This window comes from Fistularia commersonii, chromosome 29 (genome assembly GCF_037954325.1).
Source record: "Fistularia commersonii isolate RoL2024-O1a breed Wild chromosome 29, RoL_Fcom_v1.0, whole genome shotgun sequence".
NCBI classification, from domain to species: domain Eukaryota; kingdom Metazoa; phylum Chordata; class Actinopteri; order Syngnathiformes; family Fistulariidae; genus Fistularia; species Fistularia commersonii.
Genome location: NC_141312.1, coordinates 8,610,921 through 8,755,099, shown reverse-complemented (window position 1 = coordinate 8,755,099; position 144,179 = coordinate 8,610,921). Strand labels below are relative to the sequence as shown.

The following is a 144,179-nucleotide window of genomic DNA, read 5'->3' as shown; positions in this document are numbered from 1 at the left end:
ACTTTTCACCAAAGTTAATGTACAGGGAGCAAATATATCAATGTAATGCCCAGGGTATCTTAGCAATGGCCAATTAATGGATTGACATTTTTATAGTAATACAGCAAAAACTGCATTGGCTTGGCCTGGTTGTTCTGACAGGGTTCATTGATTTTGACCCCATTTGTTTATGTGTAGGAGGCCACAAATTCTCAGAAGGCACCGGTGGTTCAATCTGGCTAGTCAGTATGAGAGTCATTTTGTCAATTTGGATGTCGATGCCTCAGTGGGAGTGCCAAATTTACAGTTTAAAAAATATTATCTCATGCGTTAATTTCAACAATGCTGTTGTTTATTGGTTTTTTGTTTTTTTTTTGGGGGGGACAACAACAACAACAAAAAAAAACCATGTGGGTTTTCTATATGTTCTTCTGTTTCCTCCCACAGTCCAAAAACATTAAGCAGGTTAATTGGAAAAATTGCTCGAATGTGCAAATGAGAGAGTGTATGGTTGTCTTACTATATATGTTGCGCTGTGATTCACTGGCGACCAGTCCAGGGTGTACCCCGCCTCTCACCTGATGGCAGATGGGATAGGCTCCAGCATCCCCCACGACCCTAAGTAGGATAAGCGTCAGACCACTTTTTTTTTTTAACGTAAAGACAAATAATGAATTGAGTAAGTAAGTAAGATAATTCATTAATTAATCCCAACTACGGCGACACACCTCACAGTGGGAAGGATCCTGGTTTAATCCCAATGACGGGATCACGTGGCGTTTGCATGTCCTCCCCGTGTCTGTGCGGGTTTCCCCTGAGTTCACAGGTTTCCTCCTGCATTCCAAAAGTATTCCAAAAAGGTTAAGTATAAAAAAAAAATGGTATGAGTGAGTAAATGTTGTCTGTCATTGTATATGGCCCTGACTTTGACTGGTTACGGTCCAGGGTGTACCCTGCCTTTCACCCGATGACAGCTGGGATAGGCTTCAGCACCCCCTGCGACCCTGAGTGCAGGATAAGTGGCAGAAGATGGATGGATAGATAATTCCAACCAATGGATGGAAAAATAAAACACATAGACTGCCCTTTAAGCAAATTTAAACTGTAGTAGTTAGCACCATCTCCTCAAAACAAGGAGGCCTCAGGGTCAAGTTAAATACATACTTTCATGTGTGGAAATTGCAGGACATGTCTGTATGGGTTGATTCCGTTTTCTTTCACTTTGCAAGGACATAAAACATACTGAGGGTTAATTGAAGATTACACATAATCTGTAGACATGAATGACAGTCTAAATGTTTTATGTTTTTAACAATGGCTCTGTGATTGATTTGCAATCAGTCCAGCTTTAACTCTACCTCTCACCCAATGTCAGCTTGGATTGGCTCCTACAACACAGAGCATTACAGATTGCGTGAAATAATGAATTGATGAATACATTTTAAAAGGGTGGAATTAGAATAGCTATGCATTGTAACACTAAGACTTGATTATTTTGCTGCTCTCATGTGCAGTTGTGCTAGATTCAATATTTTTACATTGGTGTGATGCAGCCAGTAGGTTTCTATAAATTATGCTGCAGCACCATAATGTTCTACACTGGAACACATGGTGAGGAAGACTGAACCCTGTAATTAGGCAGTACATATGGATGCATGCAAATTTGCCTTTTAGAGAGCAAATGCAGGTCATACATTGTTCCCTTCAATCATGGCTGCTTTAAGATCCTTTACATTCCTTAGTTACTCACCGACTTGCCTAATCATCTTAATATGTGTCAAACCATTGACATCAGAATAGTTTTTCTCATTATTTTCTTTACTTTCACCTCACCCTTTATGCCTCTTAATTTATTTCATCTTCTCAGTATACACAAGCGTGCTGACACACACACACACACACACACTACCAGTCCCCTAACATTTTTCATCCATTTCACCTCTACTAGCAGCTGAAGGTCAGTCTAATAGGGCCACTGGCCGACCAATTGAATTGCAATTTAACTCAAAGACAATTAGAGATCGAAAGCACAATCCACCCCTGCATTTGACAGACAGATACACGCGCATACACACACACTCACTGCAGTCATTTGTCTTTTGCAAATCCCTGCCTTGTTTGGCAGCAATCTGACACTCTTAGTCATTCCATCTGTCATCAGCTATTCTCTCGCTCATTCATGCCATCTGTCCATTTCTCTGTCTCATTGACCCTTTCTCCCATTAGCTTCTTACTCACAGTTGGCCACTGATGCAGAATGTGAGTTCTAAATGTCTGAAGAATCGGGAAACATGCATTGAGCAATTTTTTAGTTAACACACAAATGGAGAAGTTGATCATTCTTGGTGTAAACTGGAAAGCATCAGCCTGTGCCACTCTACTGTATCACATATGACATTCAGGAGAAAAGACAAACCAAAAAAACTCCCACACATTGGTCAAGGGATAACAGCAACAACAACAACAGCTATAATAACAATGATAGGATAATAATAATAGTAGTAGTAATAATAATGATAATAATTAGGACGATGATGATGACAAACATCTAGCGTGTGCCGTTCCTCTGAAAGACCCAATCCTGATCCTATCCATCCTTGTTACTCTCAAAGAGAATCTCAACTTCATGTCATGATTCCTGCCTTTTCTCCAGTGCCACTGTGTCAAAACCATGTAGCATCAATGGTTTCACGACTGTCTTGTATACCTTCAATTTCAGTCTGTCTAATAGTCTTCTATAGCACAGTAGCCCTGACACTTTTCTCCACCCGTTCCAACCTGCTACAACCAGTTTCTGTTGAATAAAACCCTGTCGAATAATCTAACTAGGAACTACACCACTGGCTCTCCTAGACACTTTCATACCTCCATAGGAGTTCCATCAGGACCAACTGCCTTTCCAATCTTCATCCTCTGCAATGCTCTCATCAATTCCCCTTTACTAATCTCTGCTACTTTGTGGTCTACAATAGTCACATCTTCTACCCTTCTCTTTCATTTACCACCTCTTCAAAGTACCCTTTCCATCTACCCATTACTCTACTATCTATAACTGTATTTCTCTCTCAATCCGTAATCACCCGAACCTGCTGTACGTCCTTTCCATCTCAATCTTTCTGTTTTGCCAATCTGTATGAATCATTCTCTCCCTCCTGACTGTCCAACGGAGCCTCTTCTACCTCTATCTTTACCTTGCACTACATCTCCTTTTACTCCCGTCTGTTCTTTTCAGTCCCCTCAGTGACCCACTTCTTCTTTGATGACCTTTTGTCTGTGTATATCCCTGTGCTCCCAAGTCCATCAGCAAGTCCCCTTTCTACTTTCTTTTGAGATGACACCCCAAGTACTCTCCTTCCTGTCACCCTCATCACATTACCTGTCCAATCATCTGGAAGCTCTCCCTAACCACCCAGAGCCTTTCTCAACTCCTCCCTGAAAACCATACAACTCTCCTCTTTTTTCAGTTCCCACCTCTTTGTCCTCTGCTCCTCCTTTGACCTCTTGATCTTCCTTGTCACCAGAGTCATCCTAAAAACCACAATCCTATACTGTCTGGATACACTCTCACATACCACTACTCACTGATCTGCTTTATGACCTCATCTATACAGGACGTCGCCTACCTTTGTGCTCCTACCTCTGCTCTTAAAGGTTACCCTATGTTCCTGCCTTTTCTGGAAAAAGTATTCACTACAGCTATTTCCATCCTTGTCACAAAGTCTACCACCATCTGTCCCTCTGCGTTCCTATCCTGTATACCAAACCTGCAAGTCACTTCTTCACCACCTCTAGTGCCCTTCACAAAACAGGCCCATTGAAGTCTGCACCACTTTTCACTTTCTCTGCAGATATTCTGCATCACTTTATCTGACTCACACTAGAAATTCTCCTTCTCCCCTAACTTACATCCCCCTGTGGGGCATAGCTACTAACAATATTGAACATTACGCCTTAATTTTTCTAGTTTCAGACACGTAAGTCTATATGACACTCTTTTCACTTCCAGAACATTTCTAACAACTTCCAGATAACTCCTTTTCTCTTCTCGTCAGTACCATCATAGTACAACTTAAAACCTGCTCCTAAGCTTCTAGCCTTGCTACCTTTCTACCTCGTCTCCTGGACACAGTATATCCACATTCCTTCTCTGCATTATCTCAACAAACTCTAAAGCTTTTCCTATCTTTGACCAAATATTCAAAGTCCCTACTCCCGGTCCTAGAGTTTTTTCCTCTTCTCTTTTTGCTTCCGAACATACCTTCCCCCTCTCGTTCTGGCACAAGTTTCACGCCAAAGGCCCATTCTGATGCAACCCTCTGCATTTATTTGGTCTTGAGACAGGTTCAGAGAGACGCTGGCCTGTGCGCCCCTGAGGCTGAATACAGTCATTTTTTTACAACAGAAATTCACCACCTATATGTGCTTTCCTGTAGAATTTTGGAAAGACCAAAGCATTTAGCAGCCTGTTCCTCAGTCCATCCGTTATCCACCACTTATCCTGTAGTCAGGGTAACTTGGATGCTGGAGCCTATCCAAACTTTTGTTGGACCAGAGGTGGGATGCACCCTGGACCGGCCATACATCCTTTAAATGTACATTTTAATCATCTACATTGTAATAGACCTGTGAGGAACTACAACCTGCTATTTTTTGTTTGGTCATGTTCATGCTATCTTCGTAGGAGTGAAAAAAAAAATCTGTAAGGTTGAAATAACTGATATGACACACCATCACCATCATTTTATTGCCATTTCTCTGTTTTCATTACAAATGATTTATGATATGACATGGTTGCTTATTAAAATCAATTGGATAAAGAATCTTCTGTAACACAATTTTATTAAAATTACATATCAAACTGACAGCACAATGTTTACGGTTGTCAGAATTACAAAGTTAACAAACACAGAAGATCAATATTATCGATTAGAATTTATTTTTGGCTTGTTATTTTGAAAATCTATATTTCTATTCAGTTAGGATTCATGTTAATGTTAATATATGATGACTGCAAAAGATATGCAATAAGTAAAAATGTAATTATCAGGACAACTTCATTCTTTATTGCCACAGAGGTCATCATCAATCAAGACCATGCCTGAAAAAGAGCTAAACCTTAACAAAAATATTTTGTATACATTTATAAATAGATATTTATGTATCATATTTTTACGTAATAGAATGAACTGGTCATGGAGCAAACCATTTAAGATGTTAATCATTATTTCCCAAAATTGGAAAGAGCAGAATGATACAGTATTAAATTACTGTATTAAATATATACATCTTTTTTCCATAAAAGGAGCTCCCTAACAACCAGAAGAGCGTGGGTGATTTTTCTTCCCATACCTTGCTTAAACTATTTAATCCAAGAGACACCTGTCTCAGCTGAGTGTTGCTGGAACATGTGTAAAAAAAACCCACACAGCAAGGATACAATCCACATGCCATGCTATATTTAAATATGAAAGAGGTCTTGAATTTATATTGAAAGCAATTCAGAATTAGTGTCAACTCCTAAGGGCTGATGCACTGCCTTAGGCACCAAAAAAAAATCAATAAAAGCCAAACCAATATGCTAAGGAGGTAATCCAACCGGAAATTTGTACTTTTCCCTGAAGTATGAGAAGTGCAAGTTGTACTTGCATTGCTGAACAGAATTAATCTCGGCACAGAAGCCGCAGGTTTTTTTCTGTGCCACTAAAGCAATGATTATGGGAGAGTAAATACAGTGTGAAAGGTGACAAAAACAATTTTGTCTATAACATGCATGGTAACATAAAATCATGAATACTAATTATTTGTATTTCACAGCATTTTCATTCACTGTAAGTATAGAGAGCAAGAAAATAAGGAAATGTAACAAGTAGAAAATTATAAAGATGAAGCTGATGGATTGAATAGAAAAGATAGAATACATAAAAACCTCAAATGCACCGCACCAAATCAGTATCATGCTGTGAAATATGTGGCATGCAGATTTTTCTACAGCAAAATAAGGGAGGATATTTTTTTTCAGAGAACATGCCTCTGTTTTTATTGTAAATAAGCTCATGGCTTATGCTTCCATGCTTAACTCAAACTGAATATATTTTATGCTGAGGCTGAGTTTGAAGATCATGATGATATTGCTGATTATTTTACCTTGAAGAATCCATCTTTAATTTAACATTTACTCTACAGCCGTGATATAAAACCTGCATTAAGAAAATGAGGACTTATCAGAGGATGCCCAGATAAAAGAATTTAATCTTGCTGTGACAAAACATACTGTTTGCAATTGTTTGCTTTATATTTTTGAGCCATAAAAAACATCCGTTTGGGACACAGGTCCACAAGAGTGTTCAGAAGAGGCAGAAGAGATTGTAGTTTGTTAGGATTTACCACCGTTAATCCCCTAGGTTTAGTCCTTTTGTACTCTAAATTTGTTTCTTACACATCCAGAGTATGGAGCGTTGAGTCCAAACCCTTGTGCGGTTTAGTCCCTACGTAGCCTTGCCTGTTCCTGGTGCATTTGGAGACCACAGGCTGAAGACCAGATCGCAACCCCCCATCTGGTTTAGGTCCTACATAGCCTCGCTTGTTCCCCGCAGACTGGAGGGCGGTGAGTACCTGTGAACGCCATCAGGTCAGCAGTGTACAAGACGCTACCATGCCCCTAGATCGGACCGGAGTTCAGTGATCCGAACCCCCATTGGGGTCATTCCCACCATGCTGTCTAGATACATCAACCCCTGCAGTGAGCTTGTCCTTTGAGGTGGAGGAGACTGACTCGCCCCACTGCAGGGATGAGCTGGTAGCCCTTTGTTTTTTGAGCATTCACCATTGGCGCAGCGTCTGGTGTTACATTTGGGTCAGTTCACATACCGTAATGTAGCAGTTGTTGTATCCTTTTAAATATTGCCATCCACTCTGACATATTAAAGGAATGGTACCCGCTCTATCTAGTTGGATCCAATCTAGAAATATCTCTGTTTCGCTTCTCATGGTTCATTACAGCCACAGATAACCACAACCTTTGCTTCAGCATGGCTTCCCCATAATACCAATACAATAACATCTTGGCCTTAAAATAAATAGACGCTCATATTTAATATTAATCCAATTTCAAATAATGTATTTGTTCATGCTCACAATAGCAACCTCAGTACATAGGTTTCCTGTCCTCTACATTGTAACAATGAATCTATCACCAATAGTCATATATGGAATGCCCATATATGATGGGATCCGGGACTATGCATCTGTGTGCAGATCCTTTCACCAGTGAGTCTGATCGAGTAGGAGAATTATTTCAGTTTGGGTGTCGGCACACCTGAGGCCCATCAGGCCTCGACAGAGTGTGGATAAGAGGAGCCTGCTGTCAGCCCTTTGGGACCAGATTGTTGTGTAGAGCGGGTACCGCCATATAGATCCCCCCCCCCGCCCCTGGCCCTCCTGAGTTCTCACCTCCCTAGATTCTGAGGGTCCCAGAAACAACCTGGACCCGGCACACCCCTTCATTCATCTCCCATGGTCAATAAAACCCCTTAAGACGCTTTACCTCCTGAGTGTCTTTGTATTTGGATCAAGCATCCCTCCCACATCATGACACAGCCACTTTATTGGGTACACCTCGGTGGTACCAGTTCGTGCCCTTTTGCTTTCAGAACATCTCTAATTAGCTTTGGCATAGAGTCAACAAACTGCTGTGCACATCCCTCAGAGATTTTATGTGTGCCAAGAAAATATCCCCCATACAATTACACTGGCACTGCCTGCCTGAGCCCTTGATAGGATGCAAGATGGATCTGTGCTTTCAGGTTTTTTGTGCAAAATTCTGAACCGGCCACCTGAGTGTCACAAATTTGAGAGTTTTCAGAACAAGTAATGTTTTTCCAATCTTGGATTGTAACATTTTGTTGAGCCTGTGCAAAGTGTAGCCTCATTTTTATGTTCATACCTAACGGGAATGGCAACTGCTGTAACATTCTGCTGCTACAGCCAATCACCATCAAGGTTCGAAGTGTCATGTGGTCAAAGATGTCTTCTGTAAATCATGGTAGTAACAAGTGGTTATCTGAGTTACCGCTGCCTTTTTGAAATCTAGAACAAGTCTGGCCATTCTAATCTGACCTCTGGCATCAACAATGCATTTTGCTGCTCACCAGATATTTCCCATTTTTACTTACCATTTTCTTTAAACCCTCAAAATGTTTGTGCGCAAAAATCCCACTATATCAATAGTTTGATCAGCCTGTCAGGCATCAACAACCACATCACCTTGAAAGTCACTTTAATCACCATTTTTACATGTATCATCACTGACTATTTCTCTGTTCCAAAATACACTTAGTTGTTGCCATGTGATTGGCTGATTAGCTACTTGCATCAATATGCAGCTGAACAGATACAGTGTATCTAATGAAGTGGCTGGTGACTGTATTTGCTGGTTGGTTGATGTCAATACCTACTGTTTCATTTTAATTACTCTGGTCAAAACTTTCCAAACAAGAAAGGTATATTTAAATATACACTTTTAGGCTCCACTTGTGTACAGCAGGTGCATAATAAGTGCATAATGTAGAGCGCAGTGATAATATTGGCCATACGTACATTATCAATCTCCTGCATTGACGTATGCTTATTTAATTGATACATTAAGGCAAGAAGGTGCCAAGGTGAAGGCAAGAAGTCCTTTACATAAATGCAGGTCACTACTAATTTAGGCACAACAGGGAGAGGGAGAACATATAGTCCCATTTAATAAGATGTGCCTTCAGAAAGCACCCCCAAATCAAACAATTATGGAGGGGTTATTCGTCATCATCATTCTTTGTAATTAAAATTAAACACAAAATTGAGTATGACTCATGTTGGGTTATTTATTTGAGGATATGAGTAAGTCTCGGCCCTGGGATTGACTGGCGACCAGTCAAGGGTGTACTTGCTTGCCTGATAAAAGCTGGGATAGGTTCCAGCATCCCCCGCGACCCTTAGTGCAGGATAAGCGGTAGAAGATGGATGGATGGATATTTCCATTTGATTGCCTTTGCTACAGCTATCCAAATGTAGGTCATGTGTGGAAAACAATTAAACCATGGAATTTTTGACATTATATGCTTCTGTATGTGTATATCACTATACAGATTGTTTGAGAAGAAACACTCTTTCTGTCATTAGTTTTTTTTTTTTTTGTTTGTTTTTTTTGTGAAGGGACAAGGAGCACTGTGCCAAAGGATCAATTTTAAACAAAAGTTTTTCACTTTCCCTTCATACTAATTCCTATTTCTTGGTTTGAATACAAAATTAAACATTATTTGAATATGGCAAGCATTACATCCAGAAGCCAATTTTGCCAAATAGATGTCTCCACTGTTTAATCTCCTTCCTCTAAAAAGGAACTATAAATGTTCTGGGTCTAACTAATGTTACTGTGACCTGTTTAGAGGTCTCTGCCATCAATCACGGTTCCTGAGTTAATCCTGACAACTCATCGCCTCTAGCTTGATCTCACTGCATCTTATAGATGCCAAATGTGTACTGATATGTAAGTGGGACCTCAAATGGGGTCTATATTAAATAGTAAGAAACACTGGCCTCAAAAACCTGAAATAAAACTATATTATATCCATAATTTAGTCCACAGTGAGCGCTTGAAGGAAAAAAGAAACATAAATTAAAATTAATTGTCAGTATATGAATTAATTATAATAGCAAATAAAACTAAAAGTTTGAAAGCAGTTACATTCAGTAAGTCAGCTTGAATGTTAGAGGCATGTGGAGGTCCTGTGCACTTTGCAACACACCCACACTCCCTGCAAATTGGGCAAAAATAGCAGCCCACAAATAAATACGCGACACAAAACATGCTGACGTTAAGCTCTGTAGGAGGAGAGAAGCAGCTGTCCATCAGTATTATGGTGTGAAATCAGAGTGGCATATAATGAATGTCTAGATTCTGGCACTGTGGCCCCTGTGGAAGGTTGATCACATGAAAGGCCCAGAATACCAATGAACATGGTGTGCCTTGGGACCTTACCATTCTGGGAAAGGCTTTATACAGAAGACAAAAGCCTACCAGCAGACACTTTTTTTTTTTTTCCTGAAACAGCGCTTTGACGTAACTATCTGTATCTCCGTTTATTATGGCAAATCTGTATTTGCTTTAATTGTGTATCAGCACCTCTTAGATGAGGTAGAAACGTCAGCATATTCATATGGCAACAGATTTGTGTTCTTTTGAACATCAAATCAGGCTTCAGTAGTCTGTCTGTTGTATCCAGACTAAAGATGGAGCTGTTGTTTGTAAAGGAAATGACATTTTGATACTTTCGAGAATAATTGATAACCTGCTGCACTTGTTGTGAAATTGAAATTTTATATCAAAATAATATGTACCCAACGGTGTTTGTTGCAACTGATTGAAGATGTGAGAATCTTTAAGAAATCAGACTGAATTGGAAAGGGTCAAACAATTAGTAAAACACAGTGAAACTGACATCACTGGATTGTTGGATAAAGTTTTAAGTCTCACTTCGAGGAGTAAATTACTTGAATCAGACTTTGATAGCTGGTACAAGTATCCCATCGTGTCTTGCTAAAGTAAATTACTTTAAAGTAAATAACTTTTGAATAGGAACCTTCGTACTCTTGATGAAGGGTGCACGTTGGCTTAGAATAGATATCAACAGTACTGTCCAAATGGAATTAAGTTAATGCAATTATATCTTAAAGCAGAAAACAAGTTACATGTCATTGTGTCATGTTGTATATGTGTACTGTGCACTTTAGCTTTTTAACAGTTGGTGGGGGTGTTGGTATGAAGAGTGGCGATAATATAAATGTATGCAATATCAAATATTGTTTTTTCTAATTATTAAAGATGTTTAAATATTATGAAACACAGCAGGAATCCTCTGCATAAACTACTTAGTCATTATGCTGACACGTCTGTCGTGTGGATATATGCATTTGCATTTTGATGAGTTTTTTAACACTATTCCATTCTTGGCTCTATTCATTAGCAGTTTACTGGTGCTGCTGTTTAATTTGTGTTCATAAATAAGCACAACAGAGATGAAACAATAATCCGAAAGGTCTAAACGCTTAATGTTTCATTTTTAATTTTAGTCGGGGTGCCATAGCATGATCTATGATGTTATGTCGTAAAAAATAGTCCCACTACACCACAGTAGTTTGTTAGCATGGGTTTCAAGTATACTAGATGCAAACCTTTTGCCCCAGTTGGCGTATAACAATCCAGTTGGGTCATGATGTATAAGGTTTGAGCTCATTAATTAATCAAATTTACCTGTGTTTCTGGGATTGATGATTATCTCACCTCGTGGGCCTTAATTAAAGTGTCTCTAGGACATGTTTTGTTAAAATGGTATTGTCTCTTTTAACTGTCCCCCCACAGCCAGCATGCAGAAGTGGGTTACATGTTATAATTAGCCCTTAGATTGGCTTTCATTCTTTGGCTAATTTGTCCCTGCGGATAAATCATAGATTTAGTCCACATGTTTTATAAGCTTTTTCCCTTGGAAAATATGTGTACTGTATGTAGATGACAATACACTTTTAATGAATATGATTAATGATGCATTTTCCCTCATCACTGGCAATGGAAGATGAATAGCTGCAATTTTTTTTGTAACATTTCGATTGTTTAGCCTGTTTTCTGATAGCAATTTCTGTTGGGAATCATAAAGAGTGCAGTAGTCAGAACACCCTAATGTGTTGAGCTTCATTCAGTCACAGTCTTAAATTAAATTGGAGTGTTTTGGGCGAGAGGAAGATAAACCAAACCAAACCATTTGTTCTACTAATGTTTAAATAGCTGTACAATCAACACAGTTGTCTGGACAAAGTGACAACTTAAACGAAATTTAACCAAAAGAAGATCTTCAGTATCTCATGAGAGCTTTTATCTTACATATACTGTATATAGCAAAAGTTTTCTAATCATATCAACTGGACTTGATTTTCTTCCCTAAGATATTTCGCCACTCATCCAAGAGGCTTCTTCAGTTCTGGAGTAATACGTCTTCAGGGTAAGAAAATCAAGTCCAGTTGCTATGATAAGATGGTTTTGACAAGAAGTGACTATTACCTGTATGACTGAGAACCTCAACAGATATATAGTGCAAGGGTACTCTTTGAAAACAACAAAGTGTTGTTTTCAAGTTATCTTCTTTTCCTTTTGGTTGTTCTCTTCACCACGACAAATCATCTGCTTCCATCTAATACTATTCTCTGCATCCAACTAAATCATTTCCAATTTCACTACATCTACAAATCTCTTCTTTGCTCTTCAAAGCATGCCTGGCAGTTCCAACCTCAGCATCCATCCATCCATCCATCCATCCATCCATCCATCCATCCATCCATCCATGCATCCATCCATCCATCCATCCATCCATGCATCCATCCATCCATCCATCCATCCATCCATCCATCCATCCATCCATCCTTTAACCTTGATCCAAGGTCAGCAGCCAAAGCAGAGAGGCTCAGGCTTCCTTCTTCCCAGCCACTTCGTCCAGCTCTTCCGGGGAATCCGAAGGAGTTCCCAGCCCAGCTGAGAGACAGAGTTGTCCCTACATTGTGCCCTTGAGCTTCCCTAGGGCCTCCTCCCAGTGGGACACACCTGGAACCTCGCATCAGGGAGGATTAGTGGAGGTATCTTAACCTGATACCCGAGCCACCTCACCTGGCTACTCTAAATGCAGAGGAGCATAGACTCTGCTCTGAGCCCCCTGGGTTAACCAGGCCTCTCAGCCTCTCTCTAAGGGAAGCCCAGACATCCTTCAGAGGAAAAGTATTTTGGCCTCCTGCATCCATGATATTGTTCTTTTGGTCACTTCCCACAATTTCTGACCATAAGTAAGAGTAGGAATGCAGACTGATGCAGAGTCATTTACCTGTCAATCTCCCGCTCTATTTTCCCTCAATCGCAAACATACTTGCACACCTCATCTTGGGGTAGGATCTCATCCCCAACTGAATAGGAGCACTCCAACTTTTCCTGGGGATGTGCAGATACTTATCCCAGCTACTTCACATTCACCTCCAAACGATTCCAGTGAGAGCTGTAGATCATGGCCAGATGACGCCAGAAGAATCACATCATCTGCAAAAAGCACAGATTCAATCCTGAGGCTATTTTGTAGATGTGTTTGTGTTGGTTTATCCACTTGTTATCTCAGCATACTTCTATCCAAATATTATCTATCCCTCTGCTACCTGCAGGTCTACCTCCTGTCTTTTTTATACTACCACTGTGTCCAAACATACAACGTTCCTGGCCTCCTGGCCTTTCACTGTGGGTCATACTATTTATCATACATCACACCTGATACTTTTCTCCACCTTTCTCAACCTGCTTGAAGACAGCTCTTCACCATTTTTCCACTCTACATTGCTTGTGATTTTTGATCATAGGTGCCTTTCTTAATGCCTACTCCTTGTAACCTCACCCTTCCAATTGGGAACCTCTCATTTACAATCATGCATTCTGTCTTACAGTGGCCAACTTTCCTTTCTCTCCATTGGAGGCATAATTTTTCCTCTACCTGCTCCGTACTCATGATACAGATCAAAATGTCATCTGCAAGTGTCATAGTCTATGGAGATTTCTGTCTAACGTCAAAGTCACAGCAAACAAGAAGTCATTCAGAGCTGTTCCATCTTTGGTCCCAGCTCGACCTTGAACTTGAACTCCATCACACCTACGGCACACTTCACAACCTTCTCACAGCTCCTATACATGTCTTGCACCAGTCTAACATACTTCCTTGCACGGTACCACAATTGATCTCTCTGCGCCCTGTAGTAGGCTTGATTTTTAGATCCACAAAGGCAAAATGCAGTTCCCTCCTACCGCTGTACTTCTGTATCCACATTCTCATAACACCACCATCCCATAACAATAATTGATTCAACTTGCCTTTTCCTTCTAACAACAAATCTGATTTATATTCAGCTCTTTAAGTCCTAACTTGACATGTTATAATGAATGCTGATCATCAAGGATCCAGTGCTGCCATACTGGTCATGCAGCAATTTAATGTTTTACCAGTATCATATTGTGAACGGACTGTGACATCAAGGTTGTGGGTGTGTGTATGTGCTTTGTGCCCTTAAAATATTGATCTTGAGGTTGTGACTTTGCGCTTTTGACCATATGCAAATAGTTCGGTCTAAAACTGAGCTCTGCTTAAGTTGTAACTGCATTAGGAATTTATGTTTAATAACAATTCTATACAAAAAAATATTAAAATAAAAAAAGGCCCAGTGATCCACAAGATGTACAAGTGGAAATACCTGTATCTTTCTGATAAGTTAAAACTGACAATGAGTTTGGTAATTTTCACACTATTCACTATTTCATTAAAAGAGTCTGTGAGGATTTTAGATTTAACGATTTCCATGATGAATGAACTATCCTGATGACCTCGTTGAGTGAACAAAACAGGAAGTTCATTCCTTTGTCAACAAATCCTGTGTATTACGAGTGGCCACAGGGGGCTCCGTTTCACAGTAATCAAATGACTGATTATCTAGAGTGGAAGGAATCTGGAACACAATGAGAGATAAGAGTACAGCAAGCTGAAGGTCACCTTGTCTTTCATATAGCTCAGCGACAGAATAGAATCATAATGGTCTTGACTTGCTCTACAGTCATTTCCATTGGCACTGGGCTGAAAGAATTACTAAAAAAAAAATCACTTGATTTTACAATAAAATGCAAATTTCATTAAATTAAGTCCCCAAAGCCTCCAACCCCGGAATATCAGTGATATTAGTGATTAATTACATTACTTTGGCTGTTATTGGCTGGTATGTATATATTCATTCATTTATTTTCTTATTGACTTGCTTAATTCATTATTGATCTTAACATTAAAAAAAAAAAAAGTGGTCCAAGTGGGCTGGAAGGCTATCCCAGCTGCCATCAGGCAAGAGGTACACCCACACAGAGAGCTTGCGAACTCCACACTGCTTGAATGGAAACAGGGTCCTTCATACTTTGACTATGTGCCACCATGATGCTCAGTTGTTATAGTGACAGTAATTTGTAAATAACACATGAACATGTTTAGTCAGCAGATAGAAATACAGAGATAGGTGTGGTTTGTTTTTTGGAGTAATGAAGGTTAGATTCTTGTCCTTAAATATTGTTGAAGATCCTTAATTTTGAAAAAATGTTGCATAATGATTATTGTAAAATCAAGCATTACAAGTATTGGAAAAATAATTCGAAATATTATGTTGCCACTGAATTGATGACATACACAAGAAACAGCCTGATACAGTGTTGCAGTGCTTCTTTCTTCTAAATCAGCAAACCTCAAATTTGAATCAAATTGCTTTATCATTTTATTTACAAAGACAAAAGAACATTCATTAACTTACGTAGATAAATTAATATTTTTAAAAACAGCGGCCTTGACGCAGTTCTGTATGAGCTATGTCATGCTGTAAAAAAAAAGAAAAAAGAAAAGTCTTATATGCTTACAGGATGTTATGCTGTCAATTTGAATGAAGACATTCTGTTTCTGCCTAAATAAATAACAAAGAATGGATGTGGCTGGATCCCATTAAAACCCACAGATCCCTCAAGTACATCCCCACCTCAGTCCTATGAGAGCTATAGCTGTTTTGCATTATAAATGCTCTTAGAAATGCATAATGCCTTAGGAATATTTCAGCAGTGCCTGCCCGCGAATGTGGGCTGCAATACAGATTTCTGACAATTCACACAAGAGATTAACTCTATGTAGAACATCTTCTTGAATGCTTTCCTCTCGACTTCTTGTTCAGACTCCCATGACACCCCAAAGAACAAACGCAATACTGTCAACATAGTTTTACAATTTAAGTTAGACCCAAGGCTGGGAAGTGAGCCAAAGCAAGAATTTAATTTCTTTTTTTCTCAGGTTTTTTTGTTGGGACACATAAACAATGAAATGCCCCTTGAACTACCTCAACTGTGATGTCATCTGCCTGAATCTGTGTATATGACTAAGCTTGCTACAGTATATGTGGGTCTATGAGTTCTTATAAAATAAAAAGGAACATGGCAATCATTTAAGAAAAATGAATGAATGGGTTCCTTCTTGAATATATTTATGAAGATATAGACCGGATATATAGAGCTTAACTTTTTGCATTTGAAAATAACTATGATCTGAACTAAAGCTCAAATAATAAAACATAATACAGACTTGGATACTATACAGTGTAAAATAGTAAATTAATTCTTAATATTTCAATCCAGTAACTTGAATAGTAATTTAAAAATAGCTGATATTCTCTATATAGACCTGGTGTGTGTGTTGTGTGTTGATCTGTCTTGGAATGGATAACCTTCGAAAAGTATGACTGAGGCCACCATCAGCTTACCCCCAACTAATTCTATTTTCCTGGTGAAGTTTGATTGTGTCTTATACCTTCTCCCATCTGGATAAAAAAATCGACCCAACATCCAGCTTTCATCTTCGGGCAAGGCTAGAACGGAAATGAATTACCAAGTGAAATTACTCATGTTTTGGGCTCTGCTGCAAATTTTCATACAATTGTACATTCCTGCTCTTTTATTTATTTATACATTGCATAAATAAATAGTTAGTCATGCTTGCTGGCCCAAAAACAACACACCAATGCCAGTGAAATATGTAGGATTGTAGCCATATGTGGTAATAGCTTAAAGTAATAATACTACTAATACTAAAACTAATAATAATCACTATCTTATTATTATAATTATTATGAGTATAATAATAATAATAATAATAATAATAATAATAATAATAATAATAAAAAATGATAATAATAATGGGTGTAATAGTTCTGGGTCTTAATATTATTATCATGGGTGTAATAATAATAATCATCATCATCATTGTGGTTGTTATTATTATCATTGTGCATTCATTTTGCTATATGTTGATATTAATTTTTGGAATATATCATGGAATCTATTTCTCTTTGCTGCTGTAATGAGAGTAGTTGTGAATACCATTCACTAAGCAACTGCAATAACCAGTATATTTGACCATGAGATTTTGATTTGCCACTTGTTATCCCAGTTTTAGGGCTGGTGGAGGTGAGCTCTTTAAGGAAGCACTGAAATTATCTTACATATGGAGCTTACAAACAAGTAAGTAGGTTGCCTTACTGATATCTTGGGTTTCCTCAAGGCCTGAAATTGTAATGTTAATTCAGTGATTAATTATCCATCAAGTTGCTCAATTAATGTGACATGAACACATTAATATGAAATTCAGTAGCATAAGAAAAAACACATCTCTTATTCATTAGAGATGCAACAGCCATAAAAGAGGTCACCGTTTGACTCAGCAGTGTATTGACAATAATCGTCTAAATGGGGGAAAAAATATATGAAATAGATGTCTACTTCATGGATATCTATGGTGTTGAAAATAAAAACAAAGAAAATAACTTGCGTCAGCTTGGCCTTGAGTTCAGCTGACTATCCATCAATCCTTTTTTTTAAAACTTCATCTGACCACATGGTCACAGGGTCTAGACATTTTGCAAGAGAGAGGGTTTGCCGTTGACCGTTTGCCTGACATGTCGTCGTTGACATATAGAAATACAACATTCACTTTTACATTTCACCTTTGATAATGTCTAATCTCAATGCAATGTCTTGGTGCCATGTGGGTCCTTTTAGAATGAATTATGACTGCTGTCGCCACATCTGAGACTTTCTCTCTCCCTCTCTATTTCTCTCTCTCTCTCTCTCTGTCAGTCTGTCTTTCTCTCTCTCTCAATTTGTAGACCTACTATATTTTAATGCAGAAAAATTGCAGTGACCCAGTATCTTGATCATTATTACATATATTTCATTGCATTCATTGACTAGAAACTGTAATTAGGAATTGCGTGAATTGCAAGATTTATACGTTGAACAATGGGGCATGCTGGGATGAAATCAATCTCCAAACAAAGCAGTTTTTGCTAAGATCTGCCAGATCCATATGATTCCCCTATAATTTCTTATTCTTCCTCCTTTCTACAATTATTTATTACTGTTATGTTTTTACTTGAAACTCTGGCACAACAATTTCCTTCGGGATAAATAAAGTTGTTCTCATCTCATCTCATCTCATCTCATCTCATCTCATCTCATCTCATCTCATCTCATCTCATAATGTCCATTACAGCTACTGGTTGAGTGGCATAATGCAGATGTTAAATTGTTAAGAAGTTGTGTTTTTTGTGCTCTAAATGTGCTCACAAAGGGCTTTTTTTATAAATCAATGAAACAAGGAAAAGAATGAATAATGATGTGTCTAAAAAAACTACCATACGGAAGGATGGATCCTCTCACCATATCATGCACCCCGTCTTTTACAGCCGTAATTATTTCCCAAAAATCTATAGAGTACAAAGTCACACGTAGCTTTATCTGATCAACCCCTTTGCCTTTCCATTTTCCAACAATCCAATCTATACAAAGGGTCAATGTCTAGATAGCAGTCTCCAGCTGCTTTTCTAAACCCACTGACATGGATAAGAGGCTGATCGAGTAAATCCAGCTGTGCAAAATTCAGCCTTTGGATTTATGTTCCAGCCTAGGTTGAGTAAATAGAGGTAGGTCTGCTTACTTTACCTACTACCACTACAAGAAGTAGATCTCTCTTCTTTTTCACTTGTTTTTTATTCTATTTTTTTCTCAGAATAAACATATTTCAAGTAAAAGGAGGATTGTAGATGATTGTGTGATATGATGCATACGAAAACATTTTAAATGGAAACCAATCAAACAGGAAAAGCAGTGAAGACAGCTGTAGTATTTTCTGCCAAATGCCCTTTCTATGGTTTTCAAACTGACCTCACTTCACTGCATTGCACCATCTGAGGCAAGTGCTTCCAGAGAAATACGTAAAAAAAGCAATAATCAAAACCCAGCAATCACTGCCCTGAGACTGCCATGCTGGGACTAAGTCCTGCTGCTATTGATGAGCTAAGAGGAGGCACTCAGTGGGAGCCATCTGTGGTGCCATTGCAGCATCATCCAGTTAAATGACCAGGCATCCTGTAACCAAATGGCCTTCAAGAGGTGCCAAGAGGGGCTGGCTAACTGACTGAGTGACTCATTCTACAAAGCACCATGGTTAAATCGGTGAGAACACAAACATGGAGGTTTATTTTGTGGGAGTTGATGGGGCATATTAACATTCGCATCATTTATTATAAGGCCACGCATGCATTGGCATACCCTGTCATGTATAATCATAGGCAGTATACAGGCACTGGATAACAAGAGCCAGAAACTAGAATAAGGCTTGATGATGTCCAATTGCAATTTTTTGAATATATTATACTGGGGTGCTATGTGTATGTACATTTTTTTCAATTATACCTAAACTTGTTGGGTCCCATTCTTTTTTTTTAAAATCAGTCCCTTATGTCGTTATAGTTTCTTTGACTATGAATTGCAAACCAACCTCACACATGGGAGTTATTAATCACTTATTTATTTTGTTTACCCAAATCAAGTAGGACACCCTAATGATACACTTCAACTATGAGAGACAGATTGGAGGAAATAGAATTAATTGGTAAATTCCTCGGTAAAATAAGTATTTGAACGCCTACAAACAAGCACGATTCCTGGCTCTCACAGACGTGTAACTTCTTCTTTCAGAGGCTCCTCTGTCCTCCACGCATTACCTGTATTAATGATATCTGTTAGAACTGGTTATCAGTATAAGACACCTGTCCACAACCTCTAACAGTCACTCTCCAAACTCCACCATGGTCAAGACCAAAGAGTTGTCAAAGGACATCAGAAACAAGCCTCTAGACCTGCACCCGGCCGGGAAGACCGAATCTCCAATAGGTAAGCTGCTTGGTGTGAAGAGATCAACTGTGGCAGCAATTATTAGAAAATTGAAGAGAAACAAGACCAATGATAAGCTCCCTCGATCTGTGGCTCTACGCAATATGTCACTCCGTGGGGTCAAAATAATCACAAGAACGTTGATCAAAAATCCCAGAACCAAATAGGGGGACCTAGTGAATGATCTGCAGAGATCTGGGACCAAAGTAACAAGGCTACCGTCAGTAACACACTATGCCGCAAGGGACTCAAGTCCTGCAGTGCCAGACTTGTCCCCCTGCTTAAGCCAGTACATGTCCAGGCCCATCTGGAGTTTGCCTGAGAGCATTGCGATGATCCAGAAGAGGATTGTGAGAATGTTCTATTCTCAGATTAAACCAAAATAGAACTTTTCGGTAAGAACTCATCTTGGAAAGAATGCTGCATTGCATCCAAATAACACCACACCTACTGTGAAGCATGGGGGCTTTTTTTCTGCAAAGGGACCAGGATGAGTGATATGTTTAAAGAAAAGGATGAATGGGGCCATTTATCGTGAGATTTTGAGCGAAAACTTCTTTCCATCAGCAAGGGAATTGAAGATGAAGCGTGGCTAGGTCTTTCGGCGTGAAAATGATCCCAAACACAGCGCCCGGGCAACGGAGTAGCTTCGTTCGAAGCATTTCAAGGTCCTGGAGTGGCCAGTCTACACATCTAAACCCCATAGAAAATCTTTGGAGGGAGTTGAAAGTCTGTGTTGTCCAGCGACAGTCCCAAAACATCAGAGATCTGCATGGATTAATGGGTCAAGATAGCAGCAACAGTGTACGAAAACCTTGTGAAGACTTTAATTAAAATGTTTGACCTCTGTCATTGGCAACAAAGGGTATATAACTAAATATTGAGATGATCTTTTGCCATCGACCAAATACTTATTTTCCACCATAATTTCCAAATTAAATTCTTTAAAAATCAGACAGTGATTTTCTGATTTTTTTTTTTCTAATTCTGTCTCTCATAGTTGAAGTGAACCTCTGATGAAAATTAGGCCACTCCTATTTTTTTAAGTGGGAGAAATTTTACAATTGGTGGCTAGCTAAATGCTTTTTTGCCCTACTGTATCTGGGGAAAAATCAGTTTGTTACAGCTAAGTCATGGGGAGTCTTGTGTGGGGGATTAGAATTGTATCCTGGTGAGAATCAAGTTGAGAACCAAGAAAGTTTAGACTAAAATACCCATCAAAGCACCCAAAAGTGAAACCCCAAGGACAAAAGTATTGATGAAATCAATAGGAGGACAAGCAAACAGGTCGCAATGTATGAGAGTTGATGGAAAATCTAAAACCGCACCAAAGATGATCAACTAGAAACACAACTTAAGTGGATGAATAAAAATTAGTAAAACAAAGTCAAAACACACTCACTGCAATCAACATGTCCAAAACAGAAAATAGGAAACCAAGGAAATATGACTGAATGAGTGCTGTATAGGAATAATAATGGCAAAAAACAAAAACAAACAAATAAACAGCTGCTGTATTTCCAACATGGTGAGCCATAATGTATTCGTAACAATTCACAGATGAAAAAAAAGTGAGTCTGTATGCCTCATGATGTTAATCTGATTATGATGTACATTTCATTTCCCCTAATTGTCCCTCACGGACAAATAAAGTTTTTTTATGATTCTGATTCTGATTATGTTTGATCAAGGCATTTGTCACAGTGCTGTGATGTTATATTATGACATGTAATCTTAAGGGATGGAAAATGTCACAATGTGTATGCAACGGAATTCTAACATATTATATATGTTATTTGTCACGTTTTTGGAATATTTACAACCATATGTCACTGGAAAAAATGCAAAACAAATATCCAATCAGTTATTCTGTGAGATATAATGTATGTAAAGACGGAATGTCCTGGCTGAGGCAGTGCCCAAGTTGCTGTTTTCTTGGACCCTCTTCACTGTGTTCCCTCCCCTTGTAGATAGGGCAGTTAATGCAGGTGCACTGCAGCACACCTGTTTCCTATCTCTGATCCACAGTCCTGGTGTATTTAAACCCCCTCTCTTTAAGTGCCCGGTGCCAGATTGGTCAGCACACACCCTTAATTTTTCTCCCGCATCTGATCTGTTTCCTGACTACGTGTACTACATTGCTGACATCCTTCTGCTTCCTTACTCCCCTGTACTGCCCCCTTTGACTTGTAATCTAGCTGATCTGTATCGTGGATCCCATGAATAAACATGACAGGGAGCCTTCACCTCTCAAACTCAACCTCATTATGCTTCTTTTTGTACTTTTCAGTATTTACTTAGTGTCAGAATCAAAATTAGGTTCTGTCCAAAACACTGTTGTGCGTGAAGAAAATTCTGCTGAGAAAATATGAATAACACTGTATGGTAATGATTAAAACTTATTTTACATAAACCGCAATCATGAAGGTTTTCATCTCAAATGCTGACAAGTTAATTAGGACCTCTCCTTTCTTCCATACCAGCAATTCAAATATATGACTAATTTCCAAATTTCAGTCTTGGATCAAACATGTGAATGGGAATTATATTGCAGATAAATGATGGTCTTTATGCATGATGCAACAACACATCATAATACACTGCGTGCACTATTATTAGGCAAGTTTTATTTTTGAGGATTAATTTTGTTATTGTACAACTACAGTACTCCTGGTCAATTTAAAATGTTAACAAACCCTAGTGTGCAGAATTATTATGCAACTGAATGTAAAACAAAGATTCTCACCGTTTTATTTTTTTTATTTTTCGAAAAAACAAACCTCAGTAGCCAATATAGCTATTCTTCTTTTCGATAACAGTCACAAGCCTTCCATTCATGGAGTCGCTCAGTTTCTTGATCTGGTCAGAATCAACTTTTTGTGCAGCTGCAACCACAGCCTCTCAGAAACCGTTCAGAGGTGTACTGTTTACCTTCACTGGAAATTTCCTACTTAAAATGGGCCCAAACATTCTCAATAGGATTTAAGTCAGGTGAGGAAGGGGGCTTTGTCATTAGTTTTTCATCTTTAAAGCCTTTACTGGCCAGCCATGCAGTGGAGCACTTTGATGCATGGGATGGAGCGTTGTCTTGGATAATAATCAATGTCTTCTTGAAAGATACAGACTTTTTCCCTGTACCACTGCTTGAAGAAAGTGTCTTCTAAAAATTGGCAGTAGGTCTGAGAATTGATTTTGAGTCCATTTTCAACCCTCAAAGGTTAAACTAGCTCATCTTTAATAATACCTGCCCATACCAGTACCCCACCTCCACCTTGCTGGCATCTGAGTTGAAGTGGAGCTTTGTGTTCAACCACGGGCCAATCCATGTGCTCCGTCAAGAGTCACTCATCTCATTAGTCCATGAAACCTTTGAAAAATCTGTCTTCAGATATTTCTTGGTCCATTCTTGGCATTTCAACCTATGTGTGTTGTTCAGAGGTGGTCGGGTTTCAGCCTTTCTTACCTTGGCCATGTCTCTGAACACTTTGTACTTCTTGACACTCCAGGTAGGTTACAGTTGTGGAATATGGCAGCACTGGAGGATGATGGTACCCGGGTAGCTTCATGTTTGATTCTTCTCAAATCTTTGGTGGTTAATTTGCATCTTTTCTTCTCAACACGTTTCTTCCGACCCTGTTGACTATTTGCAACAAAACTTTTGATGGGTCTGTGATCACGCCCCAAAATCTTAGATATTTGTGCTGCATCCCTATGAAAGACTTTTTACAATTTTTGACATCACAGAGTCAAATTTCTTTTTTTAGCCCATTTTTCTTGAAGAGAAGCATCTGTCTAATAATTATACACACCTTGCTTTAGGGTGTTGGCAAGATTATTCAACAGGATCTTAGAGAGAGAGAAGATGCCTGAGGAATGGAGATGAAGTGTGATGGTGCCCATTTTTAAGAATAAGGGGGATTAGCAGATTGGTGGCAACCATACAATGCCATAGCCCTACAATGAAGTTATGGGAAAGAGTAGTGGAAACTAGATTGAGAGCAGAAGTCAGCTTTTGTGAGCAGCAGTTTGGCTTCATGCCTAGAAAGAGTACTACAGAAGCAGTATTTGCTTTGAGAATGCTAATAGAGAAGTACAGAGAAGGCCAGAGGGAGCTGCATTGTGTTTTTGTAGACTTAGAAAAAAACACATGACAGGGTGCCAAGAGAGGAACTCTGGTATTGTATGAGGACGTCTGGAGTAGCAGAGAAGTATGTTAGATTGGTGTAGGACATGTATGCTAGATATGAGACAGCACTGAGGTGTGCTGTAGGGGTAATAGGGAAGTTCAAGGGGGAGGTGGGGCTTCATCAGGGATCAGCTTTGAGCCCCTTCTTGCTTGCAGTGATGATGGACAAGCTGACAGATGAGGTTAGACAGGAACATCTATGGACCATGATGTTTGCAGATGACATTGTGATCTGTAGTGACAGCAGAGAACAGAATGAGGAAAACCCAGAGCAGTGGAGGTATGCTCTGGAAAGGAGAGGAATGAAGGGTAGTCACAGCAAGACAGAGCACATTTGAGTGAATGAGAGGAAACCGGATGGAACGATGAAGCTACAGGGAGTGGAGATCAAGTTGGAAGATATCAGATATTTGGGGTCAAAAGTCCAGAGCGGTGGAGAGTGTGGAAAAGAAGTGACAAGATGAGTTCAAGCAGGTTTGAACGGTTGGAGAAAAGTGTCAGGGGTACTATGCGATAGAAGACTATCAGCCAGAATCGAAGGAAAGGTGTACAAGATAGTAGTGAGACCAGTGATGCTGTATGTGCTAGAAACTGTAACTATGACGAAAAGACAAGAGGCAAGTAAGTTGACTTACCATGGAAATCCAAATGAATACCATGGAACCTTGACTAAAAAGTTTAATTTGTTCCATGACTGATGCTGTAATTCAATTTTCCTCATGTATCAAATTAAATTTCTCCATTTAAATTGATTGAAATGCTATTACTCTATTTCAGCCTGCACACCAAGTATTTTTCAGTACCAAAAATGTACTTTACTAATATGAAATAACAAATAAATATAATAATACATAATAAAACAGAATGTGAGACATATTTTTGAGTCATTTCGATTTATCATCATGATTTGACAAGCCGGGGGCAACAGAGGAAATTGGCAGTTGGGGAAATTTTTTCATTTTGTGCCCTATTGCTTAACTTAACATAATCGATACATATTTAATGCTACAGTGTATTGCTAAATTTAACTTATGCTAACCCTATGATACACTTAACTTATCATTAAACTTAATTTATGTTCTTTATTTCCATTTTTATTACGTAATCAAACCATCCCCGACTGGCTTTGAATGACACTTGCGATGACGCCACCAAATCCCTGTAAATTTGTCATGCCTTCAAACAGATGATGCTCTTGGTCATGGTATCTCATCTAAAACAACTTTTCCATCTCTTCATGGACAAGCCAACAACCCACATACCTTGCTAATGAGACACCAATGAAAAACCAATGTTTTCAATGTCTGCTGGGCTACCGTGTGGTGGGTAATGTGCACCACTGCATTGGCAGCCACGACTATTTCAAATACTCATCCCACTCACTTGTAAATCAGGTCTCGGAAAACATCTCAAAGAAAAAAAAATGGCTCAGTTGGGTCTCTTGTAAGTCAAGGTTCCACTGTATTCTTGGTAGATCATCTTCTGACCATTGTAGCATTGTAAAAAGTTCTATGTCTGACTGAGAGAGAGCAGAGAGAACAAGAACATTGATTTCCAGGACTTTTGATGTGTTTACTTAGTCATGCATTATACATATACTGTAATGCCGGATGATTATTGATCTTTCCTCCCACACAACCATTTGTGTCTTGTTAATAAATAGAAAGGAACAATAGAATTTGAAGGCACAATTGTATTGGAAGATATTACTGGCGACGTGATGGGATTTTTTTTTTATTTCTAAACCTGCTGGTGCTCACAATTCTTGGCATGAAATTCCACTTGGGATTATGGACAAAAAAAGATGGTATGCATGTTTGATATTTGTATTTGTGGATGATCCTCAAGCCAATTTGTTCACAGAACAAACTCGCCAACTGAATAATTGAAAATATTTGTATTTTGTGTTGGTATAGATCCCCCCCGCTCGAAAACAGTAGCCTTGAAAAATCAAGATGCTTTGGTCAGTCTGCCCTTAAGAGCATGTAAAGCCCTGTACTTCCAGGAACCGCTGTCCCATGTTAGGTTAATGTTGTGGAAATTAAGCTGCCTGGTGTATATGTGCTGTTAAGTAGAAGTGGGGCTATTTCAGACATCTTCAGCCATGTAATTATGAACTAATGTGGCTAATGTTCCGTTCTCTTGGCTCTGACAGACAGACAGTCCAGTCTGTTAGGTTCTGCTCTTTCATCCCTCACTTGTTCCACAGTGGCAAATTACCACAGTATTATACACGTGCACTCTGATGAGAGCGTGTGTGATCTACCTGGTGTCAGCCGCCCATGGTGTGAGATTCGCAGCACTGCTCTTCCTCCACACATGCTATTCACAGAAGCTGAAGGTCGTTTTAAATGACCTGAGGATATTGTGGATCACTGCATAATGTTGATGATGATGTCACTGCTGTATGCTTTATTTAGTTGAGTATGAGATGAGAGGTGTTGCTGTTTAAATGTAAAAAAATATCCCTCTTCTATTTTGGATAATTTTCTTTCAATTGACTGTTTTTGATGAGATTTTTTTTTCCGGTCAGTTGGTTTCATTTCCAACTTTGTAAGATATAAACTGCTCAAATCTCTCATATGCCAATGTTGTTAGATTCATGGTTCAAAAGGCGATGCTGTTGATAAAAATAAAACAACAGAAAAGCCAATTTGCAAAAAAACTGAAAATAGTTTTAAACAGGCCAGCTATTTTTTTTTTTGAATGATGTGTGAAACATGAGGTTAGATTTACATGGCTTACGTTTAAGCTAAAAGGACAACTTTCTGGAGGTCAAATTATAAATGTTTTGATGGTCAGCAAACATGGCTGGAGTTTCATTTTTGGTGTTATGTTGTTTTACCAATGTTGGCATCCTACTTCAGAAAAATCCCACTTCCACTTATATTCTTTTAGATATTTTGTAAAATAAAATATGTAAAGGATTATCTGATTTGTGCATTTTCTATATGCTAACAACTTTGAATGCAACACACTGAGTACATCAGCATCCATCACAGCTTTTACAGTTCTTAATAGAAATAGTTAACATGAATAACATGATTATTCCCTTTATGAACATTTAACTTTATAGATTTTGAAAAAAAAGAAAACCTGGAATCTGAACAAGGAAAACCTGGCTACTGTCTATGCATGTGTATGGGTATGTGTATGCATGCGCATGTGTATGCGTGTGCATGTGTTTGTGTGTGTATGGATCTGTGTGTGTGTGTTTGTGGTTTGTGCACTTGTGTTTTCTACCTTGTTTTTGTATGCTTCTCATCTGAGAGTAACAGCTCTCCTTTGCTCAAAATACACTTATCTTCCCCTCTCTGGTTCACTGAAAGTAAGGCATTTACATAAACCTGAGCAAGAAATCTTCCACAAACGGCATCCCATAGCCAGAAATGCTGTTTTATTTTTGTTTGTATTTATTTAACATCAAAGAGCATATGATTAATATGCATGACTGAGATAGCAAAGGGATTCACTGCTACACAGAAATGGTGGATATGCTGAGCTGAAAATACCATCTTTTGCATATGTAAGTGGCTGTGTGTGTATGTTCTTTGCCCCCCAGTCCTTCTGGCTATTGGCTGATAAATTTGGCTTTGGTCACCGCTATCCATTCAGACAGATATATTTTAAATGAGTCTGTTAAGGCATCAATATCAATGGCTCCTTAACTGACTTTAACTGAAGCCTGAATCATTAGAATGGACCAAATCATCCTTATGGAAATTTAGACTGATATTCAACAGCCTCTTTTTTTTGATGATTGAGGGGTGGATATGAGTGTCAAGCCCATGAGCAGTGGATACTATATGCTGTTGCCACCTAGTGACAGCTAGTATGAGTTCATTTTAATTTTCTGAGATATTCAAACGTAATGTATCCACAATCATATAACTACAAACTATCAATTGCCACCTCTATCACAGTGTGGCACAGCAGCTGCACCACAGCTGGCAGGAAGGCTCTAGAGTGGGTAGTGAAAACAGCTCAGAACCACATCGGCACCCAGCTCACTTCCATCAACGACGAAGCCAGGAAGTGCAATTGGAAAAAAAAGGCTCACAGGAGCATAATAGACTCCTCCAACTAAAGTTTTCTCCCCTCTGGAAGGAGGTACAGGATCTTCTGGTACCGAATCAGCAGCTTCTTCAAGCTGTCAGCCTATTGAACTCTGGACAGTGAAACATCTCTCTCTCACACACACACACACACACACACACACACACACACACACACACACACACACACACACACACACAACATGCATTCACTCATACAAACACACACACACTCAAATCACACAAAACCAACAGACAATACAAACACAAAAAAATGAAACATACACGCCATGCAAGCACACACATACTACAACACGCTATCACAACTAAACAAAATCATCATAGACTCATAAACATACTGTATTACTGAAAACATCCAAATACCATGAATCGAATTAAAATACTTTATACATGCACATATAAAGCATACTGATTATCTTACTTTATCAGTCTCTGTATACATGTATCAATGAATCTATCTATCTATCTATCTATCTATCTATCTATCTATCTATCTATCTATCTATCTATCTATCTATCTATCTATCTATACATTATATAGAGAGAGACAGAGAGGGAATGGAGATATATCAATGTGCATATATGTACATATATATGTACATACATATATATAGAGAGAGAGAATGATAGGGGTTTATAGTACAGTGATGAGTTTCTTCACAAGTAAGCCAACAGCAAAAAAAATCCATACACATGCATACAAACACACAAGCATGCACAGACAGAGCCGCGAGTTGACAGTATCTGGTAAAATTAGAATCTTAATTAGTGTGCCACCAATGTCCAATTAAAATTCACACACACACACACACACACACACACACACACACACACACAAACACACACACACACACATACACATCCACATTCACACACACACCAACACACACACATTCACATTCACGTTCACGTTCACGTTCACGTTCACGTTCACGTTCACGTTCACGTTCACCTTCACACACACACACAAAAACACGCACATAAACACACACACAAATACACTTACACAGACACGTGCACACACACACATGCACACATGCATATGTGCTGAATTTACAAGCTAAATACAGATTCGTTATGTGAGGGAGCGAGATACTGAATGTTTCTTACAGTTATACATGATATATAAATGAACAAAGCTGAATCTTTAATCCATCAACCTTATTCTGCCTTGTTGAAAACAGCAGAGTGCAGCTCAGCAGACTAGCTAGGGCGGGAACAGATTTTGCCTTCTAAAGTTAACAAAAGACATGTTTAATGATTATTCTTCTATTGAATCATTTGATCCATATTGCAGCCATTAATCACAGACATGCAAATCAGGCAAATGTCATATTCCAGAAAATGTCACCTATAAATGGTGAAAGAATTTGTAGTCCTATGTGAATGGGCGTGCCGAGTCAACGTTATTGCTTTTCCTGCACCCCATTTATGCTTTCTGAGATGTTATCAAAGGAGTTTCAGTTACAATTGTATAACTTATTTTCTTGCTATTTTTCATTATCATTATAACCATCATATTATAAATGATTTATAGCTGCAGAAACAACAAATCTGAGATTAGGCTTGGTACTCAAGGATGATGGGAAAATGGGTTGAAAAACAGCTTAACTCATTTGTATAAGTAGACAGGAACAATTAAAAAAGAAAATAATGTAACGAAAAATACATGTCACCTGCTACCTCTTGGAACTCTTAGACACAGATGGAGTAAGAACCATGAGAAATATTTTTGCACCTTGGCAAAATATGGAAAACACAAAAGCACTCCTGCTTCTGTTTTTTTATGGCATGATTCTTCCACTGACGAGATCCTGGCTGCACTTTGATGCTGTTTATCTACAGTGTAATTGAATGAATGTATATTTGAGTCACGGTAGTCTAATTTTTTTAGAATTGTGATTATTTTATAAATCTGTTGAGGGAAATTGTTAACCCGTCATGGCTTAACTTTGAGTGGTCGGCAGTCATCGAGCAGCACCCAGGGAGATGCCCACTTTTGCCACTATAACCACATCACTTGACAGTCATCTTCCATGAATGAACTGCAATACTACAAATATACAATACTGCAAATACTACGAATATATTTATATATTCATTCATCGTCTGACTCTTATCCTGGACTCAGGGTTGCGGGGGGTGCTGGAGCCTAACCCTGCAGCATGTTTTTGGACTGTAGGAGGAAAGTGGAGGACTGTAGAAGGAAAACGAACAAAACCCACAAAGACACGGGAGAACATGCAAACGTTAAGGTCCTGTTGTCGGAATTGAACCAGTGCTCTGAGGCTGAAGCGCTAAAAATTGCACCATACCTACATATAAAGAAAAACTGTCAAAATCACATCAAAATCACATGGGTAAGAAGCTCTTGGGGAGAAAATGTCAATTTTCATAGTCTTTTCCAAAGTCAACCTTTCAAACAACAAATTACCCAATAAGTTATTGAGTATTATCTGCCCCTGATATTTGTCCACTTTTGACTCGTATTGCTATCTGTTATATGAGTGTTTATCAATCACTGTGCCGTGGCACATTAGTGTGCCGTGAGAGGTCATCAGGTGTGCTGTGGAAAAATCCCCACTTTCACCCGATTATTCCAAAAATTATTTATTCAACGCAAGTAATGTGTCTTTGTACGTCTATCTATGTAGGCTACATGCAGTGACAGGCAGAACAAATGCTCATCCACCAAATGACAAGAGGTAGTGAATTAACCTGTGTATCCACCTACTTCTGCTCAAACAGCAGAGTAATTAGTGATTCTTCAAGCGAGACCGTGGCAGTGATACGCAATGGATAAATATTTTAAAAGAAAAAGTAGTCAGTCAGTCCTGAAGAACATTCTTACCCAGATAAAGCCCAAGTATGAGAAGTGATCAGAAGAAAGTAAAAAAAGAGTGAGCTCACAACTATATAATGAAAGCAATATTGCGTTTGGATTCGCTTTTACTGACTGAGGAACCAACCGAGTCGACTCCGTTATGCCTGGTGTGCGGGGAAAAGCTGTCCAACAGTGCCATGCTTCCAGCAAACTTAAATGCCAGCTCAAAACTAAACACCCTTCACTTCAAGATAAAAACACGGACTATTTTGTTCATCTGCATAAACAGACTGAGAAACAGGCAGTGCTGTTGAAGAAAACCACCGAGACGAGTGAGAAAGCTTTGAAAGTTGGCCACAAAGTTGCTGAAGTCATCGCTAAATCCAAACAGCCACCCTGGCAGAGACATTAATACTACCAGCCTGCAAAATCATCATAGAAGAAATGCTCAGCTCTGGCACTGTTAAAGAAATAGCCCCACACTGAGTAGGTAAATTGACACCATAGTTTCAGTCTATTTCATTAAAAATGTTTTTGATGTATTTATTTGGTGGAGTGCCATTTGTTTTTTCTGATGTAAAATGTGTGCTGTAGCTCAAAAAAACACTGTGTTAGACTAACTGATTGAATCTGGTTTGACTCAGTGGAGGCTTGCTGCGGCAGAAAGGATATCAATAGCTGATCAGTCACAGTTTTGATCGAGCGAATCTTGGAGCAAACAGTACCTTGGAGTTCTTTATAAGGGAGAGCAATAACATACACACACACACACACACACATAATTATTTTGTATTATTTTCTTTAAAACATCCTTTAACAATCATGCTTTTACTGTTTAATTGGCTGAATAACACTCTTGTCCTTCGCAATCTAAAATGCAGCATGGTTTGAAAAAGACAAAAAAACAAAATCAGGAAGTGGGTTATGTATCGACTCACACAGGCTGATTGCAATGACCGAAAAACACGGGGAAGAATAAAAAGAGGCATTATAGACCTACGTCTTTGTTCCAATGCCAGTCCTGCCTACATTTCAGTGTCATGACTCGTGTCCCCCAGTCCATTGCTCTATAAGCTCTGTTCCTATACAGCCTAAATTTAGTGGCTTTGCACAGCACTCTGCTTATATAAAATCATATATGCAAAAAAAATATTGTCAAATGATACATATTCTTTTGATCAAACTGCCTTGCATTTGCTTTGAGATCTCACGCATTAGAATCTGGAGAGGGCACTAAATCTGCTAACAAATATCTCCTTTTTGAAGTTGTGGATTGTTTCATTGGCTTGCCTAAGGCCAGCACTGATTCTGTTTTGTAACACCCCATTCATTCTCACACGTTCTCTTCAGAAATTGTATTCAGCAAGATATTTCTGAGATGCAGTCATGTAGCAACGCCTCATATCAGCAATCAGCAGTGACTGATTTCCCAGAAATACACCATACTCTCTCATTAATAGCTTCCTTTCAGAAATGTCACGGAGAGGATTTCCACCATGCACATTTTGGCCATGTTTGTCTGTCCCTTTTGCCACACTATGAACAGGAGTAATCACAAATGACACATTTTGGGATAAGAACAAAAAGGTCTGATGAAGATACAGTGAACTCAAGTATGTTTTCATAATGGAGATGAGGAACTGGTGGCAGTTTCAATGAGGAAAGATAAACAATAAAAAAATGAAAAGGAGGAATGATAATAAATAGATAAAAAAATACATTTGAAAATATTATATATAATGTGTGTATTAGTGTATAACGTTATTTGTTATTTTTTTTAATTAATGGAAATTGATTTTATTATTGAGTTATAAATCTGTATCAATCCAATGCATATTATTATTATTATTATTACAGATCAAACAATCAATTTCTGCTTGTTTGTACCTCACTGATCTACAAGAAGGTAGATATTAATTTTTAACAATCAAATCGGGTCAAAGGTGAAAGGTAGAAAAGGCAAATGAAGAAGAAAGAAAAAAGAGAAATAAAAGTGCTACAGCTATACGCTGTTGCTAACGCTGGTTCAAATGTTGCTATGAACAACTTTATGACATTTCACCAAGTCATTTAACTACTCACTGTCAGTTTGGAAAGAAGTTTCTGACATTTATACTTCATTAAATATATATTTTATGTTGAAAAACATCTTGTGTTCAACAGAGATCTAGGGGGGAAGGTGACAATTTAGCATTTTAGCAGTTTGGCAGATGCTAAATTTACCATTTAGCACACCCGTTTTTTTTTCTGCCCCGAGGACAAGCCGGAAACCTCAGCATATCATAATCTGCAATGACGACAGAAAATCCAAGTCTTTCGCAGTGGATAAATTAGTTATTACAATTAGATAAAGATCTATTTATTTATTGATTGTCTCAGAAATGGGGAAAAAAAAAAGTCCAACACAGAGCTCTAGAAATGTATGCAATATTTATTGATCATTTATTCATTTCCATTGCAAAGACATTGTTTTTTTTTTTACAGGGCTTGAGTTGGGAGTATGGTGCAGCTCTTTCAGTGTCTGAGAATGTTGAGTGAGTGGCACATACAAAGATATTCCAAGGTGGAAGGTGTCAGAGGGCAAGAGGGATTGATGCTGCTCGGGATGAATTCCGAACGCAGCGAGATGCTAAGGCTTCTTCTGTGAGTGTGTGCAAATGTACACTGTCACCAAGATGTGTTATATAAGTTTTCGGAGCTATCACTCCCAGTCCCTATTAATCCTCAACAGAGTAGTCACTGTCTAATTAAAACTTTACATTTTCATGATCCTAAATTGCTCACTATTAATTGTTCACAGCCATTTATTTCTGAAATTTATATTATAAGCATGAATCTCATTCAGTCATTGCTCAATAGGATAACATAACAACTCTGTATAGTATAAATGTGCTAAAATTTGTTTTGCAAGGTTTTGACAAACAACGTTTGCATTTCTTTTTTACATAGTATAAAAATATAAGAAACAAAAAAGCTGTGAGTCACAAACACATATCCAAAGTGTGTAGCTTACGAAACAGATCTTTTCTTGCCAGTTGCCAGAAGTAATTTAAAATCACACAACTGTTTGGCCTTACGTCCATATCACTCTCACACAAAAGAACATCCCGTCATACAACATACAATAATATCTGTTCTAAATATTAAGAAATATAATTATATGGTGAGAGACCCTATGGCTGAGGTGGATCTACTGATTCTATAGTCTTTTTTTTTTTACATTTCTCCATAGTATAATTCCTCTATTCATTATAATTTGATTAAACTGGTATAAAACAGACAAAAAAGTTTCTGATAAAACATGTCAAATGTCCCTTAAAGACTGGGTTTGAAGATTTAATCTGCAATTGTAGCAGTGTATTCAGAAGTGTGTAATGTGTTGACCTGAGATGGTTGTTTTCGGGTAATTACAGAGGCATAATTTCTACCACTTCACCCTTTTGTATGCATGTGCATGCGCATGTGTCTGTGTGTTTGCGTGTGTGTGTGAGTGTATGTGTGTGTATGTATATGTGTGTTTGTGTGTGTGTGTCAAAGGTGCTATACAATATGCCATTTTTAGTTGATCATTGGTTTAAGGAACTGAGATAGTTTTGCTGACATATCACAGCAAATACATGCTGCAAAGGAATATCAACTACATTCATGTATACATCTTGGCAAACCAAACCAGACATAGGAGAAGGAAACAAATAGTGATAAAGTGATGTTACAAATGAAGCTGACTATTTACATTGTTTTACACTTGATTTTGCCTTCGCTTTACATTACAAAAAATTATAATGAAAAAAAAAAAAAAAATCTTTCCAGTATAAAGTTCATATTCATTAATTTACAGAGATGTGCTCCAATTTTGGTTGCTCGTATGGTCGGATATGTACAAACATATTTGAAAATGCTTTCACGGTAGCATCCATAATTTAATTAGATTTTTTTTATCATCAAAATATTTACTCACAAGTTGAATGTCTTTGAATGACAAGAAATATTGTGTTGAAACAAATCTATCAACCCTTCATTTACCAGTTAATCTATAAAACGAAGCAAACGCAGGTTGTTCCAGTTGTTCACTGAGAAAATCAAACGGCATAAACGATTATCAAGGCTAAAAATGAAGGAGAGCCATATGTAAACACCAGTTGAAAGTCCATACCTCAAATCTTATCTGGACTTAATTTAAATTGTAAACTGCACAGGGGTTTGTATTAAGCTTTGTTGTCCCTATTGGACACCTTTTTTTTTTTTTATTTTCTAATGAAAATATAAATGTTATCTCTTTTGTCCTCGTTTGTGCATTGGAAGAAACACAAAATTGAAAACACTCACAGTTACCGGACATTAATTGAGCATTGGGCCGCTGCCACTGAATAGACCATACAGTGACCATACCTTTCGAGAAATAAATGCTAATGAAAATTGTATTTTTGTCAGCCTGAGGAATAAAAAAACCTATGTATTATAAGCCAAAAAAGAAAAGAAATCTTTTCATTTGTCCCTCAGTGATTCCATGAAACTATCACGGTCCCCGGCAGCCTATATTTTCAAAATGATTGCCATCAAATGAACCATCAAATCTAGCACCCATTAGCTTCAAGCCATGTTTCTACATTAATTGATTATAAACAAATATAGAAAAGGAACAGAAAAGGGAAAGAAAGAAAACAAAAGCAACAATTCACTGTTACACTGTTACTGTTTCCTTACACCTGGTTTTTGTCATGGAAATCCAATGTAATAGTACATAATTTAAAAAAAAAAAAACAGTTGCCAGAACAACAAGTTGGAAAATGTGATGGCTTTTGAAAAAAAGGCTTTGGAAAAAAAGATACACATGGACCACTTGATATAAAACCCCATTCATTGTACTTTATCTTTCTTTAAGACAGACTTGAACAAGAAAACAATGAAGCATAAAATCCTCCAAAAAAGTAATTGATACACTTCTTTTGTGAGTATTGTTTAGAAAGGGTGAAAAGACCTTTGTGGGTAGGTTCCAAAGATAATTGTGTGTGTGTGTGTGTGTGTGTGTGTGTGTGTGTCCATGATATATATATATATATATATATATATATATATATATATATATATATATATATATATATATATATATATATATATATATATATATATATATGTATATATATGTATGTATGTGTATGTATATATATATATATATATATATATATATATATATATATATATATATATATGTATATGTATATATATACTGCTTGAAATGCATTCATTGTTTTCATCTCATAAATTCTTCTCTTTTTTTTATAACTGAATTGATGTTTTACATGTTAAACTTGGGAAGTTCTGTGCATTTTAGAATCAGCCCTATGAGCACCAGGTATGAAAAGAAATACACAGCCTCTATGGCTTTTAAGATCTTTTGGGCATTTTTTTACATTTATTATTTTTTTAAATAAAAAAATCTAGCAAATGTAATTTGAATCAAAAGTTTTTTGTTTTCAATAATTTTTTTGCAACTTTGCGCAAACATGTATTTTTAAATTTCTGAAATATTATTTTAATCTACATATGTACTCATTCATGGTAAAAAAAAATAAAAATAAAATAAAAAACATATATACTACAATATTGTATTTACCATACATATAATGTGCTCAAAATAGATATAACACTTACATTTGTGCTTTTTTTTCCACGAAATAATTTCTTTGTAACCGTTACTCTCCCTGCAATCTGTTTAATCTGTTCTTTAATCTACATTTAATTGTAATTGACTAAAACCTAGCTTTTCATCAATTTTTATCAGCACATTAAAATGTATATATCAAGAAAAAAATGACAAAGAATGCTGAAAATTGACAGTTACAAAAAAAAATTGTTGCAGGATGTTTATACGGTGAGGGGGTGGGGCACTTGACCGTTCCTCATTACCAGTGCCCTGTCAGTGACATGCCCTTTAGTGGGGCCTATAACCTCTAAGGCTCCAGAGGAGCTGTTCAGCGCCTGCAAAGCAGGCTGTGGTTGTAATATGTGGCTTTTCAGGTGTAAATGCTGTAGCTGTATTATTATGATCAAGGAAGTGAAAAGAAAGAACTGATGATTCTCAGAGAATCTAGAAATAAATTTGATGTACATTTTACATTTTCTACAATATCAAAGTTGAGACTAAAGCCGAATTTTCAATCATATATGAAAAAAAGAAGATCTGATTCAAGCGTGTGGCTGTGGACAAAACCAAAAACAAAATACAAGCATTCCCATATGGCAAATGATGCAAAGGTAATGATTCATATATATATTGTAACCTCAACATAATACAAGAAAGCACAAGTCATAGAAATATAACAAAGTGAAAGAAATATTTAGGAACAGGCACCATATATTTTTGTAATCTCTCCCCTGTTGGGATTTTCTGTGTAAGCCAGTAAGACATGGCACTACAAGATATGTTGGATCCTGTCCTGAAAGAAAATGTATTAAGTCCAGTGTTACAAGATCACAAAACAAAGAAAAAATGTGCCAAATATTAACACAAAATGAGCAACATACTTTGCTGTTGGTTCTTAATGAAGTTCCATCCCCACCTTTTTTGATTGTTCCTTTTTTTTTTAATTAACATAATAAAGCCAGTAAATAATGTTGAAAAGGGAAAAGACAGTTGGGAAGATCATCCTTGACCATTTGTCTATAGAGTTAACGTCAGTCAAATCTGGAATGTTGATCTTTATCTGCGAGGTGCGTCTGCGTAGTCGGCTCTTCTTCTGAGTCATGTGACGCTCCAAGGTGTTGTGGCCAAAGTTATGCCTGGCCAGTCCTGCTTTGCGGTACTGCAGTGTAGAGCTGTCATAAGTCAGCATAGTGTTCCGGGGGTCATTGAGACCCAAAGCCAGCTCTGAAATTCCCATGTCATTCTTGATATCAAGGGTGCTCAACAAGATGTTTTCATGTGGATCCATCTGCCAGCGAAAAAGCACACAATGAATGTTGACATCTAAGTAGAATCCAGGTAAACACAAAGAATAATCAACAGATTAGTGATGCTTAGTTTGGTGTCACGGATGCAAAGCCAAACTGTAAAATTTCAATTCAGTTCAATTCAATTCAATTAAATTCAATTCAATTCTATTATATTAATATATCCATAATACTTAACTTACATAAATATACACATAATACTTTTTTAGATAATAATTATGTAAATTCTCCATAATAATAATAATAAGATTACATAATACTACATAACTTTTCTGATGCTGAAACAAGGCACTATGGTAGATGAACAAGCACTACTATAATCCGTTTAAAAAGCAAAAAAAAAGGAACATACACACACACAAAAAAAAAAAAAAAATAATAACAACTGAACATTTTACATCCCTTAGGTTCAACTGTGGTGGATATTTCACAGCTGGTTGAGAATGTGGAGTCTTTTGGCAATAGTGAGGGCGTTGGTCTTATTCCATTTTAAAATTCCATTAGCACGAAAAAGACTTCAGAAATCTGTGTTTATAAAAAACACAGTAGCTCTTACCAATACACTAATTGCCGATTGGTGTGATGTTGCATATCTTTTCCCCCCATCCCGGATAATTCATCCCCTCTCAACAAAAGGCAGTAAAACTCCTGTTTTTTTTGTTTTGTTTTTCTTTTTTTCTGCTTTACCTTGTTCTTTTGGTCACCAAGTCCTATCGTTGCATCATCCACAAAGATTGGCTCCCACATTGAGTCATGTCCATCCATATCTCTTTGCTTCATTCTTGCATATAAAGTATCATCTCTGCCAACTACATTGCCCACCAACCACTGCAAGCACACACCGTCAGAGCTGTTAGTTGAACATTTTAAAAAGTAGCAGATAAAAGCTACCTCCATGTAAGTCTGAACATGTTTCCACCACTTTATAAAATTTTAACATTACCAAAAAAACAAGTTACCAGTAAAAAACAATGTATCTTTCTGAATCAATTTTCCAATTTAGTTGCACATAGTCATAAAAACATAAAAACATAAAAAGTTGTTTGCATTTTGGTCACTGGGGGGCATTGTTAGGTAAGTTCAGGGCTTGAGGGGACGGTATTGTAATGCCTGTTGTGTAAAATAGTTGCCAAATACTCAGATGCTATGTAACAAATGTGGAATTTTCACAAGATATTTAACACTAAAATATGGGATATCATTTATTTCTCAACGTAATGCTAGCATGAAGGTGGTGGCACAGTGGTTAGGGTCATCTTGGAGGATCCTGGTTCAATTCCAACAGGGAGCCTTTCTGTGTGGAGTTTGCATATTCTTTCCACGTCTGCGCGTACTCCGGCTTTCTCCTACACTCCAAAAACATGCAGCAGGTTAACTCGTTGCCCAGATGTGTGAACGAGAGAGTGAGTGGTTGTCAGTTGGTTTATGTGGCGCTGTGATTGACTGGCGACCAGTCCAGGGTGTACGCCGCCTCTCGCCCGATGACAGCTGGGATAGGCTGCCATTTCAAGATGAGCTGTAGATAATTGATGAATGGATCCTTGCATGCTACCGTCATACCCCGCAAATAGTATCCAATATAAGGAAAGTATTTTCATTTGGCGGAGAACTGATGTGTCATGTGCAAAGACATTTCACATTTAACTTTGCAAGATGCAAGTGCTTCAAACATTGTACATTATCATTAGTATCTAAAGGGATTTATGATTTATGGATTTTAGTTTGTTTAATTTCACTTTTTCTGTCAATCACCAAAGTGCAATGTGTTATTTCATAGCAATTATATGCGTTTTAATATTCAATGAAATAAAATAACATAATGAAATTACATGTATTCAATATATTTTGCACTCTTTATTTTGATTTTATATGTTTTAGTTCCATCTGTTTGTCATGTTTTATGATGTGATTTACTTTTAATACATTTTTTGTTTTTGACCAGAGACTTAAACCTGACAATTCATCCGAGAAGTTGCAGGGGCCCAATTTTAAACTTTACATATTAGAGAAGTCAATTTTATTCGTCCTAACCTCTTTTAAATCTTGTTTTCATGTTTCAGATTGGTGTGCACTACAATTTACGCTTGTATCAGGGATGTAGTGATATCCCTTTGCTACTTGGCAAATACTCTTAAACTATAGAAAAATTTCTGTTATTTCTGAAATACTGTTACAACAAATAAGGGGCATATATGATACTACATTTATTTATGAAACATTTTTTTTCCTAACAATAAATAAATTGCAGATAGTAATAAGATGGCCCTACCTTGTTTGGATCCATCCTCATCCTTTCATTGTTGGCAGTAGCCGTCTTTTCAGCAGCCTTCTTCTGGCGCTGGGGTCCCCGTCCAAAGAAGATGTAGTTGACAAGTGCGTATTCCAGCAGAGCCAGGAAGACGAAAACGAAGCAGCCCATCAGATACATGTCTATTGCCTTGACATAGGGAATTTTTGGGAGTGTTTCTCTCAGATGGGTGTTGATGGTAGTCATTGTAAGCACAGTAGTAATTCCTGGTAGAGAAAAATGAAAAGTGTATGAATGCATTTTCCACAAGGGATATTTCATGTCATTTCATTTAAGTTTAAAATTGTTACAGGTTTATATATTTTTATATAAAAGGTTTATATATATATACACACCCAATATACAGGACTGTTTCAGAAAATTAGAATATTGTAATTATGTTTTTTATCTTCTGTAATGCAATTATAAAAACAAAAATTATTTTTTTAATGATATTCTAATATTTTGAGATAGGATTTTGGAGTTTTCTTAAGATGTAAGCCATAATCAGTAATATTAAAATAATAAAAGGCTTGCAGTATTTTATTGATTTATAATGAATCCAGAATGTATGACATTTCTGTTTTTGTAATTGCATTACAGAAGATAAAGAACTCTATCACAATATTCTAATTTTCTGAGACAGTCCTGTATACTATACTTACTTATACAGTATATGTGTACATATACATTTACTATTCTCATACAGTATGTGCATGAGAAAATGGTTAAGATGTCATTTTCTCAGCTCTTGCAGGTGTGATAAATATTGCATATACACCTGTGTAATCTAGTGTGACGATTATTGCCTCAAAGAATCAGTAAACAACAACCGCTTTATTATACATCTGTTTCAAACCAGGAGACCACTGCTCAAAATAGGATTCAGGCAATTTGTAAAAGCTGTTGCTGCAAAGGCTTAACAATAACAACCAAGGATTTTTGCAAACAGTGACCATGTGATTCAGCCATTACGGGTCAATTCTAATGCTTCAAACCAGGTCACTGTATAGGAGTTTCTCAATCTGGTGTAGATTGCAGGGCGACTGAACATTTCTCAACTCTGTTAACCCGCCTCCATTATAAGGCATTGTTTTTTTGTTCCATCCAATCCCATGGAATCCCCCCTATTCCACTCCCATCACTAAATGCAGCTCAGTCTTCAATCAGCAAAATTGCCTTGTCAACTAAAGTAAGGGATGGGTAAACTGACAGATGAAGTTGATTGGATGTAGCACGGTGAAAAGAAGGGATATTTTAATGAACACAGAGTAAGCCAGAAGTGCTTAGATACCTTCCAGCTATCTGGGGTTTACATAATTAAAAATTACAAAAGAAATGTTTGGCTCCCCACAGTAGTAAATAATACATCTCTTGTCAATATTTGCTGTCTGGCAAATCATCATCCCCTGAACCCCAGTCACTGAAATGTACTGTTCTCATTGGTACCATGTCTAGGATAAGCTCTTTGTAACAGATACAATGCACACATTAAAACAAATCAATTAAAACGTAACAGTAGAGTTGAGTAGTGTGTACAAATAACCATTATTCCCATCAAGATATTTTTCAGCAAAACACTTCAACCCATACCCTCAACTATGGCAGTAAATGGTTCACCAGTTTTAGTTTGGAGTGTACAACAACACTTGTAGGGAATTGAATTGAATATTTGGCAAATATACATTATCCCTAGAGCATGAATTTCTTACTTTTAACCATGAATGATATGTATGATTATCATGAACTACTGTATGTATATTGATTGCTTACAGAGTTGTCTATAGAAGCAGCCAATGCATTTTTGGGGAAAAATTGGTGATTTTAATTGTGAAATAATAAAGGGTCTTTGACTTTTGCATATCTGTGAAATTTGAGTTTTTGAATAAAATAAGCTCAATGTTTATGTCCCCTCACTTGCACTGCCACCCAAGTAGTGTCAGGAGACAAATGCAAGTTTGCTGAATTATCATGGTAAACTTCATAAAAAAATCAAAATAAATATCTTGGTAGTATACATAAATTAGCCTAAAAAATTGTTTAAAGGGAATGAGGAAAAAAATCTCATTGATATGCCCATTCTAGTTTCAATGTGTCAAGCCCACAGTTGTGCGTGTTGCAGACCTCACCTAGAGCCACTCTGGCAGCAGAGGCATCGTAGTTGATCCAAAAGGAGACCCAGGAAAGAATAGTGATAAGGATTGAAGGCATGTATGTCTGCAGTATGAAGTAGCCAATGTTTCTCTTCAGCTTAAAACTTAAAGACAGGCGAGGGTAAGAACCTGTATTGAATTGACAGAAATAAATCAATAAATAGATAAATCAATCAATCAATCAATCAATCAATCAATACAATATCAAAAAGTGGAGGAGTAATGTCTTTTAAAATACTTACAAAACAATATGATTAGGACAGTTTTCTTGAAGAATTTTGTCACATTTGCACATTTTCAGATATTAAATTATACATTCAGTTTACTCTACTGTCAGAAGATGGTCTCCAATACCTCAAACTATGACAAATTTTCAGAACGCCATGTTGAAGTCAGTATGTATTATTTTGGCAAGACATTTGCTGGTTTGTATGTGGGTATGCTTGATTGATTTACTTTTGTGTATGACATACAGAATCTTAATTTAGCCTGGTAAAGTGGAAGGGAAGTTGGATCTGAGCAAATTATACTCATTTTGATCTTGGTAGGTGGGGATGCATTGCCCAACTGGCTGGGAAATATATAGGGAAATGCACCACAGGAGGCACTCAATATATGAAAATCATGAGGAAACAGATAAGAGGAGTGAGGAGAAGACACAAACAATACTGTAAATCAGGACTATTTCTTTTGATGTTACCACTTCGCTGAATGTTTTAATTTTAGCCTTAAACCAACCAGAGAATCACTGAATTATATTACGAGGTGCGGAAATACTTTTGGTGGAAAGTGACAAAACAAGGAACAGCAATATCAATTATTCATAAGGAAAACAATGACATTGCTGCCCTTGGGCCGAGTATTGACACATGTATTAGTTAAATACCTCGGCACTTTTGCTGATGTTTGCATCTCCAAGTGATCCCAGGGTCAGTGTTTTCATTTTGCAATTGACAGTATGTCAGAGGGGAATCCCCATTCCCCATGTTTTGGAATTAGGTTATAAAACTAAGTCCACACCAAGGATAAGTTTTGTATCTTCGTAAATTATGTAGGGTACTCGAATACACACATCAGAGGTAATTAGGTGTTTGTAATAATTTTCTGTACCAGCAACCTTCTTTGAATTGTTATACTCTCACTTATAGTTCCTTAGAAATGAAAAATCTAGAGATATATATTTTTTAATTCTGTCAGACCATCTTAATTGCTTGTTTATTTACATAAGTTACAATGCTTTCTGTCTGCAGGGGACACTGATAAAATTGGACAGTCTGTCTGATTTAGGGCTTACTGAATAGAAATTGGTACCATTTCCCTTCCAAATTTGTGCTACTATTACAATAAAATTACTTTTATAAATGCACATAATTAGCTTAAGCATTGCAAACGTAAAAAGTACCAAGAAATTAAGAAATATGAATGTTATTTCAAACATATAACTGCACTGAGTTTAAAGTAGTATGGACAGTTCTTTGTATAAAAAGAGTGAAAAACAACAATATCTTACTTTCTCTTATAACTGGTATAATTCATGCAAGTCTGAACATCACCTGTGGAGAAAACAACATTCTTTGAGATGAGCTTGTGGTCCACAATGGAGAACTGAGGCAGTTCAATCTTGTCCACCCCTGTGACAGCGTTGTCTTCTCCACGCCAGTAGAACTCAATGTCATCAGTAGTGTAACCATCTGAGATTGAATACAAAACACGGGAATTACGGAGGACCGTTAATAGCCTGCATATATGTTCATAATCATGTGCCATCTGGATTTCCATGGTTTCCAGTTGAGCAATCACTTAGCAGAATTAGGCGAGCATTTGTCACATTTTACATCCAACTAAGCAGATCCAGTCCTTGTTGTATAAGCGGAGAGGGGGTTACCTATGGAGAAAAGGTAACACTTACAAGACTAAAATAGAAGGTAGACCTGACGGACTTCTACAAGAAGTCATATTTGTAAGATTAATGCATTAATGCATTAATACATTGTGTTTGGAATGGGTTTGACAAATAAACATCTAAATGTACGCATGAATGTTTCAGTTGTAACAATCATTGTAATGAAAAGAAAAAAAAAAAAAATTGTATAAGAAACCCTCACTAGGCACATTCAGCAGCATACAAAATTGAACAGAGCAACTTCTCAGAGGCACCATTGTTCAAACCATGTCTTTACAGTTCCTTTGGCAAGGCAGACACTGATGTTTTATTGGTGTAATCTCATCTGAAAAAGCCCTGTAACTATAAAATACAAAAAAACATATATGTTGACCATACATTACATATAGGAGCTTAGGGCACCCCTAAATGTGGAACTTATACAATAAGTCCATAATGTGTTTTCTCTGATGTCCTATGAATTATTAACATCTAGTGCAGAACTGATTAAATAACCAAGCTTGGAAACTCTTTTCATCACTAAAATCCAATAGAATGGTAGAAAGAAGTCTATTAATATTAATCTGAAAAAGCCAGTCCTTCTTTTGCTCTCATTTTGGCCTAAACAGCAGGACATGGACTGCAAAGTGGCCCGCTATATAGGCAATAAATCATTAAGTAACTACAGTTAGAGCAGAAGACAAGAACTAAAGAAAAGCAGCAATAAAATGGGGGGATTGCTATTCGACTACACAAGTTGAATAATCTGCAAAATGCTGTCTGTTGTAATGCAGAAGGTATGTCTCCATATTTTATTTTAAACCAGCTTACAGGTAGCATGCCATTGCCAAAGGGTATTACTTGAGGTCTATTTGCAAATAAGAGGCAAAAACGCCAAGTAATCCCATTCAGGGACACAGTGCTACTTCATTACTCATGACACAATAATGATCCTTCATCTTCTACTTAGCAACCTAAATTGGCTATTACCACAATGTTCTCATAGCTTGTTGCAATGAATGTGTTGAGGTGCAATTTGTGGGGGTGAAGGACAATATTTGAAAAACACTTTGCTGCTTTGAGATAATCAACCTGTTTTGCAAGGTGAAACTGGTAAAACAGTCTATCACTTGTCTTGTGCGATACCAAAAGTTCCAAGAACGAAAAAAGGAAAAGTAGTTTCAGAATCTTAAAAAATAAGGAAATATCTAAGCATTTATTGTTACACGCATGGGAGCAACATCTCTTTACATTGGTTTGAGTGTGACAAGTCATTTATTTAATATATTGATAGTGGGGAGAATTAGAAACAGGAAAAGCAGACTGGTGCTCACAAGAGGGCTTGGCTGGATCACCTGGATGATAGTTTGATGGGACATTTACAAGGAACTGCCTCAGTATTTCCCTAATTATTTCTTAAACTGCTGACATTTATAGCTCCCCCTCCTTCCATCCCTTCACCAATCTTTCCATTTTCTTCTTTTCCATTTCAGTTCCCCTCGCATTTTCAATGTGAACATCTACCTCTCTCTCATCCCCCACAGTCATTAATTGGTTAGTTCTTTCACAAGTACTTTGTGTCTCTCACTCTACTTCCTTCCTCTCCCTCATCCATACCCCACTCGACTTAATTAATACTTGAGTGACCTATTTAGTTGCAATGAATTATTAAAGAAGATTCTTCCAAGTTTGCTTTCAATACCCTCACACTCCAACGCCAATAATTCCTCTCCTCGAAAATATAATCGGGTGCTTCATGGAATCCATCACTTTCAATGTATACCTTAGTTTCATGAACAAAATACCTTGGTCAGTCACATTAAACCATCACCACATCTTAAGAACACCGATTAAAATGTGACAATATATAGATCCACCTATCCATCCATCTATCCATCTCGAACAGTTCCTTAAAAAGGCTACTTTTTGAATGTTGATTGAATCTCTACTTTGAGGAGAGTCAAGAAACTGAAATGAATAAATAGGTTCAGTTATTGTACAAAGAAAGAACACAGAATTTACTTGTTGAAAATTCTATTGAAATACGCAATAATAATAGTAGTAAATAATAATTATAACAATAAATACAGTAATAACAACAACAACAACAACAACAATGATAATAATAATAATAATAATAATAATAATAAATAATAATAATGATAATAAATAATAATAATTCCTGGAGGAATACTATAGCAATGCTCAGTTTTAATGTGGTGGGTTTCAAACTGTCCTGAACGTTGTATTAAAAATATATAATTCATTAAACAATTAGACTTGGTTATTATTTCTGTTTTTGTAAATTGTTTCTGAAACAAATTCCATATCCAGCACAGCTACTGGAGGTGGTCGGTTCTTCTAAATGCTTGTGACTCCAAAGTAGGTGGTACACTGGGACAGCATCCTATGAGCATGTCTCACTCTTTTGTTTCAAACACAGAGTGAATTTAATTATTCTCATTTTCAAAATTGCTTTGTGCAGCTGGATGGAGGGTATCACACAAACATGGATCTCGATTGAAGTTGGATCTCGACAAAAAGGAATCACACAATCTTAGTTTTTCATTTAGAACATGCTCTTTTTCTTTTAGAAGTATGTGATTGACTTGCATTTGTTCCCGAAAGGATGGATAGTCCCAATCATGTGAAAAAAAATACTGCCATTAGAGACTCTGAACAAACATAAACACACACACACACACACACACACACACACACACACACAATTTCTGAGGGATTTGACAATATGTATTCTAAACCAGCTCAAAAGGCCTTTCCGTACTATTAAGTCTAGATTTGCTTGCGGGACAAAAATAAATAATATTGTTGATGATAGCATCAGAGGAGAGAACAATTCAATACTAAAATTATTTGACTGGGATTATTATTGAAATCGCAAGGATAAATTTCCTACCTTTATAAGGGGCGGTGTGCCTTAGCTGGTAACAGCAATTGTCCTGGCACTCAAAATTCTTGGTTCAATTCCCAAGCTTCCCCTAGGATTTGAGTGTGTTGCTGAGCAAGACACTAAGCACTATTCATCCATGAAGGGTTAAATGAAGTGGCCAATTTAATGTTGTTTGTATTATATAACTGAATGTGACAAAATGACAGATAGCTCTCCCTCTTTCTTTTTATACTTCATTGTGAAGATTTACACAGGGAAATCTGAATGTACTTAAGACATTGAATTATTACATTGAAATAGGACTTTTTGAAAAAAAACAAAAAAAAAAAAAAATACACATTGAAACTTTTGTTATAGAATAATCACATTAGTTTGCAGCTGACAGGTAAATTGATTGAAAATGAATTTTCCACCTCAACTCTACGTAGCCCTCAAAGGTGTTAACGTGTTGGTCAGTGGGTGGCACTGTTGGGTCACACTATTGTTATATACCAAGTGCAACATAAAAAACATGCTTAAACATAGTGGGGAATGACTAAAATATCTTGCTGGAGACTTTAGCAGCTGCCATCAGGCTAGGGGTAAGGTACACCCTGGACTGGTCGTCAGGACCATATAAACAGACAACCATTCACTCTCATTCACGCATCTGGGCGATTGTTCCCATCAGTTACTTTGAATAATAGTGATGAAAGGATTGTTCAGTGCAATACTGCTGCAACTACAAGAAATTGCCACTCATCTCAGTGCCCGAAAAAACAGATAGGAGTCCTTTTGATATAGTCACCCCTGTTTCTATCACATTCTTGCTCTCTATCCTATCCCTCTGTCTCTCTATCTCACTCTTTCTAAAACGAATGATCGAGACAGAAGGTTCCCCATATTGAGCTTGGATCAGACCAAGTTTTCTGCCCAATGACGGGCAGTTTTTTTTATTGCCAATGTCGCCAAATGCTCACGTGTGGGTGAATGATGGGTTTCTGTAAATAATTTTGTTTGGTCCAGACCTGCTTTAAATATAAAGTGCCAGGAGCCAACTGGGTTGTGATTCTGCGCGGTCTAAATAAAATTCGACTTGCCTTGACAGTATGCTAGTTTGAGTTTAGCCTGTCTCTTTTTGCTAACTCACTTTTAGCAAGCATCCGAACTCACAGCATATGTTCAATTCTGCGATCGACATTGGTAGTCATCATCAGTTATCTAATTTGACCAACTAATCACAAATTAACATCTCAACTGGCATTATCAATCATCAAACCAAATGTGCTCCATTGTAGTATTTAAGGTTTCATAAGTGACCCTTCACTGATAGTGATTTATTAGAATGGCACTTAGATATGATGACATCTAGTGACACAACTATTGCATCATTTATATCACAGCCCCCCAGTCAGAGTAGCCCCGCGTACCCACACATTAACCTTGCTAAATAATGTAAGGAATACGATTTCCATGCTTGGATGTAAAATCTTGTCTGGACTATTACACACGTGTAAGCTCTGGCATACACATGCATTATAGAGATGCCAAGCGGGTCGCCACTGATGAAATGCAGAGGGACACTGTTTTCTTTGGCAATAATAGATGAAATCCTTATATATCAAGTTTGATTAATGCAAAGGCCAGAAGTGTGAATCAGACTTTCCTTGCCTTCTAAAAGTGTTGGATGAGTTACCTGACCATCCAACTATTAAAGACCTTGATCTCCCACCAACCTTTGAGGAGGTTAGACATGCAGTAAGATCGTTGAAGAACAACAAGGTCCCTCGCCCTGATTTTATCCCTGCAGAGCTCCTCAAATATGGAGGCCACCTCTGCACTCGCACACTTTATTGCAGACGTCTGGCAGCAAGGAACAGTCCCTTAACAGTGGAAGGATGCAAACATCATCATTATCTACAATGGCAAAGGAGATAAGTCCATCTGTGGCAACAGCCGTGGCATTTCACTACTTGCGGTTGCCAGCAAAGTCCTGGCCAAAGTCATGCTGCACAGAATGGGGGATAGCATCGCGAAACAGCTGTTACCTGAACCACAGTGTAGTTTCAGATGGAACAGAAGCAATGTGGACACTTTACAGCAAGACAACTTCGGAAGTGCAGAGAACAAAACCAGGACCTTTTTATGGCATTCATTGACCTATCAAAGGGTGTTGACACCATCAACAGGGAACAGGAAGAGGGCAGGGATCTGCCCCTTTTAGGGTCTGTACTGGTGTGCGTCAGGAATGTGTCCTTGCTCAAGTACTTTTTAATATCTTCCTGCTGTCTGTGACACTGCTGCTACACGAAAAAAATCAAGGACAGTGGGATAACGGTGAACTTTTTAACATTAGAAGTCTTCAGGCTGTCACAGAAATGACCTCTGAACACATTGCCAAGCTACATTATGGAGACGACTGTGCAGTTGTGGCCCTCTCACCAGAAGAATTTCAAGCTGTACTCACAGCTGCTGCAAGTGCCTCTGGCAGACTGGATCTCTGTAAATGTAGCAAAGACTGAGGTAGTGTGCCAGTGGGCAGCTACTCTCCCACCTCACCCACCAACCTTCACCATCTCAGACCAGCCTCTTGCAATTACACAACCTTTTAAATACCTCGGTAGCTTCCTCTCCAGCGACTGCAGCATGGAGGAGGCGATTCAAAACCGGCTCAGGCAAGCATCATCTTCTTTTGGGCGACTCAGACATAGGGTCTATCAGAACAAACACCTTAAACCCCCACACTAAAGTGTCTGTTTATCTGGCAGTAGTCCTTGTGAAACATGGACACTGTACACACGAAACATAAGGATACTGGAGGCATTCCACATCAGATGCCTAAAATGCAGTCTGGGTATATCCTGGAGGGGTCACGTCCCCCACACAGAGAAACTCTGCAAGACCAATTGCGTCAGTATCGAGGCCACAGTCGGCCAGCACCAGCTTTGCTGGGTTTGCCATGTTCTCTACAGCCAGCTATCTTGGCCGCCCCTCTGCTGGTGGCCAGAAAAGGCGATACAAGGACCAACTGAAAATCCTGATGAAGAAGCACAGCCTGAAACCAACCCAGCTGGAGGAGGCCACCACCCAGCACTCCACCTGGCAGAGGCTCTGCCAACAGGGTGTGCACAAACTTGAAGAGGATCGAACTAATAGACGGATGAAGAAACGTACAAGGAGACATGAAACCAGCACTATATCTACAATCCCAGATGGTGGATTAACTTCCCCTGACTGCGGCAGACAGTGTGAATCAAGGACTGGACTCCTCAGCCACAGCAAGACTCACAACTAGTGAGTCAAGATTTGATTGACAAAAAGAATGTCATGGGATCTTCTTTCAGCAATGAGCTGACTTCATAAAAGAGCACTTGGCTGCAAACAACAACTAGTGCAAGGTTAGAATTGAGCAGGCAATTGAACTTACATTACATGCTTATGATTCTCTATTTCTTACAGTTTAGAAATAAATAAATACATAAAAACTACTCTGGATTGGTCTCATACATTTATATTACATAAACGAGATGAAGAAGCAACCCCTGACCTCTACAATTGTCTTATATGCTAATTTCCCAGACTAGAAAAAAAGCAAACAGCCAAAATTAATTGTGCTGAAACAAAGTTTAATGTGATAATTAATGTGTGTAACAGGTGAAAGTTGCCAGTGAAAAATATGCATGCACTCATCTTATTGACAAATAATTATCCATCGCTGTCAAAGTCCCCATGGAGAGCAAGGTTTAGCTCCAGTCAGTGAACGTACCATTATCTCTGTTCCTACATAGAGCAGTCATCCATACGATCCTTATGCATTCATCCATCTACCTCTTATCCTACACGAAGGGTCACAGGTGATGCTGGAGCCTATCCCAGCTGTCATTGGGCCAGAGGCAGGGTAGACCCAGGACTGGTCGCCAGTCAATTTAAAATTTGAGTATTGCAAATTTAGAATTATAGAACAAATATATGCAAATATGGTCATGTAAAACACCGCCTTCTGCAATGATCCCAAATGAGGGATGATGAGCTTAATATTTCAAAGGTGACCAGTTGACAGTTTCTTTGGTCACAACTGTCCGGTGCCACCAAAATGTTATGTGTGCTTTATCCGCTTCTCTTATATGCATTTAATTTTATCTTGGGAAATGTGGTTGATTAATTTGTGAACTCAGTGGGAAAACAACCAGTGCTGCCATGATGGATAATTTTTAGTACTTCAGAAATTGTCGTCAACCAGCCTTTTCTATGTCATGAAAGTACTTGCTATGAGACTTATACATTATTGGGTGCAACATTATAGAAATTCTGTTGAGATTATTTTGACAATAGCGTTTAGATAATTACAACATAAAATATACAAATCTCTGAGAGGAAAAATAGGGAGGCTGCATTTCATATTCCAAATTACCTAAGATATTGCCTCTTGTCATAAGTGGCTTTTTAATTGCATGATTATGTATTTGCACTCAAAACAAGGTCAACAATATAATAATGTCTCAAGCTAATTGAGACAAGGTCAATGTGGAGGAAAGTATGCTTGGTTTCTAGACCTTAAATCTAATGTAGTAAAGATTATTACTCAGTGGCACAAATTAAGAATATTTGGTATCATTTCCAGCTACTTGACAGAAAAGAGGAATACACTGAATATAGTGTGTGTGTGTGTGTGTTTGTATGTGTGTGTGTGTGTGTGTGTGTGTGTGTGTGTGTGTGTGTGTGTGTGTGAGTGTACATGTATAATCTCTAATCTCTATCGCCCTCTCTTTCTCTAAAGTAATGGATCTTGAAATTATCAATGCCATGCCTTTTGCCAATTTCTATTCTTTTCAATTAAATGTGCTTTTTCGATATATTATTCCAATTGGTGGAAAAACATGGGGCAGAATGAAACTGTTTCTACTTTTCTTATAAATGGGTGAAATACTGTACATCCTGTGCAAGGACAAAATTAAATTAAACTACACTCGAACAAGTTGTGGATTCTGCTTTTGAGAGACTAAAAAAACTACTGATCACAATGACTTGTGTTTTGAGATGTTTATTTGACCGTTAGGAAATCCATGTTTTCTATCATGACCACTTGATATTGCAACTCCTAGGACAAAAACTGTGGAAAAGCATTTAAACCACTGGGGAAATCAAAAAAGGCATTTTCACCGCAGGCCTTTCTAAACAGTAATACTGAGTGTGGAGAAAGCATATGGCTATTATTTTTCAGACTGCACTGACCCATATATTTCAGAGACATGAGAATAATGTGGTCACAGATCCTTCTGAGCAGTCATGTGAGAAGCATAAACAAGAACATGGTGTTTGTATGCTTCTTTTTCATATATCTGCTAAAAATAACCCATTAGGGTAATTACATTTTATCCTATCTAATATACATGTATCCATTGTAGTTATGTGCAAGTTATAGCCGAGCAGAGTAATAGCAGGTGACAATATAATGTAAATAATTTAATTTCCCATGCTGCTACAGAAAATGTAAGAAAATGGTAAAAAAAAAAAAAAAAAAAAAAAAAAAAAAAAGCTAAATTCTATATAAGCATTTTGAGGCATTTTGAGCCAGCTGTCCAGTGATCAAGGTGGCAAGGTGGCTTATTAAAAATAAGATATTGCAGATGGTCAGATTTGAGAAAAATAACTTACCAATTGAGAATAAATTGATATCATTGAACCAGTTGAATCATCAAATGCTGTTGAAAAACAAGTGCTACAAGTATTTCTTTGAAACACAACTGAACCATTGAAATCATCGTTTGATATGTTTTACTGTCAGAATAAAAATAATGGGTTTCAGCACGATATTTTTCAAGCCCTTTGTGCGGTCAGAAAGTTTAATTACCTTTGTGTGGGAAATGAAGGCAGCTTTATGATTTAGAGAAAATGTGCCAATCAAAATGACAACTGTGAAAAATTAGTGCTGGAATTAGAAAAACAGGAAAGATGGCGGTTGGTCTCTTGGAATGCCGTTGTTGTGCATATCGTGCACACAGGTTTTGCCTCTTATCCGGTATCTGAGATTGATGGACACCATTATGACACCAGCCTAAATGAAATTGATAAGTTGGCAGCTAAAATATCTTGCTCAGGTGTAGCAACACTGTCTTCATTGGGGCATTCATTTTCCAAGGTTAGGATGAGAGTACTAGATAAACTGGCCCCCTACAAGATGATGAATAACTTTTCAGAATTTGTCAATACACTACCCAAGACTGGGTTTACCAGGTCTTAGGTAGTGCTGGAGAGACATTGAGTTTTCACTTGCTGCAGACACACAGCTGAAACAAATAAAACTCTGTGCTGCATTCTACACAAGCATGTGATAATGATGGGTGCATGTAAATATTAGTCGTGCAAAGAGAAATGCAATTACTTACAAATAGGAGGAAACTGCTATATGAACATCTAAATAGTGGCCCTTTAATATAATAATAATAATAATAATGATAATGATAATAATAATAATATATAACTACTTCAACAACAACAATAATAATAATAATAATGATAATTGGTATCATCATTATTGTTGTCATTAATATTATCAATACTGCTACTACTATGACTACTACTTCCTCCACCACTTCTTTTTCATGACACAACTAACATCGTATCTCAAAGAGTTGAGTATCATCTGGAATTTGATGCTCTGATTGCTACAAACAAATTGCTTTGATGGGAAATGAGTAGCCAGTAAACAATCGATGTGATGCCGCACTGTATATAATGGAGAGACAAAGTATCATATATGCATTATGATGGAAGTAAAGCATACTCCCGTCGATTAGTGAATACACCCTTCCTGCGCTTCTGAAACAACAATCCAATTGGTATAATAGCCTTTGCAAGACAAATAGACTTTGACTCTTCAAGGGACAGATTGTAGATGTGCAGTGGACCTGTCTTTATCAAAAACACTGCATATTTATCCAGGTAGTATTCAAAACACACACTTGTGCAATTTATTTGGAAAAAAAAAAATCTGCATGAGAATGTCATGATGAATGGTCTGGTTATTTGAGGTGTCTAAAGCATTTTTTGAGGCAGCAAGTTTACATTTTGGACCCCTGCATTTGGTCACATTTGCTCCTTTGTCAATTATTTGTGAACCAGTAGCAGCCAGCAACTCCAGGTTGGTTGCTAAACTGCAGTTGTTATATAGTACTCATTAGCTATATCAGAATGTTTAGTCCTAATTAAGTTTGAACAAGTTTATTATTTTGTTTTGTGAGCAAACTTGAATGTCACTATCTTCTCAATTTGTATTGAATGTCTCATTAAACGATGGTATATTTATTTTTTGTTTGCATTTTAATCCCCTTTACATCTGTGTATTTTTAAAAAAGAATTACGTTCATATTTGCATACTGCTAAATCCTACATTGATCTTAATTGGAAGCAAATAAAAATAACAATAAATAAATGATCTGCATTAGACCTTGCTCGGTCAAGTTGATAATAAGGTTGACACTGATTCTTCATTTACCAAGAGAAATGTTAAAAAATGGATGGAAAGGATTATTTTGAAAATTTAGGCTAAACCCTTTTTGGGATTAAATGTATGCAAAGTTGGACAAGGTTTGTCTTGTTGAAGACAGCAAAGAACTCCAGCTTTCAGTAAAGACACAGTAAAGAAGTTTTGCATTTGAAAAGTGAATTTGTTTATCAGCTGTAAAACTGTTGTGGATGGGAGCCAAGGGGCTCCCACCTGCATCTGAAACAGTCGGACAGGTGAACAGATATTTAAAAAAAAAAAAAAAAAAAATCAATACTCACAGCTCTCTATCTCCAGGGTGCAGTTTTGTTCATCCAGTGGATACCGTCTTAGGTCCATCATACAAGCAGCAGTGGTAGTGATCCTGAAAAAATGTCACTTGTAGTCATTTGATGGAGAATTTGGGAATTTGTGTATTTATGTTTTGATGAGGACATTGACATAAAACTGCTGAATCTTGACTTTTTCACCAGATGTAATTGAAATAAGCTGTACAGAGATGCTTTTTTTTATTAACGTTATCATTTTGCTTACAACATTTTCTTTTATTTGTTTTGTCTCGGTAATGCTGGTTTAGTTTAAATGTATTAAGCCTGTTTTAACCTTGCACCATACACTCTCAAAGGCATGCTAGAGAAAATAAATGAAAAATAAATCCTGTGTCCTTTTCACAGCACTTGGTAGGTGGAGCAATGTCACATGCTACAGTACCATCTACAAGTTACCTTTTGAAGGCATTTCTTGCAAACACGCAGGTGTTTGCTACAAAGCCATCATTGTCAATCTGCTCCTGTAGGAAACTATAACACCTGTGACCTCAACATATGTTTCTGCTTTCAAAATGCAGTTGTCGCAAAATGTTTTTGTAGAGCAATCGTCTTTGGTACAAACATTCCTGTTTCGATTCCTGGGTCGGCCTAGTGTGTCGAAGTGTTGTTGAGCAAGAAACGGAACCCTTAACTGCTCTCCTGGTGCTGGTGGAGCCTACTGCTCATGGTTCATCTATGATGGGATAATTAGAATAAATTTCCCCACGGGGATTAATAAAGGATAAATAAAAATTGATATGAAACATGCATGCTTCATGAGCATGTATGGCTCTTTAAAAGCATTGTCACTCAAGACAGGTATGCTGAAAGAGAATGGCAGAGTTTTTCACCTTCGTGGTTCACACCAACATTTATTTAATTTGTGATAAATGCAGTGGATCATTTGAAACCCTGGATAACATATGTTGACATAATGTGTTATTGATAACACATCATTGTATAGATAAGTACTTATTTGTGTGTTCAGGCATCTCTTTTCAGTTTGAATGACTGAACAGAAGTCAATAAAAATACTTGAAATAAGAACTTTCAAAAAATGGTTACTAGAACAATCAGTGGTTCTACAAGGTTTTTTTTTTCCTATTTTATCTTCTTTTTTTATAAAACAGTAACATTTCATAGATTCCTCAGGTTGTGAGTGGCTGTTGACACATTAAAACACGATGCACACTCAGGCAGCTACGGAGGACCAATTGAAAGTCACAAGTGTTGAGCAAAAATTGCACTTCATATTTAACACCAGCTCATTGTACCATTAAGCATGGTGAATATGCAACTTTTCTGTCACTTAAAAAACTCAAAGAATGTTATGCAAAAAATATTATGACTATTTTTCCTGATTTTGGGAATCATGACTGGAATTGTAAATTCAACTATCTCTTGGCCTTCAGGCATGAAAGCAAAGTTTTTAGACAAGAAGCTACAGGGCCAAATTAGGACAGTAGCTTAAAGGAAGATAGCCGGAAGGGAAGGGCAAACACAATGTTGACCTCAGGCGGACCTTCTTGAGTTCTGGAAGTCGGGCAGGCTTATGCCCTGAGGCAGGCAGCCTGTGGGCAGGCCAGGCAGGCTGGTGACCCCAAGAAAGAGATCCATCCAATAGAGTTGACTCTATTTTAAGCAGACAGACTGGGAAGTCCTACTGGTATTCGGCAGCATCACCAGTACGGCCGGCTAACTTAAAGCTACCTCCTTTTCGGGAGGGTTAAGTGAGGTTTAGGTTATTGAGCATAAAGTGTTCAAATCAGGTTTTAAGGCTTTACACCATACGAGAAAAAGAAACGAAAAGAAAAGAAAAATGAACAAACAAACAAAAAAAAAAAAAAGAAATGCAAGCTTTTTCCATGGATGAAAAAGTGCGCTATTCCATGAAACTGCTCTTAGATTAACTTTAAAGGTGTTTGAGTGAATATATCCACTTATATTTGGACCCTTTATTTGGGTCATATTGTTGGACTCAGCCACAAACACATTACCTGCTAGTTAGTTGATAAAACCACTTGAGGGTGGTATTAAATGTGCATATACACAAAAGCAAAGCCAGACTCGAGTTCCAAAATTGAAAGGAATAAAAACCAAGCGGTCTATTGCGATCCATATTTGCCACAGGCTAATGTTCCGTGTATGGTGAACGTGTGTGTGAAAATCTGTATGTAAGTACAAGTTCTTTGATATTACAATTTCCAATCAAATGTAAAATTACCTAACTTTAGACAAATGTAGTCAAACCAACACAACTACAGTATGTGCATATATGTGTAAAGTATTAATATTCAAGTTAATGTTCTGTAGTTTCTTGGGTCTTTAGAGATACATTAATTTAATTTGTGTTTTTTTCTACTCTTGGTAAGAAGGGCCTCATGTTGCCAGTGAGACAATGAATTGGCAACATGGAAACAGATTTGGTTGCATCTTTTGGACCTTTATAACAGAGCTGGGAGGAGCAGAGCAGTGATATTTTGCCGCAATACAGGAAATAACAACAATACTATGAGGAGACAAAAGCACACAACTGTAATAAAAAGACAGAATCTACAAAATGCTGTATTGAGTAATGAACTAGATCAGCAAGATCTTCCTTGATGATAAGAAAGATCCAAGATCATAAGATCATAACCTGATTGAATGTTTGCTATTGTCCAAATATTTATTGTTTCTATGCATATTTGTTGCAAAAATTATGGTCAAAAATTGATATTGTCTTTTTATTTCACAGTTATATTTCATTTTTAGCTGGCTAAGATACTAATGTTCTCTTTGGGAGTGGCCAGGACAGATATGATCAGGAATGAGTCTATCAGAGGATATTTTGGAGAGAAGGTCAGAGAAGCCAGACTGAGATGGTTTGGTTATGTACGGTAGAAGGATGCTGGAATTGGAGCTGCAAGGTAGGAGGTCTAGAGCTAGACCAAAGAGAAGATTTATGGATGTAGTGAGAGAGGATATGAAGGTAATTGGTGTGAGAGAGGAGGATACAGAGAATAGGGTTAGATGGAAAAGGTTGATTTGCTGTGGCGACTTCTGAAGGGAAAAGCCGATAGGAGAAGAAGAAGAAGAAGAAGAAGAAGCATATAATACTTCATACATATATCACCTATATTACTACCATAGTAACTTTTTTATCAGCAGAATAGCTTTTACATCGGCAGTAAAAAAAAACACAAGATACGTATGGAAAGGATAATAACAGCGACCAACCATGAGTCAGTAGATAAGATCGTCCATCAAACTTTGTGAAGGGAACGTAAGGATGTGGCTGTGGCTAATAGGCCACCATTCTTTCCCTGTCTTGGATCTTGTGTGAGAGCTTTACTCCCACAGCAGCAGTTGCCACAGTGCAGCACAGCACTGTGGGTAATCGTCTCAACACACCTGACAGCATAGATAAATTTGTGCCAGAGGAGCAGCTCATCTAGAGTCCAGTCCTCTGTGTTACAGATAATCACCTTGTGTTTTTTTTTTTTTTTTTGTACGTCTCTCTATTCTACTCTCCCTTTCTGTTTTGCTCTATAACTCTTTAATACAGACAAGATGTCAGAATCCACATTTGGGCAGTCAGAGAGCAACAGAAAGCGACTTATGGGCTGCAATTTGAGTGAAATTATTGAACTATTTTAAGAAATAGTTGTGGCCATTATTCACTCAGACAGCCTCTAGAGAGGCATCCTGTATGGGTTAAAAATCTTGCGTGTCCACATCCATTATAAAACGGACAAGTATGCTCACGCGTACTGTCTTTAAAAGAGACAATTTGATGGATTTGTTCATTCAAAGACCAAATCGAAATGAATAAAGTTCAAAGTGAAATGCATTTCTAATTGGCCAATTCCATCAAGTTCTCAGGTTATCATTTTGCCCCTTTTTGTTTAACATTAAGCTTCTGCTTCACACCAAATTTCAAGTCAGAATAAAATGGAATGACCAGGCAGTAAATTGGGTTAAAGTTTGTTGAGGTAATTTGTTATTCATCAGGGATTTATCCTTTTAAAACCATACATCGTACAAAGAGAGATATATTTTGTTTTGTTTTGGTTTTCATATTTTTATCTTTAAGCTATCGTATTACTGGGACATTTTCAGTTCAGCGATAATGCTGCATTAGCAATTAGGTCAGCTTAGCATTTATTATGCTGGGTGTGTAGAGTATATTCAGTAACCTTCCAAATATTTTTGTGAATCTCTGGAAACGTACTATTTATACTTCACCAAGCTATCGCCGCTCTTCAGTTTAAGAAAAAGCGATGGTTTGTAACACACTGGGGTCCGACATAGCTTTGCAAAGCAATCCACAAACCGCAATGGGATATATTTGAGTCAGAAATGAATGGCAACCCATTACAGTCACAACTCTTGACTTGTTGCAAGTAAGATATTTTATCAAATAGGCCATTGCAAAATCTCTTGTTGGACCCATCTGCCTTAAATCACAGCACCATCCTCCATGGACCCTCGTAATATGAATATCAAATACCGTGTATGTCTCACATTTACTATATGTTTTTGCTCGAAGCCCAACAATATTCCGGTCCTGTCCTGAAAATCGGCAGTCATTTTCTGTCCCCTTATATAAAATGCTCAACATAAACACTATCCCTTTAAATGAATTCCCTGCTCACAATCATCAAGGTTTGATTTAACCAAAAGTGGACTGTCATCCAATCGTTTTTTAACGTTCGCACAGAGGAAAAAACCCAACCTAAAAACAAGACATGAAGGGAAAACAGCAAGACAAAACCCAAGGATATAAATGGTGACATGAAGAAGAAAGGAAAATGGGGCCATGTCATTAAAGGTGAGAAAGACAGGAGACTCATGACAATACACTTTATAGCAATAAGACACTTCAAAGGGGAGAATAATAGCATTAACATGATATTCTATATTCTTCAGGGTTTTTTTTCCTTCCAGAATATGACAGAAAAACTGCTTTAACATAAGACGGTAAGTTGTATTCCCCTTTTCTTTGTCCTGCCCCCCTGCACACCTTTGTCAGCATTTATTTCTTTCTGAAGGATTTGCTGCTGGTCACTGGGCTCTGCCGTTTGCTACTGCTTAACCAAGGGGTAAATTACCTGTTAATTCCTGGCAACTTTCTGAACACCGCATGAAGATGGAGTCGCTGGTGTAGAACCGAGAGCAAGAGTCTGTGGCAGAATCTTTGGGAGACTACGTAGGAAAGGTGAAGGTTATACATGCTGGTGCCTGGCTGTTTGTGTTATATTGCTGTCACAACCTGAATTTATGTGTTTAGAAATGTCCAATTGTGTACCTGTCTGGATTTAAGTGATGCATTTACTCTCCCTCAAGCCCCATCTTGTCCGATCCATTAAATGATTCGCAGCAGAATTTCTCGGTAAGTCTTACTATGGTCCACGGTTGCTTGGTTACCACCTGAGGACACTGCTGACCATGCCAACAGAGGTCCATATGTTTCCTCACTTGCAGTGGCTCTTCATTTTTACCACTCTTAGCAAAGTGTCTGTGTCTGGATGGTAAAGAGGACCTGAGTTCAAATCCGAGCCAAATAGCCTGTAATGGTTCCACCATTTATACATATTTAGACCGAGCTAATGCTTGCACCTTTGCTCACGCACTTAGGATTTATGCATAATTTTGCCCGTCATAAGATTTAAAATGACTCATTTTATTCAAATGAGCATGCTTTTAGTCTGATACAGTCTTCCTTAGGTCCCTCTTTTAACAGGCTTTTTTTGTGTTTCGCTGTGATTCGGAGCCAGACAGACACAATTTGTGGCTTAATTCACTTCTCCTTTCTCCTGACATTTCAATCAAGAACATCCAAGCCCATCTCACACCAATAAGTCTGATGCAGACAAACACACAAGCCCTTCGTTCAACTATCTTATATACTACCTTAAACCAAAACCTGCCTCTGAATACAGACATGGTCTTTCTTGTCAGCTCTCATTTGCTTATGGATCCAAACGAGACTTTGAAAGCAAAAATGCCAGTTGCCTTTGGATCACTAAGATGAATCCCTGACCTAAATTTGCAGTTTGTTTGAAAAAATGAGAAAGTATATGTATGAATATTCATATCGTGTTCAAACATAATCTGAGTCCGGATTCCATCAGCATCTATGGACTATTTGATTCACTGTCCAATTAAGTACCTCAGTCATTATATTACAACAATACATCTGCCTGTTTTAACATATTTTCATGCACAGATGTAAGTAATTTTACACAATTTGGACACAACAGCACCGACTATCAGTTAACAGTTTTGTGTCATAATAGCAATTCATCAAAATTTAAAACGGTTCATTATTTTCTTTTGCTTTATTCTTTTGTTCATTTTGTGATTACATTAAGTTCCCTGGTCATATAAATTACATGTGGATTTCATTAGTGGACTTTTTTTGTTAAAGCAGACGGATCTCTATTGGTGTAGTTGTTAAATGTTGGCACAAATGTCACGAAGACTAAAGTTTATTGTTTATTATGTTTCTATGACAAAAACGTCAACCCTATTTTGAGATTGAACCTTTTGTGGCTGTTTATACCCCAAAACACAAATGGTGAATCATTTCCACACTGAACTAGGCACAGATAAATGGTTCTATACTGTGTTATGATGAGAAGCATATCTAATTAAAAAAAAAAAAAAATCCCTTGAGCAGAGTTTTGTTCTAATATTCTGATTTTATTCAAGAAATATTCATTGATTTTTTTATTTGGGTATTCATACATTTATTTTTTCCCACTTTCTCACCTTTTTTTTTTCAGAACAATTGATGAAGAATTTACAGTATATTGACCAAAAACCACCCCGATGAAAATATTTATCAATCTCCTCCATCAGACTGTAGTACAGGAGTAAACAAAGCAGATATATTTTTGGAGATAAAAAAGAAAACATGAATGTTTAAAAAAATGAAACACACTTAACAAAAATAAACAATTATGCATTGTTTCTTTCCTTGACTGGTTTCCTGTTTTGTTTTGTTTTTTTTTCTGCAAACCCCAGTGTGTGTTGCCTCATCACTGACGTGCACAGGCTTCCGTGACCCAATTCAGGATTTGAAAAAAATCTGGTTATCCTGCTTACATGATATTGAGTGTAATGGGTGATGGATTTCTTCGCCAAGTTTCAATCTAATCCCTCTTCATCCATGGTAACATTTGGTTTTGCACTGACTTTTGTCACAACTTCTGCCATCTAAGGCAAATAACCAAATACTCATGAATATATGTTTGGGTTTTTCTGAATTTTTATTATTGGGTTTTTATGCACCAAGTCCAAGTCATAGAGTTAATAACGAAGGTTATCTGTTCCATTTTAAATGATCAGACAGTGTTCTATTTTAGTGCAATATGGCCATCACAACCTGCTGGTATCTGTTTGGCTATTCTGTATGATTCTATCAACGTTTGACGGAACCAGTTAACTTCAAGCAAATTCCCCTCACAAAGTACTTCATTTAGATTTTTAGACAATATTCATATATTTGGCATAAATGAGACTGGTCACAAGCAAATCTGTTTTAAATCAATATAATACATAATACAAAAACTGCAAGCAGCCCTAACCACAATCACCTTAGTAGTGGCTTTGAAAAATGAAACCATTTATGGAATTGGGCCATCATAAATTAGACCATGTTGGACACTATAAAAGCGCAATATGTGAGTGATTACATTTTTTTTCTGTGTTGTTTCTGTTAATATGTAATTTCTCTCTTCCTCAGAAGTAGCCCAGCCTGCCAAAACAGCCATTAAAATGTTATCGTGTGCAATAACTTTTTATGGAGTTTGGGCCTGAGAGGCCTATTTGCAAAATTAACGGACAAGACATCAGTGTGTGGTGAAAAGTGCACTGTCATCATGTTAACTTTGAGAGCTGCAGAGTGTAGGTATGTCAATTCATGTAGGGCAGGGGCTGTCTGGATAATTATCTTATCACCATTTGCAGGATATTGAAAATACTCATATATCAATTAAAAGGACCAACTTGAAAAAATATAAGAAAATTTAAGCCTGATACTGAATCAAGTGTTAAATCACATTGTTTGTCCATTTTGGGATGCTGTTGCGCCTCACACCAATTGTTTTCTTCACCTGGCTTCAATGAATTTAATTATAGACCGGTTGTATTGCAGCAAGTGTTAACTCAGTGGTTTCCTTCTTTCTGTTTTCCTTTCTTTTCAAAATGTGTCCAAGAAGAGGTGTGTGAGGACACTGAATTGATATTGATAGACTGCGATTAGTGTTTTTCATCAGTGAGTGTTAATGTGTATACCATGTCATTCCGTGTGTGTATGTCATCTAACGTAGCGTAATCGCCATTTCAAGAGATGGAAACCTCACCTGAGACCGTAGAGCACAGTACCATCTGGGTGCAGTCGAATCATTCTGTTTTTCACTGTGACACCATGCACAAACGACTTCTTGTCATTGAGGAAGTAGGTGTCGGGGACCCAGAGCTGATCGGCCACCCGGTTATCTAGGGTCAAATTAAGGGGAATCTCAGAGTAGGACAGTCGCTTGTCTCTCCAGGCCTGCTGGAAGTACATGGTCAACGTGTAGTCCTGTGAGATAATAAAGCAGGAGTGAAGAAAGAAGTCAGGTTGATCAGAGGCAAGGGAGAGACAGAAAGAGGTGGGAAAATGGCCAGAGACGGGAGGAAGAGAGAAATAGTAATGAGCGATAGATAGCGATAAATAGAAAACATGAGCATTAAAAAGCAATGATATTACACTGCAACCTTGGAATACTTTTTCACTCTCACATGAGATCAGGCTTGTCATGAAATACAAAATGGCTTGTAGGTCAAAGCAAATGAAAAGGATTTTTGCCCTTTTACTCATTTTAAAGAAATTAACTTAAACTGACCAAGTAGTATTACTGTAAAATGCCTTACTATTTTTTCACTTGAAAATCTGATTTTTTTTTTAAATCTGTGTGCTTTAGTACCTCTGTAAGTGGTCTTTACACACAGAATATGTGTTATGATAGTTACTTTTCTTAAGGAAAGGTGACAGAGGAGCGCAATCCCAAAACAACATGATGACAACTCTATATATCGTTGATAGATGGTTGTAATGCATGCAAAGATCACACCTTAGTACTGGAAATTGAAGTGCTTGACAGAACATTCTTTTACTGCACAGACATAATGCATTTATTGAAGAAATTTATCGATTCAACAAATAAATCAGCAGGAATAGGGAGGATTTAAAGAAATCGGTTTCGGCAGAATTAATGTTCAAGTCATTTTATTATGACGTATAGTTCTTTAACATAAATGTGTCTTATATCACTGAGCCTAGAATTCCAGTGTGGAGGTCAATCACAATAACTGTCCATAAACACAGGCTTAAAATAGACCCCTGTTTTGGTATTATATACATTGACAAAACCAAATCTGAAGATTTATGATTTTTAAATAAATAGAGAAAGCTAGTTCTTTCCTGGCATGGTTTTCTTTATCTAGGATCTAGGACACGATTAAACAGTATCTGCTCATTTTGTTCAGTGTAAGGAGCTTATCATTCATGAAAAACTAGGTTGCCATCTCAAATAACTTTTTTTTCATGATTGGCACATTCATTTCCAAGCGAAGAGGCTGAACATGCATTTTTGAACGTGCCAATTGGACACAAATCTGATATCCCACAGTACCTTGGGGACAAAAGCCTTGGATATTACCTGGAGAAGTCCAACAGGAGCTAAAGTTCTTGCTTGACTAAGAGCAATTTTGTAATGGCTGTTGTTTGTACTTTATTAAACTCGTGTTAATAGCAGCCATGTGCTTACAAGAGTACGTGCTTCACGAGCAGTTTTGCCACTGAGCTCATAATAACACACACATAGATAAATGAACATAGATTCAAAATTCTGACTTTCTAATTTATTTTTTCTTTATTTTTCGCACCAATTCACTCATGTTTGCACGTGCTGCCTTTATAACACTTTCCTCCCAGGCTGCTGATTATGTAACAGCTCACTCTCATCTTCCTCCCATGCAGTTCACTAAAGCACGTGCAGCTGGAATGAGGTTCTTTGCCATGCAGTCCTCTTGCACTATGTTCACTCATTAATGCACACCATCAAACAAAACCAAGCATTAAACATTAGGGAGGCTTCTTGAATTCCCACTCTTGTAGATGCACAGACAAATGCTCTTCCTGCCCTTTTTGCAGTGTGGGCTTTGAAAAGGGCATCCACATTTATTTTGCATTTGGCAAAAAACGTATATATCAGCAGGTATTATACAGCAAACTAGCTGGTTTATTTATCAGAGAGGGGATATGATAAGAGCAGGTAGTGATATATAAGTGATAGTGATATATAAGTGTTACATTATTAGGTGCTCCATGAGTCATTATACATTTTGTATTCAAGAGTCAATCTTTCACACACACACACACACACACACACACACAAAAAAAAAAAACAACATTTATTTCATGTGATAAACTCATATCTATGTTGGTTTATGGTGAGTGTTTTGTGCGCTTAAGCAAAATTAATAAATGAAGTTAGTGTCTGTTTCATCAACAAAAGGCCTACTTTGGCAGGCCTACTTGAAGAGGCTTGGGTTTTGCTTTGTGGGCCAGGCCCCATGGAAGTGCCTCTGTTTCCAGTTTGCAGAGAACATAAAACTTCCTCCATCGACAGCTAAAGTGTGCCTTTTTTCCCTCTCTGTGGGTGGAGGAGGTTGTAAATTACCAGAATAATAGCGGCAGCTGTGTGCATGTAAGTGCAAGGGAGGCTGTCATAATAACAGTCATAATGAGCATCACTACATAAACTGCACTGGAGAAAGAAAGAGTGGGTGAAGAATGAAAAGAGAATGGAGGGGAGACAGAGAGTGATGCGGGAGGAACAATATTAATTCATGAGTGCTGAATACACTGCAATGCCAAGCTGCCACAGGGAGGACAAGACAGTGATCATTGTACTCTAACACTCCAGCCTAGAGTGTGAGAATCCATCACAACTAATCACCAAATCCCTGCTCCACGGCATGCTTCCGACTCTATCGTCCTAATTTTGGGGATTTCTTTTGGTGAAGACATTTTTTTATGTTATGAAACATACATTATTTCCACTTAAGATTTAGTCAGTCATAAAACCAAACTGTATGAGCTTGGTGTGGAGGATATGTCCCTCTAATACTTTTGCTTATAATATATATAACTTAATGCATGATATGCTGTTTATAAATATATCACTCTGTTTCTTGGAGGAAATAAAATCCATTGCAACAGAGTTCTGAAAATGACATCAACAACAATCATACCAAAATATTGAGTGCTATATCTTTATTTACCTTTTGGGGGGGTTCTTCCTTTGCCTGCTCGTTCTGAAACATCTTATAATAATATGTTCATCCTGAATGTAATACAGTAAACCTGTGATAACTTAATTGAGCCAATGTTCACAATAACACATGCACTAACATAGAACATCGTGACTGAGAGAGAGCACTAGACTTGAGAGCATCCGGCACTCTAAAATAATTTCTATATGAAGTGCTGACTGTGTTTGCCTGTTGCGCCAATGGTGTGCTCTCTTTAAGTGAAAGATGCACCGTCATCGCGGCTCTGCAGTGGCCTGTAACTAGCTGAACAAGTAAGAGATGAAATGGGAGCAATTAGGTTGACTTCTGTGCAGTAAGTAAAAATGGATTTCACTTTACTCATAGTTTGTGTTCAATCACAATAATTGCATAAATAGTGAAAGTCACTGTGGTTGCAGACCTATTAAAATCAGGCAGGAATCCAAGTGCAACAATTATATTTTTCAACGCGAGTTGCTGTGCTCAGCTCTTCCAACAGGCGAACTATACAGAATTTCCAAATAACAAATCCCCCATGTGTTGCATATGTCGCAATTTAAAAAAAAAATTAAAAAAATCAATCAGTTTGTTTTATAAATTTTAGTTATCTGTATCCCTTTTGGTTTGCAACAGCTAACTGACTTTGTATTTGGGCACATACAGCACTTGCTTGTGGGCTACAATCAATATTGTTGGTCAGATATAATGAGTGTGTAGTGTGTTCTCTCAGCTAATTGTGGTTTCACAGCTTCACAGTTTTGTGTCTGTCTTAATCTAATGTGTTATACTGTAGAGGCTTTTACCAAAGCAACTTCCCAGGGCAATTTAATTCTCCAGCTTGAGAATTTCTTTAGACCTTGTAGTACACATAAAAGATATATCAAATAAAACAAACAGCAGGGACCGAATGTAAGGAAGCGTGCGTTCAAATCTTTGTTCTTAAGACCTTAAAACACTTTATAGCCTTGACTTTGACACTTTATAGTTTTATTTGTATTTGTATTTCTTTTCTTTTTTTTCTTTTTTTTTTTCTTTTATATTGTTTATACAATTTCCATCTATTATTTATTATTGTTATGTTTTACTTGAAACTCTAGCACAACAATTTCGTTCGGGATAAATAAAGTTGTTCTTATTCTTATTCTTATTCTTATTCTTATTCTTATTCTTATTCTTATTCTTATTCTTATTCTTATTCTTATTCTTATTCTTATTCTTATTCTTATTCTTATTCTTATTCTTATTCGGCCAGTTTGTCTTTTAACAGGGGCACCCATCTCTGTCTTAATCTAGACTAGCTGTAATTCCACAGATATCTCCTCCTGTCCTTATAACTCATGAAAGACTCGCCGATGGAGGATGAAGGAGTGATTCATGTGAAAACACCTGACCAAGAATTCTAGACTATACCTTGGGTATATTGAAGGTACTGCTAAATGGCAAGTCTATTCCTTTTACCCACAGGCCACTCCCGTGAAAGCCTCATCCAAGGTCAGATTTTAAAGGTCAGAAAAGACACAACCTCCTGGTGATTTATTTTTTTTCGCAGATATCTTGCAGAGTCATACATCCAAAGGTTGATTAATTATTTTTGAATAGGGAAAAAATATAATGAAATGTCTATCTAAGAAATTTTTGAGTAATTTCTTTTTCTGACACATGACACAGTTTTTACCCCAAACTCTAGGTTGCTAGCACAAGCTTAACAGAGTTAAAGAAAACCCTCACCTTAAGAAAAAAAAGACAATATTATGTTCAAATCAGAATGCCAAAATACAGAAACACCAGAGGTTAGGTTAAAAAAATAAATAAAATCGAGCAAATTAATAATAATAATTACCCTTAGATTCGGAGTGAAAATGTATATGAGAAGTACAAGAATATGGTGAAATGGTGAAAGAATAGAATATATTTTTATATATGTCAAGAAATGAAATAAATACCTAGACCAAAGTGGCAAAACCTGTGTCTTCTAGCTGCTACTACTGAGAGCCGTACCAAACCATTTTGTGTAGAATGACTCACCGTAGGCTTTTGCTGTCACTTAAAGGGTTTGTTTACCGGATAACTACAAAAATACCTATTCTGGAACATAGAAAATGTTGTTATATAATCGGAACCAAAGCAGGGACAGGTGACACTGAAGCAACTATATTACTAAGTTGTTTTTCGGTGTTTTTGATTCACTTATTTCATCATTATTATTATTATTGTTGATGTTGTTGTTATCATTATTTATTTATCTATTTATTTATTTATTTTATATTATTTGTCTCAGCAAGACTGATCTTTGAATTCAGTTTGATCCTTCCTTTGGGGTTGATCGAACATGACTCGCGCAAACAGTAAATTAGACCACTAAGACAATTTGTTGAATGTAGAAGTGGAAGAGATGGCTTTGGTAATATAATGTGAAGCGTACAGATAAGATCAATCTGAGCTCAAGGCATTCTCCTCAGACAACAATGGACAGTCACTTGATAAGAAAGGAGTAAAATGGAGGTAAGGTGGACGGTCAAGTGAATCAGAGGTAGAAGCACAGTAAGAGCATGTAAAAAAAACAAGGCTATGGAAAAAAATCAGTGGAGTGCTAGGGCCAGACTGGAAACTGAGGCAGAGATGTACAGCGAGAGAAGATAGGGATCGAAATGAGCATGACTTAATAGCAATGCAATCTCTGTTTCTCTCTCTCGCTCTCTTTTTTTTTTCACTGTCTTCTCTCTGTTATCCATTTGTGAAGTCTGGTATGGCTTGGTGAGTTCCCTTGAAGGTGGCGTGCTGTTCAAGAGGAGTCAATGAAAGGGGTTGAAAACATCAATGGAATGGGGATGCAAATTACTTTTTTTCACAGGATCTGATTCTAGCACTGACAGTTGTCTCATGATAGATTATATATTTCCTTAGCCCCCCTACACATTTTCTTGCAGATTATGTTATATTTCCCCCCATTTTTTCCCTAATTCATTTACCAGTAATTAATTCCATCTGCTTTTTCCTATACCCCTATTAGCCAGATTCACTTGTTCATATTCATTTCACATGAGCTCCTGTTGCATTTATAAGCAAAGACGGATGAGAAATATGAGTGGATGATTTCGATCAGTGTCACTAAGCTGAAGAAGTCCAGGGAGCTGTCTGAACCACATGACAGTTATTGAACGTGTCCATACTCTGAGGTGCGTGAGCTGTTTTCAAGGGCCATGTAAACCAATTTAATTCTAAAAGCCCCTTCTTAAGGTTTATCAGCATAAGAAAAGGAGTCACCATGATGCAAAAAGAAGGTTTAATTGACAAAAAAGGGTTGAAAAACATGATTGTGCAGGAATGTCTATTTCTTTTTTTACCTCTATTATTAAATCTGATATTGCCTAGGACACTGACCTTGAGGACTTGAACTGAATTATAAGTACCTTTACCATAAAGCACCCCTGCCTATCCTATGAGTCAGTGTCACTTTCTTCCCGCTCTAATAGTAATAGCTCTGGTATAAAGGAAATACGATACTACCTACGCTCAGCCATATGTCGAAACTGCACCCTGTCATCCACCTACTTCAGTTTCCTCCAAGAAGGCTTGCAGCAAGTTGCTTTCGATTTCTCTGTTTCTCACTGCACTAATCCCATCACTAACAGGTAGAGACTGTGAACAACTCGGTATAGGACGCATAAGTTCCAAAGAGGTCTGACTATATACATGCAAATACCATGATAACTTAGTGACATATTTTCTGCACGCTCAGAATACTTGCTTATGAAGTCTGCATCTCTGGTCAAGCTTGTACCCTGCATATGGGAAATCTTTAAGTTTTGAAAGAATTCCATTTTGCCCATTTGCTCAGGAATGTATTGTGATGCCATTTCTACATCATAATATATTTTTTGTTTTATGTGTTTTTGTTTGAATTATTTTTGCAGTACTACTTTAAGAATAAGAATAAGAATAAGAATAAGAATAAGAATAAGAATAAGAATAAGAATAAGAATAAGAATAAGAATAAGAATAAGAATAAGAATAAGAATAAGAATAAGAATAAGAATAAGAATAAGAATAAAAATAAGAATAAGAATAAGAATAAGAATAAGAATAAGAATAAGAACAACATTATTTTCCCGAAGGAAATTGTTGTGCCAGAGTTTCAAGTAAAACACAACAATAATAAATAATAGTAGGAAATTGTATAAACAGTAAAAAAAAAGGGGGGGATAAGAAATACAAATAAAACTATAACATGTCAAAGTCAAGGCTATAAAGTGTTTTAAGGTCGTAGAGACTCAATGTATCCCAATGAATACTTATTATTTATGTAGGCAGTAGAATATTTGCCATAACTATTACCGGTGGGTTTTATAAATTCCGTTGATGTAATTCACTAATTATGACATTCAATTCACAGATAATCATCAAGGAGAGCTTAGCAAGCTTCACTGTAATCACAGTGAGACTCAGTGGCTTTGTCAGACACAGTTTTTGAATGAATTCCCACAACTTGGCTCAAACCTTGGCTAATAGAATTCCTCAACACTATCTTCCTCTCAGAATTATTCAGTCAAGCCTAGTGCCTCTGCATCCTGGATAACATGAGGGTGAGCAATGCAATTTTGTTTGGCATCAGCAGCGGCCTCATGGGTGAATTGACAAGCAGAGCTCTGTTGCTCAATTAGCTTAGCAAGCAACATGAGTAGGCACAGCAGGAGGCAACCAGGCTTTGTCAAACACAGTTCACAAACAGATTACAGCTCATCAGCTCAACACCTGTAGGAATGCCATAGCAAAAAACTATGCTGGTTTGAATTCTTTTTTATATCAGTTGAAAGAAACTAACAAATTCAGGAAAGGGTAGCTTATATTAAAGCAAATGATTTCATTTAAAGACTAAGACTGGTATACCATGACTTTGTTACTTTGGTCTTAACGTTAATAACATTTCTCTTTCAGGACTTTTTACTGCGCTGATGCCCCAGATCAGGTTGGCAGCAAGTTAGGCTATGCAGTGTGTGTGTGTGTGTGTGTGTGTGTGTGTGTACGTTTGTGTGTCTCTGTCCAAAAAAAAAAAAAAAAAAAAAAAAAACCCTCACTAACCCAAGCTTACTGTTCTGTATATTTCCTGTGCATCGTGTATTTGCAAGTGTATTTGCAGTCCCTATGTCCTCTATTGTAAGTCACTTTGGATAAAAGCGTCTGCCAAATGCAATGTAATGTAATGTAATGTCTTATGGTCTTGCACTATAACTTTATTTTCCGAAAACATTTTTTTCAGTTTACATTTTTTCAGTTATGTCCAGTTATTGTGGGAGTAGGTGGTAGTTGGCTTCAATCTCTCCGGAGAAAACTTGAAAACACTTGAAAAAGGTGTTCATCTCAGGTATATTGCACACAAGACATGGCGAAGGAGATAATAAAGACTGACCTTCGAGCATCATTGCCAATGTGTGACTGTAATTGTTTGTATTAATTGACTTATTTGATTGATTTATTTTATTTTCAAAATCATTTCGCCATCTGTACTTTGACTACTCCAACTATCTGATACACAAATAAACCTGGCGTACTGGAAAAGTGACACACCTCATGCATTATGGAATTCTAGGAACAAAGTTCCGAGAAACAGCCGCCGTATGTTCACATCGTCAACAATGAGATAATGTAATATATAGGCATCTTTGGATCAATGTCACATATGGAGCTTGAGTGAGGACAGTAAACTAGTTATCAACATACACCTGGACCACAAATCAAGTTAAGCATTTATGTCTGTGTTGTGTGAGTCCAGAATCGCAAGCCAGCAAACAGAGTCTCATTGAACAAGGACACCCTTGAAGAAGCAATAGCTCCTCACGGTGTGTCTGACCTTCAAGAGCTGCAGGGATGCCTTAGGAGTGGGCAGCTTCAGTATGGGTGTAGGTTTATTCTTTCCTCTTATTTTTTTTTTTCTGTGGGAGACTGAGGACTTACAAGGGCATAGATGGAGTCATGCGTTATATTAAAAAATACATAAAGCAACTACATCCACATAACACCAGAAATGAAAGAGATAGACACACACACATAGATTGTGTGTAGAGTGAAATATACTAGATTAAAAGAGTAATATGTTCCCCTGCGATAATTGTAGGAAAGAACTTGATGCTCAGTAAACATAATATGTTGATGTATTTCTATGTTCCTTTTATTCAAAGAACCTTTCATTGCATGTTGACTTGAAGCCTACCGTGTTAATGTTTCAAAAGTAAGGTAATTAAATCTGGATTTCTACATGCAACATTAAATAACAATGGTTGTAATAATAGAAAATAATCTGATGTCAGCATCAACAAGCATTAATACCCGTAGTTCTCAGAAATGAAAGTGCGTCGCTGACAACCTGAACATTCAGTAAATCAGGACTAACACTAATCCTGGCAACGGTATTGTTTTGTTTTTTTTTCCCCCTGAGTTGTTTGTCCGCCCCCTTTAAACAGATATTGAATGAGATCAAGATTTAAAGTTGATTTTCAACTCTTGGAACTCCATTTATTGATAACTGGCTGAGTTTCAAGTTGTGCCTGTTGATTACAAATTAAACTCTCTAAATGGCGCTTCCTTAGATGGTATCAGCTATTGTAAAATAGCAATTTGGACAGTTTTCATCTATCTATCTATCTATCTATCTATCTATCTATCTATCTATCTATCTATCTATCTATCTATCTATCTATCTATCTATCTATCTATCTATCTATCTAGGCTTATTTGTGTAAAGCAACATTGCTTCTTTGATGCCAGCAAATAGGGCTCAACTTTGACCTGTCGCTAGTCAGTCAAAAATTTAGTCACATGCAAACAGGAGCCCCCTGGGTATCCTCAGCAAACTGTGAAGGGCAAAGTAGCTCCAGTTTGCAGGTGCCATATGGCACTAATGTACTTTATCCTTATATATTTTTCAAAGAGGAGGATCAAAACACTTCAAATGACATGGCTCAGTGGGATAGAGCCATAGAACGAAAGAAATGCTGAATCTTCCACCTACCTTTACGGTTTCCAAAAAATAAACAAACTGCAAATTTGCAGTTATTGTACTCTATTATGGCCAATGTAAATTGTACTCAGTCCATATCATCCATGACCAAATAAAAATCAGTGTATGAATTTCTGTGAAAATCTGCATTTCACACAGGTTGGTGTTGAATACTAATTAAATATGTGGTGGCCTTTTTTTCTGAATAAAGCAAGTGGGACTTAAGGAAATATAAACAAATCCTTTACAGGGTGCTTCACAGACAAACAAGACCAAGCACTTATAGTCAATAAAACAAAAACTTATTCCAAGGTGAGGCAGCTGGTATACGTAAATTAGGCCTGTATTTGGAAGTGAAATTATTATTCAGACTGTCAGTATGAAGTCACAGGAGAAGAGAGAGAATATGATAAATACAAAGCTTTGATATTTTCTCCCAGAGTTTTGAGAGCTTTCCCATTGCGATGAAGAAAACACTTTACCTCAAATATGTAGAGCAGAAAAGCCTGTTTGAGGCTCAGTGTGTCTATGTATAGGATGACAAACAATCCATGAAGAAGCAGTTTTCTTACATATGAAATCTCCATGAATTGGTGCTTATGTAAAAGGATAGAGGAAATATAGCATGAAAACATTTACATGACTGGCCAATCTGTCTTCCAATTTCTCTATGTATCCACTGTTGGAATAAAGTCGACTGATTAAAACGGAAGTCTCGGTAATTAAAATGAGATTAACTCTGTTTAATAGGGCCACAGCAAAGAACTGCAGTTGTAATTGACTTCATTTATACAACTACACCACTTCCCAAATTAAGAAAACAGAAATGCAGAAACAGGGGACTTTAGCTAAAACCTTGGGCATAAAAGATTCTTATCTCTTTCTATTAAAAGCAATTGCATTTCTTCCTCTTAAAAATTGAATCACACTGAAAATTCAAACCTATATTAAATACAAGAAGAATTTCCCTGCCGCTAAATACAATCAGGTTATTGTATGTGTATGTGTGGGCGTTTTGGTTTTGCATCCCAAAGACAGAATCAAATTTGCCGCATCATGTGACAATAACATTGCCCGGAAAATGATGCAGACAACTTTGACCAAAGGACCAGCTGTGCTGTTTTGAAAACACAATAGAAGCAAACATAACAGTGCGTGTATCCCAAAAAAACACTCATGATCCACAGCACAGGAACAATTTTACTTGAACAGAAATGTATTCAAATTATTATGAGGATCAATTGACAAAGGAACACGGCTATTAAACAAGATATTCTTAATGGTGTTTTTTTTTTGTTTGTTTGTTTGTTTAGCTTTGTTTTGTTTTTTTTTATTTTGTTTTGATTTTTTATTGTTGTATTGTGCAATTTAAGCTATCCATATTATATTGTCATGTCAAGTAAGGAGTTGATGTTTCTCATAATTTTGTACAAAACACCAAGACAAATACCCCAAGAAATAATCTGCCTTAAAATATCTGAAAAAGTCTGCTTGTGCCAAAACTGCCACCCACCTCTGCTTGCCGTTCTGGTAACTATCACTTCATGAAGTAACTATCGTAAAAAAGGCTTTTATTTAGTGAGGAACTGTTGATCTTATATATACGATTGAAACATATACATTACATATGCAGATTTTAAATGTAAACCACTGAGACTGAGGCTCAGGATTACGCAGCTACATTCTTGCACATCAATTAAACCTTTGTGAGGTCAATGCAGGTGTTTTAGCCAAAAAGAAACAATATTCTCTCTACTTTAATTTTATGAGATAAACTTTATGGGTCAATGGTACACAGCGAGGATAAACAAGGCTTGTTGTATCCTTATCTGTCTACGAGACCCATCCACTGAACACCTCTCCAACCTCACTGCAACATTTATGTTACAGCCCAACTCGTGGGCTCTGGAGGTTGCATTTTAGGCCAATTACATCATATCTAGCATGACATCGCTTATGTTTTGCAATGGCTCCTTCAAAAATAGCCTCAAATAGAATGCTTTCATCATCTTACTTGAGGGGAGTCATCAGGTGGATTCTTCAAAGCCAGTCATTTCCCAGACTGGCCATCTCACTAACTGTCAGAGCTGCTGGGCTAAAACAAATTCAATAAATAAAACATTCCTAACCACAGTTGTACAAAATCTTCAGTGTTTTTTTCTCCGACTGATTCATTGATTTCGAGGGAAAGTCCAGTTTTTTACATTCAGGCAAGAAAGAAATTAGCAACAGTATCATTTTCAAGGAAATATGGTATTTGTCTGTTTTCTGAATATATACAGTATACAGTATATATACAAATCAAACCACCAGATGGACATATGCTGCATTGCCTGTCTGGGCACAGGGCTGACAATGATTTTATTGAGGTTTTCTGTAATAAAGTATATGAAATGTTTGATTTTGGAGATGCACAGAGAAGCCAGAACTGATAATGTTTTCATGCTGAGTTTGTTTAAAAGCTGTCATATTCACTTCAGCCTTGTGACATTTTAAACTAGACATTGGTCTGCAGATCTGAACTGACCTTTTCAAACTGTACACTCTGTAAGCAACCACTGACATCAATCTCTCTCCTTCATCTATACAGGTCTTGATTTTAAAAGGCACCCGCAATAAATTGTGGCTCGCAATGTTCCTATTGTGAGCTGAAGGTAGAACAGACCTACTCATCCCATTCAAAACTTGTATTGGCATTCATGAACTACATGTAATGGTTATGGCCAAGCTATGCTTTGTGCACGTCAGGAAGATATAGCTTTTGAGTTTTCACACAGCTACACAGAGAAACAGGGACCATGCTCCACACTCAATATTAAGTAGATCAGCATCTAGTCCTTGGGGAATCCCCATGGTCATTCCCACCCCTGCTTCAATTCTCCATTAACTGCTGTCAATGTCCTGAAATCCATCGCTTGAGGGCCAGTCTACACAGCCTGCCGATTAAAATATTTTTTTTGTTCCTGGACATTACACTTAAAACACTGGTCAACAAAATAAAACAATAATAATGATAAAAATACAAAAGAAACATTAAAATGCAGCAACTGTTTAATTGTAAACTCACAAACTATTCTTTATTTAGTACCAGAATCATTCAGGAATTCGATGATAAAATGCCTGATATCCACGTCTTGAAATAATGGCCATAAAAAATGGTGAACAGGAGAGAGCAACTGCAAACAGCGTAAACCTGCTGATGATGCAGATCAACGTTAGTTATGAGCCACAGCTAAACGCATCATCAATCATCAGCCTTGTTGCATCGCTGGGTCAGACATGTGCTTCTCGCCTAGGTTTGCCAGACACTGCACCGGAGGGACGAAGGAGAAGTGAACATAGAAGTCATCTGCTAAGTGCAAGTGTGTTTTCACTCCTCCCTCGTGACAGATGTTTCATCACTTGTTGAAGCCTAAACATTTGACATATGATATTACACATTAACAGTGACTGGAAGCAGGTGGACTATGTCTGCTTAAAGTTCTTGATTGACAGCTGAAAACTCTCACAGCCAATAAAAATATTAAATTTTGTTCATGCCTTTTCATTATAGCAGACTGGAAAACTTGAAAGCATGTTGACAGCAGCAACTAAATGAAACAGGGGCCTGTGAAACAAGGTTATGGTAAAAGTGAACATACTGTTGAGCTGCTTCAGACATTTCAATACTGAAAGAAACAATGCAACAGGAAGAAAAAAAAATCTAATTAAGAGGAACGACATGATAAAAGAAAAGAGAAAAAAATAAAGTAATAATGATATTGCTTCTGAGAGGAGACCAGAGGTGTATGAGCTGCAATAGCTCACTAAGTGTCAATCATACACAAGACAAGGCAGGAAATAAAATCCTAAGGTCACACACAAAGGTATTTGTTGAAGGTGGAAAGGTCTATATTGCAAAAAAAAAAATAGATATGGATCCATTCATCCGTCTTATCATTCTATTGAAAGTATTAAAGTATGTTTGTCATCCATCATTATTGGTCCTCCATTTTCACACATATAACATGCACATCCTAAGAATAAACACATACCACTGGCTCATATTACCGTATACTGTTTTCTACACCATCTCTAAAATCTGACTTCACCAAAACAAGTTCAAATATTATGTACAAGGCCCCTTTTTATGTTTTAGCAATCACAAAATGAGCGCTTATGCAATAGCCAAAGACTTTTGCATTGCCCCTGCAAAGCCAGTGAGGAAGCAGAGCAGCCTACCAGTCAGTCTGAACATGTTACCTTGATTAACAATCTAAAAATAGCTCCCGTCCTCCCCTACTCAACTCTGAACACTTACACAGTCAGAGGTGGACAAAGTGAAAGGTTCAAATGTTTATCAACAATCGCGCTGGCCTTCGGTACACTATGGAACTGACCACTTGTATAAACTGTTATGTGTTGTTGATGATAAGCTTCAAATTATAGTACCTCATTTATGTATTTGTGAGTTTGTTTGTTTGTATATGTGTTTATTTATTCACTAAATAAGCATCCATTAATCCTCTGATCTACCCATACATCATCATATAATGTATATTATATTAACTATGCTGTACTGTTGCACCACTATCTAGACATAATTAGTTGACAATACTTTGAAAACTTGCATGAAGCCACAATAAAGTGACTTCAGTCCCTGAACAGCCAATACCAAATCATTATATTGTATGCAGGTGAAAATGGGGTACAGGGCCCAATTTGTATTTTTGGCCACTGAAGAAAATCATCTCAATGCTCTTTTTGAATTTTACTCTTGTGATAAAATATACTAAATGTGTTTGAGGTATATTAACATGGACATACTTGATTTGTTTTTCTATGCTTCAAGAAAGACAAGAGGAGGTTTGCATTGTTTTGATCTTGTTTTGAAGGTCCGTGTACTGTTGAGAGCCCCCTCCCCAGCGTCTGACATTTGTCAAATCATTATTCCCATCATAAAGTGATGGCACATTAGTTCTGTGATATTTAGCACACCTCTAATGATTCTATGGTCAATAAGAGTTCTTCAGAGTGCTGCCGGCTAAAACTCCTATTTTCTAATTCAATGCCAGAATTGTAGATATAGGGACAAAACTGATACTGAAGAAATCCACCAGAATGTTTTGATTTTGTTCTTTGTTCATGTGGATTTGTTTGAACTTTCTAGACGGGCCTTTGTCTCCAAATAAGTACATTTCATGATACATGTATGAAAAATATAAATTTAATTGTGGTAGCACAGTGGTTAGTGCTTCTACCTCACAGCATGAAGGACCCTGGTTCGATTCTGATGAGGGGACCTTTCTGTGTGGAGTTTGCATGTTCTTTCTGTTTGGGTTTCCAACTGGTTCTCCGGTTTCCTCCCACATTCCAAAAATTTGCAGCAGGTTAACTGAAAAAAAAAATGTTGAATGTTGTCTGTCATTGTATGTGGCCCAGTCCTGGGTGTACCCCGCCTCTCGCCCGATGACAACTGGGATAGGCTGCAGCATCCCCCGCAACCCTGAGAGCAGGATAAGCGATCGAGGATGGATAGATGGATAAACTTAAATGTATTTATTTTAACTGTAGAACATCCACTTGACAATATATCAAAACAGGATTATGTGAAACCAACTCGTAAACTGAACAGTTGGTACAGTGAATTGAGTGTCATCTCCTGAAATTGTAAGCCAACCGATTAACCCACTTCGATTTGCAACTCTGTCTAATCCTTCCTGCAAGTCCTTGGCCATGCAACGCTCCCAAACCAGCAAAGAGAATGCAAAAGACTTGAGACAGGTATGGAAAATTATTGACCTGCAATTAGGAAATAACAGTCTTGCTGTCAATGCCCAGCTTTCTGTGCACAAACAAGGGGACTGCTGCTGCTGTTGAACAGTAGCCTGTTTAAACCGGGGGCATTGATTTCATGCCTCCCTTCCCTTGACATTTAGAGCCATGTTACTAATTGTTTGTATAATACGCTGTGTCTGGAACATGTTTAATGATCTAAGCAGTAAATCTATATATCAAAATGGATATAAAGTATAATCGTTGTTTTACACTGTCATAGATTAAACATCCAGCTGAATTCGCCACGTAGGATGATTTGTCGTGACCTGTCAAAATCAGAGTCATGTGAGGTGTGTGTTTTTTTAACCTGAGTTAACCAGTAAAACAACAATTAGATTAAGAATGGGTTGTCACCAAAGTTTCAAAAATGATGCAGAAAATCATTTTAAAAATCATTGTAAATCATTGTAAAAACATTAAATAATCCAATGACCCGATTTCTGGGTCACAATCTTTAAAACCAACACAATTGTAAAAGTCAAACCATAAATCCAGGTGAACATCTACTAGCAGATGTGTCTGCCTCCAAGTCATCGGACAATCCTTTCAAAAAGATCCATGCTTTTTTCTTTTTTAATTCAAATATAGTGGGTTATAGAATATACATATTTAGCTTAGATAAAGAAATTTCTTCTTCTGTTTCTAGGATGGATGAACATTGTTCTCCAACTGTGGGTTTTGTGATGCTTTAATTTAACAGTGAAAGATCATGAGCTTGATCCAGCTGTCTGCTTTCCAACTTGTAGGCATGATTAATATAACTGATTTTGTGAGGAACAATGATTTGGATATATTTTTTATTTTTTATTTTATTGATAGATTTATTTTTCTTATTATCGGAAACCTACAAATTAATTCCGATTTATATTTCTTATTATCAGAAACCCAAAAATGAAAGCTGAAGCGCAAAGAGGAACAGTTATGTGTTTTCTAATGAATTCACCATTTTCAAGCAGATTACAACGTCACATTTCCAGTTTCATTTTCAGAGGCATGTAATCCTGTATGGCTAATGTTATATATAGGATCCTTATTCTGCTGCTGCAGAAGTCTGCATATATCAACAAATTTCTGCAGGTACCATGCAATCTAAATGAATGTTCAAGTATGTGGTGATATAAAGTGGCTCTGTGAGGACGTAGTTAGGCATAACAGTGTGATGCAAATTATTACATGCTGTATCATAATGTTTATAATGTTCTTGACCTTCGCTTTGGATGTTAATAAGCTCACGATAGCACTAAACACAAAATACTTTCACGACTGATTGGAATATTGGGTGTTAAGAAGCTGCTCATATAACAAAGCTTTAAAATAAAGTATAATTTTCTACCTCCGCTGATTCCCTTTTACTCTCAGTATTCTCAGCGATGTACTGTGCATAATTATCCTGATTGCAGAAAATAACATCTTGCGGTACAAACCAGTAGAGTTTCGCAACATCACAAATTGCAGCCCATGAAAATACATCAACATCTCTGCCACACTAATTCAGTATAAAATCGCCCATCCGTCCGTTGTCCGCTGCTTATTCCACTCAGAGTAGCGGGGGATACTGGAGCCTATCCCAGCTGCCATCGGGCAAGAGGAGGGGTTCACACTGGACTGGTCACCAGTCAATCCCAAGGCCACAGATACAGACAGACAACCATTCACACTTTTATTCCCTGCTCAAAGTCAAACCAGGGTGCTGTGTGAGGCCGAAGCCGTCACGCTAACCACCACGCTACCGTGACACCCCAGTATAATACCATATTAGCTGAATCTGACAGAATTTAATCAACTGTTTTTCTCCTTACTCTGTCACATAAAGGAACACTAAACTATATATTTTCCTGCCAGAAACACGCATCTTTTGTATTTAGATTAAATTAATTGGCTCGGCTTAACGGAAAACACCTATTCAAATGCAACTCACAAGTCTGTTTTCATTTCACAAGTATTGTGTATTGTTTGCATCCAATTGCTTCTGCTTAAGTGCAATTAGATTAGCTTCCAAAGACTCCATAGGCAGGCATATACAGTATGTAACACCAAGCAATAATATTGCACTTGAACAATGAATGATTTCATCACCCTATATTTTTTACATATTTTGTATACCATGCATGTCTATTCTTTTCTGAATTAATTAAAAGGAGTAAAAGATCACAGAACAGCTCTTGAGGCCATAAAAGATGTATTTTTAAACTGGTAATCATAGGAATAAATCAGAGAGACAAAATATAAATGTATATTCCTATCAAATGGTAATAGGAACATTTGCTGCTAGTAACCTGCTGCAGTATTTGATTGATCTTTAAATGAGCTACAGTTGAAATTACATCATCTGTCATAAAGGGAAACAGGAGAGATCTGGTCATCATTGAAGCACCAAAAGAACCATTTTTTTTCTGCAACATATTTTACCATGTCCATTTGCACAGTATCTTATTGCTTAGCTGTCCCTTTGTTTTTTGTTGTTTGTTTGTTTGTTTTTAAACAGTTTATCCTGTCCTGGGGTAAAGTGACAGGGGACACAAATTTGTGAATCCACAAATTGATAACCATCAACTATCTCCTAGCTTATTTCTCAGTCATTCTTAGTAACTGTTAATTCCATGACTTAACAGGACCCCCATAGCTGCAGGTGAAATTATATTCCTGGGCGTAAAAAAGGAAAACCTATATCTTGTTTAGCAGTTTTCCTCTATTAACAATGCCTTCAGAAGGTCAGACTGTTGGCATCTTTTTCACTCGACTCAGTGTGATCACTGTGACTAATTTCTGCTTGAACACGTTATCAGTGAAAAACTACAAGCGGCCAGTCAGTCTCTGAGGTGTCATACCAATTCCATTGTTTGATTTGAATATTTTAAGCGTTGTAAACAGCAACTCACAAAAGCTAAGTGGATCCAAAGTAGGAACTCAATTTTAGTGCACATGTGGTGAGGTTTTGTTCTTTGATGAAAGGAAAATAAAATATTCTGGACACCAAGTCAAAAAAATCACTGCAATCATGAGCGGAAAGGTAATCTTTATAAGACAATCTGCAGGCATTTTGGAATAATAATGTAGGATTTTGTGAATAATAGGGCTCTGTTTTAGTTTGTAGTAAGAGCAGCAAACAGAAAACGATTTCTCCATTTGGATCTCCACTGATTTGACCTATTTATTTATTTGTTGATTTTATTTTCTGATTGTATTTTTTCGGTTGTCATTAAGGTTTTAAAATAGCCCATGGGTCATGATGTCATGAATTGCCAGAGTTGAGAAGTAGTTAATACTTGAGAAATAGTTCATCATTATGACAACTTGGGACATAAAATTAAATTTCAGCTGAAAAAAAATATGTATCCTGGATTTAACTTGATGCACATGTCACAAATTACCCAGGCTCCATCAATTCTGGTCGAACATGTAATAATAAAAGCAATGGTAATGGTTTACAAATGTGACTTTTCCTGCTACATTTTTTTCAGCATTCAGTGTATATACCATCCACCCAGTTCTCTCCCTCAACTGCAAAACAAGTATACACTCAGACCCCTGTTGTAGAATGATGTGCGTTGACAAGTACAAGGTGAACAGTGTCCAACAAGGCATTCACTGTACCGTATTAAAAATCGATTCCGACGAGACAGGTTCTTTACTTTTGTCATTCCACATACCCCAAAAAATGAACCAGAAGAGGAGAGGTGGACACCTAGTGTTGTAGTCTCTTTCCGTCTCATTGAAAACAGTGTCTTAGTAATGAACGCTGACAACCGTTGTGGGTTTTCTTGTGTTTAACAAACTGTAATTTAGTTTTTGAGTTATGGGGCCTATTTAGAGCAGTAAGTCAAAAAAAAATCTGATTCAATGCTAAGTCCAATATATGATGTGAACAATGACATTCCTACAAAAATAAGAAAAATAGCAAGATGATTAATGATGAGCGATGAGAAAAGACGGGAGTCATTTTAAAATTTCTAAAGGTATGTAGGATTAAGATGGCCAAAAAAAACATTCTAATGTATGAACAAATAATTAACTTTTTGGAGGACTTTTTGGTATCGCCATTCATTCATTCATTGTGTGTAATGATTATCCTATACACAGGGATACAGGAAACCTGGAGACCGTCACAACTCCAAAACAGTCACCAGTCACATAAAGAGTTATGAAATCCTTCATTTTTTGTAACTTGATTTTGTAACAAGAACATCTTTAATATATTTTGATTCTCTTGTGAGAATGCATGTTATTGTACTTTTGCAATTTGTCCGGTGGTATAAATGAGATAGGGAATTATTTCTGTATCTCAATGTGCAGCCTTGTGGTCCATTGGTGATCAGGTGAAGGAGTGCCTCACCTCTCACCCAGTGTTGGGTATTGCCTTTAGCTTCCCCGCACACAACCCTGTGTGCATGATAAGCCACAGAGTTGAAGAGTGAGCATGCATCATATACTGTTTTTCTTCTATTGCTTTGCACAAGAAATTCTCTTATGCGCAGTGTTGCACCTATTTCCCAAGAAAGATAATGGTTATTTAACGGTGGTTGGGTTTAAAGAGCTGGTCACAATCTAGACCACATTCAGTTCTGATCCAGTGGACTAGCTGTGAAAAAAAATGCTTTTTGGATGGTTTGAACCAACATGCAAATCTTTCTTCCCCCTTCTGACAGAGGGCATTTACCAAAACAACAACTCACCGATTCCCAGTAAAGGGAGTGTTGCTTTGCAATATTGCATTGTAAATGCACACTAACAAGATCAAATTCATAGAAATTACTTCGGTTTAAACCACTGTTCAGATTTTATATGTGAAACACCTTGGGGATGCCAGCGCTAAATCATCTCTATTTCTACCCTTTGGAATGTTAAATATGTACCAGTAATTAAAAAATTTCATTGTACAGGAATGTAAAATGTATAATTCACATTTAAAAAGAAATCAAGTATATTTTTATGTTTAATCTGTTCTATAGCACATGTTTATGTTAGTACTTAGAGCATTTCAAAGCATTTTATTCCCAGATGGTCTTTTCCTACATTTTTAGAATACTTACAGGTAGGACACAAGTAGTCTAGTCTGAATCTATCAATTACAATGATGTCTTGACGACTTATAGTTTCACGGCTTTTCAAAAGTAAACAGAGAAGTGCTTCAACCACTACCATGAAAGCCTATTAAAATCACATTGACACACTGAATAAAACTCCTCTGATGTCAATTTCACAGTTCTGCTACTGTGAAATTTGTTTAGATCACTCCACACTTGCAGACTTAATATCATTTGGAAGCTTTCAGGTGTGTGTGTGTGTATGTGTGTGTGTGTGAAGTATTATATATCACTTAAATGCTTCCGGGTTATTTCTTTCCTTTCTTATCATATAGCAAGCAATAATTTCTTCCTATAAGGCCAATAGTCATTAGAATGTATCCATGGTGTATATATTATATATATGTGTCAAGTATCCGATGTAATCCTCATGACACCATTTTCACCAAAAATGTTTGAATCAAAATCCCATCAAAATGGTATTCTGCTTAACTGTTCAGGTAAAACAGTTGAATAGGGAATCCGCAGCAGAGCTCAGCAGCGACTAAATACAAAACAGCAGGAAAATATGAGTACTTCTTTTGTATTTTATGAAGTGTAGAAGCCAAGATACTAACGATCCCCCCACAGATGAGCATACTTTGAATTCTTTCTTTGACCACTGCATCACTCAACCCATGCCAGGCCATCTGCTTTGGGTTGAATATCAAACATGACATTGGTATTCAGAGTGTATGTCACTCCCTGCATGTTCACCTCTGAGTCATGTACAATGAGCCCTTTGCTGCACTAGGTACATGACCTTCCCTCCAACACCAACGCTGCTGCTGGCTCTCCACATGTTAAATCGCTAATGTCACAGTGCTCTCTCCTATGCTGCCTCTGTCTATCTCTCTCTGTCTCTTTATGCCACATTCACGGAGGTGATAAATTTGACCCCAGGGCCTGACACATTCAGATCCTTTCCCCTTTTACCCTCAAAGGCCAGGGACATTTGCTCTAACACCTAGGAACTGGTGACCTTTCGTGGGTATGTAATGGACACTGGCCACAGCCTCCTCGTTTCCCGCCTGGCTTGAGGCCTGAGTGGCACATTATATAGTTTTCCTCATGTTGCACTACTCTGTCAGTCAGTCAATCAACGACAAATCTCTGTAGATGCCAGTTTTATTATTAATTTAAAGAAAAGTGTGCGGGTAAGGGAAATGGCCTTGCGACATGATTGACTACTCGAAATCTGGGTGAATACTGGAGAGAACTCCACGTCCCCTTTACAATCTTTCCCGGAGACTTGCATACTACTCATAATGACTCATTATGAGTCGGCTGGTGCCCGAAGTTTTCTCAGAATGAATTTCCCTGACTGGTAAGTGTGCTAAAACAGATTTAAAGTGACCCCTTTTGTGGTTTCCACAGTAAATGGTCCCAATGGTACAATCAAATCCAAAAACAATTTTATCCCGCTTTCACTTGCTCATGTCTTTCCTTTTACTATGATCACCGGTGAGGGAAAAGGGGCATTACCGCATGTGGAAGCATCGCAGTTTCACTCTGCAATAACAGCTAATGAAACACTTTGATATCCCTCTGTGACATATCTCCGTTTTCACTCATATGGAAACAGCTCCAGAAAATGTTGTTTCATTCATAGCGAAGAGCAGAAAATGTCATGTATGGCCCGTTTTTTTATTGGACTGGTTTTACTAAGGTGATAGTGACCTTCCTTTTATTTTGAGGGAGGATCACAATGTGGGGAGAAAAAAACATGTCAAAATAACTCAGTTTGATTCCTGGTAAAAACACAATGGTTCTCACTGAGGATTTCAGTGGACAAAACTGACAACAATTCAAGACAAGTTTCTACTTTTGCACACACTTGTTAGGAAGCTGCCAAGCAACAGAGATATGTCCCTTTCAGTACTCCAGGCAATTTTTACATGTGCATATGTGTGCATCTATGTGTCTTTGTATGTCCTTTTGTGCACTGTTCTCTGTCACATCTAAAAGAACGGGGCATCATCTGTTTTCTCAACCCATTGCCGCTCATCAGCATAGGCTGCGAGTAAAAAGATAACAACATGGACAACAGCCTTTGGGTACTGCTGCCCAAAATATCCTGAATGACATCACAACATGACTCATGCCTCAGCTAACACAAAAACAACTTAACAGCAGGGCACTTTGGAAAATGTTTGCAACTTCAACAATGAGCCGGGTCACAATAAACAGATAAAAACACTTGACAAAAATAAGAGCATCACCAGTCCAAATTATAAACATGTTGCAACAAATATATAAGATATATACATGTGTATGTTCTTTGGCTCACTTTAACTTCCAACATGTCATGAGTGACCTTCTGTGATGACGGAATGAAGCCTTGCAGTTGCAGTTCAAATATCTCATCGCTAGGAGGTGCGCTTGTATGCAGCAAAAAAAAAAAAAAAAAAAAAAACAACTCCCAACTGTCTACATCTCTTAAGTTCTTTCACTTGAGTCTGAATTCTGGAAAAGCACCAGTGCCAATTACTTGAAAACTATATTAATAACAAATTTTCATCAATTAATTTGATGATTGGGTTCACTCACCCCCCCCCCCCCCCCCCCCTGATCATTATTGCATTGATTAACCTCTGGTTTATTATGGCGAGTGGGTGACGCTCTTTAGTATCTGACCCAATAATTCACCAGGATGGAAATAAAAACAAACAGTCCATAAACCGTCACGCTATTCAAACTCCCGAAGGAGTGGGGAGACGTTTAAATTCGAGCATCAAACAAAACGATCGCTGCTTTTGAGCTCTCAGATCCACATGTCGATGTGAGTGATCGGAATAAAACAACACACACATTTTAAGCGAGGGCTTCCCCGGCGGTTTGGGCGGCGGGAGGGTGCGGGATGTGGGGGGTGGGTTCATGCTTCGGGATCATTAGTTCAGAATGGTCACCCATAGTGGAAAGAAGATGTGATAATGGCCTACTTACCATATTGACTTCGGACACCATATCTATGCTGGCTATGTCTATATTCATTCCCACTCCCACCGGTGGACCTGCAGATCAGATTCGCAGCCTTTATTATGAAATGTAACTTGGTTCTGCTTTAAATATATTGTGATAAAATGAAACGTGGAAAAAAAAGAGGCAGATCAATGCTTCTGGATCTAGCTGTTGTCAGCCGGACAATAGTTTGCATTTTAGATTTTAGGCAGGATTAGATGCGTTTATCTGCAGTGGCGTTACTGGTAATTCCCCTAAAAGTTGGGGGTATTAATTCTTAACTTTTCGCCACACTAGTGGTGATATTGGTTAACAGGACATGGGCAAAAAATATATACTTGTTGTGACAGCCATTAGAAGTTAAATGACATGTGTTTGCGTGGGTTCTTGGGTTTTCATCCAAACGAATTAAGTGATGCATTCCATCATCCTGTCGTTCATCCCCGGACCACGACATCCGTGTGATCGTGTGTTTTCACACGTTGCCTCGAATGTCACGTAAAATCCGACATCCTAGTTGAACTGCAGTAACTAAAGACATTGTACTGTCTCCAAAAAAAAAAAAAAAAAAAAAAAAACAAAACAACACATCAATGGATGAGGTGTCGTGGATATAAACGCCACACTATTATGCAGGCTGACAAGGCGCAGACTCGAACAGATAATGACGACAGATAAGTTCATTTTACCTCCGAAATCTGGCCTCAATCGTATATCGTAACCTTTCAAGAGTCTATCCACCGTTTCTTTAACCAAAGACATATTGCTGGGGTCACTGACACCGGCGCTGTGGGAGGGAAAGAAAAATAATAACGAAGAAAAGAGCACAGCTGGTAAATAAGGAACCATCCTTCGACTCCAAAGTATTGTCCACGCTGTGTTTAACACTGAAAAATACATATACGAGTGGAGCATCTTCCGAAGCTTTTACTTACCTTTGGGCGCACACCACAACGAGGGGGAGCATCCAGACGCACAAACACTTCATTTTCCCCACTCTCAAGACCGCCATCCCGGCGCCGTGCGTCTTCTTTTTAATATTATTATTATTTTTCAGTGAAGATAGACGAGACACAACTTATTCTTGCCTGTGCGGTAATTCCAATGTCGGACGCATGCGTATTCCCCACCACAACATGAAGAGCCGCCGCCGCCGCCGCCGCCGCCGATGCTGCTGCTGCTGCTGGCGGTGATACTTGCAGAGGTAGTAGTACTCAACCACGGATGAAATTCAAAGGAGAATCAATAGTACAAGTTAGTGTGCGTGTGTGTGTGTTGGGGGGGTGGGGGGGTCGTGTGTGTGTGTGTATGTGTTGGGGTGGATGTGGGGGGTGGTTCCGGTGTGAATATTTGAGATGCGCTTAACTATGACAGGCGTGTCGATTGTCGAAATACGATCTTTTTTTTTTTCCAATTATTATTATTATTATTCCTTTTTTTTCCTACCGCCGTTTTTGCCCTTATGACATTCATCAATTCATATTACTTCCAAATCCACACATTTCCCCGCCACTACCACGACAAGAGGCTTTCAATCGCGTGGAAGTGCTCAGGTGCTCTGGCAGGGCAGAAATACCGGACGACAAATGGATCTATGTGTGTGTGTGTGTGTGTGTGTGGGTGGGTTGGGGCGGGGGGGGGGGGGGGGGTGGTGGTGGTCATGTTATCTCGAAGTTCCGAGTCGGAACTGAAATGTTTATTTTTTTTATTTCCCCAAACATCCAGACGCACAGACCGAACGCGGACTCTGTCCACGGTGCTGAATTGAGACTTCGGTCCCACCGCCTCCCTTCCTGTTCGCTGCAATAAAAAAAAAAGAGAGAAGCGAGGGGGCTGGGGGTTTCCTTGCTATAAACACAGTAAAACCCTGCGCCAACAGTCGCAAACACATCGATCGCCACGCTTCCCCGGGCCTATAAGGAGGAATGTATTAAACGCGGCTTAACGCTCCGAGGCGTAATGTCAGTACGCAGCCTGAGGGGGTCCAAGATACGGAGAGGAGCTGGATGCGCCGAAGCCTGCGCTCAAAGCGCGTCTCCAGCGTCCACGCGTGCTTGTGGTTCCACGCACTGGTGAGCAGGACGTGGACCCGCTTCGTAAACTCGGACACGAGTCGTTATGGATATGGTGGGATCAGGGGGCTGATGACAGAGCAGTTATCCCAGTGTAGGAGTTAATCCTACCGTAGAGAGGAAGGAAGCAGAAATGATCACGTTTACGCGGGGGGGATGAAGGAAGGGGACGCTAAAATTTATAGTTCTGTTAAATCACGATCCATCCAGTGGTGTTGAGATTTTATTGAATCATCTTGCTGCCAGAACTCGCTTTTTATTATTGAACGCCAACTGTTTAATTAAAGCAAAAAAAAAAAAAAAAGAAACTAAATAAATAAATAAATCATTTAAAAATGTTTGCCCAGACAACCTGATGGAGGCACTGTGATTAAATTCTGAGTAAAAAAAAAATTAATCATTCTATGTTTAAACCAGATTTAAATTGGCTTTATATTCAATCCGATTGCTCAAATGGGTTTAGTGGGTTGATAGAATATGAAATGATTAATCTTATAGGTTTGTATATGGATTCTAATTTAGTGAAGATGCTTTTGTACTTGCCAAATAACAACGAACATAATTTAGCTTCAAGGGATAAATTGATGAAGACAGTGTTATGGAGATATTTTTTTATAACCGTATTGACAAAGTTTGATTAATGCACTTTTATTGAGCAGCATGAATAGTCAAACCATGCATTGTATGAAGACATAAAGTGATATCCGCTCCAGTGAACAGCAAAAAGCTGTTGTCCACAATCACACAATAGGATCAGTATTATGAGTATATCTGCAAATAAGTCTTTTCCTGATGAGTCTGCAAGCTACTCTGTTTCACTTTAGTAAAGCAACCTATAACATTACAGCTGAGATATCTAAATAATACATTTTACTTTTAAGTCTATAATCAAAAGTCATGGGTTATCACTATAATCACTATGACCTTTCTGAATATACGTAAAAATTCACTTTAATGTTCATCAGATACAAGGCGTTGTAAGTAGAAAAATGTACATTTTATGCTATTCCGTTAAAGTTAGCGATGTACTCATCCCTTTTAAACTGATTTGGATCCAAGCAACTATTTTGACCAATAATGGCCTGATTAAGTGCAGTTGTTTCAATTTCCAAAAGGGGTTCTCTGTCCACATCCAATCTCCATTAATTTGTGTCTGCATTCTTCTACTGAGAGAAATATAATGACCTTTTTTCTATTTTTTCCTGAGCCCCTCAGTAAATCACCATGTATTCCTGCCAGTTTATCGTGCTGTAATGAAAAAGAATGAATATGAAAGGTAGTCTGCAATGTCTATGTATTTATCATATTATTCTATTTTTTAAGGGACTTGTATCAGTCAAGTAAAATTGGCTTTGTTTGATATTGACCAAGTTATTGAAAGTGTATGTCTGGTGAAGGAGTGTATCATCTGTTTCCTGTTTGTGTGTATGTTCCTCTGTGTACCTTAGTTCTGCACCTAAATAAGCTTCAAGTTATCTGCCACAACATGGAGAAAAATCAAATGTCTCCAATGCTATGGTGAATATTTAGCATATTATTTTACATTCGTTAGTAGTTTTATAGCACAAACACATACAAGTACATATGTATGTGTGTGTGTGTGTGTGTGTGTGTGTGTGTGTGTGTGTGTGTGTGTGTGTGTGTGTGTGTTTATGTGCACATGTGCTAGATAGATAGATAGATAGATAGATAGATAGATAGATAGATAGATAGATAGATAGATACATACATACATACATACATACATACATACATACATACATACATACATACATACATACATATGGTGATCTCATCTTGCGTGTTAACTCCAACAAAAAAAAAAAAAACCTGATCCAACAGAGCACTAACATCAAAGTTTATGCTACACTCAGGTTCCTTAAGAAGCTTATGTTAATGATTTTTTCATCAAATGTGCCTGCAAATGCATGTAATATGTATTTGTTGAATTAGGTGTACCTAAATGATGTGCCTACAGCTCTATCTGCAATGCTTTATCTCTAATGGCAGATTTTTGAATAATTCTCTAATTGTATTCTGTATTCAGAAGTTACAATAAATAAACGAACAAACAAAAAAAAAACTTGCAGACCAACAAAAGATAGATAGAGACCAACCAAACTGGACAGTATAGTTTCATACCTTTAGATTCCCTAGCAGGGAAGATAACCAGGAACAAGTGTGGATTACCATCAAGTAAATCTCCAAGGCTTGTGGTCTTTCCATGGAGTTCGCACCTGGTCTGCTTTCAGGGGTAACATCCCCCATGGAGAGACTCTCTGATATCCCGCCAGCCCTGTATAAATGGGGTGGCAATATGCCAAAGCACGAGGTCCAATTCCACCATTGAATTATTTCCTGTACTTCAAGTCATGACTGAACCTTCAAAATGGCCATTAGCACTGTGGACAGATTGTTTATATTTATCGTATGAATGATGTGACATATTTTATTGACATTAATTCTAAAGGTGTATTTGCATCCAGTCAGATCATTAACACCCCCCCCCCCCCTAAAAAAAGCAACTCAGCGCTAACACTTCCCACAAAAATTCATAATAACAATATTTGAGCATCATTTTTGCAGTTAAGGAATTGACACTTGTGTTGTTAAATAGTGTTTGTTTTCTCCTAACAGGTGGTTCCTTCTTGTGTGAATGACATACAACTAATAACAAAATGACAAAGCAGTTTATTTTGGGGGGATGTCACACCATGTGACTCGTTTTAAATTTTCTCAACTTGGGACACGAGACTTTAGGCAATGCCTTTTAGGGTCATTATGCATTGATTTTCAAAACAAGAACTTGATAACCGTTCTGATCTCTTTGTTTGTGTTTATCTTGTATTTGACAATGTGTTGTAGATGTAGTTCGGTGACATGTGGTTGCCATAAAACTTGTAATTTTTCATTGATATCCACCATAAAAGAACTGTCAACTTCTTATATATTTGTTTCTCTCACGCAGTCAAAACTCACATGCTATTGATGAACCACAACAAAAATATTTTCTTTTATCTAATGCAATGTGATTTGACGTGAGAATGTATTTATTTATTTTTTTATTGTGTTCATTGATGATAATCTCACACTTTCTAATCAAGAATTTTTCAATCCATAACACTCTCTTCCAGCTACCTAGATTGCATCCCCTCATTATTGTTCAACTCATCAGACAGCAAATAAATGTATGAGTTAGGCTTCAACTACATGCTTTTCAAGCAAGCCCTAGTCACATGGTTTGTAGTTGACCAAGATCTCCATCTGTCCCTGGCACATGTCTGGTTGGTGACTTTGACCTCTGAAGTATAAACAAGCAAGGAAAACTGAATCCATCACAAGCCTTTATGCCTCATTACTTTACCTCCACCAGTGGTGGCGCCACCTGCTACTTTTTTCAAGGTTACCGCATCCTTTCCTGCTAGTGTCCAAAAAAAGGAGTTTGTTGGCCTATCCTTGCTCAACTTTTGACCTTTCTTAATCTCTCTGTCACACCTTCGCGGCTGACAGACATTGGTCTTCATTCCAGGTCTGTGGACAGAATGTAGCGTGGGTGTCAGCTTTAGCCACAGTTGGAAAGAGGGGGAACATGGAGGGGGTGATGGAAGTGTTTGATGGCCTCTGCCAAAATCTCTTGATTTAGATGGTAGCACAGGATGATAACGCAGTGGTTTGGCATCAGGTGTTACCTACCTGCCTTCCTGCCAGCAGTCAGTCAGTAAACACAAACTCAAAAGCACTGAAGGATACCTTCAAATCTGTCCCATATATATATATATATGTGTGTATCTATACTGCAAATTGGTGAAATTCATCATGACCAGACATTAACATGACTGGTCAGTTTTAAAGGGACTGGTTCAGTTAGGCAACAAAGCCTCATGGAGTAAGCAAGGTACCTCTTCAATATGGCATTCTTTATTTTCTCAATACTGCAGGTTGTAACCATAGAGACAGTAAAATAAATCTCTAATTATGTATCCTCTGAACAGTGAATTTCACAACAATTTTGCATCAGATTCACAATGCTGTGCATTTTACATAGCACAAAACCTGTATGGCTTATTTGTGTATGCAGACAGCTACCTACCTGTTCAGTATGTGTGTGTGTGTGTGTGTGTGTGTGTGTGTGTGTGTGTGTGTGTGTGTGTGTGTGTGTGTGTGTGTGTGTGTGTGTGTGTGACAATTTTGAAAATAAAGTGTTGGGCCCCACATTTCTACTGCTCCATGCAATTATCCCTTCAAGTGTTCTCTCAGCCAGCTGTTATTTTGACATATTCAAAAGAAACAATTTCATCTGTAAACACTGCATATCACTGTGTGGTATGAAGTTATGATTTAAAATGAACGGGTGGTGAGTTAAATCTTTGATCTTAGCAAAGTGATAATAGGATTTTATTTAAGTATGTTTGTATCTGTTCTTGATAAGAGATGATTTATGGATGTAGTGAAAGACCACATGAAGTTAGTTGGTGTGAGAAAAGGCGATACACAGAATAGGTTTAGATGTAAGAGGCTGATTTGCTTTGGTGACCCCTGAAGGGAAAAGCAAAAAAGGAAAATGTATGAAGAAAAAAAAAAGGGAACAGTCTCAATTACAATTTTAAAAACTTCATTTTGTATTCAAAATTGTATTGTATTGTACTGCCATCTTTCTACTTATTTATTAATTTGCTTTTTTTTGTTTGTTTATTTATTTTACATTTTATGTGCATATATTTTACATTTTACATTTTTTAGAGTTCTTAATTTTTTATTTTTTTAATTCTTTAATTTTTCTTTGTCTCTGCATATAAACAGCAGAGACATGAAATTACATAATTTTTGTATGCTGCAAAAATTAAGAGAAGGTATTCATCATTTCCAAGATTTTCATTTTCAACAAATTGGCAGATTAGGCAAAATGTCAACAAATTAAAATTGACTATTTTATGAATACCATCCTAGTGATTAAAACAAAAACAGAGAACGGTTTAATCTATATATATATTTAGACAGTACTGCATGGCACTGTATAATATTTCAGTTTACAACCTACTGTTGATGGAAGCCTCGTGAAAATATATATATTTTTTGGTTATCTATTCGTTTTCCAGCCATTCATCTCAGCCAAGGGCCTCCTTTCCACTAATATTAGGTGCTTCTAACAGGTTATTCTCCCACCAGTTCCTAATCTGGTTTTAATAACTAATATATTTGTGAATGAGCGATTGTGTAGTTTGATAATGTAAAACTAATGTTTGCCTTCAAGACTCAGCACGGTGGCAGTGAAACAACAACTACACGCACCTTCATGCATGTAGTTGAGATATGTGATATGATATGAAAGTGATGTGATATGAAAGAGCGGTCTTTTAAATTATCTATTTATTATTATTTGTTTTTTTTTATTATTTTCACAGCGACAACGCCACATTTAATATACAAAAAAAATGAAACTTCATATGTCAGTGGATTTAATATCCCACTTCTCACATTCGGTCACAACAATTGGTTGCTACCTGAAAGATTTTGATCGTTTTAGAATACATCACTTACCTACATTTCAATTTTTGCAAGAATTTGGTTGAGTGACATATGTGGCCCTGTGATGCGGGTAAAGCTGACATGCAAGACTGTGATGGACTAAAGCTAGGAGGTATGGACTGGTACAGCAGAGACATACATCCCACATAGAGCAATGCTGCTCTTGAGTTGCAAAGAGGTGAAATAAGAAAATACAAAGGAAACTGAATACATAATGATCCCTTCACAAATGAAAATCACAGCAAACATTCTCTTATTGAAATCAAGATCAATGCTGAATAGATGGAACATTTTCATTTTATGAATCCAGATTGGTTATATCTTATCCAGAAGAAGCAAGAGGCCAATAAATCAAATAATGAGTACCAAACTATGTGAAATTCTTGGACATTGCTTGGTCAGATTTGCTTGCCTAAATAAAGCCTTGCCATAAACCGTCTTTTAAACCCTTGTATGGCTGTTTCTGAAACCTAAGTGTTTGGATTGTTCCCCCATTGTTAAAACATAAAAAGTATTCAGAACTTTTGTAAAATACCTCACAGATATTGAATCATGAATGCAGCATCTAAGTGTTTGTTCTTTTGTAATTCAATTTCTAGAAGAAATGAAGTAGATTAGGGTGGAATAAATTATGCTTGTTTGAAACAAAAATTAATGGAGTGAGATGTCACCTCTGTTGATGCTGATGTTTTGAACTTGACAACATGGGAGAATGTTGCTTATCATATCATGTCAAAGTAAAGAATGAACCTTCTTCTCTTGACCACACATTAAGTACCAAGTTTCAGCTTACTTTTTACTTTTCTGTAACTTGATGTGTGTAGCCAAAGTCTTCCTGTCCTTCAGGTGTCCACATTCATTGCAGTGCATTTGTTTTTACAAGGTGAAGTAGAGAATAATGGAGGCCCTTCAAGAATTTTCCTTGCTCACTCAATCAGTGACTCAATGTGGCGGGTCAAGGAAGGAAAGTCAGACGTATACATATGTAACGGTCATTCACTGATTTAAGATACTCTCTTGATTGACATGGTATCATCCATCAGTGCCTTCCTGTTTCATTTCTGCAGGAAGTGTTCCTCTGTTAGAAAAAGAACTTGGCATCAAAAAGGGTTGTACATTAACTATCACACAATGCCAGCTGGGAGTTCCTACTGATGTTGTAAGCACCAGCCAAGATGATCATGGTGAATACTGTCCAGTGGTGTGCAGAGAATAATTATCACTCAGAGATACCCACTTTTCAGTTTAAGCTTGATAAAGAATCAATCGAAGTCTTTGTTTCCCTTTTTTTTTCCTAAATCCTAAATATCCCATGATTATGTCTGTGGAGGTTCTCAGTTATCCAGGTTATGGTGAATTCTTGTTGTGGCAACTGGACTTGAATTTCTTTACTTGAGGACGTTTCATCCCTCAGCCATGAGGCTTCTTCAGTTCTTATGACCTGTGGGGAATTTCCGAATATAAGTGCCGGGGTTTTGAGTGGGTCTAAGTTATGATGTCTTGTTATGTAAATGGGAGAGTTGATCGGAACAAACTAGTACTAAGGGTGTTGTTATATAAATGAGGTGTTGTTCATTGGGGACAAAAGAGTAACTTTAGGGGATTATCTGGATTGGAATGTCAAAAGGTAAAGCTAGACAAATGAGTGAAACTCGTTGAATCACATGAACTGAGACTCATGTGGAAGTAACCGGGGGGAAAGGCTCTGGTGATGAATGTTTCCTGGTTGTTTTGAGGGTGCAGATCAACTGGATTGTTGTTATGGAAGTCTGCTGTAATAAATACAATCAAGGGGTTCATGTATGTATATATATATATTTTTTTTTTTATTTTCTGTTTTTATACACTTCCTCAAATGTTGCGAAATCCATTGTAAATAAGATAAGGTGGCAGTCGTTTTAGGTCAAAGGAAAATGTGGTTAATTACATTTGTATTTGCACATTGTTTGCAAAATCCATTCATTTCTCCATTTTTTTATTCATTCATTCATTCATACTCATATCCTCCTTATACAGCATACAAGGTCACAGTGGATCGAGTGCCAATCTATAAACTGAGATGCTCACCCATCAATCCCATGGACATACATACAGAGATACTACCATCATCCTGTCATCTATCTATTCATTTATGCAATAAATGCATTTATTTATTGTGCAATTTTAATTTATTGGATAAAATGTTGATCCAGGTTGATTACACCATTTCCCACATTAAAAAACAGTTAACTGGTATGGCCTGTCTACGATTACCCATGGGTATATTCAATTCTAGAAGTATCACATTGATTGGACTTCTCCCTATTTGCACATTTTTACAGAAATTTTTTGATTGCATTTCATTAGAAACTCACAGCTCATCTGTCTTGAGTGATTTCCATTTTCGATATTCCTGAATATGTAACTGATTCAGAGCCATGGCCAACTCTCTTGTTTTTTTTTGCCATATGCTCCTCTCATTACATGAAAAAGAAAAGATTTGATAGCAATAGTCTATGCGTTGCTACATAAGTGCAAAACACATATATTTCCACTGTGATGACTTTGCAAATTTGAGAAAATAAGCTGAAGTTGCTACACATCAGACTAATATCTATTCTGGAAAATCTCAGTTCCCTTTTTAAGCATTTCTCATTCATCTCTGAAACATTTCAAATGACACTTGTTAGCCATAAGTAAGGGTATTTTAGAATCGCTATGAAAGGTTCAGTAATTGCATGGTGATAGTTATCAAAAAGGCTAATTTCCAGCCCATGCAATTAGAATTTTTCTGCCATGCATAAAGTGACGGGAATTATGGAAAAAAAGGGAGTTCAGATAAAACCATAGTGCAAAGCCATTTTGTACCATTGTAATTGCAGTATCTAAACAAAGGATCATCACTACATTCAAAAACACTTCCATCAATATTGTCAAACAATATATTTTCAGTCATTTCACTTAAAATGCCTGTTATTAGTGTTTTGTTTTGCTTTGTATATTTATTTATATACTTTTTAGGCTGAGGATATATGAATGTGTTAAGCTTGTAGATTGGTAGAACCTCTACCATTAGAGAAATTATGAGGCTGAACTCACACCAGTGTGCTAACATCAAGCACTGATACCAAGTAGATTTCACATTTGAGATTGTGCTGTTAACGTTGGTCCCTGATATTGACCATCTTAGGGAGAGCACTGTTTCTTATTGTCCTAAGTCATGGGTGCCCACACTATTTTGGCTTTGGCTATTTTGGCGAGCTAATCTTATAATGAACAGTCAAAATTATCTACCAGCAACAAAAATTAAACACATATTATACACACACACACACACACACATACACACATATAAAAATATACACTAAGTGTACTTAATATTTAAAACACTAATTGTTTCCCTTGCATAACATGTACAACAGCATGAACATATATATGACACAATACAATTCTGTACATTTTTGGCCATTGCCTTACTCTGCTGACTTCTTGCACTGAATAGATTCAGTCAACTAACAGGTAGCCCAGCCTCAAACACACTTCCAAATGTCCTTCAGTCATGGTGGAACAGTATTCTGATCAAGATCTCAAGAGCGTGAATGCTATAGTGGGGGGATGGGTGATAGGCTAACAGCTATTTTAATGACATACTATCTACCCACACTACCTTTACTGTAGTGTATTCTGTGGCTCGCGGATGAGTTGTTTTTTTAAGTTGTGCGGTAGAGTTTATTTTGAAAGGCGGGGCTCGATCAACTAGTGGATCAGGATCAACGTGTTGGGCACCCCTGTCCTAAGGAAACATCATTCTGAGTAATTATTTAAATTATTATTTAAGTTATTATCATAAAATTCAGAGAAGGAAAGAACAGCAAGTTCTTTCTGGCCATGACATTTGTGACTTGCACCCTCAGGTGATGAACTACCCCAAATGCCCACATATCCCACATGTGAAGCAACAGCAATGCAGCGACAGCTGGGGCACAATGACAGAGATAGCAGTTTTTGAGTTGATAAAGAAAGAAAGGAGGCAAAGGAGGCAAAGAAGAACAGCATATTTGACGTGGAGGAGGTGGGAGACCAGTGGTTACTATTTACGACTGCTGAGGGGATACAAAAAAAGTCTTATTTAATGCGACCAGAGTTGAGCAGGACAAGTATAGTGTCTTGGTTCAACAGATGTTTGCCATTTTTTCTGATGACTTTTGTTTATCGAATCACACTGTTCAGCAGGCACCCACAAACAGTATGCCAGCCTCTTCCCTGGAGAGATAAGCAGTCACACTTTGGATACCAGCTTCTGGGCACTTATACAGTGGTGTGGCAGCTTGCTACAAAATGGGATTGACAACTATGTGTTCAGTTGTTTCTGAGGTGACAAAGGCAATCTGGCTGGATTTGAAGGATGCATTTGCGGCCTTAACATGACTGAGACAGATGGTTAACATTGCCAAGAACTTTTGGAGACTGTGGAACTTTTCTAAATAATGGAAAGCATGTTAAAAGTAAAGTCCTACCAAGTGTGGGAAGTGATATCTTTTTTGGTTATAAAGGTCAGTACTGTATTGTTTTAATGGCTGTGTCCAATGCACAGTAGAGGTTCACAATGGTTGATATTGGGGCCGATGGCAAAGACTGTGATGGTGGCACGTTTGAGTGGCATTCCTTTGGGTCTGTTCTCAAAAAATGGGCAACTTTGACTGCAAATGTGTTTGTGGGAGATGCTACATTTCCTCTGGATGTCAACCTCACCTGCACCCATATAGGTATGTTGCTACTGATGGCATGTAAAAGGTATGAAAATAATCAATTTATGCATATACATGTACATATATTACACATGTTATAGATGGATTGAAAATAATGCAGCCACAAGGCAGCATGGGCTAGTGTCTCCCTGAGCCAGTCCCAAGCCTGGATAAATGCAGAGGGTTGCGGCAGGAAGGGCATCCGGTGTAAAGCTTCTATCAAAACCAAACATGCAACTCAAACAAATAATCTCATACCAATCGGTCAAAGCCAGGTTTAACAACAATCGCCATTGGTACCGTTGACCTACAGGGTATCAGTTGAAATTGGGCTACTGGGGTAGATGGAGAGGAGGAAGGCATCTTCGGAAGCAGAGAGAGAAGAGGAAAGCGGGGAGTCTGGGACTGAGAGAAGGGACTTTGAATATTGGGACCATGAAAGGAAAAGGTAGAGAGTTGGTCGACATGATGCAGAGAAGGAAGGTGTGTCCAGGAGACCAGGTGGAAAGGTGGTAAGTCTAGAAGCTTAGGATCAGGCTTTAAGTTGTACTATCATGGTACTCACGTGAAGAGAAATGGAGTAGGAGCTATCTTGAAGGAGGAGTTTGTTAGGAATGTTCTAAAGGTGAAAAGAATGTCAGATAGACTTATGAGTCTGAAAAAGGAAATTAAAGGTGTGATACTCAATGTTATTAGTGGCTATGCCCTGCAGCTGGGGTGTGAGTCAGAGGAGAAGGAAAAGTTCAGGAATTAGTTAGATGAAGCAACGCAGGGTATCCCCAGAGATGAGAGAGTAGGAATAGGTGCAGACCTCAATGGGCATGTTGGTGCAGGCAATAGAGGGGCTGAAGATATGATGGACAGATTTGGTATACAGGACAGAACACAGAGTCACAGATGATGGTAGACTTTGCAAAAAGGATGGATATGGCTGTAGTGAACACTTTTTTTTAGAAAAGATAGGAACATAGGGGGTAACTTATAAGCGCAGAGGTAGGAGCACGCTGGACGACTACATCTTGTATAGATGAGGTAACCTGAAAGAGATCAGTGACTGTAAAGTGATTTGTAGGATGACTCTGGAGATCAAGAGGGCAAAGGCAGAACAGAGGACAAAGTGGCAGAAGCTGAAAAGGGAGGAGTGTTGTATGGGATTTGAGAAAGGCTCTGGGTGGTCAGGGAGACCTTCTAGATGACTGGACAACTACAGCTAATGTTATCAGGGAGACAGGTAGGGGAGTACTTGGTGTGTCGTCTAGAAGGAATGTAGGTAAGGAGACATGGTGGTGGAATGAGGAAGTGCGTGAGTATATACAGAGAAAGCAGTTTGCAAAGAAGTGGAACACTGAGGGGACTTAAGAGAACAGACAGGAGTACAGGGAGATACAGCCCCTGGCTGCCGATCGAACCACTCTCGGCTCTTCTCGGTCTTGGCTCCTCAGTGGTGGAATGAACTCCCGAAAAAGGTCAGACCAATGGGGCCGCTGCTCATCTTTCGCCGTGAGCTGAAAACAGCTCTTCACCAAACACTACCCCACTAATCGCACTAAGTCCCCAACCCCCTCCCAGAAAGAAAAAAAAAACAAACATGAAATTAATGTATGTATGTATATGGTTCTGATATGGCTATTTGGTTGAGTGGTCATTTCTGACTTCTGACTACTGGTACTTCGGATCTTCGGTGACTGAATTGCACTTTTTGTGAGTAGCTTGGGATAAAAACGTCTGCCACATGACTGTAATGTAATGTAGTCTAATGTATGGACTAGAAGCAGTTACAATGACCAAAAGACAAGAGGCATAGCTAGAGGTCGCAGAGATGAAGATGCTAAGGTTCTCTTTGGGAGTGACCAGAATGGATAGGATCAGGAATGAGTCTATCAGAGGAACAGCATATGTCAGATATTTTGGAGAGGTCAGAGAAGCCAGACTGAAATGGTTCGGTCATGTACAGAGGAGGGATAGAGAATATATTGGTAGACGGATGCTGGAATTGGAGCTGCCAGGCAGGAGGTCTCGAGGAAGACTAAAGAGAGGATTTACAGATGTAATGAGAGATGATACGAAGGTAGTTGGTGTGAGAGAGGAGGATACAGATAATAGGGTGTGATGAAGACGGTTGAGTCGCTGTGGCGATCCGTGAATGAAAAAGCCAAAAGGAGAAGAAAATAGATAGACAGATTAACATACACAGACATATCTAAGCTCATAAAATGTATCAGTGACTAAAGTCACGAAATGAATAGCTCTATGCACATTGTAATAGTACTGCTATCAGAGTTTCTTTGAAATACCTATAAATATATGTTTTCCTTGTTCATTTCAGTTGTGGTTTGATCTTCTTTTATAATTCTTTGTGATTCTTTGTGTTTCTTCAGGTTACCTGGCTGCAAAAAATCTAAAAGAATTATAGCTCGGGAGTGCACTCGTAAATACACAATATATCACTTAAGTGAATAATGCTACAGTTAGATTTAAGGCAGACATTTCTATATCCTTTACTGAAAGATCATGTACTAAATCGATACATTTTATATTTCAATTACATGTAGAACCCATCATTTTCTTGAATGTATTTGTATGTATTTTTTGTTTTTCTTTGCCCTTATTTACTCTTTTCATAGTGCAGTTGCTTGGCATCTATTCAGGAGAAAGTTCATTGGGAAACTTCATGCTGTAGTCAGGCGAGGGGTCAACTGAGGCAGTGAGTTTGTCTTCTCAAAATCAACATTTATTTTATCTTACTATGATATGCTTCCATCTCCATGGAAACTACAGTGCGTTTTTCCCAATATAGAATCCACTGACAGTGGTGCAGCACATCCTGTTGAAGAAAATGTGATTTTGTATTTGTTTTGCTATAGGGTGTTTCATGAAAATAAAAGGTTCAGGCTGAGCACCAAAGTTCTCAGAGCCCTAGGGTTATAATGTGGGTTGTAATCAATGAAGTTTCTAAAGTCAAATAGAGGCTGTATATAATGCCATAAACTGTTTGCCCATGCAAACGTATCAAATGTCCAGCAAGTCCAACCTGTTTCAACCACCTTATCCCTTTTCACTGTATCAATTTGTAACTCAATCCTTTTTCTACCATTTTTTTCTAGATCTTTAAATGAGAATTTTGGGAAGTGTTGTTTTGGATCATCTGACTAAAATAGGACACCCAAACAAGGGAAGGATTGCTGTTATGCAAGATGGAGGAAGAATGAATCGTGCAGAGCTCAGTTGTCAGCATTAGCTGCTCCTGATCTCTGTTTCCAGTGTAAAAAGTCTAGCTGGTTGTAGACACCCACAATACATCAATACTTTCCTTGACTTTAGTCACAATGGCTAACTAACATATCTCAAGAATGCAAAGAAAGATCATAACGTGGTGAAAATAGGTACTGTTAGGATTTTCAGTTTTCAGGCTGATTTTTTTTTCTTCTCTGTTTTGTGAAAGTGAACATAGTTCTTTTGTTTATTAAGCAAGTACAGGTGAAGCTCAAGCTCGATGAAGCAACAAAAAAACAAACAAATGTAATGTAAGCAAAACTAAGTATTAATTCAGCCATTCAGTCATTATATTTTCCACTTATCCTGCACAAAAGGGAGCTTATCCCAGCAGTGATTACCCAAGAGGCAGGGTTCACTCTAGACTGGTCATCAGTCAATCTCAGGGCCACATATAGACAAAAAAACATTCACTCACTCATTCACAGAACTGGGCAATATGGGTTTTCCAATGAACCTGGTGTGTTTTTGGATTGTTGGAGGAAAACAGAGAACCCTGAGGAAACCCACACAGACGGGAGAACATTCAAACTTAACCGACAGCTCTCCCCCTCTCAGAATTTTACCAGCGACCTTCTTGCTTTGAGGTAGAATCAATAACTGTGAAGCCAATCTGCTCTCCAATGCCAAATTGATGCCTGGTCTTTCAAGTGATATCTACAATCAAATGTTAATAATATATTTCATAATTCATATAAAGACTTGTTCATTTTTATATCAAAACACAGGCAAAAGCTGGCTCCTTATGAGAGAAGATGCGAGTCGGGGGAACGGCTAAATCAATGACCAGAAATCCCTCATCTTTCTATTCTCGTATACTTTGTAAAGAATATTCTAGAAATACACACACGTGCGGATACACACACATTCCACCACGCATCCTGAGCTTCTCCTACTGTAAGTGGTTGCCATAGATACCACGCTGTGAGGCTCAAGAAGTACAGTGGGTCCATCTCACATGGGAGATGTGATATATTTATAGAATCACTGCGGTGTGGTCAGAAATGAGTTTAGACAATCCACTTTTGGGGATCATAGGAAAACTCTCCTCATGGCATGAGGGCAAGATCTATGTGTGTGTGTGTGTGTGTGTGTGTGTGTGTGCGCGCATTTATGGTCTGGTTTGTCAGAAGTGACTGAGGACAGATTTTGTACCGTTCTCAGGAAATAAAAACAAGGTAAATAAAAGAACAGGAATCACCTGGCTGTGAGACATGTTGTTGACTGTAGCGCTGCCATTAGCTCCTTTTCTCGCAAAATGTCAATGACTTTTGAAAAGTTCATTTCAATGATCCCCCAGGATTCACACACTTCTCCTTCAAGGAATGTGATATGGGTTACGGGCAACTCAAGAGTACTACAGAGTCCATATCATGACATATTTAATTAAGTCCTATTTTGTTGAAAATGGAGCTAATTAAACTCCTATGGAAGGCTTTTGTTCTTCATCAAAACACATTGACTTATGAAAGAATGTCCCCTTATCTTTCCAAAGTAATTGCGCTTCCCAAATTGACATAATTGAATTGCCCGTGCAGTGTGTGAGGTGTATTATTCTCACTGAAGAAGGCATACTTCCCTGCAATCCATCACAATCACTGTGCTTTTTTCATCTTGATTCACAACTTATATCTAATCAGTCCTTCAGCAATGATATTTTTAGAAATGATTGTCGATCACATATAATGACCGCACATTATTTATAATTTTTCACTTAAGATGTGCTTTGTTAAAACTAAAAACCAATTACAGGAAAGGCACAGCTTATTCAAGATAGTCGGAAAGGTGCTGGCTATCGGGAGGACAATCAATGTGACTGGCAAAAAAAAAAAAAAAAAAAAAAAAAAAAAGATTTGGAAGAGGTAGATTATTTTCATTTGTAATAAAACTAAGGAATAATGAGTTGTTCACGCAATGACATCCAAAGAACCTAATTTCACCAGTATCGCTGAGGGAATTTTATGCAGCACAGCTGATATTTGGCTGCCTGGCAGAGCGATCCTGCCGGATAGACACGTGAAGTCAGGAAGACAAGCGTCACATTTTAATTGCTGTCACTGAGTCTGTCAGTCAGATTCAACGCAAGAAGGTTTATTAATTCAGAGAAACATTTTGCTTGTCACCAAACTAAACTAAAGTGCAAATAATCTAGTTATCCAGATGGTATATTTAATTTGCTGGTAGGCTTGTATCCAAGTGATGATGATCATCATACTGACAAGACATATTAACATTTCCATGCATTTCCCGAATTCTGATTATCTTAAACTCAAAAAAGTGTCTGGAAACTCATGCATTATAGAGCTTATGTGTTGCGTTGATTGAGTGGATTGAGTGTATACAGTATATGCAGTGGGTGGGTGCCTGGAAAGAGATTAACAGTGTCGGAATGGGTGTTCCCTGTGCATGATACCTAAAGCTACCAGCTACCGATGTGGATTATGGAATAATGCCCTCCTCTGACGTGTGAGCGTGCGTATGTGCGTTATAGATGTGTGCCATTGTTTGATTGCTGTGCGCAAATCCGATAAACATCAAGCACTTCAGTGAAAAAATAGCATTCATGTCTCATCCACCTTCAAAATGAAAGCAGTTTGACCAAACTTTTATATTATTTAAACCAAACATTTTAGCATAAAGTAAATATTTCCAGTGAAGCCGCAGATGAATTGTTCCACTTGCCAAGTACAAATCAGCAATATGCAGTTTTCTTTAAAGGGTCTAATTCTGCAAACACTTGATCTCCAATGATCTATTGTTGTTGGCAAATTATTTAAATCACATTTCAAGATCATTATATAACTTGTGTTTTGAGTAAGGAGACCAGAGTTGAAGGATTATGTTGCATAATCAGTCTTCACATTTTAATGCTGTCAGAAGAATATCTTATATTTTCATCCTCAATATAAATTATTAATAAAAATGATGATGATACCACTTATAATGAAAAAGTAATGAAGTAAAGTATTCTGGCACTCTGATCAATGATGGCACGAATCGGCACTAACACTTGCTGGAGTTAGAACATCAGTAAATATTTGATTTAAATAAAAGAAAAAAAAAACATTCTTGATTTCTCTGCTCCAGGGTCACTTTAGATATGAGCTTATTCTTTGCGTGCGTAGTGATAAGCTTAAAGTTGGAATAGCAGACAAAATGTCCCCATTCAAAACACAAACGATGACCTAATGCAAATCTCACCGATAAACCACGTGACACAATCGTGGCCGTGAAACCCACGCGTGTTTGCACGACCTGAACTTATACGAGGATGGTGTGAAATCACGCGATATCTCCACTTGTCTTGTCTTTTCTGTAAAAAAAAAAAAAGAAAAACAAAAAAAAAAAAAGATTGGCTCCTCCGAGCGCAAAATCTTGGTTTAGATTTCGAAGTCGCTCTAAATGTGTCCACCACCCACTCCACTTAAACACCCAGGCGCTCTGTGAATCACGGTGCGTGAAAGCATCCCAATGCGTAATAACGCGCTGAGGCACGCTTAAGTGCGGGGAGTAAAACGCAAAAACAAAAGGTGGGGGGTTGATGGTGTCATGTAACCTATTACCCCTCATACAGAAAGGTCACCAGGTGTACTGTCCACTGATCTGAGAGCGACGATAACCGCGTTTCCCCGCACTCCCCCTCCCGCACCGCCCTTCCTCCTCATGCGTTTCCACTGATCCATTATTTCCAACAAATATGTCGTCATATTCGACAAAGAATAAATAAGTGTCCAAAAGGCACTCAAGAATTTACAACAATATATCTAGTAAATTCCAACACCCCCTTCCCACCCCCACCCTCCACTGCCCCCTCCTCCTCCTCCTCTTCACTCTTTAGAAACTCTTCAGCTTTTTTTTTTTTTCTCCCCTAACTGAGCGTTTCGGGCTGAGTCGGGCGCAACCGCACTGGAGTGGGAAGTCCGGCCGCGCAGGACTGGCGCGGCGATCCACGCACCGCTCGCAACTAAAAAAAAAAAAAAAAAAAAAAAAGGAAAAAAAGAAAAAAAAAACAAAGGGGGACCGTTTGAAAAAGGAAAGGCAGAAAACTAAGCATGCTTTTTAAATGACGGGATGCGTCGATTCCAAAAAAGTTGACCTGGGAATTCCTTAGTTGCGGGGCGTTTTCGAGGCATGGCTTTCCTTTTTACTTGCTTTTTCCTGTCTTGGTGAGTACGCATTTAACTCAAACCTCTGCGCGCTCACGGACTTTTATCTATTTTTATTTTTTTATTCCACGGTATCCACGGGCTGTGTAAACATATTTTCAATTGATTCACATGACTGTTGAAAAGGAGGCTTTAATATTTGCATGTGTTCCCGATTGACAGTGTCAGCAGTGCTTGGGGAAATCAGCACAGTGAGACCAGCATTTATCTGGATAACATCACTCGTATTTTGGATAGATTACTGGATGGCTATGACAACAGGCTCCGACCCGGATTTGGCGGTAAGCATATATATATATATTTTAATATTACCCTTTAACATGACTGGATATTTGCTTTCTTTTTGAGAAAACCAAGTTTTATTTAGTTGTTATTTCTCCTTCCCTTCAGCGGTGATTTATTGTTGCACTTCCAAAATCTTGTATTCAATCGAGACAGAATGCTGAGAAACTGCAAAACTGAGTTTCAGAGTCAAGATCCATCCGTGCGTGTTCGCGTGTGTTCATTGCTTGGTGACACTCGAAACTCGTTTGCGGGCTCACTATGCATTGTGTGTGTGTGTGAGTGTGTGTCTGTGTGTATGTGGGTATGTGCGTGCATGCACGCATATATGCACTCCATGGATGAGCCCATGGATACATGCAAATATAGCAATGATAACATAAAAATGTGTGTCTCAAATTAAATGAAATATATGAAACTACTGTTCATATATGTATCTCTGTATAGATATGTACAGCATGTATGTATGTATGTAAAAGACAGATAGATAGATAGATAGATAGATAGATAGATAGATAGATAGATAGATAGATAGATAGATAGATAGATAGATAGATAGATAGATAGATAGATAGATAGATAGATAGATAGATCGGAAGTTTTACTCCATATAAAAACAACTATTAATTGTTTTCGCTCTTATTCTTCTTTAGGTCCTGTTACTGAGGTCAAAACGGATATCTTTGTTACCAGCTTTGGACCTGTGTCAGATGTTGAGATGGTACGTGAAACCAGCCAGACACGTTTCACGTCCTGCTAAGAAAATAGCTCTTTTTGTAGAAACCCAGGCGATAGAACCGTTTTCCTCGTCACTCGAGTCATGGCTCTCCGAGCCTTCATTATTCCAGTGCCAGCGTTTGGGCAGGATGTCATTAGTGCAGCTTAGGATTTTAATCTGGTTGACAATCCCTGGTTAGAGAGAGAGAGCGCAAGAGAGAGGGGAGAGAGATGTGGCTGATGTTGGGATGGGATAGGCCAGCTACTCCTGACATGGGATAGGATGAGCCCTATATGTCTGTTGTCCTTTATACCGTTTCATAGCATCTAAAGCCTGCCATGTGATATGCTGGTGGCAGTTCTATTTGGAGACATGTAAACAGTGCTTCTGCACAGAGAGGCTGTCCATTTGATCTAAAAGCATCCATGACGCCCATCGAAGAGCTAACGCTGGCTCTCTTGGTACTAAATTGCATTCATCTTAGATGTGTAATTTATCAATTTGTAAAGTTATCAAAAAATGAGTAAATAAAAAAAATATATATATTTGTAGGTCTATATAATACTGGATTTGTCATTATTTTTGAAATTTTTTGAGGTGTATATATTTTGAAGCAATCAAATTCAGACAATATTTGAAAATAATATATATTCTATCATTAATGTGAACGCAAATTCAAAGCATCCACATTCTGTATAATGGCACCACCATGGAAGAGTCTTGAATGAATAATAAATAAATAAAGGAATGCAAAAACACACGTTGCCAGTATCCTGTCCAGCAGGCTACAATGAAACCATGGCTCACCATCCATCTGCCATTCTCTCCAGGGTTAGTAGAGTAGCAGCAGGAGCAGACGTAGCATCATCAGCACGACTGATCGAGGAGCTAAATAAACGTGTAACCTACATTGTTACGCCCATCCAGGAATATACCATGGATGTGTTCTTCCGTCAGACGTGGATTGATGAACGGTTGAAATTCGAGGGCCCCATTGAGATCCTGCGGCTCAACAATCTGATGGTCAGCAAGATCTGGACCCCAGACACTTTTTTCCGGAATGGCAAAAGGTCGATTTCTCACAACATGACCACCCCAAACAAGCTGTTTCGCATCATGCAGAACGGAACTATCCTCTACACCATGAGGTAACAGTGCTGGACAGAGACTTCCGAAGCCGGCCAAGACCGGAATAGAGTACAGGCCTGGAAAGCAAATCAAACAAACGAGCGTCCAAGAATAAGCACAGACATAAAAAAAGACGAGTGTCTCTCCAAAACAAAACATGTGCCATCTGAAATCAGACTTGGGAAGCAATTCAAACAAACATTACTCCAGCTTCTCCCAAAACAAAATATGTAGAATGAAAAAAAAAAAGAAAATAAAATCCCCTGAAGTTACTGATGGCACTGAAACAGATTTTTTTATTATTATTATTTAAATAGCAAGAATAAATTAAATAAAACATCTAAGTTTTATCCCTCAGTTTGTTAGTTATTTTATACCTCCATCAACCTGAGTGGTCAGTAACCACTGTAAGAAGTAAGGTTATATGGTTTTCTGAGTAAATAAGTTAGGATATATGGCCCAAATATAGCACAAAATCAATGGCACGTACTTGGACTGTGATTACCTGTCCCATTTACATTGTTTTGTTTTGTGATTGTATTGAATGAATCCAAAACTGGTACATCAAAATTTGAGTCAAAAATATATTTCAACCGCTGTCCATTCTTACAGATTAACAATAAACGCCGAGTGCCCCATGCGTCTGATGAACTTCCCAATGGATGGCCATGCCTGCCCACTCAAGTTTGGGAGTTGTGAGTTTGTTTTTGTTTAAGCCTCTCTAGTCTGACAGATGGTGTCATTTTCAAGTGATCGCTATTCCTGGTAGGAACTGGCAGGATGGCTTCTGGGATTTCAAGCTGTAATGTCCAATATGCTATATATTTGTGTGAAAATATGTCTTAAACCCAGGGTCTACCAAGTGTGATGGAAGATCAAATCTGTGAGAGTTTAAATTTTAAAGTGAACATGATCTGAATCGTCAAGCGTGATTCTTTTATGCTGCCACTGCTATGTGAGTCTGTGTGTGAATGGGTGATTTTGATCAAGTGTAAAGCGCTTTGAGACTGCAAGGTGTGAAACTGCTATACAAGTTCAGACCATTTAGCAGTAAACAGCCGTACATTAAACCTCGTGCATTAGCCTTTGAACAATTCATTTGCCTTTGTCGTTTGAGATAAGCAACTTCTTTTTATCAGTTTTAGAAACATGACTGAAACACAGCTCTTCATCCATTTCTTCTAGATGCTTACCCCATCAGTGAAATTGTGTACACTTGGAAGAAAGGTCCTCTCTCTTCTGTTGAGGTGCCACAGGAATCATCCAGTCTCTTGCAGTACGACCTCATTGGGCAGACTGTGTCAAGTGAACGGTTAAAATCCAATACAGGTGAGCTGAAGCATTTTGTAAGTTTGCGATGAGTTACAAGAAAGCATTATCCCACAAGTATCAGGATTTCCTGGAGGCTGATTATGTACATAAAATGATGATGTGCCGCCAGTAGAAAACAAACATGTCATTGGTGTCTCCCCTCTCAGGTGAATATGTCATCATGACTGTCCACTTTCATCTGCAGAGGAAAATGGGCTTTTTTCTGATTCAGACATACATTCCCTGTATTATGACTGTAATCCTGGCCCAAGTCTCCTTCTGGATCAATAAGGAATCAGTTCCCGCTCGGACCGTGTTCGGTAAGATTTCTTCCAACTCCATTCAAGTGATGTGCCAAATTGGTTTCGAAGCAGAAGATTGCAGGTGGTTTCCATGAGGAGAGCAATATAAACTGAAGGCAAGGTTCTGGGGTTGAAAGTTATGTTCAGGATAAGAAATTCTTACCAGTATTAGATTGGATCTTTGAAAATCTATCACACCTAAATAGGCACTATGCTAAAAACAAACAGTTAATGATAATTATAACAACATGCATAAAGTGACAATCACAATTCACCTAGGTTGTTGGGAAAACACCTTGTTTTCTCCAGTCTTTCATCTCGTAAAACATTTGAAATGGGAGAAGTATCCAAAAGTCAAACAGAAATTCTCTGGATTTATTGACTTGCCACTCATTTTTTGACCCCCTGCAAGTCTAATTTTATAAACTTTGAGTGATTGTACTTTTCAACATTTGTTACATACTCAAATGACAAGCGGTCTTCAATGCAAACCTTTTTTCGCAGGAGGGCAAAGACAAACACATGCTTTAACTTTTAATCATTATCTGAGCGCCTCATCCACTGTGGTTGAGCTGAATTAATTGGGAATAAATGTCCTCTCTGAAATTGGTCATGCAAGGCCTGAGAGGGGGAGGATGTTTACTTGGCCCGCTTCTGAGCACTCACAGGTTCCGCTTGCTCACATTACATTACGCTACAGTTGTCACCAAGCTCTCGCCTCAGGAGGAGAAAGGATGACAGACACTGAGGAAAGACAGAGAGGGAGAGAGACTGGAAGGGGGGAGCAAAGTAAAGAAATTGTGTGTGAAAGTGTAAATATTCATATCCTTTTTTTATTGGTTATTTAAGTCCACAAATGTTGGATCCCAGTAAGCCCAAGCTGTCGTTTTTTGACTCTATAGTCTGCTCTTGCATTTGGGATTGAGACAAAGCTGTAACAACTCTTCTTCAGAGCATAGATTATTATCTTAATCACTGTAAACACAGAAGTTAAGTCCCCACATAAACATACATCTGTGACATATCATTAACTCAACTTCACCTGCTTTCTCTATTTCAGTTAATGATTGATTTTTGCTAAACACACAAAAAAAAACAAAAAAAACAAACAAATGAACAACATCAATAGAAACTATGTTGTTGTTTTTTTTAAGTTTTAGCATGTTTCTTTATTTAAGTTTTGGTTGAACTCAGTGTTTGCTGAGCATTATACATTGTGTCTGGAATGAGTGCAGTGAGGATATAAGAGGAGAGGAGAGGAGGTAAGAGATGAGGAAAGGAGAGAAGAGAAGAGAAGAGAAGAGAAGAGAAGAGAAGAGAAGAGAAGAGAAGAGAAGAGAAGAGAAGAGAAGAGAAGAGAGGAGAAGAGAAGAGAAGGGAAGAGAGAGAACAGTGGAGAGGAGAGGAGCTGCAAAATGAGTGTGCTCCACACTGGCAGTACATTAAGCCATAGTATGTTGTGTGCTGGATTGTCAAGAACCTCTAAAAGCTTAAAGTCCCTTGAGCACAAGTCTCACAGACTTAATTGAGTGGCCTAATTTGTACCTTGCTTTTCCTATAAAAGTCCATAATTGCCCCAAGCATTGCATTTCTATCCTGTCTTTTTACTTCATCCCCCTCCCTCCCACACACTTACTTTCTTCCTCTCTATTGCCTCTTGCCTTTGCTTCCTACCCTGACGGGCTTCCTTCCCACCCCTTTGCCATCCATATAACTTGTCCTTGAGCTTGAGACTGCCAGCACTGATTAACCATCGGTGGACATTGTTCTGGTTTGAGAATTATTAATTTCCAGTGCTAGAGTGATGTGCTGAAAATGTGTTTTACTGCAGTACATTTAGTAAAAAGCATTGGAATTAATGTGTCTGTAGCCTGTATTTTTCTGAACGCTTTGGCTTGATGACGCTGGAATAGTGTAATTGAGTAGCCACTAAAATATGTGTTCTTTTCAGTATTTGAGTTACTAGTATGTGGACAGTTATATATATTATATGGGCTGATTTATTAAAAAAAAGAAGAGAATGAAATAAAGGGACATATTTGCAATATTAAAAGTCTATTTTAAAAGAAAACAAATATATTATTTTTTCTTAGCTTTGTATTTGTTTGTTTGTCTTGATATTCATTGTTGATTTGGATGTTAAAATATGAACATTTATAATGAGCTACAGCAACACATTTTTGCACTGTTGACACACAATTTGCAGGAATGTTAAGAAATGACAAATGTTGTTTTGCAGAAGTGATTTTCAAAAAGCTAAATGAAGTAATTAGTCAAAAAATAAAGAGATGATAGATATATGGATAGATGGATGAATAAATATTTGAACATTGCTTCCTCATTCTGGTCTTTTTTCTGCTGAAATCAATCATTTATGCTTTTGTTAAGACAGTGTAAAGTATTACAAGTATTACAGGTAGATGTACAATTAGAACATGATACAATGCTCAACATTGGGCCTCATTTACAGTAAAAGCAGAAAACAAAACCAAACAAAAAATGCTAAAGTTCTGGCTGTTGTCTTTGCAATGTTTTGACTCTTTGGACATGGCCTTTTATCCCACTCTTAAGTTGAATAAAGATGATTTGATTCAAAATTGCTGTTGTAACCACTGCTGGCTTACAGCAGCAATAATAAAGGCTTTGTCATACAAGACTATGTCACGCATAACAGTTCTGAATTACATTCCCAAATGCCTGTCAACTCACTGCACCAAAATGTAACCTGTTTACCACGCCATGAGGACACATTTATCTGAACTCTGTGCTTATTTGACCATTATTTCACTTATTCTACTGGATGACGGCACCTCGGTGCCATCATATCAGATTTTTGTTGTTCCTAGTACGGGACAAATGTGAATATTTAATGTGGTCTGGGCAGCCCTGCCAAAGACAGCCTACCCCACAGGAAACCTGCTCTGGTTGTTTAACATAGTAGAATAAAGAAGATGTAATTGACTTTGTAAAAATATTAAGTTAGGGAAAACTCTTAATCTGTGCCTCTTCCCTGTATGCAGGTATCACGACAGTCTTGACCATGACAACACTCAGCATCAGTGCCCGCCACTCCCTCCCCAAAGTCTCTTATGCCACAGCGATGGATTGGTTCATCGCCGTTTGCTTCGCCTTTGTCTTCTCTGCCCTAATTGAGTTTGCGGCTGTCAACTACTTCTCCACCCTGCAGGCCAACAGGGAGCTACGGAAGGCGGCAGCCATGAAGGCGGCGGCTCAAGAGGCAGCAGCTGCAGCTGCAACTCCAGCTACAGCCACCGGAAATGATGGAGATGCATCAACAGTAAGTCCAACTTGGTGTTTCACACTTGACAAATATCTTCTAATTGAAGTAGTAAACTTGAAGTTTTGTGTGTTACTTATTTTAAGAACCTTGAATTGTCTGATGTTAGAGATATCTTATTACATTTTTTTGTTCATTAGAATTATATGTAGATCTACTATGTCAGTCCAGTTGGCATCTCTAATCCATATATTATACTGCATGTTGTGATGACTTCAAGGCAATCTATTGTGTTTTTTGGTTAAATGAAACTGATCACGGCTGGACATGGTTGACAATATCATTTGCATAGTCAGCTTGTGCTCAAATGGTTTATTTGTCTGTTTTTGGTTCCCTCTTGGCCCCTAATACATGCAGGCATTGCTGAATAGAGATTCCCTCAATGTTGTCCCTCAAAGTAATTGTAAAATTATGCTAATAGTTTGAAGCCCTGCACTTGAATTGTTACTGTCTCTCTTACCCAATCTTGTGGTTGGAACTGGCTGCCACTCTCTGTTATCCTTTGCATGATAATTGGCATAGATAATGGATGACTAAACCCCATCAAGAGTTTATGGCATCAAAGTGTTAAAAAGTTGTGGTGTCGAATATTTTTCTAAGGGGAAAAGTTGCTGGATACACTGAATATGACCTCTGGACTTTTCAGATGCAATATATCATCATCTAATATAGTAGTGCTATCAAACATCAAATGATATAATGAGTGATGTCTAGATTCTCTATTTATGGTTAGACTATGTTTTATGCTGTCACAATGACCCTGACCTTTGAGTGGCAACATCTAATGAGTTCATCCTTTAGTCTTAACAAAAGTTCTTGACAAAAGTGGAGGGATTTCCTTGAGATACCACAGAGTAATTACTCCACAAGATATGATAGATGCACAAAATATGTTATAAAGTCATCATGCCTCTGACCTTTGACTAACCAAAAATGCAAATTTAATTAACTGGCTTAGGGGCAGTTGTGGCTCAATTGGTAGAGCAGGCACCCCTTTAATCATAAACTCGGGAGTTCAATTCGTGGCCCCTCCTGTATGCATGCTGCAGTACCCTTGTGCGCAATCCTGAACCCCAAGTTGTTCTGATGTCCTGGTTATCACTTTGAAAGGCAGCTCTGCTATCTTTTGTGTGAGAGCGAATGGGTGAATGCTTTTGTAAAGCGCTTTGAAACCGCAAGGTGTGAAAGGTGGTATATAAGAGGAGACCATTTTACAACACATCCCCTAAAGCTCACTATTAGATGGGATATGTTTATGTAATCTATCTTTTCTCCCCTAAATAAATGTTTTCCTGTTAAAGAAAGTAAAACTACTTTAGTCCACAGTTAGGTGTATGAAACAAAGATATGTTCTTCTGTAGTCATAACATTTCATTGTATTTTTACTTTTTTACATTTTTTTTTAGTGTACAAGTGAATTTGCGTTTTCATAGAACTTGAATATATACAATTAGAGACAATGTGTATATAACTTAAGTATACACATTACATTATACAATATGGTGGGATTAAATCAAAGCTAAAAAGTAACGCCACATATACTCTGTTGAAAATGACTGTTAAAAATGAATGCCACCAAACACAGATTGGCAAAACTGTCAGCTGTTTGCAGCCTAAAATAAATAAATGAATAAATTAGAAAGAGCAAAAGAAAAAGAAGATTCCATAATAATATTTCACACGCCACATGATAACTTCTGAGGTGATATCATTGATGAAGTTAATTTACTTGGTTACTGATTTTGGTTGAATCTTTTTCACTATTTCAGATTGCAGAAACATGCAAGTCTTATTTAATTTAAATTAAATAATATACTCTCTTTAGTCCGAAGCCTTCTCACGTAATCCATATAGCTGGTGCACAAGAAACAGGGACTTTATTGTTTACTTAAGTCACATGTTTATTTCATTCATTAAAATATATGCATGTAATTTTATATTTTTAGTATCTTGTGAATAGATGCAAGATGCTCACCTTAAAATGTCTCCATCTAGAGCATTATACCTTTGTATAGTATTGATCTCAAGTGATTTCATGTTTTAAATACAGCATCTTTATTTGAAGACTCCCAGTTTGATATATTTTAGGCAAATTATTATTGATTTTTTTTTTGTTTGTTTCTTTTGTCCACTGGCCTATCTATCTATCTATCTATCTATCTATCTATCTATCTATCTATCTATCTATCTATCTATCTATCTATCTATCTATCTATCTATCTATCTATCTATCTATCTATCTATCTATCTATCTATCTATCATATAGTATACATTATACATCATATATATACTGTATCTATCATCCTTCCTTTTTGTATTCCTGTCTTGCCCTGTTACTCTATGATAACCACAGACAGTGACATGAGGGGACAGCCAGTGGCTCTCTGAATGATGTTGCTACAGATTATGTAAGAGCCATAGATTAAGGGAATATCCAGCAGATCACTGCAGGCTCACAAGAAAGAGGGCAGTCACCACACTGATGCAGGGTGGGGGCTGAGAAAGCCGGCATAGTCCACCCCTGTGGAGCAAGATGGAGAGATGTATGTGATGGGTCAGCGTGGTTTGTTTCGCTGTTGTGGGTGTGAGAGTTGCTCTGAGAGAAAGACAGAGTGGGAGGGATGCATCATCGAAAATGACTGCTTTCACCAAATATGTAGGAGTGAAGACTACATTACAAAGTGGAGAGGAAAAAAGACAATAGTGTATCACAGGGAATAGAGGTAGCCATTCTCTAATCACAATTTAAAAAAAAAAAATCTGACCTGTTATTACTGTTAGGTAGAGTCATACATATGAAGGAAAGGACAACACAAGACCTGTGGTTCCTTTCATGAATCAAATATACTATGCTTAGCATTAAGGAAAGATTTTTTTCTCTGCTTGGGTATTGTCTCTTGTGTGTGAGTAGGTGGTGCATTATGGAAATTAGCAGAAAAATAAAACATCAGTGGGAGGAAAAACAGAGAGGTGTGGGTCGAAGGAAGGAGCCTTTATTTTCCCGCAGAACAAAAGGTGCTGACAATCATTGGATCCGTGATCAGTCCCTGGGTTAGGAGATGACCTGATTAAATTGTGACGTTTCTGATAATGAAAGGTTTTTCACATCGTCTTCAAATCCCGGTAATTATGATAAATTATTGTTTCCCAAACAAAGGGGAATATGTTAACAAAGTACATACATGTATTGCTGCCCCGGGGCAGTTTCTCAAATTCCTCAACGGATATCACAGACTTATTTCTGCACATTCATAGAATCAGCCTCAGGGAGGTAGATACTGAGGCAGAATGACTTGAGAAGAGTGTAATGGGTGTCATTTCAAAATAATTCTTTTGTCACTATTCAAATACAAATGTCTGTGACATCAGAGGGTGAGGACCCGGATATAACAGCAGAATATCGCTATTATACTGGCCATGTATGTCGAGTGGAATATTAAAATGACCACAGTGCTCAATGATGCTGAAGCAGCGTGGAGGGAAAAAAAGGGCCGATGCTGTTTTCAACAGCTGAGAATGTAACCTTACAATTTTTTTTAGAAAATAGATATAGCTAAATATCTAATGTAAAGACATTTCAAGTTCTTTGATAAACTTTCAACACTGCAATTGTCCTGAATATTGTGGGGAAAACACTGTGGATGGTTAATACAACATCATATACAACCCTAATTTATTTGGTAGTTTGCGTCAAGATGACCAGATATGTTGTTATTTTGTTCAAAAAAACAGAGCTAATGGCATTAACGATGTGGAGCGGCCTTGCAGTTTAACAGGTTATATCCATGACGTTTATAAAGCTTCTATTCAAAAATAAATATAGATGTCTTTTTGTCAGCCAAGATTCCCAATTGTATGATATGGTGGTTCAATTGAAATGCCTCAGCTGAAAGATTCCTCTTACCTGTTTACAATGACCATTTCAAATTGTGTCACTATGGTGATGGTGTCTGACCTATTAATATTAATGAAGACGTTGATCAGAAGAAAAGACTGTTTTTGTGAAATGCAAGTAAACATAGAAGTCCTTTCCAGAGAAGAAGACAATCCTTTTTCTTAATTTCCTCTTTCAAAAATATTCCATTTTTTTTTCTGATTTTGAATTTCAACTTCTCTTTGAGTTACAATGTCCACAAGAACAACCACTGTGGGTTAAGTGAAACTACAAGTTTTGTGCCTAAAGTCACACGTGGTCTCAAATAAATCTAACGGAGTTTGTATCATACAATGTACGGTTAACACTTAATAACCCAGTGTAACCTCAGGGGTTCTATTGGGGCCACAAATTCAGGATGGTTAATCAGAAACAACCAGCCTTTTTGAGTAGGGAAAGCAATTACTCAATTAATCGTCAATCAATTAATCCTGATAAATCATTAGATTAAATTGGCATTTTCAGCTTGCTGTGGGAACTGGACTAGATCATTTTTTCTAGACATTTCACATCTCATCTGGCAAGATTAAATGACAAATACCATGGCCTGGATGACTAAGAATCTTCACAAACATTGTAGTAGAATCATTGTATATATTTTTTTATTATTTTTGAGCTTCCCAAATTGAATTTACTTACATTCCAAGTTTAATTACATCAAAATCCTGCGTTGTAACACATGTCTGGGTTTGTTGTGCCCTTATTTTACATATTTTGCTATAAAAAGGCTGCCTGCATTTACATACATATCCATATTCAAGTAATCATCCAAAATATTTAATGCACTCACTCAACACCCACACAGGTATACCTCCATGATCTCATTCCACTGCCAGACGTATTGGCATTAGACAGTAATTGTTACCGTATTTCACTCTCACACCTACACACGTACAGTAAAATATTCAGAAAAAAAGTAATCACATATGGTTTCCACCCACTGCAACACTCTTTTTCCCAAACCTAAACTTAGACCACACGTTCAGTAATAAGTAACAATCCGTCCAGGGCCAAATAGGTTTGTTAAAATCCAGAGCAATCTACACGGAGAACAGAAGAAGATCCCGCTGGAATGTGACTGCCAAATAACCAAGCATGCCTTTTAATATTCTCAAATGACATTGGTGTTAAATTAGATGCATTGTCCCTGCAAGCCACACAAACTCCATTGTATTTCGGGGTTCTGTCAGAAGAATTTTAGACACAATGATTCACATTGAAAAATCTAGAAACTTTCAAAGAATTGTGATTATGATATCTACTCTGTGCATCTCTTCCAGTTTACCCTTGTCTCCACCAGGACTGAATGATTTGAACTGAACACATCAATATCAACTATATCAATATCAAAAATAAATACATTTGATGTATAAGGCATGTGGTGAATGGCTGGACCATTAGTTGGTTGCAGATCCACATATAGAATAGAAAACACAACCATTCACACATCTGGAAAATTTCCAATAGACCATCTGCATGTTTTTGAATTGTGGGAGGATTGTAGAACCTGGGAGCAGACTTGGGGAGAACATGTGAACTCCATACAGAAAGGTCCCAAACCAGGGTCCTTTTGGGTATGAGGCATAAGAGCTATCCATTTAATTTAATTTAATTTAATTTAATTTAATTTAATTTAATTTAATTTAATTTAATTTAATTTAATTTAATTTAATACTACACAGAATTTTTTCTGACCCATTTTCTTCTACTTTAGTCTGCCATGAGCCAATGGGCAATTTTCAGTTTCAATGTCTTTATTTATTTATCTATTCTTTTTCATTTGTTTATGGAGTCCCTACTGGTTGTGTTCCTATGTCTGAAGAAAGAAAATTGGAACCAACAAAGGTTGGCATTGCTGGTGTAAATAAAGGGCACATAAATAGTGTTTGAAATTTCAGGCAGTTTCACGAAAAGCTCTTCTTGAACATGCCAATTTCAAAGAAGCTCCTGTCGTTCTTCTAGTTTTTAGGGTGGCTACATCCACAGTGTCCTTTAAATGGATTACATTCTCCGTCCCTGCATTTTCAACACATGCTGATCAGTTTTATCAAGTCTCCTCATTGAAGGAGTGGAGAGAGAAACTACAGTACAAGACCTCACATACCACTACCAAAAAAGTATGCTTCAGGATGCAGCAGCAAAGGTAGTGTTAGTCAGGGTAGATGGGCCAGATGTCCTGGTGCTGCTCTTGATTTTAAATAAGGACATGCCAAAGCCATCTCACTAAAATATGGAACACAAAATACTGCCAAGTCGCCGCATACAATCAAAGTATTCCAATTCCTGATACCAGTACTCACGAATGTATTAGCTACATGTATTCACTTCCTATGATACTATGTATGCAGTCAAAGGTTACTGGAATGTGACCATTCTGAAATAGCTGACATGAGGCAGGGTGTGTCAGAATCCTTTCCTTAAGCTTGACCCTGCTGGACTTTCTCCAGTGAGCTCTTAGAATGCTGTTGAAAGTCACATGTATGTATCCCCTTGTCCTTAATCCACTGGGGTCAGGAGTAGAGACCTACTTTTAGTGTGATTCTCGTGCCATTGAAGCAGTCAAATCTCTACAGGACTGTCGTCCCCATTTAGGGTTTCAGTCCACTGGTAGTGAACTGGCACCTCAAAACACTTACAAGTGGCTACATACGTTATTGTCCATTTTTATTGTCCAGATTCATCCATAAGGCAGCATTGCAGTGGCTGGTAAGTGTCAGGGTAGTTGCACATCTGGAGTCAAGTGTCTCTCCTGTCAAGTTTACATAGAGCTGCAAGGCAGGGGTGGACATGTGAGGGTATGATGATGCCTGGCATGAGTCCAGGTGAGAGAGGCTGTCTACTGGAATGAGAGGACTTATGCACAAGTCCGCTTGCCTTTTCGCCACAGGGGCTGTTCGACGCAGCAGTGGCAGTAAATATGGTTGGTAAAAAGAAGGCATGCTCATTTCTTCACAGTACGACCACAGTACTAAGCATATCACAACTCCTTATGCTGTTCCATTCTCGATGCATACAAAGGACATCAACCTTCACTGGTATGAAATGTTCTGTCACCATATTTGGGGAAGCCACCCAATGGTGTCCAATGCCAAATGGGCTATGATGCACCACAAGAAATTAGGGGCATCGAGAAATTCCTTTGCACTTACTAATCCTTAAGGTGTTGACTTACATTTGCTAGTCATCATCATGCTCATAATGATAGAACCACCAAAGTGCACGTGTTTCAGTATTGCCCTGAAATGCACAATCAAACTGCAAATCTGCCTCAATACACACAATGAGCTGGAGCCTATGGCACAGACAACAGACTAATGACCATGATGATGGTTGTGTTGACCTGGTCATGGATCGTATTATATAGGACAAGACAAACTTGCTGTGAAGCGGTCAGATATAGTTAAGGATAAGATATCCTAGTATTTAAGGGTTGCAGAAAATGCATTGGCAATTAGCAAATTAAATTGAAACTGATGTGATAGACATTAAGTCATTCATTAATTTCTCAGTTTGTTTATTATCAGACAATGAAATATTGAAATATCAAGAGGATGCATTTTATTCATTTCTGTGGCAGTGCATGTAAAACTTGTATTTTCTTTGAGTTATTCCTTTGCCTTTCAGTCTTTTTCTTGCTGTTTTTCAGGAAAAATATGATATTTTTCTGACCCTCATCTTTTTAACATTCCATGAACCAATAAGCATATGCTAAATTCAAGTTTGTATTTTCAAAATGAATCAATTCAGTTTGCAGTCCCCTCATGTTTCGCTTGCTTCTTGCATTTGCATCAATCCACATTGAATGGGTTCAATGAAATCATGAAATCAAAAGATTAACTTAATTGATTTCCTTTGTTAAGGCAAACAGCCATGGTTCTGGTTCTTTTACCGAATTCCCGCATGCAAAAAGCCAAATACGAGGTTTGCAATTATTAAATTCATATCTTTATTTATACATTTTATTAATAAAAACTGTGGATAATTTCTTGACAATAATATACTTATTCATGCTGTTCAATTCTCCCTTGTTTTGTAAATATATAGTAATTCAACCCGTCACATATGTAGTGTCATGACATGTTTCCTTCCACATGCAGATCCAATTTGCACTGCCACATCAACATCCTTACATAAGAAATTATCATTTTATGAATGTGGGTACAACTGCACAGCACTAGTTTCATTATTAATACTCTTATTTTCCATAATGTAATATTCTCTTTAATGTGAGTTTGCGCTTGTGTTTTTTTTTTTTTTTTTGTATCCCTTTCCTCTTTATTTCCAAGGTGGATCCTAGTAGCATGTTGAAGAAGAGGATGAACTCGGCCCCGCTATTCGAAAGGCCAGCCAAAACATTCCCAAACCCACCAGTCAACGCCCAGGCCTTCCTGCAACAGGGCTCAGCAGTACCGGCTAACAATGTTCTCACTGGTACAAGTATTATCGACAAATACTCTCGCATTCTCTTTCCCCTTTCATTTGGTGCATTCAACCTGGTCTACTGGATTGTCTATCTTACCAAAGACACCATGGAGATGTCCAGGTGAGTAGTTAGTATGTTTCTCATACAAATATACCTATAACATTACTTTTGTTGTATCATTTGAGGGTGTTTGATGCTGTTTGCTGTGTAGTCTATTTTTGTGCCACTATTTCCTCTGCAAATGAAAATACCTGAATTTAATTATCACATATTCTGCAAGTTTACTATACAATGTATAACTTATTGTACACTACATTTTTAGACTTAAAGCTCTTTAAAAACAAATGGCAGCAGCATTGCCTTTTCTGCTGTTAAGTTTTAGAGGAATAGATTTCATGTATTCTTGAAATGGACAAAGCAACCCAAATTGTTTGGTATAGACCTCAAATTTGCACAAAAAATATTTGTATTTAATCTCTGAATCAGGACACATCGAGCGCCTAATGTCTATTTTAGATCGTACAACAATTGCTTGAGTACTAAAACTATGCTGTAAAATGGTCGTAGTGCACATTTGTAATTTGTGTGAGGCCTGTTTGCTGCGTCTTTGTCTGTCTATTTGTTTGCCATTGTGTTAATATAGAAATGCACAGTATATAACTGTCGCTATTACATATTTTTCTTTTGTGAGTGCGTGCGTGTTTGCGAGCCTAAAAGCCCATATATTATTCACCAGCCACACAATCCGCCCCTACACTTTCAACGCTAATTATTTACCATATGGCTTTCCTAAATGAGCCAGCTGACTGGCCACAAGCTTGATAGAGTATTCAAGTTACAATTCCAATACAAGACCAACCAGCAGGCTCACTGGCAGGCACTGCATTTGTTATTCAGTGTTTTGCAACGTGTCTGGCACTGTGCAGTGCAAATGGGCTGCAATTCTCAGCCTGTAGATGTTTCTGCTTTAATATATAGTACACTATGAATGATATCAGGAAAATACAATGTGTGTTCTAGCAAATATATTGTATACTTGTATATAGCCATATGGCTTTTTAAGGCTGTACCATGGCACACCTCGGCTTTAGGCTGAATGCACTGTCAGGTTCCGAATGGTCGGGATTATTGATAGGCGTCTTACTCAGATTTGGAATGGAAGTGTTTTATCCACCCTGTCATAAATCAACCTAAAATAGAGGCTAACATTTTTGCAGACGTAACCCGAGCAAACTAAATTACTGGGGGAAAAAAAGTTTCTACATAAGCAGTTGACTGGTTGAAATGTAAGGGGATGAAAGGAGCTACTTGTATTTAGATTATCATACTTAACTCTGGTATTCATTACTTTTTTGAGCAAAAAAAACTAACAAACAAAAACACCTCCCTGTAATGTGCATCTAGTCGATGTATTTAAATTTGCTCCGCAGTGGTACACTACTGCATATCAATAGCCGCTGCCTCATTCAGTCTACGACCTTTAGATCCAAATTGTAGTTTTGGCTGGATGTAATGTTATTTCAGTGAATGACACTGTATAAATAAACTCTAAGTGCTTACTCCCCTACATTTTCAATTTTGGGACCATTTTTAATGTTGTTTTACTACTTAAAAATATAAATAAAATAAAAATTCTACATTAACTTTAGTAAAGGTTTTCAGTGAATCACAATCCCTTGTTATGCTTCATACTTCAGCACATACAGTAACAATTTACCGTTCAGCCCGTTCATCCTTTGATTCTGAGTTGAATCCACCTCAACCCAAACGCTCCATCCGGGTAATAGAATTCAATTCGTTTCAATCCAGAGTGATAAATATACAGCTGCAGTGGCCCTGCCTGAAAGCATGTAACAGACCCCTTTTTCTCTCTTTGTGGCATGGCTTTTTATTATAGCAGGCCCTCCTGCAAAGATGAGCTGGACCAGAAGAAAAGAGCATGTCTGTTTGTGTGAGTGTGTGAGCAGGTGGGTTTGCGTGCGTGTCTACTTCTGTGAGAATACAGGCGAATGAGTGTGTAAATGTGCCATGGCAGTGGTGCCCCACCAACTGGAGGCTATTTTAATGAATAGCTCCATTCACGGTGAGACATGAAGGAAACACATTTTCTCAAAACACTTCCACCCATGAAGGGCCGCAGCTGGTTGCCTGACTGGTTGCCGGCTGGCTGGCTGGTGTAAGTGTGTCAGAGTGGGTACAGGAGGTGATAAGCCGTGCTGCTCTTTATTGCACATAAGATTACTTGGGCTGAGAAACCCCTTTGCCTATTGTCCCTCATAAATCAAAACCGCTAAATGCTGTTTCCAGCTCAGTTCCTTTTTTCAACCATGAGAGCATTGCCATAACTTTGGTGTAATGATCATTCAATTATAGGCCACTCAGACTGGGAGTGAACAAGACCGATATAAACAGCGATCCTCTAGCTATCTTTTCTCTCTCTGTGGCCTCGCGGGAATAGCTTCATCCTCATTTGTCATCTTGTCTGTGTGTGCCTGCATGAATGAATCTCTCACATATCATGCTGTATACATGGACATTTTATTGGTACACTCAATTATAGAAATGTGAACATTTACAAACTCTTATAGGATCGACTGTTAACATGCAACAGTATTGTTATATGCCTGTATTGTGCAATCTTTCCATTACCCCGTCTTTTACTCCCAGTCAATATTTTTCCTCCTCTCAACATCATCGCTTTTTTCATCACAAACATTCTCAAAATCCACTTCTCCAACGCTTTCCAGGTCTCCATCTTGCCCATGGTAAATATTATGTAAACTGCCCACTTTGATATGAGGGCAATACATCATCAACTCTACATATTGTAATTCCTCTTGAAAACCTAACTGCCTCAGGTATTTCACAACAATTTTGCTTTTTAGTGACATAAAATAAATAGCAAAGGCTTGTCTGAAGAAGCTTTTCAGCTGACTAGAAACCTCTTCAGACTCAATGTTCTCTTGTACAAGACAATGAGGGCTATATCTTATACAGGGCTGTCTCAGAAAATTAGAATATTGTGATAAAGTTCTTTGTTTGCTGTAATGCAATTAAAATAACAAAAAATACTTTTTCATGATATTCTAATATTTTGTGAGTTTTTCAGTTTTCTTAAGATGTAAGCCATAATCAGCAATATTAAAATAATAAAAGGCCAGCAATATTTCAGTTGATTTGTAATGAATCCAGAATGTTTGACATTTTTGTTTTTGTAATTGCATTACAGAAGATAAAGAACTTTATCACAATATTCTCATTATCTGAGACAGTCCTGTTATATCTTCCCTCTTTTCGGAAGTCGATTCAAGCATTTTTTCAGTGCTACGGTTGTTTGCCGGTAATTGGTTTATCCGCCGATACATACATAAATAAATATGTCACCGTGGGATTTTAAGAAAAATCTTTTCCACTCCTATTTATGTCCAGTACATGGGGCGAAATTGACAATAAAACTGACTTTGATACTACCATTCATTTATTGTGTCCCCACAATGCAGTCTTAATGGAAGCACTACCCTTTTTCTTAAATCGGGTCTTTATTTATTTATTCCTTGAATATCTGCTAACTTATACTATGAATTTCCATCGATGTCTGTTTGGACTGAGACGGCAAAGAGTCCTATTGGGTGGGACTTACAGCCCTTACAATTGTGTAAATGCTAATGTAGCAGATTTATGTGAACCTAGCCATTATTTTGAGTATCACTTTTATCAGCCCAAGTGATAAATAATCAGTTTTCTTTTTCCCCTTCACCACAATTATAGTTTTCCAGAGTAATTATCAGAAAACAATTTAGTGAGTTTCCTGCACTGACACTGAAATACATTAATCAGGGTTTATTTCCTGTTTTTATCAGGACAAATTATTTGATATTGTGGTAGTTAAGGAGAATAAAGAGAGAAAAGTAAAACTACAAACAACATTATGCAAATTGTTGTTTAAAACATACATATAATGGTGCTGTATTTGAAAAGGACTGTACAGAAGCCAAATGATTTATTTAATCCTAACTGTACTGCCTTCAGACAAGCAAACATCTTGAGCAAAGTCAGAAATAATTTTGTTTTGTTTTTTTTTTCTTTCAAATTAGTGTATTCAAACAGAAAACAGCATGTGGTATTATCTCAGTGAGAGTCCATTGAAAAAGTACATTTCCCTCTCTTACATATTCTGTCCAAACCAAAGCACAATTTTGTTTTTTTCTCATTCGCTATATAAGTTGTCTCGCAAAAATCAGCCATTATTGCTGTAAAAAGTGTTTTCTGCTTTAACATATCAGGCAGAGAAGGAGGAGGTGTGAACTACCTGGCGGAGGCTCCCAAATGATTTTGCAAGGTCTTTGAGAACAACATTGGCAGCAAGAGACTGAGTGGATCCAAAAAAAAAAGAAAAAATAACAATACTAATAATTCTGCCAGGATGGCAGGATGGAAAAGATGCCAACGTTAAGAGCAGGATTGATCCAGCACACACCGTTACATCATCTTAATTTGTGTTTGTGCTTGCGTGCTAGCGAATGTGGGTGGATTTGAGATGATTTAGGTTTGTATATGTAGGTGTCGGTATGCATATTGGTGCATGTTTGAATATTATGATGCATTCCAGAGTTCTACAGGAGGAGATTGTCGGGATGAAGTGGATTCCCGCACCTTTTCCTGCTTTTCAAACATGCAGCAACATAAGCAAGTCTTATTTTTCCTGTACTAATTCTGCCTTATTCTTTCTCTTTCATAGGGATACCATCTGAGCCTGGAGTTCATCACCCGCTCACATACGGATACACACACACACAAGCAACATTGGCACGCATGGATGCGCTGCTTGAGATTTGGAGCCCACCGGAAGCACGCGCATGCACGTGCGCGCGCACACAGATATAAACACACAAATGCACGAAGAAATCAACGCCAAGTAGTCTTTTATAAAGCCTCAGTGCATTGGATTTCTTTTTAAAGTTTGCCCTTGAAATGTGAGTGTTTTTTGGATAGAGATACTAGATGGGCTGCTCACATTGCCAGCTTTAGCTGAGAGCTCACAGTTTGTGGAAGCTGGGTTATGGAATTCTTTCCAACAGGTATTTAAAAAAAAAACTGAAAATATTAATTAGAAATGATAAATAAATAAAATCTTTACAATGAACCTGCCCTGTATCCCTCTCCCAATCAGATGCAGCTGTCCATGATATGGCTAGTGAGATTGTAGAGTCAGAGGCATTACTTTGTGGATGTATGAATTTTGTAAGAATTTAGCATGCATATATTTTACATGAGACAAATTTTGCATGTGAGTTTGCAATGACAACATTCCCATCCCAGTTATTTAGAACACACTTGAAAGAATGAGAGTAATGTGACTGTGTGGCTGACATATTTTGTTGGAACTTGACCACAGCTTTTCTTTCAACTCATTTTTTTTTCCCATGATCCTCATTTTTTTTGGTTCATTGGCATTAAATGCAGGACGATGGATGTGAGGCAAAATCATCAAAAGACATGTATGTGTTGTGTCCCACAAATAAAACTGGTTTGACTTAATATTCATTGCAACATACAAATGTGAGAGCAAAAAAAGAGCATAAAAAACAATGATTTCTTTTTTGTCGGCAATTTGTTTTTCACAATGCTAGTAGTGTATTTCATCAAATTTCTAAAAGGCCTCCAGTGAATGATTTTATTTCACATACAGTTTGGATACATTTTGTATTGTTTTAAGACTCTGGCAGACTTTGGGAAAACAAAAGCATTTTCTAAAACGTGAAAAAGATGCCCTAAATTAACAGGGACAAAATTGTATGCCCGAAAGAAATAGTGAGATACAAAGAATGCATACATCCCTTTTTTTTTTTCTTTTTGTACAGTGTGTTTTTTTCTTCCCCATTTTGTCTTAATGTAATAATTTTTAGTGGTTTACGGATTGCCAAATAGTATGTAAAAAGGTTATGTTTTTTTTTTTTTTAAATAGAACAAAAACAGAATACTGAAATTGCCAACTACAGTCCATGTTTAATAATCAACCGTACAACAATGTCTTTTGTTTTTATTACGAGTTAAATCCTTAGGGTTTTTTTTTGGCGCAGGGCTTATATTTGAAGTAGTATATATGTATTTATTCATTTGCTCATTTTGTTGTTGTTTTATTTGGTATTCGTTTCATTTGTCAAAACCTTTATATATACATTTAAATCATACATACATATGTATGTGTGTATGTGTATATATATATATATGTATATATATATATGTGTGTGTGTGTGTGTGCATGTGTGTATGTGTGATTTAAATGTACTGCCTCATCTCATTATATATATGTTTTAAACAACATTATATATATGTGTGTGTGTATATATAGATACATGTGTATCTATATATACATATATACAAATGTGGACATACGTATATATATATATATATATATATAAGTATGTATGAATAGAGTATAATATATTTAGTATATAATAACGAAATATGCAGTGCATTTCTTAATGCAATACAGTCTGTGGGCTACAAAAGTTTGTACTTTGCTTATAAACTATACCAGGAGGTATTAATCAACTGTACCACATTGCTGATTCCAGTCTTATTCTAAACATTTTGGACCAGATCCAAAGCCAAGGATTTTAAATTATTGCTGTCTACAAAATCAACTCTCAATATTTGTTGTAGGTTATGGTGAAGGTTAAACAACAAAAAAAATGGTATTGGTCTGGTAATCATCCTATCATTAGGAAGTCAAACCTGGAATGATATTCATGAAAGAGTGTCTGTTCCTGTTTCCTGCATGAGCTTTAATATGCTGCTAGTTGTTGGATATGGTGTCAGGAATAGGCACCTATAGCCTAGTGAAATATTTGTTTTTGCCTGTGAATTTATTTTCTTTTTACACACAAACACACATGCGCTCACACGCACACACACCCAAGTGGACTAAAGGAACTGCGACATCAGACTGTATGGCTTCTGTCCTTCTTCTCTACTTCATTCATCAGCCTTTCCTCATCAGTCTCCGAGGCAGAGGTTGAAGTGACAGGACTCTTCAGCCCATATTGTCTTTAGTGTCAGGCTTTTTTTTTTCCATACAAAAATCAGTGAACTTACACTGCTAAACTCAACCTCAAGGGATTCTAAATACAAGACATCCCACTTCTCAGTATACATTTTCTGCAGAATAAACACTTCAGTTGACTTTGCTAAGAGATGGGAAAAAAGTGTGTGCCCTATTTTTTTAAAAATGTGTTTTATTATGATTATTGTCATGTATGAATATGCTTTTGGGCTGTTATTAGTTGCAAGATAATTTTTCTTACTGACCCAAACATAGCTGCATAGTTTCATTGCATCACATGACTTTCAACCCTCTATGTGCTTGTTTGGGTTATTGAATGTAGAACGTTGTCAACCCCATAGAAGACATATTCTGTTGCAAAACTGACTGCAGATGTTAACTGCCCCTTAAGTCATTTTACAGGCATTGGGCTTTATTTGTTCTTTCCGAGACAATTGGTATTCATATTTTTATGTTATTTATTTATTTACATAAATTAATTTGGACAAAAGTTCTGGACAAAATTAATGCAAAAAAAATGAATGCCCTTCATTGTTATTTCATGGGTATTCTTTGTGAATACAACACAAATTTTAACTATCCATAGATGAATAGGTTATTAATTATAACCCATCAATAAATAAATAATAAATAAAGAAATTACTATTAATAGGATAGATTACTATTTATTACTACACTATGACCAAGACTTGCGGTCACCAGAATCTTGTCCTGGATACATATTCCAGCAGTACACACACACATATATATATATATATATGTATATATATACATATATATATATACATGTATTTTTTTTCTGACTGGTTCATAAATTGACTAACTAATCCAAGACAAAGCCATATTTGCATTTTCTGTCGTGTACTTTGGATGAATGTTTTCCCCAAGATTGTAAGCAATTGCAGTCAATAAAGCCAGGTTAATGTTGCTCTTCCTGTTTTTACATCCCTACAACTGTGCATTGAAAGATACTGTACACTATAAATGTACAATTAGGTTCTGCTCATTTGCCCAAGCCGCTCATTGTATTTGGATTAAGATGCAAACTCTAGAAAATGGTATTTTCTTACAATTCTTACAATTCTTATACTTCTTACAATTCTAATATTTTGAAGCTACACTATTTGAAAGACTTTTCCTTTAGATACTCCAAAATTCTAAAACGTCTCCATAGCGACTGAGGTTTCTTTCTTTATTTATTTTTCACACTCTGGCCACCCATGACACCAATAATTCTCATTTCACACATGAATGCTACTGTACACTAACTGACTCCTTTATTGCTCCCAGTGGTCATTGTGTTGATGTGATGTGAGATGTCATACAGGAACAGTTGAGCTGTATGTAGTTTGGTCAGTTACACACACATTTATGTAATTCAACCTCAAAATGTTCTACTCTGTGAATGAGTGACACTATAGTGAACTACAGCATAAAATGCTGCTACACTTCAGTGATAGCAGCAGAAATATAGTTTTTTTTTTTTTCACAAATAAACATTGACTGACAGACACACACACACACACACACTTGATATGTTTTTTTTATCTAGACCAAACGATACTCTCGAAACCTGTCAGCTCAAATTTACGGTTGTTTTTTTTTTTTTGTTTTGTTTTTTACCCCAAATCCAATAGTACTTTGACAAGTGATACATTTAACCCAGACTGTGGTAAATTTCCATTTATTCTGTCTTGATTTGTTTACATTTCCCCAGTAACACTTCTGACAGGCAAAAATGACAATGAAGCTCAGAAAAGCTTTTTTTTTTTATTTTTCACTTTATGTTGGGTTCGGATCCGAATACATTTGCTTCCACTCATGTCTCGGTGTGGGGTGTGGGTCATCATACCCAGTCACAAAAGGGTAGAGTGCCACCTATTGGTGCATAAACCGAATCCTTTCCTCATCTTTTCTCTATCCATTTTCCCTCCTCCCACAGATACAGTGGCACTCAACTCCTACACACTGACTCACCATATGGTATTCATGCACATACCGAGAAGAATCACAGTTGAAGAGGACAGTGATTTCAAATGCATGTAAGGCTGACATGAGGAATTATCTAGGTATATAAAGACCCCCCCGTTTGCATAAATGTATACAGGATCATAGCAGACTGATTCATTGTACACCAATATCAGTCCAACCACAGTCACTTTCATTAAGTGAATGGTAAGTCACCAGTGTTATTCTTTTTTTAACATTTACCATGCTTATTTTATATAGAAACCATTGAACTTTTGATGACAAAGCTATTTGTTTGATCTAATTGTGTGTCCTGCATATCAGTGAATTTTGTGAGGGTAAATAAAGTAATTTTGATGCAAAGAAACATAAACAATAATGATTAACAAAATTCCTTTTAGAACTCCATGTACATCTATTCTTTGGTTTCTTTAGTTCAACAAACGAGAGGAAAGCAGTAGTAAGCATCAGATGTTTTATTGCAACTTCACAGCTGTCAGAGTTTTGATGGGAATTCTTATAAGATAGCAATTGGAGCATGAATGACATAAAAACAGAGGAAAGGGAAGGTGTTTCATACAGCTGACCTTTGAGCACCGTATATGCACACATACCCTATCTTGAAACTTAGAGGTAGGACAAGTAAAGAAGACCATTGCAAGACGCCCCCCTCTATAGTGGTTTCAGGAGCGCTGTCAACAGGCAGCATAGTAACCGCATCAGATTCACTCAAATGTCAGACTGTCACATAAAGTCTGATTCATCAACTTCCCACCCTGTTAACCCAGCAGAGAATTCAGCAGAAAGGAATGGAGAGTGAGGAAAAAGCATACGTCAAAGATCTCACATATATGAAGACAAATTTTCAAGAATGCACACATGAAGTCTCAGATTCAGCAGGGGACAATATAATAAATATTCAGAAAAATTTTAATGATAAGAATATAAATTGTGATTTTTTTTTTTTTTTACCCTCTTGGAACCAAGATTTTTTGGTTGCTCATTAATTGTTGCTGTTGGGTGACAGCTACAGGGTGAGATTATGGTTTGAACCAGGTCATCAACAGGACAATAAAAAAAACAAAAATGTCCATTATTTAACATGTAATAGCTCAGTATTGGATGCCCGATAACGGCTTTTTTTTATGTATGGTCAGGGCACCAACAAGCTTTGACTCTTTTTTTGTTTCTACATTTATGTTTCAAAGTGGAATCATCAATTAGAATTGCTTGTTTACATGACTATCATGTAACGTACAGATGGTGTTGATGTTGGCACTGGTATCAGCTGACAAGGGTTGTTTTCAAATGGCAACTCTGTTCACTGTACCTGGCATATACAGATAATAAAAATGTGAGTATAAGAACCTGAGCATTATTTAGAAAGCTCAATACTGAATGCACAAAAACAAGGGATAGTTATACATAGCACTAGGATACAAAACACATGCTTTTACAATATTTATAGTGAGGGCTTCCTGCTCCATCTCTCAATAAGTTTGGGGTTCCTTGGTCTGAAAAATGCTGAAGATCCCTCCTATATGCCATGTCAAAGCAGTAAGTTAAATATGTGACCGTGGTATGTATTTATATAAGTTCAAAGCATAGTTTGTCTTATGCGCACGGCACAGGCATTGTCATGTTTCTTTCAGACATGACTAAGCATGTCAATGTAACGCTCTGGCACTGGAACAGGTTGTAAACAAAATGTTGTATGCTGGTGGAACTGCAGCTTCCAGCCGGTGCCCCAGGAAAAAGTTAACTGCACAAACCGAGCAATAACCTGAGGGAGCAGATTCACTGTCTCTAATACTGCACCTGTGACATAGCCAAAAATACACAAGCCCTGATGTGTTTGCATGAATTTACCTGCTGAAGTTATTTTGAGGATACAAATGGTTCGTCATGCAGATAGATCTGCAACTTTATTTGCAAATCAATGACCTACTGATGCAAGAGTAAAGTCATGCCAAATTTTACTTTGTCTTACAGCCATTCAATTTATGGAAGAAACGTTAAAATGTTTTGACAGATAAGCACTTATCCGGTAACTTCTTTTGTAGAAAATTCCTCAGAAAACTGAGGAGAATATCCTCTGTTTTTCCTTTTTCCTTTTTTTGTATTTTGTATTTTTTATGACATGAAATAATATGGTACTGTGTGAAATGTAAATTAGATTTGTTGAATCACACCCCAGGTGACAGGTATTCGGTCTCTGGAGATCACTGTTTAGGTTCAAAATACCATTTTTCTTTTTTGTTTGTTTTGAAGCTGTTTAACTGTCAAGCATATATGCCTTATTTGTGGTTGAAACAATGCCATATTATCCACATGGATTTATGGCAGTATTGCCAATAACAGATGCTTTACTGGGAAACTACTTTTTTGTTGTTCTATTAACTGTTCTTTACAAACTTAACACTATTTGAGAATAAATCTTTACCTTTGTCAACAATGTAAAAGGATTAAAAAGGAAAAGCACAAACAACTGTGATGAGACTTTGAGTAATTTTAATTATAAGCATTTTGATACTCGCTCATTAGGAAGCAACTTCTGAAGTTATAATCCTCTAATATTAAATCATGAGTAGAAAATTGGCAAAACTCAGCCATGACTTGCATGTAACCCCCCCAAAACTCTTTTATGTCAATTTGCACCTACATCACGGAAGTGTATATTTACATATCCAGCCTCGTTTTCAAAAAGTACATTTCCTGGTTAATTTGATGATGAGGTACATGCCGTTCTGATTGGACCTCCACATGGGGGATGGTTAAAAATAAACATTGAATCAGTGACAAATGACCTCCTTCGATACACTCCAGCGCTCAACACAGTCAGATGGGGCAGACGAGTTTTGGTGATTATGTTCCATATTACATAAAAAACAAAATCTCCGTCAAAATGAATGTCCTGGATATGTGTATACTATATTACTGCTTCTGGAAAATTAAAGAAGGACAGCTTACAATGTATATTTTGAGTTGCTATTACTGAATATAACACTCCCCAAAGCCTTAAGCAAGGATGGGCCACTGTTTGTTTGTTTTTATAATTTCTCAAAGTTTGGCTCCTCCTGGAATTTGTGTGTTCCTGAGATCTCTGTCAGCCCCTGGTAAGATGCCACAAGAAAAAGTCCTGGCTCCATGACTGAGAGAGGAGGTCACAGATGGGCATCTGGTGGTCAGGCCTGTACCCTCTGGACACAACCTGATTTTTTGCAAGTGCCCGATCTGTGAGTGCCAGCTTGTAGAATGGCAAACTGATTTTGGTGGGGGTAAAGATATTACCACTTGGTGAACCAGATCTTGCACAATACAGAATCAATTGGCATTAGCATCTCAGAAAGGTGTAGAATTATATTTTTTTTTTCCTGGAATTGCCCAAGGTGAAAGGCACCATCACTCACAAGTCTTCAGCTGAGTGCCTGAGTGTTGGAGTTTTCCCTTCACCGCTTTGTTTGCCTCTAATGGTGTCTCAATGCTTTCTTGATATACATACCAAACCCTCTATGTTATTGTAACCTCAGGGGTCATTTATTTCATTGGCATCACACATCTTTAGATTTAGCACTCCTATTGCTTCCTGTTGCCTCCAATATCTCCAGAGGAGCTCTCCTGAATATTAATGACAAAAAATAAAAAGAAATTTAACAAATCAGTGTAATTTTATCCAGTGAGCACCAACCTACATGGTTTAAAAACGTTGATATGCTACAACTAGTCTTAATGCAAGCTGAAGGATTTGTGGTTTTCTCTGTATGGTATAACATGGAGTTAGAGTTGTTTTGTAGCATCTTAAAGCTGGCATCATGGGGCTTTCCAGGTTTCCCTCCACAATGGAGCAGCTTGGAAAGGTCAAATCTACACCTGCTCTCTAATGTCACTCCTGTACAAGGCACAGGATTGACCAAAAAAATTGGGGTTTGGGGAGTCTGTTTACTAGTGAATAGGACAGTCTAATGGTAAGACTGTCAAACCTTGCGGGTAGTGCAAATAACATGAGTGTGGATGAGGACCCCATCTCAAAGTCTTCAAATAAAAAATGGAAGCACTTTCAGTAGGTTTCCAATAAGGGTAAGTGTATTGACCTAACCTTAGAGATAGGACAAGGAACTAGGGGAAAGCTTGTTACATCCAGCGGAGCTAATGCAGTTAGGCGGACTCAAGGTGACCATCCTCCTACTGGTCAATATAAGACATGGGACTATTGGGTGTATTGTATGTGATACATTATTGAGCATCTCAGATGTGTTATACCCTATGCAATGACTAGAATGGAGGTTTCACCATTGGCTTGCATGCCGGACAAATCCAAATTGCTGGCATTTGGAAACATGGCCAATTAACGAGACAGGCTCGGTAGATTCAGTTTAATGAAATGTACAGAAGATGACTTTTGAGTCCATTACAATGTATCGCCTTTTCGGAGAGTTTTCTAAGATATATAAATAAATAAATAATGTCAAACGCTCTTGACATAAGTCTCACCTATTGCCAGCTTGCCATCTTTGGACTGGTCATGCATTATAAAACATACATAAATGAAATTATAAAGAGAAACGAATCAGATTGACATGGACTGGTAACCAAGAGGCTGCATTGAATGTCTTTTCTTAAATGAAAATGTTTGTAGTGTATGCATATGCAATGTAGTGTGCTAATATATTTCAAGGCCTGTGCTGGAAGGAAGAAATTGGTTCTTGTAGCCCCTGATTGGGAATTGTTGCCACTTATCCTCACACATTTTATGATAGGAACTTTTTTCTTGTGTGGTGTCCAAGAAGTATTGTGTGATTGGTTATAAATTTGAAGTGGGCATGATTGATTTGGCAAAGCATAAGAGTTGTTATTCCTTTCTCTTCCAGCTATTTTTTGCAATGTTACCGAAGGTCTGAAACTAATGCATAGTTTTGATGATCTGCTTGCCGTGACGGTGAGGAGTATTGAAAATCTATACAACACATTAAATCAAGACATACAAAATTTCCTGTGTTTCATGGAAAGAAGTCCTCCATACTTTAAACAATGGAGGTGAGCCTCTTTTTTAAAAGATAGCAATACTTTTGTGATAAATTTGCAAAGACCAGATAATATGTAAAATGAAGAGGGATAACCCTGGTGAGGAGAATTAGGCTCCAGCACTGAATATCGGGTTGCAGAGGCTGGCGGCTCAGATAAAAAAAACGGAAAATGACCGCCAACATGACATTTACTAGTCGAGGTGGTCAATGGTACTCACCAGGCAATCCGTGTGAATAAGAGAGGAAGAGTGACTTTAAGTAAAATATGTCACCAATGATCTTCATTCAATAATAATTGGTAATAATCAATGTTACCATGATTATCATTGTGACGGTCGTGGATGGTTTGCACATGCTCCATACTTTTGCGGCTGCAGGGTGGCCCTTGTGTGGATTCTCTCGCGTGTGAGAGCATGGACTATTTGTTTTGCGTGTCGATGGTGGAAATGGGCAGACCAGATGGAGGTGCTAAGCTTTCCGTAATGTTCCTTGCCGTTGACGGGCAGCAAAATAAAGTGACGTCGAGGAAAAAGGGAGCATTTGTTGTTTTCCGGAATTAATTTGGCCAGTCTAACATGCTCAACAGCATCATGGGGATGATGGAAACAGCCCTTATCAAGCCACCCTGCTCAGTCCTTATACTTCATTGAAATGTGTTACATTTTAATATCCTTGGTGGCAGGCTGCTGTGTAAGTATTACTGAAATGTCCATTTGATACTTCATAGCTTTTTATGTCGTTATTTGTGCTGTGTTTGGTGCTGAATGCTTTCTATATCTAGATCCGTCTAGTCATATGTCGAGGAGAGGCGGTTGGTTTTGATTTTGTCTAGTACATTTGTCCTTGCTACTATTTGCTCTTTACTTTTATTCGAGACTGAGCAAGTTATTTTTGAGTCTGATATTTGATTTTGTGCAGTGCATTTAACCTTGTTGCATAATTGCTCTCTGTTCGAATCCGAGACTTAGCAAGTTTTGTTTTGGGGATATGGTGACAGCTTGACCTGGGTTTTTGGTAATAAAACATTTTATAGGAATCTCTTCTCTTCCGTTGCATTTTTGTCCTGATCCTCCATCGCCTAGCGGTGGCCGCTCATTCATCCTGTCACAGTCACATTAACAACCTTGACAGGTAAATCCAATACAGAATGACAGACACATGCATATCTGTCTCAATAATCATAACTCTGGTCATAAAAGCTGATCCCTTTAGAACTTATATTGCTAAAAGCGGTGTTATATATCAAAGTCAGCCTATAGTAACCTGTCCTCTAGCACTATGGATAAATTTGGTCTTATGTATTAAGTATAATTTAAACACATGTCAAATAAGCACAGTGAAACAGTGGTTAGCACTTTGGCCTCACAGTATGTAGGACCATGGTTGGATTTCCACGGGGGACCTTTCTGTGTGGAGTTTGCGTGTTGCTGTCTAGGTTTCTTCCAATTTCCTCCCACAGTCCAAAGACATTGATCAGGTTATTTGGAAAAATTGGGAAAATTGCCCAAATGTGTGAATGAGAAAGTGAATGGTTGTCTGTCTGTATTTATGGCCCTGCTATTGATTGGTAACCAGTCCAGGTTGTACCCTTCCTCTCACCTAGTGGCAGCTGGGATAAGTTCCAGTATCCCCCATGAATCCTGAGTAGGACAAGGGGTAGACAATGGATGGATGGATGGATGAAGATATAACTTATCAAATACATAAATATAGCTAAACCACCGCAGCATCTCAGAGGATCCCTGAGCAGTCCCTAACCCCACTTGGACGACATTTGTTTAGCCATCACCACAGTGCGACAGCTCCAAAATTTGGGGGCCCTTACCATCAAATGGGATGGATCAACAAGTCTGACTTTATTGACAAGATGTCTTCATTAATTTTGCTGAAGCATATTAGGGATCTGTGGTTTTTTAACTTCAAATGTTCTTTTATTTGCATTTATTGTTCTTGGATAAAACCCCCGTTTTTCCCAATATTTTGCTTTTAAGAAATTGATTCAAACTGAAAGGAGGGGCTGCCTCTCACCCCTGTGACCCAGACTTTACCTCAAGGCAACCAAAGTTTTCCCAGTTTCCAACCATCAGCGTGGAAGACCTTGGGAATTCAGTGCCACTGTGTTATTCTGGCCCTGCAAACACCCACTATGTTACCACTAGCAATGTCCATAGTTTCAACCCCAAATCCCATCCAACCTTCAACGATTCCTTCATCGCAAACTTAACATGCCGGTCCAGCTACATGTACAAGAAGTCAAGGGAGGCAGGTTAGCACGCTTTAACTTTGAAGCTGCACTCGCTGCCCTGGACAAAAGGAGGAGTGAGTGGGAAGCAGTGATGGAGGCTTGACAGCAGAGAATGTATGCTGTATTCCATTTGATGGACCTCCGTGACAGATGCGTCTTATACGAGGCTGATTTCATGAGGACACTGCCACAAAAAATGCTGTCTGATTAAAAATGGAAGTTGTGAAACTTGATTCATGAGACTGAGCAGAATGTTGCCCTGTATGGCATCAACACTGTAGAAATATGGGTGAGTCACCTTCTGCGGTGACATGTTAGCAAGTTGGACAGCTCTCTCTTTTGGCATTTTAGTTATGTCTGTTTATTCTTTCTAAGTTTTTCCATGTAGTTGCTAGTCAATTCTTTTCAGAACCAAAGTGTTTCACTGAGGTATTTATATACTGAGCACATACAAACCAGAGAGAGTGTTTGGAAAATACTGTAATTTATTAAATATTATAATTTTACATACGTTGCAGTTGCAACATGTGGCAGAGATAGCAGTACAAATCAGTCATGTTTCAAAACAGGATTTTTGGCAGTAAACATGTTTAATGTCAGCATTAATTTTACTCTTTTTATTCACCACACCGATTAAGAATATATTTAACTATGTTTCTTTTGATATATTTTGCTTGTCATTCTTCTTCTTCTTCTTCTTCTTTTTTGTCTTTCGGCTTTTCCCTTCAGGGGTCGCCACAGCAAATCAACTTTCTCCATCTAACCCAATTTTCTGTATCCTCCTCTCTCACACCAACTACCATAAATCTTTGCATGTCATTAATAGCAATATACCTATAAAGGTGCAGGTGAGGTTGACATCCAGAGGAAATGGTGGTGACAAAAAGAGTTGCCCATTCCTGAGAACAGACCCAAAGGAACTCCACTCCAACATTTCACCATCACAGTCTTTGCCAGTGATCCAATATCAACAATTGTGAACCTCTACAGTGCATTGCACAAAGCCGTCAAAACAATACAGTACTGACCTTTATAACCAAAAAAAGATATCACTTCCCACACTTGGTCGGGCATTACTTTTAACATGTTTCCCATTATTTGTCCCGACACAATTGGAACAGTTCCACAGTCTCCAAAAGTTCTTGGCAATGTTAACCATCTGTCTCGGTCATGTTGAAGCCACAAATGCATCCTTCAAAGCAAGCCAGATTGCCTTTGTCACCTCAGAAACAATTGAACACATAGTTGTCAATCCCGTTTTGTAGCAAGCTGCCACACCACTGTGTAAGTGCCCAGAAGCTGGAATCCACAGTGTGACCGCTAATCTCTCCAGGGTAGATGCTGGCGTACTGTTTGTGGGTGCCTGCTGAACAGTGTGATCCGACAGAGAGTCATCAAAAAACTGTCGAACATCTGTTCAACCAAGACACTGTACTTCTCCTGCTCAACTCTGGTTGCATTAAATGAGATTTTTTTTCCATCCTCTCATCAGTCACAAGTAGTACCTCCTCCACCTAAAATATGATGTTCTCCTCTGCGTCGTTTCTTTCTTCATCAACCCAAAAACTGCTATCTCTGTCATTGCCACCCTGCTGTCGCTGCATTGTTGTTGCTTAGCATGCGGGACAAGTGGGCAGGCCTTACAAGGACTTTGGGAGAAATCTGCGCCTGGAGCTGCAAGTCACAAATGGCATAGCCAGAGAGAACTTCTGTTCTTTCCTACTCTGAATTTTTCGCTTCTTGTCGAGTATATACATTCTTTTGATTTTTGTTTTAAGTATTAAGTATCCTTTAAGTGTCAAGTGTATAGTACCCACAAGCAAATAATAAACATCACTCAGAGTGATGTTTATTCAGGACAATAAGAAAGTGTTCTCCCTAGCTGGTCAATGTCAGGGACCAACGATTATAGCACAAATGTGAAATCTGCTTGGTATCAGACTGGGGTGAGTTATGAAGAACCTCATGCGGTAGAGGTTCTACTGATCTATTGTCTTAACAAATTTATATATCATCAGCCTAAAAGACATATGAATAAATAAATAAAATGAAAAAAAATAATAACAGTGATTTGAATGAGATGACTGAAAATATATTGTTTGAACAATATTAATGTTTTTTGAATGTGTTGATGATCCTTTGTTCACATATTTAAATTACAGTGGGTACAAAATGGCTTTGCACTACCATTTTGTCTGAACTCCCCTCTCTCTGTAATTCCAGTCACATTATGCATGGCAAAAAAATTCTATTTGCATGGGGCTAGAAATTAATTGTTGTTAACTATCACCATGAAAAGTACTGAACCCTACATGGTGATTCTAGAATACCCTTACTTACTGCTCGGAGATAAATGAGAAATGCAAAAAGATCGAGATTGAGACTTTTCATGATAAATAAGTGAAGCAGCTTCAGCTTGTTTTCTCAAATTTGCAAAGTCATCACAGTGAAAATGTAAATGTGCTTGGCAATTTCTGCATAGACGATTGCTACCAAATCCTCTTTCTTCCATGTAATGAGAGGAGCATATGGCGAAAAAAAAAAAAAAATATGAAGAGAGATATGGCCATGTGTCTGAATCAGTTACTTATTCAGGAATTTTGATAATGAAAATCACTCGAGACAGATGAGCTGAGAATTTCTAATGAAATTCAATTAAAAAATTATTGTTAACCTACTGGCACTCTTGTCAAAATTTGCAAATAGGCGGCATTCCAATCGACCTGATACCATTAGAACTGAATACACCCATGGGTAAAATTAGACAGGCCATACACGTGTTTTTTAATGTGGGAAATGGTGTAATCATCCTAGATCAATATTACATAGATAGATAGATAGATAGATAGATAGATAGATAGATAGATAGGTAGGTAGGTAGGTAGGTAGGTAGGTAGGTAGGTAGGTAGGTAGGTAGATAGATAGGTAGATAGGTAGATAGGTAGATAGGTAGATAGGTAGATAGATAGATAGATAGATAGATAGATAGATAGATAGATAGATAGATAGATAGATAGATAGATAGATAGATAGATAGATAGATAGATAGATAGATAGATAGATAGATAGATAGATAGATAGGACCCTGGTTCGATTCCCACTGGGGGCCTTTCTGCGTAGAGTTTGCATATTCTCCATGTGTCTGCGTGGGTTTCCTCCAGGTTCTCTTGTTTCCTCCCACAGTCCAAAAGCATGCTGGAAGTCAATTGAAATAAATTGCCCAGTTTTGTGAATGAGAGATTGTATGGTTGTCTGTCTCTGTATTTGGCCTGGTGATTGACTGGCGACCAGTCCAGGGTGTACCCCATCTTTTGGCAAATGATTGCTGGAGATAGACTCTAACATTCCTGGGACCCCAAGTGCAGGAAAAAAACAGTAGATACTGGATGGATGATAAATAGATAGTAAAATAAGAAAAAAAAAATAAAAAAATGTCATGTTACATGATACATAATATTGACTAGCTTAAATGTTTAAGGCTTAATTTGAAATAGGATCATTCCATATTTCCATATTTTTATAAATAATTTTATATTAACATTAAATTGCTCTCTCTCTGTCTGTCTTCCAATATATATATATATATATATATATATATATACATATATATATATATTTATACATACACACACACACACACACACGACACACACACATTGCACACACCAAATACACATCAAATAATATTGGGAGGCTCAGAATATCATGTCTGGATTAACAGTTGTGTACACATGAGTAATTGCGTCCAGATGCAGAGGTTGAGATGTGACCTTCGTTTTACCAGCGTGGGAGACCCATCCATTGGTACCCTGCCATCTTCTCCGCATGCTCCCTCTGGCCTCTTGCAAAGAAAAACTTGGTTGCCATGGTATCGGGAAGGATTTTAATAATATGCTCGCAGCCATTTCTACAGACAGACTTTATGAAGGCTGGTTTAAACCTGCACCAAGAGTGCAACTAATTTTCAAGTATGCAACTCAACGGGCGAGTATCAAATCAGATTCGGTGACTGTGCATGGAGCATTCATTTAACTAAAACCTGAGGGGAATTAATGGGGAGATGAAATGAAAACTGTCAATAATCATGGAAATACCGTGCTTTTCTCTCCATGAAACCCTTCGGGGGGCGGTTAATTAATCAACATGAGATATGCAATTATTTCAGAAGATGCAGAACTACTGTTTAAAAATACCTTGTGTGTAGACTGAAGCATGACATTTCTGTTGATCATCTGTCATTTACATCTGAAAAGTCAGGATTTAAATCTGCCAGAGAATATAAATGGAGCCCGTCATTTTTTTTTTCTCTGGACTGAGCTCTCAGGTCTTCCAGATTTAGCTACAAAGTCCTCCTGTCCCTCAGTTACAGCTTATTAAAAAAAAGAGAAGCCAGAGAGAGAGAGAGAAAAACAGAAAGACAGAGAGAGAGAGAGAGGAAGCGAGCAAGAGAAAGAAAGAGAGGCAGAGAGGGAGTGATCCAGCCACTTGACACATCATGAAGAGGGAGCTGAAAATGCGCTCTCCACTTCTCCACTCCCTTTTTTTTTAATCCAGTCAAATAAAATTAAATAAAATAAGAACATAAAATGAAATACAACTTTGACGACTCACTTCCTCCTAGTGGAAGCACCATCAAGTTCATGATCTATGCGCTGCTGACACAACAACTTCTTGTCGTAATGACTGTTCATTTGTGTTTGTGTTTTGTATTTTTTTGTTGTTTTTTAACCTCATTGATGAGCCCAGACTAAAGTAATGAAACAAAAATTTGATTTTGCAAGAACCTTTGCACCATTGATAAATGCAACATTTATGTTGAAAAATTCTAATATTAATGACAATAAATTAAATAATTCATAATATTTTTTTTGAAGAATTTTATTTTGCCTCTAACCATGTATGGCTGCACATTTTCAAAAATACAGACCTTAATTTATAGTGGGAGCATGAATGCAGAGTTTTTGTTGGCTACCAGGCCAACAAAGTCTTACAGGAAGAATCTCTGAGCCTCACAGGGTAACAAACCAAAAGAAGGAAATACAAATAATAAATATCTGCGGAATATCTGGAACAGTATTTCAAGATAAATGTAAAGTCAAGACTTTGTGGATGTTACATAGCCTTTATGGGTAACTAATGACACTCACACAGCTACGGAGGCTGATTTGTATTCAAACACCAATGACACTGCAGTCTGTGGAAGAGAGCGGGAGACAGAAAGAGAGGGAGAGAGAGAGAGAGAGAGAGAGAGAGAGAGAGAGAGAGAGAGAGAGAGAGAGAGAGACAGAGAGAGAGAAATCGAAATTTATTAAAAAAAAACGCCCATGATTACCTGCAAAGATACCAAGATAAATTAAAGTTTAGGACCACCACACAACCAAAACTGGCTAAATAGATACATGTCAACAACACATTCCCTGTTTTTTTCAAGCATGAATTGGGAATCATTTTCATCACAGTTTTCATAAAGCATAAAAATTGCTTTATATTTTGCAAAGTGGAAGGTGTATGCCAAAATATTCAAGTCATTTGAATTGGCACCTTTATAAGGACGTATAAGGCACCATGATTTTTTCATTAAAACATCCTTTAACAAGGCCTCCTGGCTCAATCCACTCACACAAGAAAAGATTTTTGATGGTAGGAGAATCAGC

The 144,179-nt window shown here is 37.7% G+C and overlaps 2 protein-coding genes across 3 annotated transcripts; one reads left to right on the top strand and one right to left on the bottom strand.

The window, feature by feature from the left end:
* Positions 1-36,159: 36,159 nt before the first annotated feature.
* gabrb2b (gamma-aminobutyric acid type A receptor subunit beta2b) lies at positions 36,160-88,295 on the bottom strand. The gene is made up of 10 exons (XM_086176727.1): positions 87,997-88,295; positions 87,751-87,848; positions 87,047-87,114; positions 63,250-63,470; positions 54,872-54,954; positions 43,868-44,005; positions 42,291-42,443; positions 40,144-40,388; positions 38,562-38,702; positions 36,160-37,855 (listed from the first exon to the last, which is right to left on the bottom strand). Exons 1-10 carry the CDS (start codon positions 88,071-88,073, stop codon positions 37,508-37,510), a joined length of 1,572 nt encoding a protein of 523 aa, XP_086032853.1. The 5' UTR covers positions 88,074-88,295; the 3' UTR covers positions 36,160-37,507.
* Positions 88,296-89,002: 707 nt separating this feature from the next.
* On the top strand, positions 89,003-128,195 carry gabra6b (gamma-aminobutyric acid type A receptor subunit alpha6b). 2 transcript variants are annotated; one of them, XM_086177388.1, is made up of 10 exons: positions 89,003-89,133; positions 106,988-107,106; positions 107,761-107,828; positions 108,753-108,973; positions 109,566-109,648; positions 110,139-110,282; positions 110,432-110,584; positions 113,587-113,864; positions 122,086-122,342; positions 126,961-128,195. In XM_086177388.1, the coding sequence occupies exons 1-10, from the start codon at positions 89,021-89,023 to the stop codon at positions 126,971-126,973; spliced, it is 1,449 nt and encodes a 482-aa protein (XP_086033514.1). In that variant the 5' UTR covers positions 89,003-89,020; the 3' UTR covers positions 126,974-128,195. The 2 variants fall into 2 exon arrangements, with proteins under 2 accessions (XP_086033514.1, XP_086033515.1); XM_086177389.1 differs by lacking the exon at positions 89,003-89,133 and adding an exon at positions 106,510-106,825.
* Positions 128,196-144,179: the final 15,984 nt, after the last annotated feature.

Coding starts and splice junctions, on each gene's coding strand:
- gabrb2b (XM_086176727.1), bottom strand. CDS start 88,073: ATGGCGGTCTTGAGAGTGGGGAAAATGAAGTGTTTGTGCGTCTGGATG. Junction 87,115..87,750: donor ATTGAGGCCAGATTTCGGAG/GTAAAATGAACT, acceptor TCTGATCTGCAG/GTCCACCGGTGGGAGTGGGA. Junction 44,006..54,871: donor CACCCTGGAGATAGAGAGCT/GTGAGTATTGAT, acceptor ATTCAATCTCAG/ATGGTTACACTACTGATGAC.
- gabra6b (XM_086177388.1), top strand. CDS start 89,021: ATGTCAGTACGCAGCCTGAGGGGGTCCAAGATACGGAGAGGAGCTGGA. Junction 108,974..109,565: donor ACTATCCTCTACACCATGAG/GTAACAGTGCTG, acceptor CCATTCTTACAG/ATTAACAATAAACGCCGAGT. Junction 110,585..113,586: donor TCCCGCTCGGACCGTGTTCG/GTAAGATTTCTT, acceptor CCCTGTATGCAG/GTATCACGACAGTCTTGACC.